The sequence below is a fragment of the Saimiri boliviensis genome, chromosome 16, assembly GCF_048565385.1.
Source record: "Saimiri boliviensis isolate mSaiBol1 chromosome 16, mSaiBol1.pri, whole genome shotgun sequence".
Classification (NCBI taxonomy): Eukaryota; Metazoa; Chordata; class Mammalia; order Primates; family Cebidae; genus Saimiri; species Saimiri boliviensis.
Genome location: NC_133464.1, coordinates 31,956,066 through 32,094,584, shown reverse-complemented (window position 1 = coordinate 32,094,584; position 138,519 = coordinate 31,956,066). Strand labels below are relative to the sequence as shown.

General features: G+C 39.1%; 1 long non-coding RNA gene, 1 other non-coding gene and 1 pseudogene across 2 annotated transcripts; 2 read left to right on the top strand and 1 right to left on the bottom strand.

Moving 5' to 3' along the window:
* Positions 1–17,227: 17,227 nt before the first annotated feature.
* LOC141581606 (uncharacterized) lies at positions 17,228–126,689 on the bottom strand. Its single transcript, XR_012514319.1, has 3 exons — positions 126,454–126,689; positions 101,904–101,985; positions 17,228–23,697 (listed from the first exon to the last, which is right to left on the bottom strand). It is a non-coding gene; the product is annotated as an uncharacterized LOC141581606 (long non-coding RNA).
* Positions 87,355–88,387, top strand: LOC101048864 (V-type proton ATPase subunit d 2 pseudogene; annotated as a pseudogene).
* Positions 126,690–137,770: 11,081 nt separating the features above from the next.
* Positions 137,771–137,910, top strand: LOC120365884 (U4 spliceosomal RNA). The gene has a single exon (XR_005580718.1). It is a non-coding gene; the product is annotated as a U4 spliceosomal RNA (small nuclear RNA).
* Positions 137,911–138,519: the final 609 nt, after the last annotated feature.

Genomic DNA, 138,519 nt, shown 5'->3' with positions numbered 1-138,519 from the left:
AATACCAATGAATACAACTAACAAAGGATGTAAAGCACCTCTTCAAGGAGAACTACAAACCACTGCTCAATGAAATGAGAGGACATAAACAGATGGAAAAACATTCAATATTCATAGTTAGGAAGAATCAATATTGTGAAAATGGCCATACCAACCAAAATAATTTATAGATTCAATGCTATCCCCATCAAGCTACCTATGATCCTCTTCACAGAACTGGGGAAAAAAAAAAAAAAAAAAAACTTAAACTATGGAACCAAAAGAGAGCCCGCAAAGACAAGACAATTCTAGGCAAAAAGAACAAAGCTGGACACATCATGCTACCTTATTTCACGCTATACTACAAGGCTACAGTAATCAAAACAGCATAGTACTAGTACCAAAACAGAGATATAGACCAATGGAACAGAACAGAGGCCTCAGAGGCAATGCCACACATCTACAACCATCTGATCTTTGACAAACCTGACAAAAACAAGCAATGGGGAAAGGATTCCCTGTTTAATAAATGGTGTTGGGAAAACTGGCTAGCCATGTGCAGAAAGCAGAAACTGGACCCCTTCCTGACACCTAACATGAAAATTAACTCCAGATTTTATGTTTAAGTCTTTAAACATAAGACCTAATATCATAAAAACCCTAGAAGAAAACCTAAGCAAAACCATTCAGGACATAGGCATAGGCAAGGACTTTATGACTAAAACACCAAAAGCATTGGCAGCAAAAGCCAAAAGAGACAAATGAGATCTAATTAAACTCCAGACATTCTGTACAGCAAAAGAAACAATCATTAGAGTCAATCAGCAACCAACAAAATGTGAAAAAATTTTTGCAATCTACCCATCTGACAAATGGCTAATATCCAGAATCTACAAAGAACTAAAACAGGTTTACAAGAAAAAAACAAACCCGTTCAAAAGTGGGCAAAGAACATGAACTGATACTTTTGAAAAGAAGACATATATGAGGACAACAAACATATGAAAAAATGCTCATCAGCACTGGTCATTAGAGAAATGCAAATCAAACATTGAGATACCATCTTACTCCAGTTAGAATAGGGATCATTAAAACATCTGGAAACAACAGATGCTGGAGAGGATGTGGAGAAATATGAACACTTTTACACTGTTGGTGGGAGTGTAAATTAGTTCAACCATTGTGAAAGACAGTATGGCAATTCCTCAAGGACCTAGAAATAGAAATTCCATTTGACCCAGCAATCCCATTACCGGGTATATATCCAAAGGATTATAAATCATTCTATTATAAAGACACATGCACACAAATGTTCATTGTGGCACTGTATACAATAGCAAAGACCTGGAATCAACCCAAATGCCCGTTGACAATAGACTGGACAAGGAATACGCACATATACACCATGGAATACTATGCACCTATAAAGAAATGATGAGTTTATGACCTTTGTAGGGACATGGATGAATCTGGAAACCATCATTCTCAGCAAACTGGCACAAGAACAGAGAATCAAACACCGCATGTTCTCACCATAGGCAGGTGTTGCCCAATGAGAATACATGGACACAGTGAGGGGAACATCATACACTGGGGTCTATTTAGAGGGAATAGGGGAGGGACAGCAGGGGTTAGGGAAGTTAGACATGGATAACATGGGGAGAAATGCCAGATATAGGTGATGGGGGGAATGGAGGCAGCAAACCATGTTGCCATGTATGTACCTATGGAACAATCCTGTGTGTTCTGCACAGGTACCCCAGAACCTAAAGTGCAATTAATATATATACATACATATATATATATATATATATATATATGAAGAAATACTGAAGCAGAAAAACATAAATTAGGGAAAAGCTCATGAAATGTAATCAAGTGTGGAGCTTAGTTAACAGTAATGAACACATATTGATTCCTTAGTAGTAATAAAGGTACCATAATAACGTAAAAGGTTGACAATAGGGGAAACTGAATGAAGGCTACACAGGAACTCTTTGTCCAGGTACTATGTTTTCAACTTTTCTGTAGGTCTGAAACTATTTGTAAAATAGTTTACATACCTTTTTATTAAGAAAATGAATGCTACTTGATAGTTCATGTAAAGGTGTTTATTAGCCACTTGACTGAGAGAGGGCAGGAACACAGCACAGAAAAAAAGGCTCCTACGTAGTATGTAGTCAACACTCTAATGAACAAATTTAATAACCATTAAATATTTATACACAATATAAGCTATTTATTTGCAACTAAAAGAGGTTTTAAAAATCTTTAAATTTTAAGGTTATAGAAGAAATTACTCAAAAGGAGGAGAAAAAATGTCATTGACTAAAAGTTTCCAAAAGATATTCAAACAAGCGATGATTTAAGGAAAGTTACAGTGGAGGTGGCATATACAATCAGTAGGAAGATGCTAGCCAAATGGAACATTGCTGAAAGGGGAAATGGAGAGGATCTGATTAAAAGTAGGTTTATTTTCTTTTGTGAACTTTAAAAATTGTTACCCTTTCCTCTTCTGCCTCTTGTTTGTTGTGGTAAGCTCTAGGCTTCTTCCTTTCTCTTGTTTCTCTGGTTTTTTTTCTTTATATATATACATGTATAGATACATATATTTTATAACCACAGAATATTTATATTTAAGCATATATAAAATATATAGAAATATAAATATATAAATGTAAGCTATATAAAATATAAATATCTTAACATATATATAAATATCAATATTTTATATATAATATATATAATATTGACTGACTTGTATTTGATCATACTTGTCAATTGATTTACAAGTAGAACTTGATTCAGATACTGGCTCTATCACATAATCGCTATGTGACCTTAGAACAATTTATATATATATTTTTTTCTTGTGGTCATTCTCACATTTCATTTGTTTCTTCCTTATTACTCTGATTGTCTTTTGTGTCTTCTTTTCCCTCCTTATGACCTGGCAGCCCCAGGCTGAAGCTTGCTTCCCTTTCATGTGAATTAGCCCCCTGTCTTCTGTTCTCAAACACCTGGCTTGGGCCCGTCCTTTGCTTATCAGCATTTTCTTTAAGGACACTTGCCTGCATTTATGAAGTACTTTGCGATTCGCTCTTCATATGCTGTCTAAATCTGAAAACAGATGCAGCTCATCCGGCTTGTTAATTCACAAATCTGGGAAACACTGTAGACTTCAGTGGCAAAATTTATTTTCTCTGAGTAAAGTGATATAACTTGTCCTAATTTAAAATATGTGAGAGCAGAATTATTAGGAATAAAATTACTCTGCCAAACATTTTTATCCTTTTCTTTAGAATGTATTTTTTAAAACTTCATCAGTTTTCACTTTTTTTTTTTTTTTTTTTGCCCCAGAAATCAGAAAACTTGATTTCTAGTCTCCTTCCAGGGAGATTCTAGAGAAGTCATATAGTTTTTTACGTTTCCATGTACCTAGTTGTAAAATGGAAATCATCTGTAACAACTTACATGGCAGGAGAGACAATCAATCCCAATTGACTAGATGGCCCTTCCAGATAGATATAAAATCTGTAATTCTAAGTTGGAACCAGAATTTGAGGGGCAACTTCTATGCACATTTTCATTTATAGAATATGAAGCAAAACAAAAATACGAGATATAATCTCTGCCTTTCCGGAATTTTACATTTGGTTTGGTATATAAGGCATTCACATAACGTAATTAAATACATCATGATGAATTATACGCTTGAATGTATGAGTTCCACAGATAGTAAGTGCTACAAAATTTGGAGAAGTTAAAGGTCACTGAGGCCTGAAATCGTTACTGGGGATCTTTCAGAAGTTGGGAATCCATCATGTTACAAAACAATCTAAGCTTTACTCACAAGTACAATTTGATTCAGATACTGGATCTGTCATATAATGGCTACGTGACCTTGGACCAATTACACTTTGCTTACCTTCATGGAAATAAAGTCTTATTTTGTAGAATTGTCATAAGGATTAGGAAATACTATGATAAAGCACAAGATTGTTTATCAGAAGAACTAATAAACATGCTCTCTAATTGGAAGTGGAGGATGATAGGAAGAATCAAAGATAAAGCAGAGTAGCGTAGATGCTTTTAATGAAAACGGGAAATCTTAAAGAGGCATTCAGTTAAAAGAAAAGGAGATGAGTTTGATTTTGTCTTGGTGAGTTTTAGGAAACAATAGGCATCCCAGTCTAACTTTGTCCTGAAGAGAGCCAGAGAGATAATTCTGGGCTTAGAAAGAGGAATTCCAATATTTACTTCAGCTAAATTAATTTGAAGTAAAACAAACATACTGGCGGAGTGCAGTGGCTCACGCCTGTAATCCCAACACTTTGGGGGCCCAGGTGGTGGATCACCTGAGGCCAGAAGTTTAAGACCAGTCTGGGCAACATGGTGAAACCATGTCTCTACTAAACAATACAAAAATTAGCCAGGCGTGGCGGCAGGTACCTGTAATCCCAGCTACTCGGGAGGCCGAGGCAGGGAAAATTGCTTGGACCTGGGAAGTAGAGGTTACAGTCAGCTGAGATTGCGCCACTGCACTCCAGGCTGGGCTACAGAGCGAGACTCTGTCTCAAAAAAAAAAAAAAAAAAAAAAAAAAAAAAAAAAAATATATATATATATATATATATATATATATATATATATATGGTATATATTATGTATTTTATAATATATATACCTAATAGAAATATTCTCATTTATCAACTAAAAACTAAATCCATCATGTATTTACTAAAAACTAAAACCATCTGGTATTTCTGACTCTGAACATTTTCTAAGCATTTATAAATGTTTTCTGTTTTCATAGTACTTTCTGTCTTTCGCCTCTCTCTCGTCTGTCTTCCTTCCTTTCGACAGTGTTCAAGACATGCTACCCCCAAATATAGGATGTTGGCATCTGAAAAAGCACAGAAGCAGGAAGTTTACCTCCCTCGCCCTTCTCCCCTGATTGGGTCCTAACCACCTTCTCTGAGAAGTTTCCTTCCTCGGCCAAGTAAAGAACATTCTCTTTTCTGATGACACAAGAATGCAGTGAAGAATCTGAACAAAAGGGCCTTGCTAAGTTTTCCCCCAGTTTCTTTCTATTAGATTCTATTTCATTATCCAATCATTTTTCTACAGGACTACCTACTTTTAAAAAAGCAAACCTAGCATTTAAAAGACAGGGTTTACCTATTTCTTCAGGACTCCGTTTCCTATTGAAGGTGATGCCTGTGTCACATAAAATCTAAATTAAATAAATTTGTTATTAAGTAAATTTGTGTTCTTTTATTACTTTTTTTTTGTTTTTTTTGTTTGTTTGTTTTTTTGAGATGGAGTCTTGCTCTGTTGCCAGGCTGGAGTGCAGTGGCGTGATCTCAGATCACTGCAACCTCCGCCTCCCAGGTTCAAATAATTCTCCTGCCTCAGCCTCCCGAGTAGCTGGGATTACAGGCACATGCCACTACGCCCAGCTAGTTAGTGTGTGTGTGCGTGCATGCATGCATGTATATGTGTGTGTATGTGTATGTGTAGTAGAGACAGGTTTCACCATGTTGGTCAGGCTGGTCTCGAACTCCTGACTTCATGATCTGCCCACCTCAGCCTCCAAAAGAGCTGGGATTACAGGTATGAGCCACCACACCTGGCTACTCTGTCTTTTTTTTTTTTTTTTATAGAGGTCTTAGCCATCAGCCATGAACCTAAGATGAGCAAGAAAAACACATTTCTAAACCATTACACTTCTTTCCTTTCTTCTTAAAGAAATAATATAAAACTCAGGAAAGTAAAGACACCTGTGTTATTCCATTAAGCCCCCTAGTGCATAGTATATTACCTTGCATATGGTAAGCACTCAATACATTTCTGTGAATAAAGGAATAAAGGAATTATTTTTTGACAAGCTATTTTTTATCAGGTATGTGTACTAAATGCTGAAACTTTTAGCAGGCGAGAAATATGAGAGACTATTTCCCAGCCTTCCTGATGCTTCCGTGCAGTAAAGGCAAGAAAGTAAGTACAGCTCAGGCAAGTGTGAAGTCGGTAGCTGGTTTGAGAGAGTAGAATGGGTTCTGGGGAAGACACAGGAAGCCCTCCTCTGGGAGAGGAGGTAGAAGGACTGAGCACACTTCAGGCAAAGAAGTGATAGGAGCAAAGGCCCTGCCCTAGGACACAGAATGGCACATTCCAGAATCCACAACAAAGTCAGCAAAACTAGAAATGAGAGAAGAGTAAGTGTGTCACTTGAAAAGGCTGATGAACTAACTAATCAGGGGACAGATGAAGTGCCTTAGGGAACATGTTGCTAATTTTGCATCCTTTCTTAGGGACAAAGAAAAGCCACTGAACTGTTTTTTTTGGTTGAGACAGAATGTCGCTCTGTCACCCAGGCTAGAGTGCAGTGGGGTGATCCTGGCTCACTGCAGCCTCCGCCTCCCTGGTTCAAGCAATTCTCCTGCCTCAGCCTCCTGAGTAGCTGGGATTACAGGCACGTGCCACCAAGCCTAGCTAATTTTTTTTCTTATCATTTTTTTAGGAAAGACAGAGTTTCACCATGTTGGTCAGGCTGGTCTCAAATTCCTGACCTCAGGTGACCCACTCGCCTCAGCCTCCCAAAGCTGTGGGATTATAGGCGTAAACCACCGCGCTCAGCCCTGAGTTGTTTTCAAAGAAAGAACAGACTCTGAAGCCAGACTGCTCAGGTTCATGTATCTGCCATTACATATTAACAGTGGAACACGGAGCAAATCACTTCCCTTGTCTTTTCTTCAGGGTCTGTATATGCAAAATGGGGATCATAATAGCACTGGCAGCATAAGGTTCTAAGAATTAAATCAGCAAGAATGTACAAAATCCTAAGTAGAGTTCCTGGGTTTCATGAGCACTGTATAAAAGTTGAGGTGGCTGGGTAGAGGCCTGCAGTCCCAGCTGCTTGGGAGGCTAAGGAAGGAGAATCGCCTGATCCCAGGAGGCAGAGCTTGCAGTAAGCGAAGATTGTGCCACTGCACTCCAGCCTGACAACTGAGTGAGACTCCGTCTCAAACAAACAAAAAGTTGACATATATGCATGTGCATATACACATTCATATATACATACACATTTGTATAATTTTTTAACAAAGAGAGGTATGATCACATTTTTTAAAGATACTACTCCACTACTGTGGTGTGGGGTGGGGAGCGGAGAGGGGGACCTATTGGAGACAGGCCTGAGTGGATGCAAAGCTAGGCAAGCATCTAATGGATTGGTCCAGGGAAAGAAGGCTGCTCACTGCTAGACTGGGGTGGGTGCAGGAGATGGAGAGAAATTGACTGACTGAAGACTTACATACTGGTAAAACACAAAGGAGTATGTGATTGAATTAATACAGTGCAATGGAAGGGAAAATCATAGGGAAACAATTAAAGGTGACTTGCAAATTTCAAGTGATGCCATTGTGATGCCATTTCTGTTAGGAATGAGAGAGGAAAAGCAGGGTTTATGAGGAAAGTCAAGTTCAGTGGGCAATGGAGATACAGATATAATATAGATATAAACATAGATGGATAGTTGGAGCTTAGAAGAAATTCTCAGTCTAGAGATATGATTTGAGGGCCATTAACCATATTAAACGTACTAGGAACTGGACCTACCAACGTGGATGTCATATGAGTAAAAAATGAAGAATGAGAAGAAAAAAGGGTCTTTCCTTTTTGGAACTCCAACTACAAATGGTCCAAGAGAGAAAGAAGGGCCAGACCTGGCAATTGATGTTAGTATCTGGACCTTGACCTCACTAATAGACTAGAAAGGACATTCCAGAGATAAAGAATAGTAATCCAAAGTCATTAAGAATAAAGGATGCAGCATATTCAAACAACAAGAGGAACTTTGTTGCAGTTAGGATTTCAAGTGAGAGGTAAAGACAGCAAAAGGCCTGGGGCTATGGGCCAATTTGTAAAAGACTTCCTAGACTAGGTTTAAAAAGCTGGGGCTTTTCTTTTTTAGAATTGGCAGCCAAAGTGACATGATTCAATTTGTCTTCAGGATTATAACCTGAACAGCATTTGAGAGAATAATTTGCAAGAGGAAGAGACTATCGGGAGAGGAATTAGTTAGGAAACTTGTAATAATTCAGCTAAAACCTGATGTGAGGCCCAGTACCGTAGCTCATGCCTCTAATCCCAGCACTTTGGGAAGCCAAGGTGGGCAGACCACCTGAGGTCTGGAGTTCATGACCAGCCTGGCCAATCTCTACTAAAAATACAAAATTAGCCAGATGTGGTGATGGGCACCTGTAATCCCAGCTACTCAGGAGGTTGAGGCAGGAGAATCACCTGATCTCAGGATGTAGGAGTTGCAGCCTGGGCAACAAGAGTGAAACTCTGTCTCAAAAAATAAAAACAGAAAAAGAAAGAAAAGTTGATGTAACCCTTTTCTAAGGTAATGCCACTGTGGGTAGAGAAGAAGTATTTTTCCAGGAAAAGTAAGATTTTATGTCCAATTAGATAAGGAGGAGTAAAGAATAATTGGAAGATTCAGGGAGCTTCGGGGATCCACACAAATTTGATACACTTGAAATGATGATACAGATGTTAGGTCAGATCATCCTTGTCCTACTGCTCTGTGCGTTTCCTGAGACCAGGTTTCCATCTTAGTGAAAGTATTAAACCTTGTACAGCCATGCATTGCTTAATGACAAGGATACAGTCTCAGAAATGCACCTCGGGTGATTCTGTGAGCTTGAGTTGGGGAGACAGCTTGCCTGGGTTTTAGTGATGACTCCCATTCTATCTGCACAACATTGGGCACGTAATCTTATTCCTATAAGCCTCTGTTTGCTCATCTTTAAAATGGAGCTAATAGTATCCTATCATACAATTAGGAAAATTGAATGAGATATGTAAAATGCTTAGTTGAATGTTTGGCATAAATATTCAATCGAGTTTGCTATTATAGTATTTATGTGGGTCCATGGATGAACCATAACAATCTGTGCACCTTCTGAAAATCTAGGCAGAATTTAGTGTATATATTACTACAGTTTTCTATTTGCATATTCAGAGGTCAAGGTTGAATATTCAATGATTTTTCAAAATGTTTGTGCACCCAGAAAAAAGCTAAAAACCCATTGCTCTTAACAGTGGTATCCACAGGGGAATGGACATAATTTTCTCTTCATTTTAGGATAGTCAAGTGTCACCACATTAGGTTGCACTTAAAAACACAGAGTCCTGTGGAAATTTAATAAAAAGCAAAAAATCAAATTTATTATTTAATCTTTGCATCATCCAGTTACTTGTAGGCCCTGGGCAGATGTGTCTGTGCAAATGTGCACGTCTCCTTCCAGAGCTCCTCATTTCCTGTACCTTGTGGCCTGGTTCCCTTTAATCAGGGAGTTTCTTTTGGCAGAAATGGCTGAAGCATGCACAGAGGTCTTAAGGGTTTCCAGAACCCCTGCCTGGGGAAGTTTTATGTAATTTCAAATATTATATAATTCAGGGTTTAAATAGCTTAAGTTTTGATTCCAAAAGATGTCTAAAGTCTGTTGAGACTGAATTTGAGTATTATAACAGTATTTTACCCACTGGTAGAAAAAACAAATTTAAAAAACTGGCTCATATGGCTTTTTATCTCTGAACTGGACGCTTTCTTACGTCCTGCTGCTAAGTTAGTCTTAGTTTTCATAAGGATGCACTTAAACAGAGGGTAAGCAGCATCCCGGATATTTAGATAACCTGGACATAATTAAACGTGTGTATTCATGAGCTTCTCTATTTTCACTTTTCTTAGGATAAAGCCCAAACCCCACAGCATTTATTAGAAAACCTCTCTACCTTATCCCCCACTACCCTCCCACCCACCTCCAAAGCTCCAGCTCCCAGATTCTTCAATATTCTCCATGTTCCTTCTTGCTTCTGGGTTTCTATACATATTCCCTCTACTGTGAACACCTTTCATTCCTTTGTCTCACCCCATAGTCCAACACAAAGCAGTGACTCCTATTCATGCACAGGTCTCCACTTAGATATCACTTCCTCAGGAAAGTCTTCTAACCCCAAGTATGACCTCTAATGTAGATCCTTGTCTGACCTATAAATAATGACGGCAGGGTCTGTGTCTAGGCCACAGAGGCACATGCACCTGTTACAGGACCCCATGTCATTTCAGGAATCCAAGGAATGAACAATTATTGGATGAGTTATTTTCAGCTACTTATTTTCCATTGGTTCTCTGTTGGATAACAACATTTCTGGTAGGAAAGAGAGAGAAGAAAAGAAAAAGACAGCAAGAAGAAAGAAAAGGAAAGAAGGAGGGAGGATGGGAGGGAGGGGAGAAGGAAGGAAAGAGGGAAAGAAAGAGAAGTAAAGAAAAAGAAAAGAGGAAGAAGGAAAGGAGGGAGGAAGGGAGAAAAGAAGAGAAAGAGAAGCCGGGCGCGGTGGCTCACGCCTGTAATCCCAGCACTTTGGGAGGCCGAGACGGGTGGATCACAAGGTCAAGAGATCAAGACCATCCTGGTCAACATGGTGAAACCCCGTCTCTACTAAAAATACAAAAATTAGCTGGGCATGGTGGCGCGTGCCTGTAATCCCAGCTACTCAGGAGGCTGAGGCAGGAGAATTGCCTGAACCCAGGAGGTGGAGGTTGCGGTGAGCTGAGATCGCGCCATTGCACTCCAGCCTGGGTAACAAAAGCAAAACTCCGTCTCAAAAAAAAAAAAAAAAAAAAGAGAGAGAAAGAGAGAGGGTGGTATGGAGAAAAGTCAGTTATGTATGAGATTATTTGTAAGGAGGATAATTCTTTTTTTAAATATTAGGCATGAATTCCATTAAATTATACTCAATTATTTCAATGAAAGAAACAAGTCCTATTAATTCATCTTTGCTTCTTATATATAGAATCACAATTCTATAACTAGTTATACTGGTTATATTGAATGTAACAGACTCTCAAAGTAAAAATGATCAAATAAATTATGTGGCATAATTTTATATTTCATTTATATACCTCAGAACTATTGTATAAAGTCTTTGAAGAACAGATTGATATTTCTTCTCCTTTGAGGACTGTTTTGGGGAGTCTGTACTGTACATAAATGTATTCATATATATAATTTTTTACAGCTGTCTCATATTTGAAAGTGAACCATTTCCTTTCAAAATTAGACATCTATTCAAGACAGACAACTATTTTTAGTGGTAACAGATTTTGGCTTTATTCTAAAGCACTATTAATGCATTATTGATGCATGACTTGTGAGAAACTATACAAGATTGTTGAAAACATCAAATATCCATTTCCAAGTATAGGCTTTCATAGAACACAGCCTTGCTTTTATTGCTAATGACACTTACATTCATCACCAAGACTTTAAAGACAGTGTCTTTTGAGGAGATCTATGGGGCTTGGTAGTGTATTTCTTTATTGGGGGTTTAAAAATGGAGGGCTTAATAAGCCTATTAATATAGTTCTAGAACTAGGGACATATTTTAGGTAAAATTGTGAAAAATTGTAAATTGACTTTGGTGCTCTTGCATTTCTCCTTTGCAGATTTAGTGACTCCCTCAAGTGCTCAGGACTTCTGGATTCTACTACAACCCTGCCCCTGGGACCACCTCCCCTGGCCATGCTCATATACTTCCTCTCTCCACAGCTGGTCCCCTCAGCCTCAAAGCTGATGCCTAAAAAGAGCTGCCACTCATATCTGCCACCCCTGTAAAGACAGTAAAATTGTACCCATGACACTAGTAATGTCCCAGTGAGTCATACTCTCATCAGTTTCTGCCATCACAGCAAGCACAGAGACTATGGGAATGAGACAGAAACTGGCCTCAGTTATAGGGATGTTTCTGGGTTCTGACCCTTCAAATTTCTTCTCTGAAGACCTCTTTCCTACTTCTTCAGTACTGTCTTTTTCTCTAGGTTCCTTACTGCTCCCTTGGACTTCAAGCCACCAGTATTTGGGTTTATTTCTTGTCTATCTGCTTCCCTTGACTCTAACCACACTAGATATTGTCATTTGTCCCTTCTGTGTATGTCTCTCTGTTCCTGTCCCATGGCCTTAATCAAACACCTGGACTTTACTTCTTAGCCCTTCAGTTACACCTTGGCTATCAGTACTTCCATTTTTATGCTACTTTCCTTATTAGTAACAAGATTAAGGTTGATTCCTTGCCCTAGAAGCCACACTGATTACATTAGGCCAGCTAATTTGATGACCTGAGTTTTCTTTTCTTTTCATAAGAGATGGGGTCTTGTTTTGTAACCCAGGCTGAAATCCAGTGGGGCAATCATCTCACTGCAGCCTCAAACTTCTAGGCTCAAGTGATTCTCCCACCTCAGCCTCCCAAGTAGTTGAGGCTACAGGCACACACTACAGCATCAGCTTTTTTTTTTTTTTTTTTTTTTTTTTTTTTGGTAGGCCGGACGTGGTGATTCACACCTGTAATCCCAGCACTTTGGGAGGTCAAGGCAGGTGGACCACTTGAGGTCAAGCGTTTGAGACCAGCCCGGCCATCATGGTAAAATCCCACCTCTACTAAAAATACAAAAATTTGCCAGGCATCATGGCGAATGCCTGTAGTCCCAGCTACTCGGGAGGCTGAGGCAGGAGAATCACTTGAACCTCGGAGGTGGAGGTTGTGGTGAGCCAAGATCGTGCCACTGCAATCCAGGCTGGGCAACAAGTGCGAAAATTCATCTCAAAAAATAAAAAAATTTTGTAAAGATGAGGTCTTGCCGTCTTGCCCAGGCTGGTCTCAAACTCCTGGGCTCAGGCAATCTTCCCACATTGGCTTCCCAAAGTTTTGGAATTACAGGTGTGAGCCATGGCACCCAACCAGCCAGACTTTAACATTTTCGTGAAGCAATTTTTCATTGCTAAACTCCAATATAATTTCATGCATATTTCCAGGAAATAAATGATGTTTTGCTCTAAATAAGTTATTGGTGTTACCTGTTTCTACTTTGTATATAGGGATTAAAGAGCCAGTAGTTGTTAGAAAGGCAGTGTGACCTGCAACAAGAAGAGCTAACCATCCTAAATATATACGCACCCAATACAGAAGCACCCAGATACATAAGGCAAGTTATTAATGACTTACAAAGAGACTTAGACTCCCACACAATAATAGTGGGAGACTTTAACACCCCATTGTCAATATTAGACAGATCAACCAGACAGAAAATCAACAAGGATATCCAGGACCTGAACTCAGACCTGGAACAAGCAAACCTAATAGACATTTACAGAACTCTCCACCCCAAATCCACAGAATATACATTCTTCTCAGCACCACATCACAACTACTCTAAAATTGACCACATAATTGGCAATAAATCACTCCTCAGCAAATGCAAAAGAACAGAAATCATAACAAACTGTCTCTCAGACCACAGTGCAATCGAGTTAGAACTCAGAATGCAGAAACTAACTCAGAACCGCACAGCTTCATGGAAACTGAAGAACTTGCTCTTGAATGTTGACTGGATAAACAATGAAATGAAGGCAGAAATAAAGATGTTCTTCAAAACCAACAAGAACGAAGACACAACATACCCGAATCTCTTGGACACATTTAAAGCAGTCTCTAGAGGAAAATATCTAGCAATGAATGCCCACATGAGAAGAAAGGAGAGATTTAAAATTGACACGCTATCATCAAAATTGAAAGAGCTAGAGGAGCAAGATCAAAAAAACTCAAAACCTAGCAGAAGACAGGAAATAACTAAGATCAGAGCAGAACTGAAGGAAATAGAGGGACAAAAAACTCTTCAAAAAAATCAATAAATCCAGGAGCTGGTTTTTCGAAAATATCAACAAAATAGACCACTAGCCAGATTAATAAAAAAGAAAAGAGAGAATAACCACATTGATGCAATAAAAAACGATAAAGGGGATATCACCACAGATTCCACAGAAATCCAAACCATCATCAGAGATTATTACAAACAACTCTATGCACATAAACTAGTAAACCTGGAAGAAATGGATACATTCCTGGACACCTGCATCCTCCCAAGCCTAAACCCGGAAGAGGCCAAAACCCTGAATAGACCAGTAACAAGGTCTGAAGTTGAGGCAGCAATTAAGAGCCTACCACCCAAAAAAAGCCCAGGTCCATATGGGTTCACAGCTGAATTCTACCAGACATACAAAGAGGAGCTGATACCATTCCTTCTGAAACTATTCCAGACAATCCAAAAAGAGGGAATACTTCCCAAATCATTTTATGAAACAAACATCATCCTGATACCAAAACCCGGCAGAGACTCAACAAGAAAAGAAAATTTCAGGCCAATATCCATGATGAACATAGATGCAAAAATCTTCAATAAAATACTGGCAAACCGATTGCAACAGCATATCAAAAAGCTCATCCACCATGATCAAGTAGGATTCATCCCGGGGATACAAGGCTGGTTCAACATACGCAAGTCCATAAACGTAATTCACCACATAAACAGAACCAAAGACAAAAACCACATGATTATCTCAATTGATGCAGAGAAGGTCTTTGACAAAACTCAACAGCCCTTTATGCTAAAAACCCTCAATAAACTAGGTATTGACGGAACGTATCTCAAATCAACAAAAGCTATTTACGACAAACCAACAGCCAATATCATACTGAATGGGCAAAAACTGGAAGCATTCCCTTTGAAATCTGGCACTAGACAAGGATGCCCTCTCTCACCACTCCTATTCAATATAGTACTGGAAGTTCTAGCCAGAGCAATCAGGCAAGAAAAAGAAATAAAGGGTATTCACATTGGAAAGGAGGAAATCAAATTGTCTCTATTTGCAGGTGACATGATTGCATATCTAGAAGACCCCATCATCTGAGCCCCAAATCTCCTGAAACTGATAAACACCTTCAGCAAAGTCTCAGGATACAAAATCAACGTGCAAAAATCACAAGGATTCCTATACACCAGTAACAGATTTAAAGAGAGCCAAATCAAGAACAAACTGCCATTCACAATTGCTACAAAGAGAATAAAATACCTAGGAATACAACTAACAAGGAACGTAAAGGACCTCTTCAAGGAGAACTACAAGCCACTGCTCAACAAAATAAGAGAGTACACAAACAGATGGAGAAACATTCCATGTTCATGGTTAGGAAGAATCAACATCGTGAAAATGGCCATACTGCCCAAAGTAATCTACAAATTCAACGTTATTCCCATCAAGCTACCAATGACCTTCTTCTCAGAACTAGAAAAAAACACCTTAAACTTCATATGGAACCAAAAGAGAGCCCACATAGCCAAGTCAATTCTAAGCAGAAAGACCAAAGCAGGAGGCATCACACTACCGGACTTCAAACTATAATGCAAGGCTATAGTAATCAAAACAGCATGGTACTGGTACCAAAACAGAGATGTAGACCAATGGAACAGAACAGAAGCCTCAGAGGAAATACAACATACCCACAACCATCTGATCTTCGACAAACCTGACAAAAACAAGCAACGGGGAAAGGATTCCCTGTTTAATAAATGGTGTTGGGAAAACTGGCTAGCCATATGCAGAAAGCGGAAACAGGACCCCTTCCTGACACCTTACACCAAAATTAACTCCAGATGGATTAAAGACTTAAACATCAGACCTAACACCATAAAAACCCTAGAAGAAAATGTAGGCAAAACCATTCAGGACATAGGCGTAGGCAAGGACTTCATGACTAAAACGCCAAAAGCAATGGCAACAAAAGCCAAAATAGACAAATGGGACCTAATCAAACTCCACAGCTTCTGCACGGCAAAAGAAACAGTCGGTAGAGTGAATCGGCAACCAACAGAATGGGAAAAAATTTTTGCAGTCTACCCATCTGACGAGGGGCTGATATCCAGAATTTACAAAGAACTAAAACAGATCTACAAGAAAAAAACAAACAAGCCCATTCCAAAATGGGCGAAGGATATGAACAGAGACTTTACAAAAGAAGACATACAGGAGGCCAACAAACATATGAAAAAATGCTCATCATCACTGGTCATCAGAGAAATGCAAATCAAAACCACATTGAGATACCATCTCACACCAGTTAGAATGGCGATCATTAAAAAATCTGGAAACAACAGATGCTGGAGAGGATGTGGAGAAATAGGAACACTTTTACATTGTTGGTGGGAATGTAAATTAATTCAACCATTGTGGAAGACAGTGTGGCGATTCCTCAATTGCCTAAAAATAGAAATCCCATTTGACCCAGCAATCCCATTACTGGGTATATATCCAAAGGATTATGAATCATTCTACTATAAGGACACATGCACACGAATGTTCATAGCAACACTGTTTACAATAGCAAAGACCTGGAACCAACCCAAATGCTCAACAATAATAGACTGGATAGGGAAAATGTGGTACATATACACCATGGAATATTACGAAGCTATCAAAAATGATGAGTTCGCGTCCTTTGTAGGGACATGGATGAACCTGGAAACCATCATTCTCAGCAAACTGACACAAGAGCAGAAAATCAAACACCGCATGTTCTCACTCATAGGTGGGTGTTGAACAATGAGAACACATGGACACAGGGAGGGGAGCACTACACACTGGGGTCCATTGGGGGAAAATGAGGGAGGGACGGGGTGTGGGGAGGTGGGAAGAGATAGCATGGGGAGAAAGGACAGATACAGGCAACGGGACGGAAGGCAGAAAACCACACTGCCATGTGTGTACCTATGCAACAATCTTGCATGTTCGTCACATGTACCCCAAAACCTAAAATGCAATAACAAAAAAAAAAGAAGAAGAAAGAAAGGCAGTGTGACTCAGAGGCAGGACAAAGATAAGATCCTTAGTCTCTGGTATTCAGAGCACGTCCTCAACTTGTGAAAATAATGGCATTGTTTTATTTTCCCCACATCCCAGTGGGAGTATTCAAGTGACTATTTACACACCACTGGTGATGTTCACAGTAGTAGCACTTTTGCCCTCAATGTGTTACATCTGTAAGAATTCATGGTGAGGCTCAGTGGCTCACACCTGTAATCCCAGCACTTTGGGAGACCAAGGCAGGCAGATCACCTGAAGTCAGGAGTTCGAGACCAGACTGACCAACATGGAGAAAATCCATCTCTCCATGGCCTGGCCTCCAAATTAGCCAGGCCATAGTGGCGCATGCCCATAATCCCAGCTACTTGGGAGGCTGAGGCAGGAGAATCTCTTGAATCTGGGAGGCGGAAGTTGTGGCGAGCCAAGATCACACCATTGCACTCCAGTCTGGGCAACAAGAGCAAAACTCTGTCACAAAAAAAGAATTCAAAAGCTGAAAATTTGTAAGTGGAGATGCTTTTGTATTGAAATCCGATTTCTTTTAACCAAGCAAAGAGGAAACTGAAGGTCTGTTTATTCTAGTTTTAGATACTCTTCTAACAAGTTTGGCTATCTGTTGTGCTTACAACACTAAAGACTAACAAATAAGAAGTAGAAATAGTGCCTTCGAAGGAAACAGTGTCTTAGGGGGAAAGATCCAGAAAACAAAAATAAATAGAAGTTTAGGGTTGTTTTATATAAAGACAAAAAGTCTATTACATCTCTCAAAAGATAATTATAACTTTCAAGTATAATTCCAGGACATGGAAGTATTGCAGGACAATTCAATAACTGCGAGTAAATTAGGTTCATCCTGAGGAGATAGACAAGTTTGCAATATGCTTGAAACTGTTTCCAACCTTTCTTCTTCCAAGTCCATCCTCCACCCTGAAACCAGAGTCCTAGTTCTAAGACACAAATGTCATACTGTTATTTCCCTGATTAAAACCCTTCAATAATTCCTTCCCCTTTGTCTGCAGGATAAAAATCTCAACTTCTTGGCTTGCTGCACAAAGCTCTTCAAAGCCAGACTGTAATTTGTATTTGTTAGCTGAACTCCTGCCACATCTCCACATGGCTTAGCCTACTATATGTCACGTTTAAGACTTAGAGAAAGCTCTAGAAATAATCATCATACTTACATCCATTGACTCTTTGCTGTGTTCCTAGTGTGAGGCTAAGAATTTTTTGAACAGCATCTCATTTATAGAATATTAAAATGGTATTTACTGTTTTACAGGTAAGGAAACTACTGCTCAAGTTAAGGTCAAAGTTCAACATTAAGGTCAGTCAGTCTGATTCCTAGTAGGTAGTGACCTCAGGTCTTTGCCTCAGACCCCCACGGACATCTGCACTCATTCTCTTATGAAAGGATGGCTCTCACTTTGCCATGTGTACATCAAGATCTCAAAAAACAAAATTCAAAAGGAGAGTTTAAGGTGATTTCTGCATACTTCTCAGTAAAATTTAAAATTCATAGAGGCATTAGATAAATGTGTAACAATGTATGATGTCTTTTTGATGGAACAGACAGAAAACGGAGATCTTGATCCACTTGAGGTAATTAAAGAGTCTGTGACACATCTTAAAAGTGAAGAGGTATGAATTCTGGGGCCCTGGCCAAATTCCAAACCACATAATTACATCTTCCCCTTATACCTAAAATTTTTCTCAGAGTTTTAGCTGAAAAATAAATTCTTTACTTCCCCTAGTAAATGTTACCACTCAAGCAGAAGCTTGTAAGATATCCTTAGGCACTGTTAAGTGCGCCCTTCCTATATTTCATTGAGGAGTCAAGTTTCCCTTGCAAGGTGGCCCAGAATAAGACACTGTTTTACATAACTTTCCATTAATCGTTGAATAAATACAGTAATCACAACCAACATATTTTAGGAAGGAGGTACAGGTCGACAGATATAGACATTAGACATTATAGATATAGACATTAGAAATAAACTAAAATCAAAGTAACAGAATAACAAATATTGAACTTATTTGAATGATTATATGAATGCTTTATTTAAACTACAACTCACCTCGTGCAAAAACAGTGGTTCAGACTTCTAGGGACGTTTGTCGATATGATGAAATAAAAGCAATATTTTTACTTTAACTTAACGAAATTAAGCTTAAGGGTCACTTCCAAGTGTCTTTCTGAACTGGATTAAGCTTTGGGTTTCAAGTATAATTGAAATTTGTTACAAGTAATGATACTGGAAATATTGTAACAAACAGTAATTGAAGTCGGTATCTATTAAAACTGATGGTATACTTTTTATCACTGCAAACATTCAGTAGAAATCCTTGCTAAATATTCAGAGATGAAGTACAGAAACAGAAAAAAAAGGAATCAGTGTTGATCAGACTTTCATTTCAAATGAACCACTAATCAAATTTATTACAATTATATACTTCATTGAATTAGTGAACTGCTAACATTTATTGAATAATCTCCTCATCACTATGCTAAATATTTTATATTCATCATTCCGGGAAGAACACTGTGAGCTTCCCTGAACTACCAACGTGAAAAAACTGCCTAGGGCACCCACCTATTTTAATCTTGAAGAAAAGAACTCAAGTGATTCCAACATTATTTTTTGAACTAACTGTTAAACATATTGTATAAAGGAATAACTTCGAGTTTTAAATTAATTTTTGGATAAAACACAACTTTTCAAAGGAATTTTGCACTCATAATGAGACTTAGTAGATTAAGAAGAAAAACATGGTCAAAATAATCACAAGTTGAATGACTGATCTATGAATAATAATTGCTTTAATACTATAAAGCCATATCTCATTTCAGGTCAAAAAATCTCTAGGCTTTCAATTTTTTAAATCTGAAATATTAAAATGTTCTAATCCATATTTAATAGAGTTATCCTGTTAACCAAAGCAAGACTCCATAACTTACTCTATAAGGCAAAGTAAATGGATATATTGGAAATTAAACTCACAATCTAATTATTATTATGCCTATACTTACACAGTAAATGATGCAAATATATCTGCAGGGGTTCAGGTGCAGAATAAATATTGTGCATATTGATTCCATTTCGGTGTATGCATGTCTATACACTCAAAACACCTCTTTTTTTCAAAGAAGTAAAAATGGTGTTCTGAAGTTTCCACTTGTAAGCTGAAACTTTGTTTTAAAAATATCAGTCTTTTAGATTTCATCATTTTGCATTCTTTCAGTTCCCAATTTGCTTTATGTGATGTGCCTTAATTATTTCCTTCTCAAGGTAAATTACAGCTTTGTGAAACGGTTGATGCTACTCACAAACTGCTGTCAAACTGAATTGCAGCAGCCTTTGATCAAGATAATAAACATCAAGTACATCAAGAAATGCCTTTCCTTTTTCAGGCTGTGTTTTTCTCCAGATTTAGTTCCAATCAATACCATTATTGCTACCTATGCATTTTTGTCATTCTAACAAAAAATCAAATTCATTTTTGTCTAACTTGTCAGATAACGGTGTTAGCCATTAGAATGTTGCTTTAATTATACTTTTTAGTGGAAATATACTAATTGTATGACCTCTACACTTGGCCCAATAGAGTATTTGTTATTGCATATATGTATGGCTGGTTGTACAACTATTTTGCAGCATCACTGAAGTAGGACCAAAGCACCAAAACTTTGTGAGAGAATTAGTTGTTCCAGTTCCTCAGCACATTATTCTTTCAGTAGGCACCCCAGTAGGGTCAATCATTTTAGAAAGAGTCTGTGATCAACTGTGAGCCCTAAATCATACCCAGATTACTGGGGAGACCTTGAGACTCAGCTTACATTTCTTCAAGATGCTCCACCCCATCAGGTTAGATCACGAGATTCCTTCCCATTCCTAAGGACTCAGCATTTCTCCAGCACAATACTACCCTCACTTATAGTTAGGCAAATCTGTCTGTCCCTTTAGATTGTAAGCCCCACGAGAGCAGGAACTGTAGCGTATTCAAATCTATCTCCCTAGGCCCTAGCAGAATACCTGGCATATGTGTTGTCTTAACTGTTATGTGCTGAGTGGATAGATGATCAAAGACAGGTTCTGCCTTCACAGTTTAGGTCACTATTTTTATTTCTCTCATCCTGGTCTACAGCAGGCCTATTTGGCTACAAACAACTGCTAAGATGAGGAAAAGAGAAGCACGGAGCAAAATGAAATCTCTACAGAGTCAGGGCAGGGCTGGACAGAGATCTCAGTGAGTCCTGCCAAAAGAGAGCCAATCAGCTGGGCTCAGTGGTAGATGCCTGCAGTCCCAGCTGCTTGGGAAGCTGAAGTGAAACGATAAGTTGAAGCCAGAAGTTCGAGGCCAGCTCGAGCCACAGAGCAAGATCCTGTCTCTATCAAAATAAAACAAATGAATAACATTTTTTCATAAAAAGATCTACTCAGCTCCAGCTCATTATAGCCATATCTCAACACCAGATCTGACTTTTTAAAGATAAGCCAGGATTTGTAATTTTTCTTAAAGTAACCAAGTTGGCAAGGTTTTCTGATATTACAAATGCACTTTAGGCTAACATAATATGCCTACCACCCATTTTTGGTGCATAAATTGCAAATTTGCAATCTCTCATTGTCTTCGTTTCTTCCCTGGTTTATAAATTTGTAATGAAGTGTTCCCTGACTAATTACTACTTCCATTGGCTAAGACAGTTTTCATATTAAAATCAAGGTTATAACCAACTGTTTTTGCTATGTTCCTTTCTAGTTTTTTGGTTTTTTGGTTCAGTTTTAACTCCTGTTTCCTCTCATCTCTCCTCCACCCATGGGGTTCATTTGGCAAGGAAAAGTTGCTACCATTCAGCCCCAAATGGGATAATACTTTAAATGTCTTCCCCTGATTTGAGATCATCCTGAAACAGCTACTTCCAGTCACCATGGATCACACTAAAGTTGGTTAAAGGCAGACACCAACATTTCTCTCCAAGGTTAGATACTCTCTCGCGCCTGTAATCCCAGCACTTTGGGAGGCCGAGGTGGGTGGATCACAAGGTCAGGAGTTTGAGAGCAGCCTGACCAACATGATGAAACCATCTCTACTAAAAATACAAAAATTAGCTAGGTGTGGTGGTAGGCACTTGTAATCTCAACCTCTTAGGAGGCTGAGGCAGGGGAATCGCTTGCACCCAGGAGGCAGAGGTTGCAGTGAGCCGAGTTTGCACCATTGCACTCCAGCATGGGCGAGAGTGGGACTCCATCTAAAAAATCAAAAGATATTCTCTCTCACCCTATGAGTCATATTAGTAAGATAATGTTTAATTTCATAAAAGCCACATGATGCTCTCATTTTACCACCATCACTCAATTTCAAGGCAATTCATGTGGATTTAAAATGATTTCTGTTTTTCCGTTTGAACCTTCATTCTCTTCTTTTGGAGGGAAAAATCTGTGACTAGTTCTAATCAATTTTGTTATAACTCATGTTTGTATTCAGAAACACCTTCCTCCCTTTCATATTTCTTCAAAATTGGCATCAGCCATGAACTAATTTCTATTAGGTATCACTCTAGAATAATGACTGCATCCCTGCCTGAGTGGTATCCCCTGCTAACCCCACAAAGTGGGTGTTTGTTCTTTAGTCCTATCCCTGAAGACAAAAATGACCTCTTCAGTGAGTCATGTGCTCCTACTGACCACAGGTAAAGCAGTTACTGTTGACATTGTTCATTCACTAGTCCCTTCAAACATTGGCTGAGTTTATTTATGTCTTCTTTTCCCCAGTCCTTTATTTCTTTTCTGAGACAAGTCATATGATATGGTTTTTGGCACTTATATCCCAGGCCTTCCTTTATTCCATGATAAATCAGTTAGCTTTACTGTTTTCTGTGTTAGTTTGACACAGAGTTTTGATCTTGTTACCTAGGTTGGAGTGCAATGGTGCGATCTCGACTCACTGCAACCTCTGCCTCCCAGGTTCAAGTGATTCTCATGCCTCAGCCTCCTGAATAGCTGGAATTATAGGCATGTGCCACTGTGCCTGGCTAATTTTTGTATTTTTAGTAAAGATGAGGTTTCACCATGTTGGCCGAGCTGGCCTTGAACTCCTGACCTCAGGTGATCTGTCCACCTCAGCCTCCCAAAGTGCTGTGATTCTAAGCATAAGCCTTCTTTATCTAGTCCCTAATACCCGAAGATACCTGTGATGATAATGTTGTTTCCTGCACAGGACTTTCAGTGTTAAAACTGGGTATCCCAGGCAGATGGGGAGACTTGGTCACCTAACTGTCAAGGAGTTTATTGAGTAAATGCTGGGATAGTTTAATAAGACAGAAAAAACTGCCACCACGTCAGCTTTATAGCCCAGCTTGCTGATCCTCCATGTCTTTATTTCATGGTGTTTTCTTCTCCATATGTCAACTCCAACTGTCTCCAACTCCAACACCTCTGTCCACCAACCAACTTTCGTTGCTTAATATTTGTTTCTGTTCCTGTACAACTTCATGCTAAAAGCCTGTCTTTAGAGGCAGGATACAGATTTGAATTCCAGGTAAGCCATGTACAAGCTATTCTTAGATCCGAATTGGCCATAGCCAGAGGTGGACAGAGAAGTGAGGTCACATCTGACCAAACACTGGAATTTTGGAGAGCATAGCCTGTGAGTTTGGACATATTCCTTAGATGGAGGTGTGAGTAGGACAAGTTTTTCAATCTGTATCTGACATACCATACTACTACTCACCCTTTCCTCCATCAGTTCAAGTTTATTCTCAAATGCAAGTTCATGTACAAGTGTGAAATGTAAGCACAGAGATTCTCACCCTGTAGCCAAATGCCCTCCATAGACCTTAACTTACCACAACATAGCATATTCCTCCAGTAGACAAGTTCAAAGCATCTGCAGCCTTCCTCGTGTCTCCTGCCATCTGGTTCCAAACTTCTATCTTCTCTTAGAGGCTTTCAAACTGCCCTTTTAGAGAAGAAACAAAACATCAGAGTTTGTCCCAAGTTCTCCTAATTCATTCATAAGACTTACTCCTTCACCAATAGAGTGATATCATCTGACTTGTTTGTACATCTTAAACTTCTGATTTTATCAAGTAGAAGGATATTATTTCCAAAAACTTTGAAAAAAGAAAAGCAATATAGTTTTCAACAGTTGAGCTTAAAACCTTGCATTTCTCAAATTATGTAAACTGTATGCTTCAAAACATAACTACTTAAAGGTAAGTGGGAAAACACATACACACCAACTCCAATACCACAATAGAAACTTCTGACTTAATAGCCCTTTCTGTATTTGAACTATCCAATTAAGCAATACGACAGTTTCTCTTTTTGCTGGAGATGTCTCTTTCTTACACTCTTGCTTTGCTAAACAGGATTACTCATCTTTTTCTACTTCTCATCTTAGGGTTTTAATTTGCTTTTATTATTACCTGGATTGACACAGGAGAATAAAATTTTAGAAAATATGATTCTAATAGAGATTTATTTCCTTTACATATAAGAGACTATCTATAAAAAAGAAAAACATTCTCTGGGCCGGAGATAGTGACTCAAGCCTGTAATCCCTGGATTTGGGAGACCAAAGCAGGAGGATCACTTGAGCTCAGGAGTTCGAGACCAGCCTGGGCAACATGGCAAAACACTGTCTCTACTAAAAATACAAGAAAAATTAACTGGGTGTGGAGGCACACTCCTGTAATTCCAACTACTGGGGAGGCTGAGGCAGGAGAATCACTTGAACTCAAGAGGTGGAGGTTGCAGTGAGCCAAAATCGGCTACTGCACTCCATCCTGGATGACAGAGGGAGACTCTGCCTCCAGGAAAAAAAAAAAAGAGAGAGAGAGAGAGAGAGAGAGAAGAAAAGTGTTCTCTGTGAACACTTTTGTTCTAAAAAGAATCCTTTAAATACATCTTAAATTTCTATTATCAAGAAAATCCATGCCCATAGTATGAGCTGGATCCTTGTGCATTTGGTGTAAATTATAATTTACTAGATTTCTACTGCTAGTCTTAAATAGCCATTGAAACCTTAACAAAACTTATGACTTACATTCTGGCCTCCAGGTAGAACGTATTAAACTAAAAGAGCTGATATGACTCACTGATTCACAGAAGATACCCTCAGTAATATTTATTTTATAATCAGCTTGATACATTCAACCTTTGCATGTACTTATAATTAATCACTCAAAAGGGATATAAATTTGAAAAGAACCTTGATTTTATGATGAATATGAACAGTAGTGTGTTTGTGATTCAGTTTTTTTTTTTTTTTCTGTTTGTTTGTTTTTGCTTTGTTTTTTGGTGAGATGGAATTTTGCTCTTGTTGCCCAGGCTAGAGTGCAATGGCACAATCTCCACTCACTGCAACCTCTGCCTTACAGGTTCAAACAATTCTCTTGCCTCAGCCTCCCCAGTAGCTGGGATTACCGGCATACAGCACCATGCCCAGCTAATTTTGTATTTTTAGTAGAGACGGGGTTTCTCCATATTGGTCAGGCTAGTCTCGAACTCCTGATGTCAGATGTTCTGCCCGCCTTGGGCTCCCAAAGTGCTAGGATTAATAGGTGTGAGCCACCATGCCCAGCCCATTGATGTAGTTTTGTAAGCTTAAATTTACAATTTAAAATAAAAAATTTTCCCGAGCTGATAAATGAAAATCTCCTGTCATATTAACCTTATTATACATCCATTTTGTCCTGTTGAAATTTGGCTTCACTTTATAATCAATATGGGTATGTTTCTCATACTTTTTCTACTTCGCAGTTCTTACAACTTGCCTGGTATAGACCTTCATCACTTTCAATTAGATTAGTTCCCTGCTAAGTAGTAAAATCCTTTACCAAGCTTTTCCAAGCTTCTACAATTCACATAATATATTCTGCCATGTTGATCTTCTTAACACTATGTTTTTAATCTGTAATTCCTCTGCCAAATGGTCTCTAATTTTACGTCAAAAATCATCCTGAAATAGCAAAATTATGAAATTATAAACATCTTGGGTTGGAAAATACCTTAGTAATATTTAGTCCAGCCTCTCAAATCATTCATAGTATATGATTTGTTTATCTATTCCACAAATATTTGTCATATATTTACTGTATTTCAGACATGGGGATAGGCTCTAAAAATGACAAAAAGAGATCAAAAAGAATACAGTTGCTCTCTTAAAATTCTAAATGAGAGAATCTTTTACATCATAAGTGTAACATCTGACAAAGGGCTAATATCCAGACGCTACAAAGAACTTAAATTTACAAGAAAAAACAACCCCATCAAAAAGTGGGTGAAGGATATGAACAGACACTTTTCAAAAGAAGACATTGATGCAGCCAACAGACATATGAAAAAAAGCTCATCATCACTAGTCATTAGAGAAATACAAACCTAAACCATATTGAGATACCATTTCACACCAGTTAGAATGGCGATCATTAAAAAATCAGAAGACAACAGATGCTAGATAGGATGTGGAGAAATAGGAATGCTTTTACACTGTTGGTGGGAGTGTTAATTAGTTCAACCATTGTGGAAGACAGTGTGACGATTCCTCAAGGATCTAGAAATAGACATACCATTTGATGCAGTAATCCCATTACTGGGTATGCATCCAAAGGATTATAAATCATTCTATTATAAAGACACATGCACACATGTTTATTGCAGCACTGTTCACAATAGCAAAGGCTTGGAACCAATCCAAATGCCCATCGATGATAGACTGGATAAAGAAAATGTGGCACATATATATCACGGAATATGCATGATATTATGCAGCCATAAAAAAGGATTAGTTCACGTCCTTTGCAGGGACATGGATGAAACTGGAAAGCATCATTCTCAGCAAACTGACACAAGAACAGAAAATCAAATACCCCATGTTCTCACTTATAAATGGGTGTTGAACAATGAGAACACATGGAGACAGGGAGGGGAACATCACACACTGTGGCCTGTCAAAGGGAGGGGGGACTAGGGGAGGGATAGCATTAGGAGAAATACCTAATGTAGATGATGGGGTGTTGGATGCAGCAAACCACCATGGCACATGTATAGCTATGTAACAAACCTGCATGTTCTGCACATGTACCGCAGAACTTCAAGTATAGTAATAAAAAAATACAGTTGTTCTCTTAAAATTATAAGTGAGTGAATCTTTTACATCCTAAGTGAGAGAGAAAAAAATAAATAAGAAAATAAACAAAAGAATCAAGCAGCGATGTGTCATGAAGAAAATAAAATGGTGACGGTAACTGCATGGCTACTTTGGATGGTCAGGGAAGGTGTGTTGGTTTCCTAGGCCTGCCATTTAAAAATTATCACATAAGCTGGGCGCGGTGGCTCAAGCCTGTAATCCCAGCACTTTGGGATGCTGAGGCGGGTGGATCACGAGGTCAAGAGATCAAAACCATCCTGGTCAACATGGTGAAACCCCGTCTCTACTAAAAATACAAAAAATTAGCTGGGCATGGTGGCACGTGCCTGTAATCCCAGCTACTCAGGAGGCTGAGGCAGGAGAATTGCCTGAACCCAGGAGGCGGAGGTTGCGGTGAGCCGAGATCGCGCCATTGCACTCCAGCCTGGGTAACAAGAGTGAAACTCTGTCTCAAAAAAAAAAAAAAAAAAAAAATTATCACATACAAGGTAACGTAAAACAACATAAAAATACCCTTTCACAGCCCTGGAGGCCAGACATCCACAATCAAGATAGAAGCATGCTTGTGCTCCCTCCAAAGGATCTAGGGGAGACCCTTTTCTTGTCCTTCCAGTTTCTGGTTGCTTAATGCATTTCTCAATTTGAGGCTGCCTAACTTTAGTCTCTGCTTCAGTCTTCACATGGCCTTCTCCTCAATCTGCATCTCCCTTCTGTGTGTCTCATAAAGACACTTGTTATGGGATTTAAAGCCCACCTGTATAATTTAGGATCATCTAAAGCAGGTGTCCTCAAACTGCGGCCCCCTGAGGCCATTTATCCGGCCCCCCGCTGCACTTCAGGAAGAGGCACCTCTTTCATTGGTGGTCAGTGAGAGGAGCGCAGTATGTAGCGGCCCTCCAACGGTCTGAGGGACAGTGAATTGGCCCCCTGTGTAAAAAGTTTGGGGATGCCTGATTAAAGAGTCTTAATTACATTAGCAAAGACTCTTTTTGAAAATAAGGCCACAGCCACACATTCCAGGTGTTAGGACGTGGACATATCTTTTTGAGGATCACCATTTCAACCCACTACAGAAGGATTCTCCAGGCCAGGTGTGGTGGCTTACTCCTGTAATCCCAGCACTTTGGGAGGCCGAGGGAGGTAGATGAGATCGGGAGTTTGAGACCAGCCTGGACAATATGTTGAAACCCCATCTCTACTGAAAATACAAACATTAGCTTGGTGTGGCAGTGCAAGCCTGTAGTCTCAGCTGTTCAGAAGGCTGAAGCAGGAGAATCACCTGAACCCGGGAGGCAGAGGTTGCAGTGAGCAGAGATCACACCATTAAACTCCAGCCTAGTAGGCAGAGCAACATTCCATCTCAAAAAAAAAAGAAGAAGAAGAAGAAGAAAGAGAAGGAGGAGGAGGAGGATTCTCTAAAGAGGTGACATTTCGGTTGAAACCTAACTTTAAGGGTTTCTGTTGGCATGTGAAAAAGACCACAGGAAGAGAGACCAGCCAATACAAAGGCCCCAGAGCAAAACCAGGTTTTGAGGAAGCAAAAGAAAATCAGTGTGGCTGAAGATTCATCGTGGAAAGAGTCCCACAAAATGGGTTCAGAGTGTCAGCCTGATCATGGATGTTATGATACATATTTAAAGAGTTCCCTTAAATTAGTGCCAAGGTTGGGAGTATGAGTTGTATGTGTTAGTAAAAAGGATGTCACTGAAGAGTTGTAAGCAGGACAATGGTAAGATGCAATTTATGTTTCAAAACTTTTATTCTGGTTCCTGTGTAGAAAACAGGTTCTGAGGAAGCAAGTGGAAAAGAAAGAAGACAAGTTAAAAAGCTGTTCAAGTACATAGTTCAGGCAAGAGACATACGTGGCCACAGGTAGCTTTAGTTAGGGAGAAATAGTGTAAAGATTCAGAATATATGTTTCAGAGATAGTTGATAGGATTGCTAGTTGATTTCAACTAGAAAGATGAAGAAAAGAGATGAATCATGGTTGGCCTCTGGATCTTTGGTAGAAAGCATTACCATTTCCTGAGATCAGAAAGATGGTGACAGGAATTTGAGGCAGAAAAATCGAGGGTTTGGTTTTGGCCATCTTCCATATGGAGATGTCAAATAATTGAATATAGGAACCCAGCAATGGAGCAAAATGTCAGAACTGCAGCATAACTCTAGTAGTTCTCTTACCTTTACTTGGATAGTATTGATGACAAGTTAGTCTTTAGGAAGTCAATTGTATTGTTAGACTTGTAATTTAGAGCCAGTTTATAAGCCCTACATGCTCACTGCTCTCTTTAATGACTGCACACCCCTGTGCCATGCTGTCCCCAATCAACAAGCACCACCAAAAGACTATTAAGCTAAACTACCTAATTTATTCACTTTGTATATTAATCTCATTTTCACTGAAATTACAGGGGTTCTGAAAGAAATTTCAAAAAGGGCATTCCAAATAGTTTGATTTATAGTGTTACAGTCATAATGACTTACATGGCTTCCCAAGATATCAACCTCCTCTGTAGAGAGCAGCACTCACTTGAATATTTTGTAAGTTTTAGAGTATTTTTTAAAATATTATTTTTTTTTTCCTATGGCAGAGTCTCACTCTGTCACCCAGACTTGAGTGCAATATTGCAATCTCAGCTCTCAGTTTCAGGTGATTCTCCAGCTTCAGCCTCCCAAATAGCTGGGATTACAGGAGCACACCACTTTGCTTAGCTAATTTTTGTATTTTTGGTAGAGATAGGGTTTCACGACGTTGGTCTTGAACTCCTGACTTCAAGTGATTCTCTCGCCCTAGCCTCCCAAAGTGCTGGGATTACAGGCATGAGCCACTGTGTCCAGCATATTATTTGCATTCATATCTTACATAGATTTATATTGATGTATACTATGTATATGTGGTATATATATATATGCAAACATACATATACATGTATATGTAAGACGTGGTCTAAATGTGCATGTGGCAGATAATAGACACAGATGGAAGAGAAGAAACACATCACTGCTTTGAATGAGAATACCATAGGCAACATGTGAAGCGCTTATAGCCTTACTGCAAGAGTAAAAAAATGGCTCTGAAGGTTTTCTAATAACTAGAAAGCATGCACACAAACACAAAAAACTCACAGTGCAAATTATATGTTCTGTTACATGCTCCCACAATTGCTACTCATTTTTGCCCAGCTTAACCATCCAGGAAACAGTTAAAAGTTCTATTCTAGGCTGGGCACAGTGGCTCATGCATGTGATCCCAGCGCTCTGGGAGGCCAAGTTGGGTGGATCACCTGAGGTCAGGAGTTTGAGACTAGCCTGGCCAACACGGTGAAACCCCGTCTCTACTAAAAATACAAAACTTAGCCAGGCATGGTGGTGGGTGCCTGTAATCCCAGCTACTCTGAAGGCTGAGGCAGCAGAATCGCTTGAACCTGGGAGGTAGAGGTTGCAGTGAGCCGAGATCACGCCACTGCACTCCAGTCTGGGCAACAACAGCAAGACTCCCTGTTTAAAAACAAACAAACAAACAAAAACATTCGATTCTGTGTAGCGATGTATTATAGTTCTTGATGCTAGCGTGCTAAACCTCCCCTGCGCACGCGCGCACACACACACACAGACACACACACACACCCTCTAATTTTTCACTGTCCCCAGGTAAAAAGCAGTTAGCCTCAGAGCAATGCCATGACTTGTAGTTGAGGATAAAATTAAGTTTAGTGATTAAGCAGTCTCAGTTATCTCATCTGGTCTGAGACTCTTCAGGTCCTTATTTCTCAGCAACCATGGGAAGGGTTGTTTCTAGGATGGGCAAACTGATAACATAAAAATGCACAGAAAACTCTGAAGTACAGAAGCAGAGAATACACTTGCTATAGAACCAAATAGCCCTGTGTAATCTTGCTGTCCCAGAATGATGACTGTGGGGGCGGCAATTGCAACCTTCAGACCTACTATGTCTCTCTGAGACATCCTGTGATATTTGGACTTTCAACCAAAATACCTGGGTTTGAATCTGACTCTACCATTTAGTCGTGTGTGACTTTATGAAATTGTTTACATCTCTGAATCTTACTTTCTTTACATCTGTAAAATTTTAACAATGTCATCTCTGGGGGTTGGCAAAAGTGATTTAAAGTATATTTTTATTGAATTTTTCTGAATTACCTTCAGTATTAAAACCACCTTTTTTCAGTTATTATAGGATCTGAATACATTGACATCAGTTTTAGGAACATTGGTTAAAAATAACTCTGGGAAGTTTCAGATGTGTTGGTAATGACCAGTCCTTGCTCTGAGCCTGGGGTTTCATGCGGCATAAAGTCAATATATCCCAGAGCCGCCTCAGCTGCTCCAACTCTCACTGATGTTTTTCTTTAAAAAAGTTGAAAATTATATACATTTTCTTTCAGCTAGCATTTTTAGTGAAATAATTTGTTTACATTTCAGCTTTTTGACTTTACATGCAAAATATATAACTACAACCATTAAAAAATATTTCATGTAAAAAAAATTAAATAAAATAACTAAGAGGAATTATCCAGGGAAAGATGTTGGATCACAAAGAAAGATTGAAAGTCCCCATGGGGGAGGAAGAGATGAAAAGAACTGGGTGGGACCTCCAGAACAGAAAAAATGCAAACTTTGAGAAGAGACGAAAAAATTAGAGTCTTAGTCTTAGTGTTAACTACCCTTATTGAGGGTAGTAGCCTTAGAGTGAATTGGGCCACTAGAAAAACAATATATTGAGAAGTATGTAAATAAAAATTAAAGTAGCACAAAAAAAATAGTAATATCAAAAGTGAGTTTGGAAAATGACAAGATGTGGACTTCTCTAAACTGATCAATGTTTTTGACATCAGTCTATTTGTATAAGTTGAGATGTGTACTTTATACTTAATTCAGTATTTCTGATACTTCAAGAATTTTCCTCTACTGGATAGACTAGTTGTGAGTTTTTCACTGGCTAATCGTGTATTCTATAAGATAAGAACACCATGGACCAAAGGTACTGCTGAAAAAAGAAACTGAAAAATGGTACACATTAAAGATTATAATGGAGAAGACATTGTTCTAATTCTTCGTAGTAAGGAATCAACCAACCAACCAACCATAGAACCTAACTTAACTGTCCCTTTTTTTTTTTTTTTTTTTTTTTTTGAGACGGAGTTTCACTCTTGTTAACCAGGCTGGAGTACAATGGCGCGATCTCAGCTCATTGCAACCTTCACCTCCCAGGTTCAAGTGATTCTCCTGCCTCAGCCTACCAAGTAGCTGGGAATACAGGCATGCGCCACCACACCCAGCTAAATTTATGTTTTTAGTAGGAATGGGGTTTCTCTATGTTGGTCAGGCTAGTCTCAAACTCCTGACCTCAGGTGATCTATCAGCTTCAACCTCCCAACATGCTGGGATTACAGGTGTGATCCACCTCGCCTGGCCAACTTAACTGTCTTCTGTTTGAAAGACTACCCAAAGGAAGAGTGAGGAAGGCATTTATTCACAGGAAGGAAAATAAAGAAGTTGCTCGAATAGGGCAACACATTTTTGGCTCCCAAATCTTTCATTGATCTATTGCTTTGCCGTCTAGTACAGTACCATCAGCTAAACTCTGAGTGAATGGGGGAAATAGTGTTGTGTTTGTTTAAAATTTTAGTATGCCAGTCCTCCACATCCATTAAATTGAAGTGGAGCCAGTCCTGTCTCGGAAACAGTCTAGCAATTTGAGAAAGGCCAGATGAAGTTCCATGTGAAACGATGCTCACACAGGAAGGATGAAACAGACTGTGGTCCACGGACATACAGATGGGGATATTTTTAAAATATCACCAATGAATTCTGGATGCTTGTATATCTGAATTATGCATCAGCTGCTTATTTACAGTTAATACTCCACAAACCCTTAAAGAAGAAATGAAAGTAATAAAATTGTTCATTCATTAGCCCAAGAGCACATAAATTGTCCAAAATGGCTATAGAATATCTGCCTTATTATATCAGCAGTGGGTTATCCCTTTGGTACCAGGAACTACAATCTTCATACTCCCAAGGCTAGTTAAGCATGCCTTCCCTAGAACGGCTTCTGAGAATCTAACTTTTCTTCTTTCTTGCCTGAGTTGCTCTCCTCTTGAGGGAAAGCATCCATCTCTTCCTAGGGTGTTGTTCGGTATCCCAATTCATGTTTTGACCTGGTTCCATACCCCAAAGGAACTTGAATGTTACTGTTTTTGTCATTTCTATTAATTATCATTTAACTTTGATTATGTAGAACATGGCTATAGATTAGTTTCTAACTGGACTAGAATCCTATTTCTGTGCCTTACTACCTTTGGGCTTAGATTAAATCATTTTGGCAGGGTGCAGTGGCTCACTTTGGGAGGCCGACGTGGGCAGATCACCTGAGGTCAGGAGTTTGAGACCAGCCTGACCAACATGGAGAAACCCTGTCTCTAATAAAAATATAAAATTAGCCGGGCATGGTGGTGCACACCTGTAATCCCAGCTACTCCAGAAGCTGAGGCAGGACAATTGCTTGAACCCAGGAGGTGGAGGTTGCAGTGAGCCGAGATTGTGCCATTGTACTCCAGCCTGGACAAGAGCAAAACTCCGAAAAAAAAATAATTAAATCGTTTCCCCTTCTCGAGGTCTAAATGAACCTTTGATAAGTGGGCTGTGTTGCTTTTATCTCAAAGGTGCTCTGTTAGTGATTGTTACTTTGCTGTATGGCAAGAACACTGCTACCAATAGAAAAATTACAAATAAGATGAACATTGTCTCTGAAGGGAAATCATGAGTTAAGGTTTGGATATGCTGAAATTAAATCAATATGAATTTAACCCATTGGTGTCTTCACTCATGCCTGACGCTTAATGATCTAAAGCTAAATACCCCTGGAGTGATGTGTACATAACCTGAGTTTGTTCAAGGCAGAATGCTTTGAAACCTTCCATGACTCCCTGCTTTCTTCATTCAGGCTAACATCCAAATATGACATAAAATTTTAAACTATTCATGTGCCCTGCCTCCATGCTCCAGGTGTGATTATGTTCTCGTGTATACAAGGTTTGATATGGATTCTGCCCTCCTAGAGGTTACAGTATAAAACAGATAAGTACACATGTACAGACTACAGACAAAGCCTTTAGGAAGTGAGGAAAGCAACCCAAAAATCACTCACTCCTTAATATTAAAGGGGTGAACAATCTTTCATGTTATCTCCTCTAAAAATGAGCTCTTGCCTGGAACGGTGGTTCATGCCTGTAATCTCAGCACTTTGGGAGGCCAAGGCAGGTGGATCACCTAAGGTCAGGAGTTCAAGACCACCCTGGCCAACATGGGGAAACCCCATCTCTACTAAAAATACAAAAATTAGCCAGGTGTGGTGGCGGGCACCTGTAGTCCCAGCTACTTGGGAGGCCAAGGTAGAAGGATCTACTGAATCCGACAGTTGGAGGTTGTAGTGAGCCAAGATCGCACCACTACACTCCAGCCTAGACAACAGAGCAAGACTCCATCTCAAAAAAAAAAAAAAAAAGATCTTTATGCTTTTGTATTCAACTTCTTTGGAGACAATGTCTCCATAGTTTACATATGTAGTTATTGCTTATAATCCTTCCAGGTGAAATGCTATCCTAGTGTCTAATTTAAATCTGCTATAATTTGAGCTTCCTACCTTTCTTTATTCAGTGAAATGAGAAATCTGCTTAAATAACATTCCTTCATTCATTTACATTCTTTGACATAGTCTTTTTTCAATCTCTTCTTCCATGGGCAAAATTCTACAAACCCTGTTCCCTTAGATTGTGTTAGTAATGTAAGATTTTAACAATTTTTTAGTGGAGGTATTTCTTTAAGTCTGAATCTTCTATCAAATCCCAAGTGCTTTATGGGGAACCTTAAAAAGTAAACTCGCCAGGCGTGGTGGCTCAAGCCTGTAATCCCAGCACTTTGGGAGCCGAGGAGGGTGGATCACGAGGTCAGGAGATCGAGACCATCCTGGTCAACATGGTGAAACCCCATCTCTACTAAAAATACAAAAAATTAGCTGGGCATGGTGGCACATGCCTGTAATTCCCAGCTACTTGGGAGGCTGAGGCAGGAGAATTGCCTGAACCCAGGAGGCGGAGGTTGTGGTGAGCCGAGATCGCGCCATTGCACTCCAGCCTGGGTAACAAGAGTGAAACTCCGTCTCAAAAAAAAAAAAAAAAAAGTAAACTCATAGAAACAGAATAAAAGGGTGGTTACCAGGGGTTGAGGGATTCAGGAAATGGTGAGATGTTGGTCAAAGGGTACAAAATTGCAGTTATAAGATAAATAAATTTGGGAGAATATATTCAGCATGGTGACTCTATTTAATAATAATGTACATAAGGCTGGGCACAGTGGCTCACATCTATAATCCCAGCAGTTTGGGAGGTGGAAGCAGAAAGACTGCTTGAGCCCAGGTGTTTGAGACATGCCAGGGCAATAGAATGAAACTCCACCTCTACAAAAAAAATCAAAAATATAGCCCAGACATAATGTTCCATGCCTCTTCCCAGCTACTTGGAAGGCTGAGGTGGGTGAGTCACTTGAACCTGGGAAGGGGAGGCTACAGTGAGCCATGAAAACACCACTGCCCTCCAGCCTGGGTAACAGACAAACACCATGTCTCAAATAAATAAGTAAATAAATAAAACTATAATAATGTACACAGAATACTTGAAATTCCTTAAGTAGATCTTAACCATTCTTACTACATATACCCAAAAAGGCAACCCTGTGAGGTGATGGGTATGTTAATTAATTCAATTACGGAAATTATTTTACAATGTAATACACATATCAAAACATCACATTGTATACCTTCAATATATACAATTTGTGTCAATTACACTTTAAGAAAGCTGGAGGAGGAAAGTCAAGTTCTATTTTATTTTGAAGAGATATCACCTACTATGGGGGAAAAAAAAGATGGGAAAACATACCTTTATTTAAATAACAGAATGGCCACATTCTGTTAAACAATCTTCTGCGGGAGATTTATGATCTATGTAGAGTTAGTATTTCTATTCTGTGTAGAACCCTGTTGCAGTTCTATGTCTATTTCAATCCTGCCTTTCATTAAAATGCTAAACTGTCATGTCTTTTTTAACCTAATCTTCACATGTTTTAAGAAAGCATCAGCTAACTTTATCTTAAAATCTTGATCTTTGCAGCATTCAAATATTGCTACAGATGACATATGGGTTCTTGTTATCTTTATTATTTAAAACCAAATTATATTTAAATGCATTCTGAAATCTTTGAGTACAGTCTAAGAAATCAAAGATAAACTTGTCTGAGGGAGATCATTGTGATTTCCCTCACAAATGATAGAAACCTCAAGTATTTGCTCAGATCATTTAGGTAGGGGTGTAGGGGTGTGTGTGTATGTGTTTCATAATTTCACTTGACATTGCAGGAGTCTTTATTTTCTCTTTTAAAATATTGACCCTAAATTTGTTTTGAACTGCCTTATATTTACAACACTCCCATTAATATTTTTGACCTGGTCTAGTATTGCAGATAAATTCTTTACCGACACAAATCAATAATGAAGTGCAGTTTAGTTAAGGCTTCCATTAGGCCTGATTTTCTTAGGGATAATATGTGATATAGTAAACATCTTGCTTTTGCTTATGTGGTACTTCTGGGAGTGGAACAGTCTGCCCTCGGGCAAATGAATCCCAAGCCAAGGAGGGATGCACCCTTCATATTCTGTTAATTGATTGAAAGGGCAAATGATCTATAGGAAAAGTTGCATCATTAACTTAATTGAGGGCAAAGTCTAATTAGAGGGGAAATGGAGTAGACAGAGCCAGAGACACAGCAGGCCTTCATCTGTGATGTCAACAAACAGACCTTGTAACTAGAACCAGACAGAGACTGCAGGCCTGCATTTACATCTTCAGTTTCAATGTGAAAACATTCACTGTTTGAGTGTATGTGTGAGTGTGTGTGTATACGTGTTTGGCCAGGGGAAAAGCAAAAGTTTACATACTTGGATAGAAATCAGTTCCTCCCAGGTGGAACTGCCTAGTGGGAATCAATATGTTTTAAACACGTTAACTGAATTGTATATATTTGAGAAGTTAATCTGAAACACATTTGAGCTCTAAATCTGGAGGGAAGGTGGGGATGGTCCTATTCTCACTTAGAGAGTGGATGTAGAAGTATATCAACCAACCAAAGTTTATTTTTCCAATTTGAGTATGGACAGATTACAGTGGGTATTTATTTTGAACACGATTATATTAATGTAGGAACACATACAAAGCATTTGAACAATTTAGGTCAACACCAATTTATCCTACAATAAATAGCCATTCCAAAATAGATATAAAATTATACTGCATTACAAAAGATAGGAGCTATTACTTCCATTATAATGCATGTTGCAAGTGAAGATATCCTAGTTTCCCCTATATTTGGTAAACTGCTTTCTAGCAAGTCCTGGTTCCTTGATTGTCTTCTTAGAATCAGAAGCCACTGTATCATAAACAACATTAATAAATTTAGATGCCTACGTTTTTTAAACTTTAGGTTCAAATCTGAGCTGAGACTGAGACAGGTGGTAATGGTCAGAACATGTGCTTTTTATTCTTTCAGAAAATTCCATGTCCAACTCGCCAATGAGTGCATTTTTCTCTGACTATAGCAATACAAACAAAACCTTTCACAAGAAATTCCACTTATGACAAATGAAGAATGTAAGCAGACATGTTTTGGCTACAGCACTAGTTGTTAAAATACATGGGTATTCTTTCAACTGTAGTCATTCATTGACTTTACAAAAGCTGCACCCCATTTCTTACATCCTATGCATACACATATTTCTATATCTAAATTGTTAAAAGTATAGCAATCTTAATAAATAGAATGAATGACTACTATTTCAGCTACAAAGGAGAAAAGTTACACATCAATTAACTAGAATTGTATTTGGTTAAGCATACCAACTAGGTGCTATATCTGATAAATAAAATAAGCCCTTTTGTATATAAGGAAAAAATTCAGTGACATTGGGCAGGAAACTAGGAACACTTAACATTGTATTAATATGTTGTCTTATTAGATATCTGAATCAATTCATCATATTTTCAGATTTACTTAGAAAATTTTATTCTATCATTTATTTCCCTGAATATTTATATCTCTGATTTTTTTTTCGTCTTTATTTTTAAAATCATTTCCATCTTACAAGAGATGCTCATTTGAAGGGAAAAATTTCAGGAATCATGAAAATTTGTACTGAGAACAGATTTTCTCTACACAGCTAAGTAGCAGCAGCTTCTGCCATATACCACTTGAAGATAACAGCATCAATAAAAGTAACAATAATAAAGTTGAAATAGGCCATAAGTTTGAGACCAGCCTGACTCTCTGATTCTTAAGTTTTGATTTATCTGCAAACTGCTAAAGATGTTCAAATTGCTAAGTCATAGACAAAATCATATATTTTTCTTGATAACATCACAAAGTTTGATTGTAATGGTCATGTGGTCATGAGGAAGAAGTCCAGCTGCAAACGCTAGTCTTCAGAAGAAACATGCATGCTCTATCTTCCAAAAAAGTTTTATTTGTAAATGCTAAACTTAATATTTTCTCTAAAAAGTAACAAGGAATAAGTACCCTATAGTTTGATGACTTTCCTCAACCACAGGTCTTGGAGAAACTAGGCTCAACTGAACAATTGAATGTTACATTTTTGGTTAAATACAGAGATAATTTCCTTTTCATCTCAGAAAACATTTACTGAGAGATTGTTGTGAGGCAATAAAACATATAATTTTCGGTGTAGTATTCATTTTTTCAAATCCAAATTCAAGGAGTTATTGGATTATGATGATTAGTAATATTTTTACCATACATCTATAAAACTCCTGACAGACCTTTTAACATTTTTTAAATCATGTTTTAGAAAGAGAAAAGGTAACTGGTTTTGTGTGTGTGGTTTGTTTTTTTTTTTTTTTTGAGATGGAGTTTCATTCCTGTCGCCTAGGCTGGAGTAGAATGGCAAGATCTTGGCTCACTACAACCTTAACTTAATCATTTGAATCTCCTGGGTTCAAACTATTCTTTTGCCTTAGCCTCAGCCTCCCACGTAGCTAGGATTACAGGTGCCTGCCACCACACCCAGCTAGTTTTTGGATTTTTATTAGATATGGGTTTCACTATATTGGCCGGGCTGGTCTTCAACTCCTGACCTCAGGTGATCCATCCGCCTCAGCCTTCCAAGTGCTAGGATTACAGGCCTGAGTCACCATGCTTAGCGGAGAAAAGGTGACTCTTATTGAGATTATGATTCATACCCAGTGGTGGTTTTGGATTAACTGACTCGTTCTACATCTATACTGTATTTGCTTCTGGGGAACATGGATGAAGGCCTTTGCCACCTACAGGGCCTTGGAGCATAATGAAAAGTCCAGGTCTTCTTGTGGCTGATATATCTGAACTGGTAATAAACACAGCCTGGAAGTGGTAAGAGTACAAGACACAGGCCTTCCAGTCTTAAGACTCAAAATCCTCCCCATCATGGCTTCCATAACTACAGAATCCAAACACCATTATCAGCAATGCGTAAAAAAATCCATACCTTAAATTTTCAAAAACTCAGATAATAATCTTAGAAATTTGTCCATATATTGTCAAGAGCTATATAATGAATATGTTGATTTTATTCTAAATGCGTAAGTACTTATCATGTTTATCCTTATAATGAGTCCCTATTCTTGGATCTTAGAGGAAAAAAATGTCATTTTTTTTTATTAGAAAGATCTGAATTTTAATCCAGGAATCATCACTTACTAGTCATGTGATCCAGAAGTGTCACTAAAGCTTTTCTTTATTTTCATATGTAGAACTGGAATAGTAATATTTCCTTTGCAGGATAATTGTAAAACTTAATAAAAATTAGATGACACAGGAGGAGGAGGGGTGTTGAGGGATCACCTTTTTTTTTTTTTTTTGAGACAGTGCCTCACTCTGTCACCCAGGCTGGAGTGCAGTGGTGCAATCTCCACCTCCTGGGTTTAAGCGATTCTCCTGCCTCAGCCTTCCAAGTAGCTGGGATAATAGGCCCGTGCCACCACGCCCCACTAATTTTTTTCAATTTTTTAGTAGAGACAGAGTTTCACCTGTTAGCCAGGATGATCTCGATCACCTGACCTCATGATCCACCCGCCTAGGCCTCCAAAATTGCTGGGATTACAGAGGTGAGCCACCGCGCCCGGCTGAGGGATCAACATTTTCTTCTGAGTACAAAGTATGTCTCTCTTGAATCACAACCCTTGCCCCCAGACCACACTGAAATGACTCAAAGGAAGTAGGAAAAGGAATAAACTGATCATGATAAAGGGAAGGTAGAGAGTAGGCGTATTCAATAGCAAGCAAGAGACTTCAACAAATTCCAGGTAGATAGGAGCAGCTGAAAGCTGCAGAGAAACAAAGCAGAAGAGTCCACAATCCAGAGAATGCCCACAAGGAAGCTTAGCGAGCCTGTCTCTTGGCAGTAGAACTAGGGGCTCAAGAGTTGACAACTAGGAGAGCAGGAGTGAGAAATGAAACAAAAACAAGGGGCTTAAGACAACTTTCTCCTACAGCCCCCTCCGCTTCACCAGCCCTACCCCTACAACCCTCCTGCAGGCAGAAAATCTGACACTGCAGCCCAGCATTTACCTCCAGGCCAACCACTGTAGGCTTTTATCTTTTAAAAAGTGAACTAGCTTCCTGTTGAAAGCTAATCTTTCAGTATGAACCAGGAGGATAAACTCACCTAACTCCGCAGTGAAGGGCCAAGCTGCTCTCTGGCTGCCTGCAGGTGAAGTCGACCAGTGGAGCTGATATACCTCATTTGCATCCTAAGCAGCTCTGGGGCGTGGAGGGAGGAGGGGAGAAGTCACTGCGGAAGCTGACCTATTAAGGTACAGCTACCCATATCCACACTGACCACCTGTGATATAAGAGGCCTTCATTTTTCACTAAGAGCAGTTCATCATGAATCACTAGATCAATGTGGAAAACCATTCATTACAGCTATTATTTCTTAGTACTTATGTAGCAAATTTCATTCAATGTCTTTGATTTTTTTTTGAAAACAGTCTCACTTTGTTGCCCAGGCTGGAGTGTAGTGCTGTGATCTCAGCTCATTGCAACCTCTGCCTCCCAGGTTCAAGCTATTCTCCTGCCTCAGCCTTTCAAGTAGCTGGGACTACAGGTGCATACCACCACGCCCAGCTAATTTTTATATTTTTAGTAGAGATGGGGTTTAGAGAGTTGGGCAGGCTGGTCTCAAACTACTGACCTCAGGTGATCCACCCACCTTGGCCTCCCAAAGCACATGACTTTTCAGTCTTCATCAAATCTAAGCATACTAATATACAGTTTTCCCTGAGTTTGGGGATCTTCTTTCCTGAAGGCTCTCATTTCCATATATATATATATATATATATTTTTTTTTTTTTTTTTTTTTTTTTTTTTTGAGATAGAGACTCACTCTTGCAGCCCATACTAGAGTACAATGGCGCAATCTTGGCTCACTGCAACCTCCGCCTCCTGGGTTCCAGCAATTCTGCCTCAGCCTCCCAAGTACCTGGGATTAGAAACATGTACCACCATGTCTGGCTAATTTTGCTATTTTTAGTAGAGATGAGGTTTCACCATATTGGCCAGGCTGGTCTCAAACTCCTGACCTCAGGTGATCTGCCCGCCTCAGCCTCCCAAAATGCTGGGATAACAGGCCTAAGCTACTGAGCCCAGCCCCATAAAACTTTTGTTAAGTAAATTTCTTATGCTTTTCTCTTGTTAATTTTTTTTTCATTTTGGGGTGACAGCCATGAACCTTGTGATGAGTGAGAAGAATTTATTAAATTTTCTCTTGTACAAAAACATATTTAAAACTTTTAGAGATTAGGATATGGGTATCTTTTGGGAAACCATTATTCTGTCTACCACATTGAAGTATGAAATTAATCTCAACAATACAGTAATCTAAGCACAAAAAAAACTTGAAAGAAACCAGTAAACTTAATCAAGATGCATAAACCAATGATATACATTGAACCAGCCTTATTCTATGACTAACACCAAGAAAAGTCTACATGACATATAGCTATTATATTTGATTGGCATAGTGACTCAGGAGTTCATATTTTTAAAACTACTTTTACCTTCATGAATGCAATGCATTAATGAATATGTGGGAGGTAGGAGGAGGATGAGGAAGTTAGAGAAGGAGGGAATAAAGCATGAGGCATTTATCATTTTATGTCAAAATGACTCATGAAAGTCATTTTGACATAAAATGGAAACTTTGTTATCCAATGAAGTCCATAAAACGAAAACTCTGTTAGCCAGTGAAATAAGTGAATACACACAATCCAAACTAAAGATCAAGAAAGGAAATTTTTACACTTTTCTGTGTGTGTCTTTTTTTTTTTTTTTTCCTTTTTATGGAGAACCAGATCTTGCTATATTACCCAAGCAGGTCTCAAACTCCTGGGCTCAAGCTATCCTCCTGCCTCTGCCTCCCTAAGAGCTGGGATTACAGGTGTGAGCCACCACGCCCGGCCAAGAAAGGAAATGTTTAAATAACAGTGGAAAGACGCTTTGGATCCAAGCCCCATCTCTTACCACATGAATTTGATCAAATCACCTAACTTCTCTAAGTTTTAGGTGTGTGTCTGTGAAACGGAGCAATAATAGCTGCCTTGTAGGTAGATTGCTAGAGTTTGGTATAATCGCGTCAGTCTCGTAATGAACAATGAGTTATATATAGCCTCCACAAATCGCAAACAACGCATTCATCTTCAATGTGTTATAGAAAGCTCTAAGTTTATATCTCATAAATTATGTCTCCAGATAACCACATCAGATACTCTAGTTCAGGAGACAGTAAACTGAAGAGCCATCTTTATTATTTTGTATGGTATCATTGATTCTCAACAGACATTTCTCAGGTGGATTCTACCCAACCACATGAGATGAATGTGAAAGCCTGTTGACTGATTTGTCAAGTATGTAACTCATTATACTCCTGTTTGCACTGATTGTGTCTAAATTTAGGACGAAGTAATTTTAGATATTTTAAATGTCTGAATGACAACATCTTTTCTTCTGTGAAGTACTTTTCATCATCATTTCCAGGAACACCCCCAATTCTCTAACTTATCCCAGTTACTACACTATGATAAAATATCTGCTACATGTAATGTAATCCAAAGTCTACCTCAAACCCACTGTCTACCTTTTTTTCTCTTTAAATTTTGCAGACAAGTATTTACTTTCCATATCCCACATATTTCTTGACCTGTATCATTCGTTTTAACCCTAGGATCTCAACCAGATATTCAAGAAAAATAAATCCACATGAAATCAGAGAATCTCAGTATTAGAAGTGCCCCAGCAATCACTTAGTCTAACTTTTTAGCAATGTTTAAACTCCCCATGTGTTAATGGCACAGGGTATCCATTTTGTAATAAAATGCATGCATGATGATTAAGGCTTGTTGTAGGCAAGAGCTTCTAACTTTGTCATCTAACACAGAAAAAGGTGGCATTTTTGAACGTGTCAAATCATGCTCAACAGATGACGTAGTAACTGTGTGCATATTTCAAAACTCTAAACTGGGGATTGGCAAATTATGGCCCCAGGACCAAATTCAGACTGCCACCTGCCTTTATATGGCCTGTGAAGCAAGAACGGTTTTACATTTTTAAATGACTAAAAAATCAAAAGAAGAATGGATATTTTGTGTCACATAAAAATTATGTAAAAGTTGCTGGGCACGATGGCTCACTCCTGTAATCCCAACACTTTGGGAGGCCTATGTGGGTAGATCACCTGAGGTCAGGAGTTCGAGACCAGCCTGACCAACATGGAGAAACCCCATCTCTATTAAAAGTACAAAATTAGCTGGGCATGGTGGCACATGCCTGTAATCCCAGCTACTTGAGAGGTTGAGGCAGGAGAATAGCTTGAACCCAGGACGCATAGGTTACGGTGAGCCGAGATCACGCCACTACACTTCAGCCTGGGCAACAAGAGCAAAACTCAGTCAAAAAAAAAAAAAATATGTAAAAGGCAAATTTTAGTGTCCATAAATGAAATTTCTTGAAGCACAGCCACACTCATTAATTTCCATATTTTCTATGGCTGCCTTCACATTACAATGGCAGAGCTGAGTAGCTGTGACAAAATTTGTAAGTGGTGCCCTATTCACTTCACATTGCTGCTAAGCACAGTACTATAACAATGTCACTGCCATAACTCAATAGATTTTCAAGTGTCATGCATGTCACTGTCCTGTGACATTTTATTTTAAAGTTCAATTAAATATGACCCATGTGAATCCCACCAAACAAGAAAAGAAAGCAAAAGTCAATTTTCAGTGTTACACCTTTAAGGAACAGTTGAGTGAAATTAGATGGCAAAGCACCATGTTTATTATCAAAGACTTCGCTGTGCTAAAAGAATACAATATACTTCAACATTACTGGAGCTAGCACTCATCACAGAATCCCCAACTTGTGGGAGAGCAGCCATGAGGAAAATTAGAAAAGTTCAGACAAAATATATGGCAGAATTTCTTCATAAAAATATAGAATTAAACAGAAAACCAGAAAGGTTTATTGTTAGCCATGCAAGGAAACCTGTTTACTAGTGGTGATGTAATTAAATTGTGTTTGACACAATTGCAAAGAAATGTGTCCAGAGAAAATAAATTTACTTAAGACTATTAGCTTCTGGGTGAGAACACTTACTCAAAAAGTTGAGGACATACCAAGCAAACAATTTTGAATAGTTCCTTGGCTCTTCATGAACTGATGGATGTCAGAGATACCACTTGGTTGTAATTTATTTAAGGACACAATGCTGAGTTTAAAGTGATGGAAGAATTAGACTCTGTGAATAGTCTGCATGTAATAACTAAGGACAAAACATTTTCAAAGAGGGTGAAAGAACACTAATTCAGTAAAATCTGGAAGGAAATATGTGAACATATATTAAAACTGATAGTGTTAAAAATACGTATGGGGCAGAAAAACGTTTAGTTGAACAAATTTAGAAAGTTTGTGAAAATACAGTGTTTACACCTGGTAATTTTTTATTGTATTATTCACCAACCGGTGCTTTGTAGAAAATAAATTAATCTATCACGTGCTTTTGAACTAGTAGTATAAATTTCATGTGCTCTTGTGAGCTAAACATGATCACTTCCATAATTTTATTTGGTCTAAAATAGAAGCTAAATATTCTGACTTGCCCTACGACTCAGGAATTTGATGGTTTAGCAGTAGGAAAGTTTTACTGTGATTTTTTTTAGCCCAGGACCAAGATTGACTTTTTTCTGCAAGAGGATGCACCCTCAATCACTATTATGAAAAACTGAATGGCTATGGAAGTTAGCCTTTGCTGTAGACTTGAAGATGTTTCTTTTTTTTTTTTTTTTTTTTTAAGATGGAGTCCCACTCTTCAGTCCAGGCTGGAGTGCAATAGCACCATCTCAGCTCACTGTGGCCTCTGCCTTCTGAGTTCAAGCGATTCTCCTGCCTCAGCATCCTGAGTAGCTAGGATTACAGGGGTGTGCCATCATGCCTGGCTAATTTTTTCTTTTAGGAGGGACACGGTTTCATTTGGCCAGGCTGGTCTCAAGTCCTGACCTCATGTGATCCACCAAACTTGGCCTCCCAAATTGCTGAGATTTCAGGTGTGAGCCACTGCGCCTGGCCAAAATGTTTCTTAATAAACTCACCTTAACACTGCGAGGTCAAACAGCACTGCATGAGAAATTTATTCTTCTCTAAAGATATTTTGACAAAAACTAACATTGTTTAAATTACCAGTAACGTTAAGCTACTTTATACGCATCTCATTCTGTCAAAGATTAAAATAAAGAGTGAGATCTTCATTCCTATGAAAATATGTAGTGCATGTATCTTTTGACCCCCTACTATATAGTTCCAGTAACATTTTCCAAACATAGTACAAATGTGAAGAAAATTTTCATGTTTCAAAAATCCTTTTAAATATGTAATTGGGGAGCTTCTGCCTAGTACTCAAATTGAAGTTAATAATCTGCAATGTAATCACATGCTGAAATGCAAATATCAGGGAAAAAAGCTAATAGAATTCATATATAAATGCTTTCCAAGTGATATATAGCTCAGTTAAAGTCAGAGGCTAAAAATAAATCCCTGTCTAATAGTACATTTTCCAAGATGAAATGCATAAAATGCCATACACATTTTACAATCAGCATTAACAGATAAATATCTGCAATCAATTTTGATCATAGGAAACACTAATTTCAAACCCTAATTAAATAAAATAGTATCTCCCCAAAAGAATTGTATTCTTCTCATTAGTAGGTGTGTGTCACACAAAAGTTATACTCGATTATAACTTTGAAATTTAAAATTTGAATTAAAAAATCATTAAAATTTTACTTTTTTTTCTTTTTCTTCTTTTTATCTTTATTTTTAATTTTTTAAAATTTATTTATTTAACTTTAGGTGCATACTAAATCTGGCATTTCTCCCCATGTTATCCCTCCCCACCCTCCCTTCCTTTCCCACCCCCCACTGTCTCTCCCTTACCGCCCCCCAACTGCCCCCAGTGTGTGATGCTCCTCTCCCTGAGTCCACGAAAAATTTACTTTTTTATTATTCAAGAACAGTTGTTCCCTCAATATACACAGGGGATTGTTTCAGGACCTCCATGGGTACCAAAGTCACTAGCTACTCAAGTCCCTCATATAAAAGGACACAGCATTTACATACAATCTACCCATATCTTCCCATATGCTTTAAATCCTCTCTAGATTAATTTAAATACCTAACACAATGTAAATGCTATGTGTTGTAGTCTGTTTTGTGTAGCTATAGAGTAATACCTGGGCCTGGGTAATTTATAAAGAAAAAAGGTTTATTTGGCTCACAATTCTGATGTCTAGAAAAGTTCAAGATTGGACATTTGCATCTGGTTAGCGCCTCAGGCTGTTTTCACTCATGGTAGAAGGTGAAGGGAAGAGGTGTGTGAAAGATCACCTGATGAGAGGCACAGTGTAGGTATCAAGGCTCTTTTTAACAATCAGGTCAATGGCTTGGTAACCAATGGATAAGAATGATATTTTGTAATTATACAGAGCTTTGCAATGAGTTGAGAAAGAACTCTGGATTGTTATGATGATGATAATTGTTATAATTTCACTACAGTGCTATGAAGAAGTTACTGTCTTTAATACTCTTGGAAATAAACTCAATATAAATAAATAATAAAAGTAATTACAAGCAATTTCTAAAAAATTAATTCTGTGAACTTTTCCATTAAGATTTCATAGATACAAAGAACATATCGATATTAGAAGGTGCTTGTTTGCTTATTTGTTTGTTTCATGCAAGGAGAAATTGTTTTCATCAAGACTAATTTTAACCCTGCATTTTAAATAAGCTTATTTTCTGATATATGTTTATATTCTAAAGGAAAATTGTATTCTTAAAAAAAAAAAGTAAAATTAAATCATATTGTTAAGAATAAACGTCATATTCTGAATATTTACATAACAGATTAGGCACAATTAGGCCATTTGTAGTACCTGCCAATTATCTCTTTCTCTTGTCTATTTTATACCTATCTATCTCTCTATTTTGTAACTGCCTTTCTCTCCATCCCTGCTTCCATTGTTTTTTTTCTTCAAAATCTCATTATTTTTCCTTGGAAATGATCTCTGAATCACTCTAATTGTACTCAATAAATTTTTATTAAATGTTCAATGACCAAATCAGAATTGGGTCACTGTTGGAAGCACAATTATCAGGCTGGTCTCCCTCACTCCATTAACTGAACTCCCATCCATCCAAATTTACAAAATGATCTTTCTTTTTTTTCTTTTTTTTTTTTTTTTGTCTTTTTTGAGATACAGTCCCACACTGTTGCCCAGGCTGGAGTCCAGTGGTGTGATCTTGGCTCACTGCAACCTCTGTCTCTGGAGTTCAAGCAGTTCTCCTGACTCAGCCTCCCAAATAACTGGCATTATAGGCACCCACCACCCCACCCAGCTAATATTTTCTATTTTTAGTAGGGATGGGGTTTCACTATGTTGGCCAGGCTGGTCTCAAACTCCTGACCTTGTGATCCGCCCTCCTCGGCCTCCCAAAGTGCTGGGATTACAGGCATAAGCCACCACACCCAGCCCAAAACGATCTTCCTAAAATCCTAAACAAATCGTCTCACTCCCTGGTATAATAATCGATTTCTGATGCCTTCCATTTAAAACCCTTAACATAATGTGTAAGACGCTTTTATAATATCCAAGCCTACTTCAGCCTAATTCCCTGTAACTCCTGTATGTTCCCCTGTAGCCACTCTCAATGTCCCGAAAGCATCAGGATTTTTTTTTTTTTCACTTGGCGTCTTTGTTCATAAGGTTCACTCTATTTTTATTCTGACCCTCTCTTTTCCCTTTCACTTTTTGAATAACTTTTTTTATTTTTAAAAGACTTGTCTTCTGGATACATTTCTCTCTGTCTCTGCTCTCTGCCCCCAATTTAAATGATTTAACGTAGCTCATATTACATGATGCATAAGCATGTATTAACTCATCTGGCTCCTTTACCACTTCATAGGCTCCTAGAAGGTATCCAGTCACTCTTTCGTCCATCCAATTACAAGCATTATGTTCCCACAGTTATTATAGTGACTGGAATATAATGTGTTCTCAAGTAAATGTTTTCTCAATCAAAGCCAGGCCATTGTAAGTGAGTGAGTCATTGGGTTCAGTGGACCAAACAAGTAACTAATATTTACCCCAAACCTTCTCTGCTTAAAAAAGTCTTTTCACAGTTTATCATATTCACAGCAACACCATTAGATAGGTATCATCACTCCCATTTTACCAAATGAAGTATGGAAGTTGAATGGTGGACTCTAGGTTACATAGCAAGGGAGTATTAGAACCAGGCCCAAAGGCAGGTCTGTCAATTATACCTTTCTGCCCCACAGATCCACCCACTTAAGCAATGGGCTTTGAAAAACCTGTTACTTTTTCCTTGGTTCCCAACTTCCTAAATCTGGCTAATTTCATGAACTCACTTGCACCATGATGTTCATGACTCATTATCATTTTCCAGAGAAAATTTTATCCACAAGGAAGTATTCTAGGGTAGCTATTTTGAGCCAAACTGGGGAGATATTTGGGAGTCATCATAGTCTTTCCTTTTCTTTTTTTTTTTCTCTTATATATTTTTTAAAGACAGGATTTCACCATATTGGTCAGGCTGGTCTTGAACTCCTGACCTCAGGTGATCCACCCACCTCAGCCTCCTGAAGTACTGGGATTAGAGGCATGAGTCACTGTGCCTGGCCATCATAGTCTTTCAAGGCTCTAGGAATTCGGAAAGATGCTGCCTGGTTCAGTTAGTGGGAATCAGGTGTGTGATCTTACATAAAAATTAACCCTAAGATTATACACTGGCAGAGCATGGTGGCTCATGCCTCTAATTCTAGTACTTTGGGAGGCAGAGGCAGGATAATTGCTTGAGTCCAGGAGTTTGAGACCAGCCTGACCAATATAGTAAGACCTTATCTCTACAAAAAACTAGTGAAGTAGCTAGACACGGTGGCACATGCATGTACTCCCAGCCACTCGGGAGGCCAAGGTGGGAGAATCACTTGTGCCCAAGAGTTGGAGGCTGGTGTGAGCCATGGCTCACAAGACTGTACCACTGTACTCCCGTCTGGGCAACAGAGATTCTGTCTCAAAGAAAAGAAAAGAAAGATAATATATTGACATTGTTACTAATAAACTGATGGCAACCCTGAGGAATAGTATGCAGTCTACATAGCAGGCCCAGAATAAAGACAAGGACCACATCCTCGGACCTTTTTGCTAACACTCTCCCGATAAATAGAAATATTTTACCAAAAAAAAAACCAAAAAACAAAAACAAACAAACAAACAAAAAAAAAACCTAATGGTAACTGCCATTTATAATATTCATTTCTTTTTTCTTTTTTTTTTTTTGAGATGGAGTGTCACTCTTGTTGCCCAGGCTGGAGTGCAAATGGCATGATCTCAGCTCACTGCAACCTCCGATTCCCAGGTTCAGGTGATTCTCCTGCCACAGCCTCCCAAGTAGCTTGAATTACAGGTGCCTGCCACCGCACCTTGCTAATTTTATTGTATTTTTAGTAGAAACGGGGTTTCACTTGTTGGCCAGGCTGGTCTCGAACTCCTGACCTCATGATCCTCCTGCCTCAGCCTCCTAAACTGCTGAGATTACAGGTGTGAGCCACCATACCCAGCTTCTAATATTCATTTCAATTTCATTTCTTGTTTATTGAGCATTATGTGCTAGGTAACGTGATAGGCATTTACTTTTTACATAAACCTTTATAGGAGGTACTGTGACACAAATTACTTTGAACGCTGAGTGGGCAAGTTTCAGTTTTAAAGTGTGTAAAATGTGTATAATACCTCTACCAGAGGACTGTGTGGAAAAAGAAAATGCCAAGGTTCAGAGTCGATCCCTGAGTTGTTTCCACTATTCCATGTTATAGGATCTTTGCCCTCTTAGAAAATAAGCAGTATTGATAAGAAACTTTGCACCATGGGAAGAGAAATGGAAGGGAAGCATGTATATGTGTGTGCATGCATGCATATGTATATGTCTGTGCTGTGTGTGTGTGTGTGTGTGTGTGTGAGTGTGTGTGTGTAGGGGTGAAGGACTACATCACAGTCAGGAGCTCTGTAAGTAATGGAATGTCTGATGGCAGCCCTGAGATGGGGCAGTTTTACCTCTATTTATCCTGCCTTCCTCGACACCGCCATTCTGAATGTAAAAGAGACATTCACATACCCTCAGAGCGCTCCTTGCTGTGGTGGGATACAGCAACACTCTCAGTATCTCTTTCCACTTTTTATTAGAGACAAATAAGAAAGTAGATCATTGTAGACCAGTTTCCACAGACTACCTCAGACAGATACAGTGCCCGCAGAAAGCACCCTCTTTGGGGTTTCTAATACAACAGAATCAATGTATTATTTTTTTAGATACAAGATTTTGCTGTATTGCCCAGGCTGGACTCAAAGTCCTGGGCTCAAGGGATCCTCCAGCCTCCCTCATAGCTGGGACTACAGGTGCACACCATCAACTAGTGGCACGCCACTTGGTGCCCAACCAAGAATCAATATATTATTGAAGAAATAAAGGATTTGTTGACATACATCACAGGCACACATCAAAAATTTGTAGACTTAAGTCATACTTTTAAAAATCTTTTTGTTGTACTCCTCTGCCTTTAATTATAATTTTTTAAAGTACTAAATGAACGACGCTCTTAGGAAGAAAAGCAAATACTACCAAACTATGTAGGGCAAATGATGAAAATGGCTTCATCACGTTCCTCGTTCCTGTCTCCTCACTCTCCACATCCTTAGAAACAGCCACTGCTCATTAGCTGGCCCATAGCTCTCCAGAACACCTCTGTGTGTACATGAACTTGCATAAAATTTTTTAAATGATATTATACCATACATATTTGCTGCTTGCTCTTTTCTTTCAAAAATAATCACAATTATCTTTTCTTGCATATAGATCCACCCCATCTTTTTCTCTCTTCCTCTTTTTCTTAATGTAGTGCAATTTATTTAATGCCCTCTACTGTGTTTATTTGTCTACAGCAGCAGTACCCCACCTTTTTGGCAACAGGGACTGGTTTTATGGAAGATAATTCTTCCACAAATGGGGACAGGAGTGGGGGATAGTTTGGGGATGATCCAAGTACATTACATTTATTGCATACTTTATTGCTATTATTATTACATTGTAATATATAATGAAAGAATTCTGCAACTCACCATAATGTAGAATCAGTGGGAGCCCTGAGCTTGTCTTCCTGCAAATAGATGGTCCCATCTGGGGATGATGAGAGAGAGTGACAGATCACCGGGCATTAGATTTTTATAAGGAGTGTGCAATCTAGATCCCTCACATGTGCAGTTCACAATAGATTCACTCTCCTATGAGAATCTAATGCCACCACTGATCTGGCAGGAGGTGGAGCTCAGATGGTAATGTGAGCGATGAGGAACAGCTGAAAATACAGATGAAGCTTCACTCGCTAGCCCACCACTTACCTCCAGTTGTGCGGCCCAGTTTCTAACAGGCCACAGACCACCACCGGTTTGTGGCCAGGATTTGGGGACCCCTGGTATGCAGTATTTTATAATTTTTAAAAATCTAAGCAGAACCTATTTCAGACCTGGATTTGTCTTTGGATAATCATTTCTAACAAGATTTACTACTAAAAACAAAATTTCATGGACAAAGGATACTTGCAATTGAGATACGATTTTCAATGGTTTTAATACACGAATACATACATCTTAGAAAAGGATGTCTGAGAAAATTTTTAAGTCCACAAGGATTATTTCTGTGAATATTTACAAGTATAGTTTTGATGTTGTTATAAGAAACGTGAATAGTAAAGATGTGCATGTAACCATTAGAAACAAAAAATAGAATACATAAACTGAAAAATAAGCCCTTTTTATTACCCTAATTTTTTCATTGCCCTAATCTACTTTGCTTTTATAAACCAATCGTTTTTATAAACCTTTAACATATGATATATAAATCTGAGACTATCTTAAAAATAGTGGCTATATTCTTGAATCTAGTGTCACAAATAAGAGAATATTATATTTGTATTTGAGAGACTTAGAATAGTATAATCTATATTTAAGAAGACATTTCAGGCAGTTAACAATATTTGTAATTGTATCTGAAGGAAACATTATTTTTAAGGAGTCACCAAATTTTCTTAAAATACCCCCAAAATAAAATATTCTAGAAAATATTTAGTCAGGTTTCTACAGAAAGTATTTACTTTGTACTGTAGCTGCTGTGACAGTTTGTACATTACATTTATTTAAGATCACATCCTTTCTGAGATGTAAGTTGCTTTTACAATTTTTTGCTCTTATTTATTTTTGCCTCTCTCGACTTCCACCACTGAATGAAATCAAGGCATCAAACACTGATTTCGTATATTTTTTGTAGCAAGAACTGTATAAATTGTGTATGATGAAAAGGTCTTACCTACTGTTTAAAGAGAAAAAGAAATTTTGTGGTTTATTTTTAAAGTGTGCAATCACACACACACAAAGTAGTGGGGTTGAAAGGAGAGAAAAAAGAGTAAAAGTTCATTGGAACCCAATGATTTATTGGGAAAGGCTCAGCGAGCTCACATAAAAACCAAAGCGGGGAAGTGGTCGGACATTGGGTCAAATCTCCATTCACATGTTGTGTAATAAAAGGCTGACTGCAGCCTTTCAGCCCTGCTTCTAGTCATAGACAATGGCAATTGCAGAGCAAGACTAATAACAGGATTTAGCATAAATCCACCACAGGAAGTGAACAGTTGTACTGGCAAATAATTAGCCAGGAAACATTTTATAGCGGCATCAGGATGCATCCGTGAGCTTTCAAACTGTCAATGCATTTGTGATCATGAAAACATAATTAGTTCTCAGCAATTGTAATTTTTGTGTGTGTTTGTTGTAAGATGGTTCCTTTCCCCTCCTTTCTTTTCACAAACAGGCCTTATTTTTCCTGTCCTAATTTAGCAGCCCCAGTGAGGGTTTTGAAGTCTCAAGGGAGGGGTTTAGAATGTTCTCTTTTTTCTCCTGCTGATGCTTTTTTATTGCAAGGTGGATGGTGTTTATTTTGCACAGCTAACAAGTGAGTTCAAAGCAATACGTTGCTCTTGAACTTTTGCCAGATTCCCAAAGCTGAAAGCTCCCCTGCGTGGTAGAACCGACCTGTACTATCAAAGCCTGACTAATTTGCAAAGGAATGTCAAAATGACTGGTGCACTGCATTTTCCACCACCCGCTTCATTTGACACTTAAAGGAAAGCTAAGTGGGAGTGTAAAAGGAAGGAAATTCATTCAAGGAAGCATACCTTATAATGTGTGAATTAATTTCAGAAGAAAATGGGAGCTCATTGCTGATTACTTGCATTTTCATCTTCTGTGCTCTTTTAGTAACCGTTTTTGTAAGGGTTGCTAATAAACATTATGCTTCTGTTCTCACATCATCCATATTAGGAGGAAATGCTGTCATTAGACTCGGCTTTGAAATCCTTTGTGTCAAAGCATCTACATGAAGCTGCTTCATCTGATTTAGTCACACCAGTCAGAGAGCGGCCTCAGGAAGACAAACACTTAGTCCAGGCCAATATTTTTCGCCTTTCAACAATCAAAAAAATCATTTCCTCAGAACCAAGAGAGCTACATTTATGAACAAATATAGATTGTTTTTGGAGGAGACAAGACTGATAAAGTCCTAAACTTCACATTTAAAAGCATAATTCAGAGATGATATTTGAAAATGGAATTCAGCTCACCCAAAAATTATTTATGCTAAAACAAAGGTCACAGAGTCAGATCAAATAGGAGACTGTGATTTAATTTAGCCCGATTGTAATCTCTGTGTTCTAATGGCATTTTATAATCTCAAATTTTATTTGAAACTTATATTGAGAATATGACATTGGCATATTCACCCACGTAAGTTCATCTACAAATCATTTCTTTAAGCATTGATCCTAAAATTTCATTACTATTTCTGATTGTTTTCCCAAGGAGTTTGCTGTAATTTATATAAATTGCCATTGTCATCACCCAGGTGAATAAAAATCTTACCTTCAAAGATTGTTTTCCTTGCCTGAATTTTGGCCATGCATTTCTTTTTTTCTTTCTTTTTTTTTGAGATGGAGTCTTGCTCTCTCACCCAGGCTGGAGTACAGTGGCGCAATCTTGGCTCAATGCAACCTCTGCCTCCCGGGTTCAAGCAATTCTCTTGCCTCAGCCTCCCAAGTAGTTTGGACTACAGGCGCATGCCACCACAGCCAGCTAATTTTTTTGTATTTTTAGTAGAGGTGGGGTTTCACCATGTTCGCCAGGATGGTCTCGATCTCCTAACCTCATGATCTGCCCATCTTGGCCTCCCAAAGTGCTGGCATTACAGGCGTGAGCCACTGCATCAGACCACCACGCATTTCTTTAATGTTACCTTCTACCAAACTCAGAACTCCATATCTCAACATGCCTTTGACCAGTAAAAGCATACCTTATCTCTATTACCAAAAATCTGAGGTAATCTGGCAATGTGTAAGTTGCTTGGAAGTGAGTTACTAAGGCACAGTCATGCCGTAGTTGTCTAAAAAGTGAATAAATGTCAAACTGAAGGCCATGTTGCTGAAGGATGAAGGCCAGAGTCAGATGGACCCAGATTTGTGTCACAACTTTAGTACTTCCTAGTTTTGTGGCCACTACTAATTAATGAACCTTTTAAAGGCTTAGCTTCCTCTTGTGCAAATTGAGGCTAATTTTACCATCAAACCTGTGGTTTATTGTCCTCCGTACTGTGAATGTCAAACAATAAACACTTAATAAATGTTAGCTATTACAAAATCAAAGCAGTTTGGAAATAATATGCGGCAAGAATCAGGAATTCCCTCAAATGGGCTTAAAATACAGAAAATATGGTAGGGTGCAATGGCTCAAGCCTGTTATCTCAGCACTTTGGGAGGCTGAGGCAGGTGGTTCATCTGAGGTCAGGAGTTCAAAACCAGCCTGTTCAAAATTGTGAAACCCCGTCTCTACTAAAAATATAAAATTAGCCATTTGTGGTGGTGTGCACCTGTAATCCTAGCTATTTGGGAGGCTGAGGCAGGAGAATCACTTGAACACAAAAAGCAGAGATGGCAATGAGCCACTGCACTCCAGCCTGGGCAACAGGAGCAAAACTCTGTCTCAAAAAAAAATCTATATATCTATATCTATATCTATATCTATATCTATATCTATATCTATATCTATATGTCTTCTCTGACTTAGTTTTGTCTTCAGGATAGTGCCTCTCATCATTACAAAATAGCTGCCAGCAACAACCAGGACAACCCATGCCTTGTTCGAATCTAGCAGAAGAGCGGGGAGGAAAGAACATTTCAACCATGAAATAAAACTCCTCTGTGTTGTATGGCAGAGAAAACTTAAGCTCCATATCCATCATATATGGCATGATGGCAGACACCAGAGAAATATTTTGCCCTGAGTATCTTAAGCTTGATTTTCAGAGCAAGTTGCTAGCATGGAAGAGATTTCTATTATTGATCTATACCATTGAGGATCTCACTCTAGAGCTAAATGTGAAAGTCATCTTCCCCTAAGTCACATGGGCTAGATGCAGAAGGGTAGATGCATAGACAAAGTTGGGGTGTTAGGAAGGTTGAAAAAATTGTAGGGGTCTATTTTTTTCAACCTTCGCAGAAGAACAGGGTCACAGAAGAACAGAAATGGTGTACTCAGACTGAGTAGTTTGATAGAGTTCTAATCATGAAGGTAAAGGTAGAGTTACTCCTTTTAGTTACAACAGTCAGGAGCTGTTACTAAGCCTAAACCTGAAGGGGCAGGGGAAGAAGTAGTTAGCGCAACCCAGGAATAAAATGACTGTGAATGAGGCCACCTGATAGGATTGTGACCTTTATTAAGGGACTCAATCAGACCCCCACTGAACCTAAATAACTTTCCAGAGGGTATTTCAAGGATTGCTGGGGTATCACTCTCCTTCTGCCCCCTAATGTCTTCCTTTTGGTGGAACACAACCAGAAGCCAGAGGGCAGGAGAGCCTGCTGGCGCAGTTCAGGGAGGTCAGCATCCCAGGCACAGAGTGAGACGGGGGAAGAAAGAAAGATAGCCAGAACCAGTACCTAGAACAGGCCACTTCTGAGTAATCAAACAACAGAGTGCAAAAGTATTCTCTAAGACAGTGCAAAAACAGAAAAGACAGAAAGAAGGAGAAAACAAAAAGTAGAAAATTAAAGAAGGGTAGAAGGGGAAAAAAGCAAAAAGCAATAGATTGGAAAGTTAAGATTTAAGCGTGATTATAAATGTGCAAAGATTGTAAATTTTGCTAAGGAGAAGGGGATTAATATTTTCAGAAGCTGGAGAAAGCAATCAAAGACAACCTCCTTGGAAAGTAACGCATTAATTCATCTTGCAAATATTTTTAAGTGCCTATTCAGAAAGGTAATATGGAGGGAAAGAGTACTTAAAAACTGGAATTTGGGGCTAGTTTTTCTGGTTTTGCATCGTGAAGTCAGCACTTACTAGCAACCTCAGGCAAATTACTTCAACTCCCTGTGTCTCCACTTCCTCATCTGTCAAGCAGTGATATTATGATATGTTTCTATTGGGACTCTTTGAGAATTAGATAATCTAAAACATGTATAACACTTCGAAGCACCTGATACATACTAAGTGTAAAATAGATGTTAGTTTTTCTTATTACGCTGTACTGGGCACTGTGCTAGGTATTAATCTTACCACCACAAAGCTTACTTTCTAGTAGAGAAATATAAGGCCTATCAATAAATAAGCATCATGACATACTATAGATGGTATGATAAAAATGTGACCATGTACAGATGGGTCAAAGAGAAAAAAAGTGGTCTAGGAGTTTGGTTCAGAGGTTTATTCAGGGGACAGTCTGACTCGGATCTTGAATGAAGATTAGGTATTTGCTAGGCAGGTTAGACTGGAGGAAAAAGTACTGAAAACAGAAGACATTACATGAACAAACACATAAATACCTGAAATAACATGTAATATTAGGGCAACTGAGCACTGAAGCTGGAGGAAGAAGAATTTTTTTTTTTTTTTTATTCCTGAGACTGAGTCTTTCTCTGTCACCCAGGCTGGAATGCAGCAGCACGATGTCATCTCACTGCAACCTCTGCCTTCTGGGCTCAAGCAATTCTCCTGCCTCAGCCTCCTGAGTAGCTGGGACTACAGGCGTGCACCACCACACCTGGCTAATTTTTGTATTTGTATTGTGTATTTCAAAATAACTGGAAGAGAAGGATTTTAATGTTCCCAACACACACACACACAAAATAAATGTTTGTGGTAATAGATATACTAATTACCCTGATCTGATCATCATATATTACATACATGTATCCAAATATCACATGTACCCAAAGCTATGTACAACTATTAATATGTCAACAAAAACTTTTTAATTCTAGAAAATAAAGATGGTGGGTGGTTTAACAACAAATAAATAAATAAATTTTGAAAGGACAGCATGTTTAAATATTACACAGCCATTAAAATTAGGTGTTCATAGGAATATTTACTGATATCACATACACTTGAATAGTTAATTTTAAAGGTAAAATATAAAATTACGTGTATGATGTGATCCTTGTTATTACAAATACATAAACATTTCAATGTAAAGGTAATTCCAAGATAAGTTTAAAATTGTCACTTACTCTAGTTGGCATAATTTGGGGTTGTTTTCATTTTCTTTAAACATATACAGTCATGTGTCACAAAACATTTTGGTCAACAATGGATCCCATATATGCCAGTAGTTCCATAATGTCACAGGATCCTTGGGGTGCCACTTTTCCAGCTGGAAATCTTCTTGGCCAGTGACTCCTTTACCTAAATTTTGCTAGGGCCCTCTGGTCTCGTTTTAGCCACTCAGCATAAGAGTCTGAACTTGGCTCACACTACTGGCCTGGATCCCACACCTGCCAAAGGCGAGCCAGGTACGGAGTAGTGAGGGATGTGTGAGTGAGTGAGGTGGTGTCCGGCCACTGTGCCCAGCCAGGCATGGGCAGGCAGGGCAGGCAGCTCCAGGCACCAGTATGGGTACCAGCTCCCTGCAATGCTGTAGCTGGACCAGGCGTACCACAAGCAGCTTCCACAGCTGGCATAGGGAAATGCACTGGTGCCTAGAAACTTAGAGATGCCAGGAGCCACCAAGCCCAAAAGGGGGTGTCACAGCCCTGGCTCAGAGAGCACCGAGGTCTGCAATTCCTGAAGGGCTGCTGCTCTTCTCTCCTTCTCTCTCCTCTCCTTTGCTCGCAACATGGTAGCACAACATTGTGTTGATGCCGGTCTAAACAAACCTATTGCACTGTCAGTGTTATAAAAGCATAGCACATGCTATTATGTATAGAACATAATACTTGAAATGATAATAAATGACTGTTACTAGTTTATGTATTTTCTCTTCTATACTTTTAATCATTATTTTAGAGTGTTCTTCTACCTATAAAATAATTAACTGTAAAACAGCCTCAGGCAGATCCCACAGGAGATATTCCAGAAGAAGCCTTTATCATCGTAAGAGATGACAGCTCCTGCTGGGTGTGGTGGCTCACACCTGTAATCCCAGCACTTTGGGAGATGGAGCCAGGTGGATCACGAGGTTAGGAGATCAAGACCATCCTAGCCAACATAATGAAACCCTGTCTCTATTAAAAATACAAAAAATTAGCTGAGTGTGGTGGTGCATGACTGTAGTTCCAGCTACTTGGGAGGCTCCCCGCTGCGAGGTGGAGATTGTAGTAAGCTGAGATCACATCACTGCACTCCAGCCTAGGCAATAGAATGAGACTCCATCTCAAAAAAAAAAAAAAAAAAAAAAAAGAGAGAGAGAGAGAGAGAGAGAGAGAGATGACAACTCCATGCATGTTATTGCCCTGAAGACCTTCTAGTGGGACAAAATGTGGAGGTGGAAGACAGTGATATTGATCCTGACCCTGTGTAGCCTAGGCTAAGGAATGTTTGTATCTTAGTTTTTAACACAAATGTTTAAAAAATAAAATAAAATAATTTAAAAATAGAAAAAGCTTATAGAATAAATATATAAAGAATAAAACTATTTTTGTTTTGGGAGGCCGAGGAGGGCAGATCAGGAGGTCAGGAAATCGAGACCATCCTGGTCAACATGGTGAAACCCCATTTCTACTAAAAATACAAAAAAATTAGCTGGGCGTGGTGGCACATGCCTGTAGTCCCAGCTTTTTGGAAGCTGAGGCAGGAGAATTGATTGAACTCAGGAGGCAGAGATTGCAGCGAGCCGAGATCGCGCCCACTGCAGTACAGCCAGGGTGACAGTGGGAGACTCTGTCTCAAAAAAAATTTTAAAAAACTATTCTTGTACAGCTGTGCAGTGTGTTTGTGTTTTAAACTAAGTATTAATATAAAAGAGTTAAAGTTAAAAATTTTTTTTAACTTTGTGAACTTTTACTTTATAAAATTTATAAAGTAAAAATGTTACAGTATGACAACGTTAATTTATTATTGAAGAAAGGAAAATATTTTTAAATAAATTTAATGTAACCTGAGTGTTTAGTGTTTGTAAAATCTACAATAGTGTACATAGTGTCCCAGGCCTTCACATTCACTCACTACTCACCCAGAGCAAGTTCCAGTACTTCAAATTCCATTCATAGTAATTGCCCTACACAGGTGTAGCAGTTTTTATCTTTTATAGCATATTTTATAGTATCTTTTCTATCTTTAGCTACACAAACACTTACCATTGTGTTACAATTGCCTATACCCTCCAGTACAATAACATGCTGTACAGATTTATAGCCTAAGACCAATAGGCTATACCACATAGCCTGGGAGTATTGCAGGCTATGCCATATAGGTCTGTGTAAGGACACTCTATGACGTTCCTATAATGATTAAATCCCCTAACAAAAGATTTATCAGAATTTATTCTCATTGTTAAATGATACATCACTATACACAATTTCTAATTTTTCTACAATGATTAGGTACAATTTATAACCACAGAAATGATGAAAGTAACTTTGTAAAGGTTAAGTTTCTATTCTTTGGTTTTCATTTTCTGTAAAATTATATGTGAGTGTGTATATACATGTATGTAAACTTACATTTTATCCTTATGATTTTTCAGAGATAAACAGAACATTTTTCTTCTATTTGGTTTGTAAAAAAAAAAATGACTGATGCTGTTTAAGAGATATTTCAAGAAATGGGTAATATTATAAATCACCAGTTACAACTTAAGTTTCAATTATATTTAAAATTCATGTAGATGCACTGTCTCATCTTTATGGTAAGGGATGAAGTGTGATATAACTGTGGATAACAAACAGATAAAGTATAATTTCACAGTCTCACATCAATTAATTTCACTTGGTCCAACTTCACTCAGTAATTCTAACTGGCCTCCTTTCCAGTTTACCTCTTATTTCTTCAGATCATTGCAAGGGCTATTTCTCTCATGATTCTTGGTTCTTGGGAAAGGATTAACATTTCTGCATGGACCTCTAATAATCACACTGGTCCAAATTGTTCTCCTCACAACTATTAAAGATCTAATTTAGCATTTCTTTTCATACACCCATCCACAGAATTTTACTGAATTGATCTCTTCCATATTCAATTGAATAAGTAATTATCAGACGTTTTTTATATATCAGCCATGGAATAAAGGGATAAACAAAATAATGCAATTATCTTTAAAGGTGAACACGTAAGTAGATGTCTGTACACAGACAGTGTTGAATTGAGACTGGGATGAGAATTCAAAAGTCAGAGAATGTTTCTGAACACAGATGGCATCAGAGTGGTACTTGAAGTCTGAGTAGTAGCTCATCCTACAAACAAGGTGGAGAGGGATATTTTAGTAAATGCCAACAGCTTGAATAAAGATGTAGAAGCATTAAAAGACACGATGTGTGTAGGAGACAGTGGTAAATTTGGTAAGGACTTGGGCACATGGGAAGGTGTAATTTGAGATGAGTCCCATTGTATTTGATGTTACAAAGTCAGATCTCTATATTGTAAGCAGTGAAGAGGCATTATCTGTCTTTCATCATCAAATCAGATGATTATTTATGGATCAGATCTTTGTCACAGTAAGAAAATTCTGATGGTGCTAGAGGAGGAAACTGGGGGCATGGAGAATTATCTCAAGGTTCTCAGGAAGAGAGAATAAGAATCTGAGTCAGGATCCTGGCATGGAATTATGTAATAAATAGAACACATTTGAAAATGGTTCTTGCCAGGCGCGGTGGCTCAAGCCTGTAATCCCAGCACTTTGGGAGGCCGAGGCAGGTGGATCACGAGGTGAAGAGATTGAGACCATCCTGGTCAACATGGTGAAACCCCGTCTCTACTAAAAATACAAAAAAATTAGCTGAGCATGGTGGCGCGTGCCTGTAATTCCAGCTACTCAGGAGGTTGAGGCAGGAGAATTGCCTGAACCCAGGAGGCGGAGGTTTCGGTGAGCCGAGATTGCGCCATTGCACTCCAGCCTGGGTAACAAGAGCGAAACTCCGTCTCAAAAAAAAAAAAAAAAAATGGTTCTCGATGAACAGACTTATGAGAAAGCATAAAGGAGAAGTTAAGGGCAACACTGCTTTCTCACTGGATCTGTGCTTTCTAAGACATGTCCTCTACTCCCGAGGTCAGCAGTCATAGATCTGTTTATATCTCCCAAATAGACATACATTATCTAGTGTCTACCTGTTATAACCACCTAGACCTGCATAGGCCATAAGCACTTCAAAGTCAACAAACATTATAAACTTTTCCTCTAAATAATATTCTCAGCTACACTCTGTTGCTCAAAAGGTGGCATCTTCCTGAAATAATTCGTGAGTTCTTTTTCTCACCTCCACCCATCCACTGAATTACCAAGTCTGGTTGATTTTTATCCTTGAATTTTTTCTTTTTTTTTTTCAAATATGCCCTTGCCTTTCTCTCAATACTTTTCTCCACCTCTGAGTCATCAATCTCCTTGAAAACTACTTCTACCTTTACTCCATCCAATTCATCAAAAACCCCTGCCAATTTTACTTCCTAAAGATTTATTTTAATTCTACCTTTTTTCAGGCCATCACCATTTCTCAGTTTTGTTACTCAATTGCTTTACAACCTTTAATCAGTTCAGTTCCTCAGATATATTCATATGACCTATTAGTATACCTTTAACTGGCTTCTCCACTTCCTATTCAGTTGATCTTCCACCCCTTCCTCCAAGCATGTCCTCAAACACAGATCTGCCCACTTCACACCTCTGCTTACAAACTTTCATTGCCTCTCTGTTACCAATAGGATGAAGGCTAAGATCACCAGAGAGCTGACAATAAATGTCCTCTAAGCCTCCATTCCTTCCCCCCCACCGTCAATTCCCACCACTCCAGGTTTCACTAAGTAGTTTCTAATTACATACATTAGAATAACCATAAATACAAGTTACCAAAATCAAGGTTATTTAGTCATTTCCTGTTCTTTTATGAGCAACCTGTGGTTCTTCAATACCTCTAATTATTGAATTAGGCTATATTACAACATTCTCCAAAGGACACACAGTAGTCAAGTAGTCTCAGATAATAATTATAAATGTAGTTCCAGAGCTCTGTATTAAGATACTGAAACTTTAATTGCATTTCTGTAATTGAATTACAAAACAATTACTGTAACTCAAACTAAGCTGATTTATTTTAACCCTAGCAAATAAAAATAACAATAATAATAATGATGACGATAATGATAGCTAACATGTATTGAAGACCAACAATGTCCCAGATGTTGATAAATGCTTCATCTACATTAGAGGTTGAGTCTCCCTATCCAAACTGCTTGGGACGAGAATTGTTTCAAATTTTGCATTTTTTAAGATTTAGGAATATTTGCATATATATCATGAGATATCTTGGGGATGGAACGCAAATCTAAATATGAAATTTATTTATGTTTACTATATGCCTTATACACATAGGAGGAAGGTAACTTCATACAATATTTTTGAATAATTATATGCATGAAATAAAGTTTTGATTGCATTTTGACTGTAACTCATCATATAAGGTCAGGTGGGAGATTCTCTACTTGTGGTATCATGTAGGATTTTGGAGCATTTTGGATTTCAGATTTCCAGATTAGGGATGCTCAACCTGTATCTCAATAGCTCTCAAACAATATATCACTGTTCCCATTTTAAAGATGAATATACTAAGTCTCAGTAAGACTCAGGGTCATCCCCAAAATGGTAATGCCATAGCAGAGAGTTGATTCAAATCTTTCTGATTCCAAGGCTAATCCCCTTGCTTCAATGACACACTACTAATAAAAGTTTATGAAATGTATGTATAAGTACACTAATGTTAAAAAGCATACAAAGTGATCTTTCATTCCATGCTTAATTTCATGCTTCATGTTCACTTATTTTGTAAAAGCTTATAACATTTACAATAATGTTCAAAGGAAGCAACATAGTATCTTTAACTTTGCCCTTGACTATAGAAATTCCCCCTAAAATTTATTGCATATCAAAAAATACCTTAAACATACCTGTGCATCTAAGTATGCCAAGCCTCATGTAAGTCTCAAACAATTAAAAACTTCTCAGGGAAGACTTGGTTAACTTTACTCTCCCCACATACGTCAGATTAGATCCCCCTTCTATAAAATGCTACAACCCTCGGTCTTCCTCCTTCATACCATTTTTAGCAACTGTAAATTTAATAAGCTTTTTTTCTTTTACAATTATTTCTTCAAGAACATCTTCTGCAGAGAAACTAAGAGGCCCATTGGAAGCAACAACTTGTTTCCCTTCTTCACATTCTCTCCTATCATCTAGCACTGTGCTTGGTACAGTATTTGCGCTTTGCGTCGATCAGATGAGTAAATGCACGCATAAAAGAAACAAGAAATACAGATATGTAAAAACACTCTTAATGTTAGGAATCATCAAATATGGATCACAGGTATTGAGGAATGGTAGTTATTGAGAGAAGTAAAAATTCAATTCTAGAAAACCATGGATGACATGAATAAGGTATAAACACTAATTAGCAGGCAATACAATGAATAACACAGTTTACTGAGTCTTATGATATAAAATAATAGATGATTAGTTTGATTAAGTTCCTAGTTATCTAAGCCTTTTTAAAATAGCTTGACAACAATTTGAAAATTTTCTTGATAATTACCACATATCCTTTTACCCACCGGTTTGTCTATTAAAACCTTAACCACATTTAAGCTCTCTCTAAGATTGCATTCACATGGCTCTCTCATATAACTTTCCCAAATCTCTACACTCATAAAATAAAAGGGTTTTGCAATCACAACACTCTATCTTGTAATTCCTGATTTGTCTGATATATAAGACAAGACTGGGGAACATACAGGAATAACACAGGAGGCACTGAATTCTCTCAATAATGCCATAGTTCCATGTACAGTTGACAGTGGGCCTCCTCTTCTTCATCTGAAAAACTAGCCAGTCGTAAATTAAAACAAACAAACAAAACTCATGAAATCCAGTAGCTTAACTTTTTAAAACTTACACATTTTTATCATAAGGTAGGAAGCAATGATTATAGAAAAAACTTGTGAAGAGCAAGAGATCCTGGTATAGTGGAAAATTTACTGCCACAATTAAAGCTACAAAAGTATGGCTAAGATCTACAGTAAGTCAGTTGTTTTCCAAGTTCGCAATTATCTTTATAATGTCTAATTATTTATTGTGGTAGCCTCCCGGATGGTTCCAGTGATCTTTACCATTTGGTATTCACATCCTTAGGCGGTCCTCTCTAATGCTGTACCAGGTTGGCCCAAGTGTTCAATAGCACACAGTAGAAGTAATAATATGTCATTTCTGATGTTAGATTATAAAAAAGACTGTGGCTTTTTTCTTAGACTCCTCTCCTCTCCTCTCCTCTCCTCTCCTCTCCTCTCCTCTCCTCTCCCCTCCCCTCCCCTCTCCTCTCCTCTCTCTTTTTCCCTCTCTCTCTCTTTCATACACACACACACACACACACAAACACAGAGCTGGGGTCACCTAGTTGACAATGACATTGAATCAGCCAATGGGGAAGCCCATATGGTGAGAAACGGAAGTCTGGCCAACAGACAGTGAAGTGAAGCCTGTCAATAATGATGTTAGTGAACTTGGAAGCAGATCCTTTAGCCCAGTCAAGTCTTGAGATAACTACAACCCTAGTTGACATTTTGTAAGTAGTTTACCCAGTTGGTTCTGACTTAGGGTCAGTGACTGCCATCCCAACCCTAACTCAGCACCAACTGGGTAAGCTACTAACATATTCTTGACTCTCAGAAATTGGGATATAATAAATCTTTCAAAAGGCTAAGATTAGGAATTTTTTTTTTTTTTTTTTTTTTTTTTTTGAGCAGAGTTCCACTCCTGTCACCCAGACTGGAGTGCAATGGTATGATCTCGGCTCATTGCAACCTCCGCCTCCAGGAGTTGAGGCAATTCTCATGCTTCAGCCTACCGAGTAGCTGGGATTACAGTCACCTGCCACCACGCCCTGCTAATCTTTGCGTTTTTAGCAGAGACGGGGTTTCACCATGTTGGCCAGGCTGGTCTCAAACTCCTCACCTCAGGTGATCTGCCCACCTTGGCCTTCCAAAATGCTGGGATTACAGGTGTGAGCCACCATGCTGGGCAGGAATAATTATTACACAGCACCTACTTCACAAAGTTGTTATGAGGGCAAAATAAAAGAAAATGCTCAGAAAACTGATGTTTTAAAAAGTACTATCCAAAGGTCAAAGTATCGTCATGTGTAATTTCATCTCCCACTAACTCTGATAGTGGGCGTTTAAAGAAAGACTTCAACATAATGAATTCAGCTATAAAAATATTCTCCTCAAATTTCAGTAAAATAAAAGAACTCTGAAATATCACAAGCTGTGTTCATTATTATGGGTAACCTCCAATTCACTTTGTCCTGCTTCACAATGAAAATTGAACTATAGTAATTTGCTTTCATAAGATATTTTTTAAAAGAAATATTAGTTTTCCCCACTAAGGAGATATTACTCTTTAACAGTAAGAAGATAATTATCTTGCTGGGATAAAAAATGTCAATGTTACATTCATAATTTCAGCTCTCAGTTTAAAATAGATTCAATGTGTGACCATCACATATGTATAGCCAGAAATATTCCCAAGAGATATCTATCTTTTAAAGCAGCTAACATTTTGGCATGATTCTTCCAAATTGAAACTGGTAATATCTTTAACATTCACTCTGTAGGGAAAAAAAATACTGTCATTCTCTAAAGTAACTTTGAGATGAAAAATTATAACAGTCGTTAATGCTTTATAGCTTTAAATTCCAGGATTAATGTATTTCAGAAATGATTTAAACTTCAGGATTAATATAATTCTAAAAACGGTTAAAAGAAAACCATTACTGGCAATAGATGGTCTACAATAATATATGCCTCATTTTCCTGATGAAAAACAGTTTTGACAAATAGATTTAGATGAAGCAAAATGTAATAAATAAATCAAAGAAATGAAAGCCCTTTATGAAACTGTAAGACACCATATAAATATCAAGTATCATGATATTGGCAATGTTATTATGAAAATAAACCATAAAATGCCATGTGGGGGAAAACACGGACGGTGAGAAAATGAAAGCTAGATGAAAGAAAGAGGGAGGAAATTTAGACTGTCATGTCAAGAGCAATGTCTGTCTTAACCACTGGAAAAACATTTCCATTAGTAGGATAGACTTAAGTGTTTTCACACTGGAAGACCATCATATTCTGAAGAATGGAAGTCCATGAAAAGATCTATGAATAATGAAGGAATTAAAAACAGAATAAAGGGCAGAGAGAGGACAAGGAAGAAAAAAACTGAGATAAAAGATGCTTCTTAACAACATGATTTGAATTTAAACCCAGAACATCTGCTTTTTGTACAAATCTGTGTATTAGCTCACAATAAAGGAACTTGTTGACTTGCATCTTCAATTGCAAGAAAGAAATAAAAAGATTATTAGAAAAAAACTACCATATCAAGGACAATAAAATTTATCTGACTGAAAGGGAAGCTTCTTACAGGCCAATAGCAGCTGTATGTGCATCTTTGAATGGACACTCTTGTGAAAGAATTTAAATCAGATTTAGTCCATTCATTTTTAGTAATAAAGTAATTGTATCTGTAAAATGACATTTGCTCTTATTCTTCAATCCTACCATCATTTAAGAACCCAGCATGGCAAAAAGAAAGAATTCTTACTTTCAAGAAGTTAATTTTTGAATTAGCTAGCCTTTCCAAATGGGCATTAGGAAACACTTAATCCTTTTTAGTCAGCTGAAAAACACAAATCTGGATTCCGAAGTTTGTGAACTTGAGTTTTCTTCTTCACTCAAGGCAATGAATTCTTTTGGTAATAATTGCTAATAGAGTATTTTCTTTCTCTAAAGGCAACTTTTAAACCATATTTTCTGGGAATTGTATAATTTAGTTTTATTAATTTCTGGGAATGAAACACATTACTATAAACTTCTTTAAGTTCTGGGAAAAAATACCTAAAAGAATGTTTACTTCCCAAGAATACAGTTTTTCCCCTCAGAAAATTCTATTAGTTTCAGATACTTACTGGTTTTCTACATCTGGTTATATTTGTGATTTTGTATCTAGAAAAATTATCATTTTGATGCTCGGTTTTACAAATTACTATTTATATGTCTCAATCCTCTTCCACGTTTCAAATGATTGGGAAAAACAATAATATTTCCTAGCATTTGAATATCCTGTGACTACATGACATATGATGTGCATCAGGTTAGCACACCCTGAAATAAAGGATCTGACTAGAAGGAGAGTGCAGAACAGGGACGAGGTGGAACAATCCAACTCATCAATTGCAGGTGCATTACAGTTTTGCAGTTCATCGCTGGCATCGTTCCAGCCAGGCCTACAAATTTCCAGCTAGCCTAAGTACTGTGATGGCCTCAATTGTCTACTTTACTGTCCAAATGATTGGCTACTTGCCAAACCACAACTTTGCTTTAGAAAGAGCTCCTCAAGTGAAGTGGAAAGTTAAGACAATTATTGAAATAATTCAGTCCAAAAGAAATGCATTGTGGAAAACCTGCCTTTTTTTAACTTTATCAAGATTGGTATTGTCTACAGGATGAAACTCATTGCACAATTGTCTTTTGCCTCTAAAGATGCTTTCTTTGTGTAGAGTAGACCCAGCTTCATCCTGCTATCTAATACTGAGCAGTTCTTGGTTTAATTGCCTCTTAACAAAGTTTTTCAGAGGTCTATCTGTGTTAACACATAGCAGAGATGGCTTTTCTACTATCTACAGAACTCATTGTGAAGTATTTGATGGAGTGGTTTTTCGATAGCCAAAGTAGCTTGGTTGACTACAACAAAGGCCAGTTATTTTGTTTATATTATATAAAGATTATTTATGCTTTTTTTTTTTTTGAGGTGGAATTTCACTCTTATTGCCCAGGCTGGAGTACAATAGCAAAATCTCGTCTCACTGCAACCTCCACATCCTGGGTTCAAGCAATTCTCCTGCCTCAGCCATTTGAGTAGCTGGGATTACAAGCATACACCACCACACCCAGCTAATTTTGTATTTTTAGTAGAGATGGGGGTTCTACCATGTTGGCCAGGCTAGTCTCAAACTCTTGACCTCATGTGATCCACCTGCCTCAGCATCTCAAAGTGCTGGGATTACAGGCATGAGCCACTGTGCCCAGCCTTATTTATGGTCTTTTGCAAAAACAGTTAACATTCCATCTACAAAATATTTGGCTATATATATTTTTTATTTTATATTTATTATATATATTATATATAATTTACATATTCTATATATACATACTTTTGAATTTGTATGTGTGTATGTTTTCAGAGTGGCAGCATTGATGTTCTTCTACAAGCTCTATTTTCATCAAAGAAAAGAAGACAATGATTTCTTAAATTTGAAAATGGAATCGAGATAGCAATAATTTTATAAATATGGATATGAGCTGGAAACAGAATGACATAAATAAAATATAAGAATTCCACATAAGCCTTCCAGAGGCTACATTAGCCAATCATTGTCTTTATATAAGTTATTAGTTCCCTAAAAATAATTATCATATAATTTTTATTTTAATTCATATAATAGAGCTTACTCTATGCTTAAGTGTTATACAAATTTTGACAATAATCTATGAGGTAAGAGTTTTTATTATTGCTTGTTTTTTCCTCAAACATTTATGATAGTCATTAGAGATGTCCACAGATATTCTGATGCTTCTCCCTCTAGGCACATGGTAAGCTGGAAACAAATGAGTTACTTGTTTGGCCAAAGAAATATGTGCGGAAGTACTGTCTGTTGTTTCCATAAAAAAAAAAACTGAAATATTTCTGTGTGATTCTTAATATCCCCTTCCCAATGTGTTGATGATTGTGGAAACTCATCAAGATGGCATTTTCATGAGACTGAGTACCAGAGTAACAACCAAGAGTAAACAAAGCCCACGTGAAAACAACTTGAGTAAATTTGGAAAAAAAAAATATGTTGAGTCACTGAGATTTTGGAGATGTTTGTTGCTGCAGCATAACTGAGCTTTTCCTGGCTGATGCATCAGTTACTTCTTCCAACTTGCTATTGTTAGTTTGGAATAGCATAACCCTAATTGGTCTGTTTGTTTATTTAAAAAAAAAGAATGAAGAGAGGTGATGAGCTAAGGAAGAGAGAAAAAGAAAGAGAGAGATACCTTTAGCTGCTGCTGTTAATGCTTTTAATCTTTTTCTTCTTTGATTTTTCATCTTACTATGAAAAACCTTGAGCCCCAAAATGGAATTTTACAGACTCAAAGTCAAGAATGGGGGCAGTTCATCTCCCAACACAGAATATAAACATGGAAGCTTCCCATTTTGAGCTCAACGTAAGAATTCTTATTTGCTATAGTGGGAAAACTCAGTTGACTCTATGATATAAAGTATCTTTTCTTGCCTACTATTAAAAACTCTGAAGATTTAGCCTACATTCTGTGAAACCATCATTTTTATAGGTCAAAATGGGTGAATAGCTATAGAACACCTTCAAGATAGTCACCTTTAGCCCCTTCATTTAGCATTAGAAAGAATATTAATTTCACAAGATACACTCATGAGTTGCCAAGAATGAGATGTGTCAAGGAGATGCTATTTCTGTATACATTTACTCTTCCTATAAAATTGATGTCTTCATAGAAGTCTGCTGTCTCACTCCATTGTCACAACACCCCTGTGCTCCCAGTAGGACAGAGATTAGTTTCTCCTTCTGTTAGTATAGAAACTGAGACAGGTGACTAGACGAAGATCAAAGTGAAGAAAGCAAGAGAGAACTGAGATATTCTGCACTAACACACAAGTGACACCTGTAATAAAAGGTTGCATGCTTTCTGATGCAACAGTGTGTTTTATTTTATTCATGATGCCAAAATAAGTATTTGATGTAAGCAGTCTCTTCAAGAATAAGAAATTAATCAATTATTTAAAGTCTAGCTGTTTCAGTGAATTGACTAATGCAGTGCTAGTGATACAGACATTGAAGATACTATGTAAATTTTATAAAATATCTCTCCTTCCTGAATACTTCCCAACTCTCCCTGAAACACTTTTATAGTTCAAACTTTCAATTTTAATTTAAAAGTCTCCAAGTAACTTGAACTTTATCAGGGCAACCTAGATCAGAGTCTGGTAGTTTGATATTTGTTAGTTTCATCCCTGTCTTACTAATCTCACTTTCTTCACTGATATCCAGGAGATGGGCTATCTTGGTTATCTTCCTAATTCAAGGCTAGTATTCTTTCCTAGTTCATCTGTCTAACTCCTAAATGTTGAGTGATCCCAAAGTTCAGTCCCAGAATCTCTTTCTGTTTCTATCTGCACTCACTGTCTAACTGATCTGATACGTTCTCATCACTTTAGATATTAAATACAGATTTAAGAATTTTAGCTGCCATTTCAACCACTCCTCTGAACACCAAACTTATGTATCCAGTCACCTACTCATCTTTAACATTTGCACAGTTAATACGTATCTCAAAATTAAGATGTCAAAAAATCAACTTTCTAATTTCCCACCAAAACCTGCTCTTCCTACATGCTTCCCTATGCCTCCAGTTGCTCAAGCCAAAAACCTTAAAATGTACCTTGACTTGCCTCATCTTATAACCAACCCATCAAGGAATCCTGTCAGTTACATTGAAAAAATAAATCCAGCATCCTACCATTTTAACAACCCCTCTACTTTTCCACCACTGACACACCGAGCCACATCAGCTATTATTTGGACGTCTGTAATAGTTTAAGTCCTTGCCAAACAAGATGTGGTACGTGCACCAGGGGCCTGAGCATCACCTGAGAGCTTGTTAGAAGTGCAGAATTGGTCCTCATCTTGCATCTACTAAAATAGAACCTTTATTTTACAAGATTCTCTGTCAGTTGTATGCACAGTAGAATGTGAAAAACTTTATCCTAACTGATCTTTCTGTTCCTTCTCTAGAACCCATATATTTCATTTTCAACTTAGTGGCAGCCAGAGCAGTCCTCTTAAATTGGAAGTGATATTCTGCTTCTTCTCTGCTTAAAACCTTCAGATCTTCCTATCTCACTAAAAGTAGTAATCAAAGTCCTTCCAGGAGCTACATGAACACCTACATCATCTGGAGCCTGCTATGTCTCAGCCCTCAACACCTACAATACTCATGCAGCATTAAGAACATATTGAGTGGGTATGGACAGTCTCTAAATCTTCTGGTCCAGTCCTTAGCAAACATCTCTCAATACATTCTACTTCTCCAGATAAGTAACTTCATTCTTGATGTTGTGTTTGTACTGATTTCAGTTTTTCACTGAGAAAGCGAACTCTACTTTTTCTTGTCTTTAATTTCTGGAAAACACCTACAAAATTTCCCAAACACCAATTACATTCCCCTGAATGCTTTAAAATCTGTAATTTTTAAAGAGGCTTTAACTTTTACAGAGCCAATACTAGAATACTTGCAAATGTCACTATATTATGGCAAGGATTTCTATCAAAGTAATGAAGGTAGAGGGTTCAGAAGTAGACATGAGAAAAGACAAAACAAGATTGACCACAGAGCACTTGGTTGTTACGTATAGAAAGATTGCTTATGGTTTCCTATCAATTTTTGTATATGTTTAAAATTTGTTATAACAAAATATATTTTTAAATTTTTTACAAATATGTTAAAATAATTTTCTTCTTTCTTTTGATATCTGAATAAAATTGTATACTGTTTACATTTCACTTTAGTGATAAAAATGAGCAACTAAGTTGAAATAACATCTTTTTTTTTTTCTTTTGAGATGGAATATCACTCTGTCACCCAGCCTGGAGTGCAGTGGTGCAATCACAGCTCATTACAGCCTCAACTTCCCAGGCTAAAGTGATCCTTCCACCTCAGTCTCCTGGGTAGCTAGAATCACAGGCATGTGCCACCTCACCTAGCTAGTTTTCCTTTTTTTTGGTAGAGACGGTCTTACTATGTTGCCTAAACTGGTCTTGAACTCCTGGGCTCAAGCAATCCTCCCACCTTAGCTTCGCAAAGGGCTGGGATTATAGGCATGAGCCACCACACTCAGCCTGAAGTAATAGTGTAATAATTTTCCTTTATGCTTATGATTTTGTGTCTCCCTAACCTTTTCTAGATTATATATCTTTAATAAAGGCTGTTCCTATTAGGTTTTCTCAACAGCAGATCATCTTAATGGAAAAGTTTGTCCCCCACAGAATTAGGAGAAATAAATAAATGTAACTACTTTTATTTGTTCATTCTCACACTGCTACAAAGAAATACCTGAGATTGGGCAATTTATCAAGAAAAGGAGTTTAAATTGGTTTCTGGTTTCACAGGAAAGGAAGCATGTTGTTGACATCTGCTTGGCTTCTGGGGAAGCCTCAGGAAACTTACAATCATGGCAGAAGGTGGAGAAGCCAGTACTTTACATGACCAGAGCAGGAGAAAGAGAGAAAGAGTGGAGAAGTGTTACACACTTTTTAACTACCAGATTTCATGACAAGAGACAGTACTAAGGGGATGGTGCTAAACCATTTATGAAGAATCCACCCCCCATGATCCAATCGCCTCCTACCAGGCCTCATCTTCGACATTGGGGATCATAATTCAACATGAGATTTAGGCAGGGACACAGATCCAAACCGTGTCACTCTTTCGGGTAACACTAAATTTTGAGGAAAATTACTGTTTACAATTTGTGGAAGAGTAACAATATCCTACCATTTAATGGGCAGTATTGGACTTTCTCATTCACTTATTTGATTGTTTTCCTGGCATAGAATCTGGCACATAGCAGGCACTCAACAAGTATTAGCTGAGTAATTTTTTTTTTATATGGAGTCTTGCTCTGTTGCCAGGCTGGAGTGCAGTGGCACCATCTCAGCTCACTGCAATCTCCACCTTCCGGGTTAAGTGATTCTCCTGCCTCAGCCTCCTGAGTAGCTGGGATTACAGGCGCACACCACCACACCCAGCTAAATTTTTTTGTATTTTTAGTAGAGACAGGGTTTCACCATGTTGGCCAGAACAGTCTCAATCTCCTGACCTTCAGATTCGTTCGCCTCAGCCTCCCAAAGTGCTGGGATTATAGGCTTGAGCCACCGTGCTGGGCCTCTGAATAAATTTTGAAAAAGGAATAAATGAATAAGTGAGCAAATTAATGTTGATAACTGTGTTAAACAATAAAATTTAATCTAATCTATCCTGCTGTTGAAACTGTATTATGGCCAAATTGAATTTTCTCAGATAATTGCATAACAAAAGAAATTTTTATCTCTCATCTGGTTAGGATGGCAAACCAATGTTTGTTTTAGGTTGCATTCCCAGAAAAAAAAAAATTCTTAGATGGAAATTTGCATACAAGAGGTTGGCTGGAAAGCATAAGAGAGACAGCACCTGTTAGAGAGTAAAGGAAACATGATTGGGTAAAAGGAGACTCTGTTTTTGTTTTGTTTTGTTTTTTGTTTTTTATTATACTTCAAGTTCTGGTGTACATGTGCAGATCGTGCAGCATTGTCACGTAGATATACACATGTCAGAATGGTTTGCTGCATCCATCCCCTCCCCCACCATCATCTACATTAGGTATTTCTCAAAATGAGACTTTGTACTGTGAAACAATTGTGCCAGAGGCCACAGCCAATCCTACCTGGAGTTCCAGAGCTGGAGGGCACTTCAGTTGTTCCAAGTCAAGAAAAGGGAACCAGGACTTTGTATCCCTTTCATAGAGCAGTAACTACATGTGGACTGTCCCTGAGTCTCTCCTCCAAGAGCAATGCTGGAGAGAGGAGGAACTGTGAGCCATCTGCAGCCAAGCTACAGTGTCCATATAATAATCATTTTCATACCCAATAGAGGAAATTTCACCCCAAAAAAGTATTCTATAATTATTTTCTTTTTTGAAAAGCAACGTCAACGTTTATTTTAGATTAAGGTGGTACATACGCAGGCTAAGAAAGAAAATTATTTTCTTTTCAAGTATTTCTCAACATGACCTATTCCCCTGATATATGTTGAATCATTTCTCTGTAAACATATATTGCACTTTTTCTAAAAAATATCCTTCTTCCCTTAAATCTATTATTGTTTTCCCTTCTTTTAGGCCTCTTATTCCCTTATATATTATTTTTTGTTTTATTTTGTAAACTTTTTATTATGGCTAAAATATACACAATGTAATATTATAGTATTTATCCTTTTTTTTTTTTTTCTTAAAACAGGGTCTCGCTCTGTTACACAGGCTGGAGTGCAGTGGCATGAGCAGGGCTTACTGTAGCCTCAACCCCTCAGGCTTTATCAGTCCTCCCACCTCAGCCTCCTGACCAGCTGGGACTACAGATATTCACCACCACACCTGGATAATTTTTTTCTTTTTTGTGGAGACAGGGTCTCACTTTGTTGCTCAGGCTGGTCTCGAACTCCTGGCCTCAAGTGATCTTCCTGTCTCAGTTTCCCAAAGTGCTGGGATTACAAGCAGAGCCATCATGCCTAGACTGTTTTACTTTCTACGAATTTGCTTATTCAAGTGCCTCCACTAAGTGGAATTATATAAAATTTTGCTTCTGTGTTCTGTGTCTGGCTTCTTTCACTAAGAAAGATCAATCCATGCAACATATTTTGGGCTCTCATAATTTCCCAACATCGTGCTTTCTCATAACTTTCCAGCATTGTGCTGCAGCATGGGAGACAGTGTGGAAAGTAGAAAGTTACTAGAGATGAGGATAGAAGAAACAGCATAGTAGAAAAGTCAAAGTTAAAGATGTCGAAATGCCAACAAAGAGATTTTTTTCCCCCCAGGCTGAGTCTTCGTCTGTCACTCAGGCTGGAGTGGGGTGCTGCAATCATGGCTCATTGCAGCTTCCACCCCTCAGGCTTAAGCAATCCTCCCACCTTATCCTCCCAAGTAGCTGAGACTACAGGCATGCGTCACCACATCCAACTAGTTTTTTAAATTTTTTCTAAATCGGGGGTTTCACCCACCCAGGTGGGTCTTCAACCCCGGGGCTCAAGTGATCCATCTGCCTTGGCCTCCCAAAGGGCTAAAATTACAGGCATGAGCCACTGCACCAGGCCCCCAGTAAAGAGATTATTAAAGTCAATGCCGGGAATGAGAAGCTGCTCCTATAACTTCGTGGATCAAAGCCCTCTGCTCCCCTGAACTACCCCTTATCTTGTGATTTTGCATGGGACAGGCAAGCCATTTTTGTTTATTTTCATTTGTTTTATCTCTTTTAAAAGCAGTCATTTCAATAATGTATTCAGGCAAGAGTGCTGCTGCATCACGAAGGTGGTGTAAAGGTAATTAATGAGAAGAAACAGCCAAAATTCAACCAGTACTGAATTTTTTTTCTTCCTATTTTGAAATAGAAATGGAAGGTTAAAACAATCCCTATTACGAGGTATATATGTTGATGTATTTCCTCACTTATAAGTGGGAGCTAAACGCTGAGTACACATGGACATAAAGATGGCAGTAATACACACTGGAAACTACTCGAAGTGGGGATGGTGGGAGAGGAGAAAGGGTTGAAAAGCTACCTATGGGATACTAATCTGAGTGACAAGATCATTTGTACAACAAACCTCAGTGACACACAATATACTCATGTAACAAGCCTGCACATGTACCCCCGAAACAAAAATAAAGTTGAAAAAAAAAAGTTTTAAAAGTCGAAAACAGTCTTCCTATGAATCATCTGGAAAAATAGCTGCTAAGACATCGACTTAGTAATCTATAGTATCTCCACCTCCAAGGAGGAAGGTGTCCTATCCTTCAAACAACAGAACATTTGCACCCCAATCACTGCATTCAGTTCCTGATGCATTCTTTTAATGAGATATTGACATTTTATGGATCCAGAGGATATTGATGGGAGAGTACAAATGAGAAAATGAAGTTTTCCATATAAATCAAACATTTTTGAAAATATTTCAACCAGCTGGCACATGGAAAAAGGAAAGGATTTGACTCTGTTGCAACAGGGGGATCCTGAATAATTCATATGACTTTAATAATCACATTAGGTAGCTATTTTAATAATATATAGTAAATAAAATTCAAAAAGCGTAAAGTTGTACCTAGTAAAGTCAGTCTCCTTCTTTTATTTGAGCCTGGTTTCACTGTGTCAAAAAATCATCAGTAGATTCTTGTGTATCTTTACAGAAAATCTCTGTTTATATACTAACACATACGTTTATTTCAAGATATAAATGGGGATCATATTATATACATTATTTTGCATCATGTGTTTTCACTTAAAAATACATTTTGGCAAGCATGTAATATATGTATACATAACAATTTATCTCAAACATTTTTTTTTTCTTTTTGAGACAGAGTCTCACTCTGTCACCCAAGCTGGAGCACAATGTGCAATCTTGGCTCACTGCAACCTCCACCTCCTGGGTTCAAGCAATTCTCCTGCCTCAGCCTCCCAAGTAGCTGGGATTACAGGTGCATGCCACCACACCCAGTTAATTCTTTGTACTTTTAGGAGAGATGGTGTTTCACCATGTTGGCCAGGATGGTCTTGAACTCCTGGCCTCAAGTGATCCACCTGCCTTGGTCTCCCAAAGTGCTAGGATTATAGGCATCAGCCACCACAGTGAGCCCATCTCAAACTTTTAAATTTCATATAGATTTCCTGCATGTGAATGTGAATCAAAGCTTCTTTTTTAGGTTGTTTGAGTGTATTGCTCTTATAAGCCATCCTTGTTCATATTTCCTTGTGAAACTCTGTGAATATACTTTTAGCCTAGATACACAGAAGTGGAATATCTAACTCATAATGCCAGGTCACATTTCTACGTAGTAGTTTCATCTAAATAGCTGTTCAAAAAGTCTCATCAGGCTGGGCGCGGTGGCTCACGCCTGTAATCCCAGCACTTTGGGAGGCCAAGCCGGGCAGATCACAAGGTCAAGAGATCGAGACTGTCCTGTCCGTGGTGAAACCCCGTCTCTACTAAAAACACAAAAATTAGTTGGGCGTGGTGGCACGCGCCTGTGGTCCCAGCTACTTGGGAGGCTGAGGCGGAAGAATCACTTGAACCCAGGAAGCGGAGGTTGCAGTGAGCCAAGATTGCACCACTGCACTCCAGCCTGGGCGACAGAGCAAGACTCTGTCTCAAAAAAACAAAAGTCTTATCAATTTATTATCCCACCTAAGGACACACGCACAAGAATGTGCATTGCAGCACTGTTTACAATAGCAAAGACCTGGAACCAACCCAAATGCCCATCGACGATAGACTGGACAGGGAAAATGTGGCATATATACACCTTGAAATATTACGCAGCCGTCAAAAACAATGAGTTCACGTCCTTTGTAGGGACATGGATGAAGCTGGAAACCATCATTCTCAACAAACTGACACAAGAACAGAAAATCAAACACCACATGTTCTCACTTACAGGCGAGTGTTGAACAATGAGAATACATGGACACAGGGAGGGGAGCATCACACACTGGAGTCTGTTGGGGGGAAATAGGGGAGGGACAGTGCGGGGTGGGGAATTGGGGCAAGATAGCATGGGGGAAAATGCCAGATATAGGTGAAGGGGAGGAAGGCAGCAAATTATGCTGCCATGTGTGTACCTATGCAACAATCTTGCATGTTCTTCACATGTACCCCAAAACCAAAAATGCAATTAAAAAAAATTTATTCTCCCACCGACTTTTTATGAGATTGTTTCCCTACATCTTCACTAACACTATATTTTATCAAAATGATTTACACTTTACCTATTGGGTAGCTGAAAAATTATATTTAATTTTTTTCTTTTACTTTAATTATAAATGATGTTGAACATTGCCCAAATCCTTTCTCATTTTTCTACAATTTGGTCTATTTCTTAATGTTTTGTAGAGAAAGATAATTATCTTTTTCCCCTCTCAGATACAATACATATTATTTTCTCTAACTTCATCCTTGTATTTCCATAAAAGGTTTTTTAATTATCACATAGCCAAATTGATTAATCCTCTCTTTTTTTACCCCTGGATTTTGGGGATCATCCTTATATCCTAGGTGAGTCGTCTGAAGGCAGAAGATAGTTGTTTGGTGACTTCTTATCCATTCTGTGGTTCTGTATCTTGTAAGTGGAGCATTTAGACCATTTACATTCAATGGTTGTATTCAAATGTGAGGTAACTTTGCATTCATCATGCTCTTTGTTGCCTGTGTACTTTTTTTGTTTGTTTTTTGTTTTTGCTTTTTAACTTGTATTTTTGTTTTATAGATCCTGTATGATTTACGCTTTAAAGAGGATCTGTTTTGATGTCTTTCAAGGATTTGTTCCAAGATTTAGAGCTCCTTTGAGCAGTTCCTGGAGTGGTGGGTGGTAATGGCGAATTCTCTCAGCATTTGTCGGTCTGAAAAAGACTCTATCTTTCCTTCACATATAATGCCTAGCTTCACTGGATACAGAATTCTTGGCTGATAGTTGTTTTGTTCAAGGAGGCTGAAGATATGGCCCCAATCCCTTCTAGCCTGTAGCATTTCTCTGAGAAACCTGCTGTTAATTTGATAGATTTTGCTTTATAGGTTACCTAGTGCTTCTGTCTCACAGCTCTTAAGATTCTTTCATTTGGCCAGGTGCGGTGACTCACGCCTGCAATCCCAGCACTTTGGGAGGCCGAGGCAGACAAATCATCTGAGGGCAGGAGTTCAAGACCAGCCTGACCAACATGGAGAACCCCATCTCTACTAAAAATACAAAATTAGCCAGACATTGTGGTGCATGCCTGTAATCTCTGCTACTTGGGAAGCTGAGGTGGGAGAATCACTTGAACCTGGAAGATGGAGGTTGCTGTAAGCCGAGTTTGCACATCACACTCCAGCCTAAGCAATAAGAGCAAAACTCCATCTCAAAAAAAGAGAAAGATTCTTTTATTCATTTTAACTTTGGATAAGCTAATGACAATGTGTTTAGGTGAATATCTTTTTGTGATGAATTTTCCGGTTGTTCTTTATGTTTCTTGTATTTGGATGTCTAGGTCTCTAGCAAGGCCAAAGTTTTCCTCGATTATTCCCCCAAATATGTTTCCAAAGCTTTTAAAATTCTCTTTTTCCTCAAGAACACTAATTATTCTTAGGTTTGGTCATTTAACATAATCCCTGACTTCTTGGAGGCTTTGTTCATCTTTTCCCTTTTCTTTGTCTTTGTTGGATTGGGTTAATTCAAAGACCTTGCTTTTGAGTCCTGAAATTTCTTTCTTCTACTAGCTGGGCATGGTGGTGCATGCCTGTAATCCCAGCTACTTAGGAGGCTGAGGCAGGAGAATTGCCTGAGCCCAGGAGGTGGAGGTTGCGGTGAGCCGAGATCGCGCCATTGCACTCCAGCCTGGGTAACAAGAGTGAAACTCCGTCTCAAAAAAAAAGAAAGAAAGAAAGAAAGAAATTTCTTTCTTCTAGTTGTTCAATTATATTGCTGAGACTTTCTAGAGCATTTTGCATTTCTTAAAGTGTGTCCATAGTTTCCTGAATTTTTTAGTGTTTTTTCTTTAAGCTATCTATTTTCTTGAATATTTCTCCCTTCACTTCTTGTATCATTTTTTGGATTTCCTTTTATTGGAAATTGCCATACTCCGGTCTCTCCCTGATTAGCTTAATAACTAACCTCCTGAATTCCTTTTAAGGTAAATCAAGGATTTCTTCTTAGTTTGGATCCATTGCTGGCATACTAGTGTGATTTTGGGGGGATGTTGAAGAGCCTTGTTTTCTCTTATTACCAGGGTTGGTTTTCTGGTTCCTTCTTACTTGGGTAGGCTCTGTCAGAGGGAAGGTCTAGGGGTAAAGGCTGTTGTTCAGATTCCTTTGTCCCACAGAGTGTTTCCTTGATGTAGTAGTCTTCCCCTTTTCCTGTGGATGTGGCTTCCTGTGAGCCAAAGTGCAGTGATTGTTGTCTCTTTTCTGGGTCTAGCCACCCAGCGAGCCTACACAGCTCAAGGCTGGTGCTGGGGGTTGTCTGCACAGAGTCCTGTGATGTGAACCATCTATGGGTCTCTCAGCCTTGGATTTCAGTGCCTGTTCTAGTTGAGGTGTCAGGGGAGTGCAATCGACTCCATGAGGGTTCTTAGCTTTAGTGGTTAATGTTTTATTTTTGTGCTGGTTGGCCTCCTGCCACAATGTGGCACTTTCCAGAGAGCATCAGCTGTGGTAGTATGGGGAGGAACCGGCAGTGGGTGGGGCCCTAGAACTCCCAAGATTATATGCCCTTTGTCTTTCACTACCAGAGTGGGTAGGGAAGGACCATCAGGTGGGGGCAGGGCTAGGCATGTTTGAACTCAGACTCTCCTTGGGCAGGTCTTGCTGCAGCTACTATAGGGGATGGAAGAAAGATTCCCAGGCCACTGGAGTTGTGTACCCAGGAAGATTATGGATGCCTCTGCTGAGTAATGTAGATTGTCAGAGAAGTAGGGGGAAGTTGGCAATCATAGGCCTCACTGAGCTCCCATATAAACAGAAGGGTTGATCTCACTCCAACCGTGCCCATGCTGCCCCCTGCCCAAGCCCCCAGTCCATTTCCAGGCAGAAAGCTATAAAGATTTGAAAACCTGCCCCAGGCTACCCATACCCACCTCCCACCTATTAAAGAAAACGGCTTGGTTCTTACCCTACCTGTGTAGTCTGCATATCAGATGTATGCCTTCCCCCAAGTCCTGGCCAGGAGGCTTCTCACCCCATTCTAATTGTTGCAAAGTTCAGCTAGATATTTGCTTCTCCCTGTATAGTTTTACTCCCTGCTCCTCTCCCATTGGATCCCTGTGGTTCCAGGTAGAAATGGCCTGGTAGGGGACCCAGCAAGCTCCCAGGACCTTTCTGCTTCTTCTTCTACTCCTGTATTGCTCTTGGCTCTCCAAATTTACACAGCTCCAGGTAAAGTTGGAAACTTCTCCCACAAACAGACCTTTAGCATCTCCAGTGGCAGTGTGTGTTCAGGAGAGGAGGGTCTCCCTTTCCCACTTCCACAGTTGGAGCATTCATAGTTTTGAGAGGGTCTCTCAGGTCCTGCAGGAGCAGTCCACTTCCTTCAAAGGATCTGTGGGTCCTCTCAGGATTGCTGGTTTGTTCTTGCAGTCTATCTGGAGCTGAAATTCACTGTGCGAGTCCCCAACTGCTTCTCTGTCCAGAGCTGCAACCTAGTCGTCCCTCCCATCCTCCATGATCACCAGCATGCTTCCCCATGAAACCGTTTTTCATCCTAGGCCTCTGAGCCTGTGATGGGAGGGGCTGCCAACAAGATCTCTGACATGTCTTAGAGCCATTTTTCCCATTGTCTTGGTGATTTAACGTTTGGTTCCTTGTTACTTACGCAAATTTCTGCAACCAGCTTGACTTTCTCTTCAGAACATGGGTTGTTCTTTTCTGTCTCATCATCAGACTGTGAATTTTCCAAACTTTTATGTCTGCTTCCTCTTTAAACATAAGTTCCAATTTCAAACCATCTCTTTGTGAACACATAAAACTGAATGCTGTCAGAATAATCCAGGTCACATATTGAATGCTTTGCTGCTTAGAAATTTCTTCTGACAGATACCCTAAATCATGTTTCTCACATTCAAATTTCCACAGATAACTAGGGCAGGGGCAAAATGCTGCAAGTCTCTTTTTAAAAAAAATATATATATATAAAATTGCACTTTAGGTTCTGGGGTACATGTGCAGAACATGTAGGATTATTGCATAGGTACATACAGGGCAATGTGGTTTGCTGCCTCCCTCCCTGTCACCTAACATAGGCATTTCTCCCTATGTTATCCCTCCTCAACTCCATACCCCCCACTGGCCCTCCCCTTGTCTTCCTCAACAGACCCCAGTGTGTGATGCTCCCCTCCCTGTGTCCATGTGTTCTCATTGCTCAATGCCCACCTATGAGTGAGAACATGCGGTGTTTGATTTTCTGTTCTTGTGTCAGTTTGCTGAGAATTATGGTTTCCAGATTCATACATGTCCCTACAAAGGACAAGAACTCATCGTTTTTTATGGCTGCATAGTATTCCATGGTGTATATGTGCCATATTTTCCTTGTCCAGTCTATCATCGATGGGCATTTGAGTTGGTTCCAAGTCTTTGCTATTGTAAACATATGTTCATTGTGCCACAATGAACATACATGTGCATGCGTCTTTATAATAGAACAATTTATAATCCATTGGCTATATACCCAGTAATGGGATGCTGGGTCAAATAGAATTTCTATTTCTAGGTTCTTGAGGAATCACCACACTGTCTTCTACAACGGTTAAACTAATTTACACTCCCACCAACAGTGTAAAAGTGTTCCTATTTCTCCACATCCTCTCCAGCATCTGTTGTATCCAGATTTTTTAATGATCACCATTCTAACTGGTGTGAGATGATATCTCAGTGTTATTTTGATTTGCATTTCTCTAATGACCAGTAATGATGAGCATTTTTCATATGTTTGTTGGTCTTATATATGTCTTCTTTTAAAAACTGTCTTTTCATATCCTTCGTCCACTTTTGAACAGGTTTGCTTGTATTTTTTCTTGTAAATCTGTTTTAGTTCTTTGTAGATTCTGGATATCAGCCCTTTCTCAGATGGGTAGATTGCAAAAATTTTTTCACATTCTGTTGGTTGCTGGTTTACTCTAATGATTGTTTCCATTGCTGTACAGAAGCTCTGAATTTAATTAGATCCCATTTGTCTACTTTGGCTTTTGTTGCCAATGCTTTTGGTGTTTTGGTCATGAAGTCCTTGCCTATGCCTATGTCCTGAATGGTTTTGCCTAGGTTTTCTTCTAGGGTTTTTATGGTGTTAGGTCTTATGTTTAAGTCTTTAATCCATCTGGAGTTGATCTTTGTGTAAGGTGTCAGGAAGGGCTCCAATTTCTGTTTTCTGCATATGGCTAGCCAGTTTTCCCAACACCATGTATTAAACAGGGAATCCTTTCCCCATTGCTTGTTTTTGTCAGGTTTGTCAAAGATCAGATGGTTGTAGGTGTGTGGCATTGCCTCTGGGTTCAGCTGTGCTTGCTGTGAAACTCGGTGTTTGTGGAGGGTGGGACCTGCTGAGCCAGATCACCTGGCTCCTTGTTTCAGCCCCCCCTTTTTTTAGTTGAATGGGTGACTCTGTCTCTCAGGTATTCCAGGAACCAGTTGAAACGGCCGCTCAGATTTGCATGAGTTTTTGTGGGGAGACCTGCTGCACCAGCTGAAATAGCCAGGCTGGAGACTCTTGAGGCTTTTCCACCTGGGAATCTGCTGGTCTGTGGGCAGTAAAAATTCGTCTGGAAATGTGGTGATCACTCACCCTCTCCATTCTCACTGGGAACTACACTCCAGAGCTGTTCCTACTCGGCCATCTTCCATAACCTAGGTCCAGTCTCTTTGCTAAAGCAAAGCATAAGTGACCTTTACTCCAGTTCTCAATAAGTTCCTTTCTGGACTTAATTGTTTACATCATTATCAGCATTTTGGTCAAAATAATTCAACACATCTCTAGGAAGTTCCAAACTTTCCCACATTTCCCGTCTTCTTCTGAGACCTCCAAGCTGTTCCACCCTCTGCCTGTTTCCCAGTTCCTAAGTCACTTCAACATTTTCGAATTATCTTTATTGCAGTGCCCTACTCCCAGTACCAACTTACTGTATTAGTCTGTTTTCACATTGCTATCAAGATATTACCTGAGATGTGGTAATTTATAAACAAAATTATATAATTTTATAAACAAAATTATATAACTGTGAATTGATTCACAGTTCCATATGGCTCTAGAGGCCTTAGGAAACTTACAATCATGGCAGACAGTGAATAGGAAGCAGGCATCTCTTCACAAGGTGGCAGGAAAGAGAGAAAGCATGAATGAGCATGTGAAGGAGAAACTTTCAAATACTTAAAAAATCATCAGGTCTCATGAGAATTCACTCACTATTATGAAAATAGCATATGCGAAACTGCCACCATAATCCAATCACCTCCCTCCTTTGACATGTAGGGATTGCAGGTTCCTCCCTTGACACATGAAGATTACAACTTTTGATGGGAACACACAGCCAAACTGTATCACAAGGTTTGCAAATATATCTGAAATATTGCAGATTACAGGTGTGGGAGTGTGTTGTGTGTATGTGTGTGTGTGTCTCTAGAACTGAGAAAGGGGTATGTTTTTCCAGTAATTTGTAGGCTGTACATGTAAGTAAAATAAAAACAAATTAAATTGAACAGATAGTAATAAAAATTGGAGTCACTGATTCTATTCGTACAAATTTCATAATTGGTCATTCCAACTGTTTTCTAAGACTATCTTGCACTTATTTAGGCAGGAATAGTTATTCCATATTATAAGTGTTATTTTTTATTTTGAGAGAGAGTTTTGCTACTGTTGCACAGGCTGGAGTGCAATGGCACAATCCCAGCTCACTGTAACCTCCACCCTGGGTTCAAGCAATTCTCCTGCCTCAGCCTCCCAAGTAGCTAGGATTACAGGCATGCACCACCATGCCTGGCTAATTTTTGTATTTTTAGTAGAGACTAGTTTCACCATGTTGGCCAGGATGGTCTCGATCTCTTTACCTCGTGATCCACCTGCCTCGGTGTCGCAGTATGCTGGGATTACAGGCGTGAGCCACCCTGCCTGGCTAATTTTTTATATTTTTAGTAGAGATGGCGTTTCTCCATTTGGTCAGGCTGATCTCAAACTCCCAAGCTCAGGTGTCCCACCCATCTCAGCCTCCCAAAGTGCTGGGATTACAGACACGAGCCACTGCACCTGGCCATAAGTGTTATTTTCTCCAATAGACTCTGAGCTCTGTGTGCCCATCCAGTAACCTAATATAGTTTGTTCTCAAATAATATTTACTGGGCTGGGTGAGGTGGGTCATGTCTGTAATCCCAGCACTTTGGCAGGATGAGGCAGTAGTATCACTTGGATCTAGGAGTTCAAGACCAGCCTGAGCAAAACAGTGAGACTGTCTCTTAAAAGAAAAAGAAAAAATTTTAATAATATTTTCTGAAGTGTTGATTTAAATTTTACCCTTAATGATGGGCACACTAATAAAGCCCCAAACTCACCAATTATGCCATATATCCATGTAACAAACCTGCACATGTATCCCCTGAATCTATAATTTTTTAAAAAAATTTCACCCTTCAGATAACATTGGTGCTCATAAGCGATATCCTGAAGAAAAAGGTTTTACTGCCTTTTGGTTTTTATAGTTTTATTACTCCTTTATGTAGTTCACAGTGTTTGAATGTTATGACTTTGTTTTGTTTTGTACCAATTCCAAATCTGTAAAGAGAAGTTAGTTACTCTTTCCATCAGTTTTGCTATGTAGGAACAAATGAAACATTTCAAGATTTCAAATTATCTAAATCAAAGCTACTTAAACATCTCAACAAAGTCTAGTCCAACAAAAACTGCTGAATTCTTTGCAGTTCTAGTTTCGGTATACGCATAGTCATGAAGTGAAAATTAGTAGTTTTATACAACTCTAATTAGTAACAGTGGTTTATAACTTCTTTGCAAATCTTGCAGCAAGTTTTAGCTTCATTAAGTGGCCAACTAAATTTCAGCTTGCAAGAACAAGAAGTCTACACGTCTCCTGATAAGCCTGATGGTTCTCTCCATGTGTGTTATGTATATTCCTCTATTCATGATTATTATCTATCATTTATACTTATTTTTTAAAATTGGTTTACTGTTTTTGTTTATTTAAACAAAGCAGTATAAGCTCACTGCAAAAAGAATAAGAAAATGCCAAAAAAAGATCATATCACCCAGAGACAACCACAGGAAATTTTTGGTGAGCACACTTCCAGATAGCTTACAGTCTATACCTACACACACCTACATACAGCTTTAAATAAAAGGCATTATTTTGTGTATGCTATCCTGCAACCTCTTTTTCTATTTTCTGATAGTTTATAGATCATTTTTTTCATATCATCATGGATTAGCACGCCATATATAGAGCTATTATAATAAAAAAGAGATCCTTTGTATAAGTGCTTCCTAACTATTTAAGGGTACCCTGCTAATAGATCTAAGGCTTATTTCCAGCCATTCTTTATTTAAAACTTTATGTATTTATTTATTTATTTATTTCGACCATGTTGGTCAGGCTGGTCTCGACCGCAGGTGATGTGCCCGCCTAAGCCTCCCAAAGTGCTGGGATTATAGGCTAGCGCAAGTCTTCAGGGGCCGTCCAGGACTACAGAGCTGTTCCACCCTGCCTTGGCTGCCGCCTCTTCCCCCATGCTGGAAGGTGCGGAGCTGTACTTCAGAGTGGACCATGGCTACCTGGAGGGTTTGAGGATGTAAGGCCAGCCTCCTGATCCAGCAGGACTATATTAACCTAGTCCAGTGTGAGACCCTAGAAGATCTGAAAATTCATCTCCAGACTATTGATTATGGTAACTCTTTGGCTAACCAAACAAATCTTCTTACTGTTACCAAAACTGACACCAAGAGGAGGAAAAGACTGTGGAGAATTTGAGTATTTCCAGAATCATTCCCTGGAGCCCCTCAGCACATTTCTCACCTATATGACATGCAGTTACATGATAGACAATGTGATTCTGCTGATGAATGGTGCATTGCAGACAAAATCTGTGAAAGAAATTTCAGGGAAGTGCCAACCCTTGGGCCGTTTCACATAAATGGAAGCTGTCAACATTGCAGAGACACCTTCAGATCTCTTTAATGCCATTCTGGTCAAAACACCATTAGCTCCATTCTTTCAAGACTACATGTCTGAAAATGCTCTAGATGAACTGAATATTGAATTGCCACACAATAAACTATATAAGTCTTACCTTGAGACATTCTATAAATTCTGTAAGAATCATGGTGATGTCATAGCAGAAGTTATATGTCCCATTCTTGAGTTTGAGACATGCTTTTATCAACACTCCTACTCCTTTGACACTGAATTGAACAAAGAAGACTGGGAGACCCTCTATTCATCCTTCGGCAAGCTCTATCCTGAGGGGTTGAGGCTGTTAGCTCAAGCAGAAGACTTTGACCAGATGAAGAGCACAGCAGATCATTACAGAGTATACAAGGCTTTATTTGAAACTGTAGGTGGCAGTGGGGGAAAGACACTGGAGGACGTGTTTTATGATCATGAGCACAATGAATGTGCTGGCATTCAACAGCCAGCTCCACTACAGTGTGTTTTATGCATATGTAAAGCTGAAGGAACAGGAAATGAGAAATACTGTGTGGATACCAGAATGTATTTCACAGAGACATGGAATGAAAATCGAGTTACATTCCAATTTTATAACCCAAGTGAAGTTCTCAAATGCAGAAAATTATACATGTTAAAAGGAAGTCATTGAAGAAAAAAAAATAATGTTATATTATCTAGGCTACACAAAAGTAAGCCACCCTGCATCTTCATGAGCTGCAAATCCATGGAAACACAGTAAACCAGCCCTGAAAGAAAGCATTTCCTTGTTTTCAGTGGCATTAGATCTTGTTTCCACATGTCTGTCTCATTCTTTACTGGGCCTTACAGGTTAATTTTAATTAACCTATGATACTTTTCTTATTCTTGTTTGATCATGTTAAAAATTGGACCTAATAAAAGTATTTTATTCTTGCTCTTCCTTGCTTCTCTACAGGCCCAAATACTGAATGTCTTCTTTTTTAATTTTTTTTCTAGACACGGTCTCACTCTGTTACCTAGGCTACAGTGTAGTGGTGTGATCACAGCTCACTGCAGCCTCTACCTCCCAGGCTCAAGTGATCCTCCCAACTCTCAGCCTCCCAAGTAGCTCGGACTACAAGTGCACATCACCACACAAGGCTAATTTTTGTATTTTTTATAGAGACAGGGTTTCACCATCTTGCCCAGACTGGGGCTGAATTTCTAGGCTCAAAGGATCCACCCACCTTGGTCTCTCAAAGTGTCGAGATTACATGTGTGAGCCACTGTGCCTGGCTGCATTTATATTTTAACTTTCTGTTCCTTCCCTAGGTCCACAAAAATCCAAAGCTGTATGTAGCCAACATGAATCACATTTAATGAAAAATACGTGTTTTGTTTTGTTTTTCTAATATACTTTGATCCAATCAGCTTGAGAAACCAACACAATTGTAAATCCTATGCTCTAGATGCAAGCAGTATTCAGTTTGCTAATAAATTTGCTTTCCTTAATTTTTTTAAATAAAAGGTACAGTTCTTTAAAAAAAAAAAAAAGTGTAGTCATTAAGATTAATATTCTTGCCGGGCGCGGTGGCTCAAGCCTGTAATCCCAGCACTTTGAGAGGCCGAGGCGGGTGGATCACGAGGTCAAGAGATCGAGACCATCCTGGTCAACATGGTGAAACCCCGTCTCTACTAAAAATACAAAAAATTAGCTGGGCATGGTGGCACGTGCCTGTAATCCCAGCTACTCAGGAGGCTGAGGCAGGAGAATTGCCTGAACCCAGGAGGCGGAGGTTGCGGTGAGCCGAGATCGCGCCATTGCACTCCAGCCTGGGTAACAAGAGTGAAACTCTATCTCAAAAAAAAAAAAAAATTAATATTCTTCACGGCCAGGTGCAGTGGCTCACACCTGTAATCCCAGCACTTTGGGAGGCCAAGATGGGCTGATCATGAGGTCAAGAGATCGAGACCATCCTGGCCAACATAGTGAAACCCCATCTCTACTAAAAAATACAAAAATTAGCTGGGCGTGATGGCACACGCCTGTAGTCCCAGCTACTAAGGAGGCTGAGGGCAGGAGAATTGATTGAAGCCAGGAGGCGGAGATTGCAGTGAGCCGAGATTGCGCCACTGCACTCCAGCCTGGCGCCTGGCGACAGAGCAAGACTCTGTATATAAAAACAAAAAAGATTAATAATATTCATTTATTTTGTGAACACTGGCACAATTACCTTTTAAGACCAATTCCTAAAGGCGGAATTGGTGTGTCAAAGACTGTAATCATTCAATTTAAGGGGATGTCTTAAATTGCCTTTTCTGAAAGACAAAATTACTTTGTCTTCCAGGAAAATATACCTTTGTTTTTTGCTTTGCTTTGCTTTGTTTTGTTCTATTCTTTAACCAACTTAGAGCCCCATAAGCACTCAATGAGAAGACGTGCTTCCCACATCCTTGGCAACCCTGGTGTGACTGTCATTGCAATTGCCAATCTGATCTGTGTGGAAAGTGGCATCCTGTTTTTTTATTTACATTTAAAAATAGTAAGTGAGGTCTAATTTTTTTGTATGTGTATATGAGAGATACTTATACATCTAACCTTTTGTGATCTGCTTGTTTATTCCCTTTGATCACGTTTTTAAAAGGTGATAAAATGTTTATTAGCATTTTTTAAAAACATAGATGTTGAATTTGATCTTTCATGCAAATTTCCAGTTTGTCATTAGTCTTTTAACTTTTGTAAGTTTTTTTGTATTCATCTTACAGAAATGTTTATTTTTAATCACATACGTCTTCTTTTCTATGTCTGGCACTTGTTTCAGGATATGTGTGACACTTTTACATATTCTGCTTACATAATTCCTTCAAATTCTTAAGATTATTTTCCATTTATCCATATTAATTCCATACTGACTACATTGTGAGTTGGAGTATCTAAATATATATATATTCTTTTCTAGAACTTATTTAACTTTCAAATAGCTATTCAGTCATTAAATTTCATATAAGCTTTTATGTTAAATTAAATTAGGGAAAGAGACTCTCCCTACATCAGGGATTACTGTGTTTATGCATGTGTCAATCTCCCCTACTACACATAATGTCTATGTTGTATTTTGGATTTAAAAAGATTAGATTACTATTAAAAAGAAAAAAGATTCACAGGAATAAATAAAATAGTAGAAACTTTCTATGAATTTGTATGGTACTTTCTGCCAAAAACTCACTGCATTTTTAAAAATAGGGTTTATCGACCTTTTTTTTTTTTTTTTTTTGAGACAGTCTCACTCCATCACCAGGCGCCAGGCTGGAGTGCAGTGGCACGACCTCAGCTCACTGCAACCTCCGCCTCCCAGGTTCAAGTGATTCTCCTGCCTCAGCCTCCCGAGTAGCTGGGACTACAGGCGTGCACCACCATGCCCAGCTAATTTTTTTGTATTTTTAGTAGAGACAGGGTTTCACCATGTTGGCCAGGATGGTCTCCATCTCTTGACCTTGTGATCCGCCCGCCTGGGCCTCCCAAAGTGCTGGGATTACAGGCGTGAGCCACTGCGCCCGGCTATCGACTTTTAAATATGCCAAAATAACTAACACATTATACAATGTCTTCTTTTTTTGTTGTGTTTGTTTATATTTGTTTGTTTCAGATAAGGTCACTTTCTACTGTCCTGACTGGAGTGCACTGGTGTGATCCTAGCTCACCACAGCCTCATAATTCCTGGCATCAAGCGATCCTCCTCCTATCCCAAAGTGCTGGGGATGACATGAGCCACCTAACCCAGCCAAAATCAGTTTTAAAAATAAAGACTACTCTCGCTGGGAGCAGTGGCTCATGCCTATAACCCTAGCACTTTGGGTGGCCGAGGTGGGTGGATCACCTGAGGTCAGGAGTTCATGACCAGCCTGAACAACATGGTGGCCTGTTGGGGGGTAGAGAGGCTAGGGGAGGGATAGCAGGGGGTGGGGGGGTTGGGGAGGGATAACATTGAGAGAAATACCTAATATAGATGACAGGGGATGAATGCAGCAAACCACCATGGCATGTGTATATCTATGTAATAATCCTGCACAATTTGCACAGGTACCCCAGAACTTAAAATATAAGTTAAAAAAAATAGATAGTCTGGTGTGGTGGCTCATGCCTAAATCCCGGCACTTTGGGAGGCTGAGGTGGGTGGATCACAAGGTCAGGAGTTTGAGACCAGCCTGGCCAACATAGTGAAACCCCCATCTCTACTAAAAATACAATAAATAAATAAATAAATAAATAAACAAACAAACAAACAAACAAACCTCATCTCTACTAAAAATACCAAAATTAGCTGGGCCTGGTGGTGAGCACCTATAATCCCAGCTACTTGGGAGGCTGAGGCAGGAGAATCGCTTGAATTTTGGAGGCAGAGGTTGCAGTAAGCCGAGATCACGCCATTGCACTCCAACATGGGTAACAAAGAGCAAAACTGACTCTCAAAATAAATAAATAAATAAATAAAGGCTACTCTCATTTGTAATGTGTTAACAATATAAACAGGACATAATGTGTTTATTCCAAGCCTATAACCTTAAATCCCTAATTATGTGATTAAAAATATACATTTATTCTTTTAAGAATTTGTCAATTTTACTGGAAAGTTCTAAGGATACTTTTTAAATAGTTCTTTAGACCACAGACACTGAGGGTTTTTTCTGAGAAAAATAATAATACATGCATATTTGACAGTTAATTAAAGTGTGGCTAATTGACATATTTATGTTTTCTAAAGACAGAAGGCATCAAATACCAGCTCTTGTGCCCTTTTCCTTTATCTTTTAAAAATGTTAATTCATTAAGTTGGGTATGGTGTCTCAAGCCTGCAATCTTAGTTACTGGAGAGGCTGAGACGGGAGGATCACTTGAGACCAGGCATTCAAGAACAGCCTGATCAACATAGTGAGATCCCCATATCTAAGAAGGAAAGAAAGTTAATTTATTACTAATCATTTAAGAGGCCATTGTGTTATAAATTAGATTACTTCAATAGACAAAAGAGAATTTAACTGAGAATCTCGAATGAGACCCCTTCCAGGGGTAACAGCCTAATTTGTCATTCAGAAATTCTTGTCATCTTTCTTCCCCTAGAAAGCCATTGCTACACTTTGGGTTTTCGGCAAAGGGTGTTTAAACTGAGGCACATTGTTCAAGACTCCTCAATCTTACTAAATGTTTTGTAGAAATATCTTAGCCTTGGATTTCTATTTTAAAGTAATATCATTAATTTAAAATATCAGGAATATTGTGGAATCTTAATGGTAGTGTACTAATTGTACACAGAAATGTTCAATTCTGCCTGAAGATTTGAATACTTAGGCCAGGCGCAGTGGCTCACGCCTATAATCCTAGCACTTTGGGAGGTCGAGGTGGGTGGAACACCTGAGGTCAGAAGTTTGAGACCAGCCTTACCAACATGGAGAAACCCCGTTTCTACTAAAAATACAAAAAATTAGCTGGGCATGGTGGCACATGCCTGTAATCCCAGCTACTTGGGAGGCTGAAGCAGGAGAATGGCTTGAACCTGGGAGGCAGAGATTGCAGTAAGCTGAGATCATGCCACTGCACTCCAGCCTGGGCAACAAAAGCAAAACTCTGCTTCAAAAAAAAAAAGATTTGAATACTTATACTTCCAGAAATTTCTTTATGCTGTCCATTACAAAGTACTTGCTTAGAACCAAATTCTTTTAGTTAGAGTCCTGGGAGGAAATATAGATAAATCTTGATTGTCCTGAGAGCTCATGGTTCCATAGCAGCCTGATACCAAAACGGTCTTAAGCAAATCTCCAAATTGATGAAGAATCTGTTATAGAAGCCAAGCTTTCTCTTGAAGATGTCTTCTAGAACTTTGTATCACAATCATGTTAAGTTCTAATAAAGTTTCAATATGAAAAGACATTACAAATTCAAATAACTTAGAATTTCCAGAATGGATAATAATTTTAACTTGAAGATAAAACTATTTAGTCATCTATTAAAATGATTGAAACTATATTACTCCACTTTTTAAAATGAAATTTTAAACTTGTAAAATAATTGGAAAAGGGAAATAGAAAATCCGTTAAGGTGAATTTTTAAGTTTTTTTTTGTTTGTTTTTTGTTTTTTGAGACGGAGTTTTGCTCTTGTTACCCAGGCTGGAGGCAATGGCGCGATCTCGGCTCACCGCAACCTCCGCCTCCTGGGTTCAGGCAATTCTCCTGCCTCAGCCTCCTGAGTAGCTGGGATTACAGGCACGCGCCACCATACCCGGCTAATTTTTTGTATTTTTAGTAGAGACGGGGTTTCACCATGTTGACCAGGATGGTCTTGATCTCTCGACCTTGTGATCCACCTGCCTCGGCCTCCCAAAGTGCTGGGATTACAGGCGTGAGCCACTGCGCCCAGCCGAATTTTTGAGTTTTAATATTTTCAATTCATGCATTCAGTTACAAAGAATATGCTATTTATAAACTCCCCTAAAGTAACAAAATAGAAATCATATATTTTTGTGTCTCCTTTCCCTTCACCTTTTCTAAGCCCTAAAGCCTGGTACTTTGATCACTTTTTATAAAAGAGAGTTCTTAAAAGTGAGTTGTTTGTTTGAGCCGGGTGGGAAACCCATCACCAATTTACTGTAGCTATTAGCTTCGTTCTTCCTGATAGTTGCTTAGTCCAGAAATTCTTTGTAAAGAATATTCAACAGGGCAGAATAGCATTTCCTTGAGAACAGGGACTCTCTTGTTCATTACCATGGGCCCAGTGCCTCGAATGAGACTGGACCAGTAAATTCTGGTTCTGGTTGTATACCTACTATAAGGAATGCATATATGATATGCAACCAGAACTAGAACTTCCTTCAACAATTTTTGGAGTGTAGATCTGTTGAAAACAAATTCTCTCAGTTTTTCCTTTTCTGAAAGTTTTTATGTTGCCTTCATCTTGGAAAAATATTTTACTAGGTATAAAATTCAACATTGACAGGTTTGGTTTCCTTTTATCACTTTAAAGATGTTATTCCATTTTCTTCTGGCTTGCCTAATCTGCTACTGTCATTCTCTTCTTTGTTCTGCTGTACATTATATTTCTTTTGCCTCTTACTGATTTGAGATTTTTTTTTCCATTGTCGCTGGTTTTTAGCAGCTTAATTATGATTAGCTTCAGTGTGTGTTGTTTGTTTTTATCCTGTGCAGTGTCTCTTGAGTTTCTTGGATCTGTGAGTCTACGGTTCTCATCAAATAATTTGGAAAAAAAATTAATCGACATTTCTTGAAAGGGTTTTTCCGTTTCTTGTCTCTATCTTTTACATTGAGTCTCCAATTATACCTTTGTTAGACATTTTATATTACTCATGGGTAAATGATATATTTGTTTTTCTTCTATGTGTGCTTTATTATTTAATGTAGAACTAAATTTCCATATCAGGGATGAATCCTACTTGCTTGTGGGGTATGATACTTTTTATACATAGTTGGATTTGATTTGCAAATATTTTGCTGAGGATTCTTGTTTTTACATTTATGTAAAGCATTGGTCTATAGTTTTCTTGTAAAGTCTTTGGCTGGTTTTGATATAAAGGTAATGCTGATCTCATAGAATAAATTAGAAAGTATTCCCTCTGTATCTGTCTTTTGAAAGAAATTGTATAGAATTGGTATTGATCCTGCCTTAAATATTTGATAGAATTTACCAGTGAATTTACCAGTGAATTTACCAGTGAATCCATGTGGGCCTGGTGTTTTCTGTTTTGGAATGCCATTAACTGCTGATTCAACTTATTTAATAAATGTAGTCTTATTTAGATTGCCTATTTATTTTTGTGTGAGTTTTAGTGAATTGTATCTTTCAAAGAATTGATCCATTTCACTTAAAGATTTGTGGGCATAGAGCTATTCATAGTATTTCTTCATCTTTATTAAGCTATTAATGTCCAAGGAATCTGTGGTGATGTCCCCTCTTATTTCTAGCATCAGTAATTGTTGTTATCTTCATTTTTTCTTAGCCTGATAAGAGACTTAACTATTTTACTGATTTTTTCCGAAAATTTTATTGATTTTTGGTTTCTTGGATTTTCTCCATTAATTTTCTGGTTTTATTTTCATTGATTTCTATTCTAATTTTATTATTTCTTTTTTTATTTTAGATTTAATATTTTCTTCTCTGTCTAGATTCCTAACGTTATAGCTTAGATGACTGATTTTAGATATGTTTTTAAACATATTCACTTAATGCTATAAATTATCCCCAAGCACTGTTTTTGCTTGATTCCACAACTTTTGATAAGTTGTATTTTTATTTTCATTTAGTTTAAAATATATTTTAGGTTCTCTGGAGACATATTTTTTGACCTATATTATTTAGAGTATGTTGTTTAATCTCCAAGTATTTTAGGGTGCTTTCCTGTTATTAATTTCTAGTTTAATTTCACTGTGGTCTGAGACACAGAATGTAGTCAATACTGGTGAACATTTTATATAAATTTGAGAAGAATATGTATTCTGCTGTTGTTGGATGAAGTAGTCTAAAGATGTCAATTATGTCTGGTTAATGGTGCTGTTGAGTTCAACTATGTCCTTACTGATTACCTGCCTAATGGGTCTGTCTAATTCGGACAGAGAATTGTTAAAGTCTCCAACTGTAACAGTGGAGTCATCTATTTCTCCTCACAGTTCTATTAGTTTTTACCTCATGTATTTTAATGCTCTTTTTTCAGGCACAGATACATTAAGAATTATTATATCTTCTGGAGAATTGACCTCTTTATTATTATATAACGGACTCCTTGATCCCTGACAACTTTCTTTGCTCTGAAGTCTTCTCTGTATGAAATTAATATAGGCTGGACAAGGTGGCTCATAGCTGTAATCCCAGCATTTTGGGAGACTGAGATGGGCAGATGACCTAAGGTCAGGAGTTTAAGACCAGCCTGACCAACATGACAAAACCCCATTTTCACTAAAAAATACAAAAATTATCCAGGCATGGTGCCACACATCTGTAGTCTCAGTTACTGGGGAGGTTGAGGCAGGAGAATAGCTTGCACCCATGGGCAGAAATTTCAGTGAACAGAGATTGTGCCACTGCACTCCATCCTGGACAACAGAGTGAGACTCCAAACAAATTAATATAACTTTCTTTTGATTTATATCTTATCTTTATCCTCCTTTTTTTTTTTCAGTGCTTTCCTTCCTGCTCTAGTTACTTTTTCTCCATTTTCAGCACCTCCTTTTTACTCTGCAGGCTCCTGTGTTTTCACATTGACTTATCCCCAGGAAGAAAGCCTAAACATAAATTCCTTCTAAGAAATAAGTGAACTTAACCCAAAAGAGTGATTTAACCTGAAGGAGTAACTTCATAACAATGAAGTTTTGATGCTAGGTTACCTGGGTAAATAGTTTTTCATTAGTTAGATGCTCTCCAAGTCTCCCTACAAGTCACAGCACAGGGGAATGATTAGCTTGCCCTTGAGGAATTACTGTCTCTTGCTCTCAGCTTGTTAGAGCTCCCACTATTTTTCTAACAACCGTCGCTTTATATCCCCGTAACCCTGAGGAGTAGAACAAAACATATTCTCCATTCAAGTCCTCAATCTTTTTCCTAAAGAAGAACTACCTTTGACTTCTACCTGGGAAAAATTACACTGATCATGTCCAATACTAACTTACTAATGAGAGGAATGGTGGTACAGCCAAGAAGTATCTGGCATCATCATCCAACTTCTAAAAGTGGCAAATCAAAGAAAGAAGGCTCCAAGATCAGCAGGCAATAATATGCCAATCTGACCCCTGCTCTAAACTCCAGATATCTAGATTCACAAGCTAGACATAGGCCTCCCCTGCACTGAGGTCTCTCAAAAGGAAATGTCCATTCAAACGAAATGCAAAAATTTCCTTACCTGTGTTCCTTTGAGGATATCATCCAACCTTGAACACTGCCTCATTCCTTTAAAAGCTTCTGCCATTTCCCATATCTTAATGTTAAATTGTTTAGTAAAGATTATAGCATAATTTCTTCAGAGATTATCAAAAGTTTCCCAAATAACCCAGAGTAATTTAAACTCCTCATGCCTTCTCAATTTTTAATATAACTATAATCATTACAGTTCCTTAGAACTTTTGTCAAAAATAACTTAAATCTAATTATAATGAAGGCATCATTTTCCCCATAAATTTAACGATAATTAGTCTTCAAATTTTTGATTTTCAAATTTGTATTTCCCCTAAAATTCATATGTATCAGAAGAATAATCATATGAGATTTTTGTCTTTTAATAAATGTGTTTTAAAATTGTACTTAGAACTTAGAGTTATGCTTAGGAAAAAAAAAAAAGAAACTCATACTCTGCTAGCATTTGCTGCCAACTATAAATTTCTACTAACTGCTTCTTTGTGGCAATGACCCAAAGCTATAGTTTTCTGGAGAAACTTTTCAGAATTGGAAACTGTCTGTCAACAATTTAGAAACAGATACATCCATCGATGACAAAACTGATTATTTTTGTACAGTAACTCTTAGCTCTTTGTTACATTTTCTTTTGTACCTTGGTTAGTCATTTTAATTGGTGGCATTTTTTTCCCTCACCAGAGTCCATGTTATGATAATGTGATATTTTTCTAAGTACTTCACAGATTTCATTATTACCTTAACCTTGTGAAATAAACAAGGTAGTATCGCTATCCTTATTATTTAGTTTAAAAAGAAAAAAAAAATGAAACCAGAATGAAAAGAGAAAGAAAGACTTGTCCTTGTCCAAAGACAGAAGGTTAGAGGGGCATCAAATACTATCATTCAAAAATAACTGATCTCAAATTTTAATAGTGACATAAAATCTTTATTTCTTCCTAGTTTCACAATATATCCACAGATAAAGCCTACCGCATAGCAACCCTTATTCCACTTCCAAAATGCATGCAGTCTCACCCAGACTGACTCTTCTACTTTGCTGTTAGAAAATGGATTCCACGAGAATGAGCCATAAATACATGTCACCAGACTGTATCAAAAATAAGTAAAACCATAAAGAATCAGTTTCCATCCATCCCTGCCCCCCTTTCCAATGCCCACCAGGGGGAAAAAATAAAAACAGACAGGCTTGTAAGCACCCAGCTCTGGCCACAGAACTGTTTGATTGCTTAAGCCGAGTGGTCAGACAATAGGACCAGAAAGAATGGCCGCTTCCTTCCTTCCTGTTGAGTGTTCTGCCTGAGTGAGTAAATTCAATAGCACTTTGCTTCACAGCAACACTAGGCTCTAGCACCAGGAAAATCAACAAAGAGCCATTCTAGGGCATTTCCAACCCCACCTAAGCGAAGCCTCTGAGCTATAGAACCATGGGGGAGGGGGTGTCCAGATTCAGGTGCTCCTGGGAGCATGTGCATGAAAGCACACCAGCATCCAGGTTACTGCTTATATTCAGGGCCACTGTACATTTGTAATTGTCCAGTTTCACTGTTATCATTTTCTACTTTCTAATCCACAATTCCCTGCAATGTTTCAAAACTTTCCTGAAAGCTGGCTATTTCCTCGTGGCAACACAGTCAAAATTTGTATGGACCACTGTGATGACTGTAACTCCAGAATCATCTTAAATGCTCCTCCACTAAATCATCCTTCTCTGCCCTCACTGACCTTTAGATCTATGTCTAGTATGCATAATAATTTGGCCAATTTGGCAGTTAAGAACAGAAACCAGAGAAGACTTAAGACTAAGACACATAGTTTTATGGATTACGTGTCAGATTTTCAGTGAAGTTGTAGCCCTGGGCTGTGAACTTTGCAAGTGGCTCTTGGCTTTTTTCCCATGCCTTTGGTGGGACAGGATAGCTAGATGGGGCTGGAAGTGGGTATTTTTCCCCAAAATTAATTAGGCTGTAGTAAAATCCCAATAGGTTAGGCTCTGGTAAAATAGTTTCTCTTGAGGGCAAGGCTTGCTAAGAAGAACAGCATTCTCTGGTATTTTTTCAAAATGGTTACCTTTCCTCTCCCACTGCAGGAAGCCAGAGGGAATTTTTCCCTGATACTCACTATCAGAACCTGGTTGGGGTCTAGGAAATAAAACTCAGACTTCCACCGTATATGTCCCCCTAGAATTTTTAACTCTCAGAATTGTCCACAGTGAGTATCCAGAAATTTGTCAATTACCATTTATGTTTCCCACCCAGAGGTATCTGTTTGTGGATTTCTTATTAATATGAAAATTTACTCATCATCTTTTGTTGTTAATTTGGTGACATGGTTTCCACCACTGTAACATCCATAATGTTTGAATATTTCTAGCAGTAAACGTATATGTGGGCTGGGCACAGTGGCTCACGCCTATAATCCTGACACTTTGGGAGGCTGAGATGGGTGGATCACCTGAGGTCAGGAGTTTGAGACCAGCCTGGACAACATGGCAAAACCCCGTCTCTACTAAAAATACAAAAATTAGCCAGGTATGGTGGTGGGTGCCTATAATCCCAGCTACTTTGGAGGCTGAGGCAGGAAAATTGCTTGAACCTGGGGTGGTGGAGGTTGCAGTGAGCCAAGATCATGCCCCTGCACTCCTACCTGGATGACAGTGGAACTTCGTCTCAAAAAAAAAAAAAGAGGGCCAGGCATGGTGGCTCACGCCTGTAATCTCAGCACTTTGGGATGTCGAGGTGGGTGGATCATGAGGTCAAAAGATCAAGACCATCCTAGCCAACATGGTGAAACCCCATCTCTACTAAAAATTCAAAAATTAGCTGGGCATGGTGGCATGCGCCTGTAGTCGCAGCTACTCGAAATTCCGTCTCAAAAAAAGAGCATATGTGTATTTATACTCAGACATTTCCACAAGCGGAACTTGGTGACATCCAACATTGTTATTAGAGGCATTGGAATACATTAAAACCATAATGTGATTTAACTAATTAGATTATTTGATTGATTTGAACCAGCACATATCTTGGATTCAAAAATTGAAGACGACAGATAAGAGTCTTTATTAGGTGACTGAAGAACTTATAATGCTTTATCTTTCAGTATGAAAAATGTATCTCTACATGGATTCTAATCTGTAGTCATTCACACATGAAATGAAGCCCTTTATTTTATTCCATAAAAATGAGTAAGAAAAATGACTTCTAATTAATAACAAAATTTTCTGACAACAGAAATTGTATGAAGCCCATTTAAAATTTAACTTTAAAACAACCCCTTTTAGAAGTTACTATTATTATAGCCCTTTCACGGAGAAAACACGGGCAGCTCAGAGAGGTTACCAGAGTTACCCAAGCTCACACACCTAAGCTGGGATTTGACCTAAAGCGACTTGAAAACAGGGTTCCAGTTCCTTTTATTTTTAACAATATAAAATATGATTTTAAAATTTAAATTTAATTTTTAAAATTTATTTAGAGACAGAGTCTTGCTTTGTCACCCAGGTTGGAGTATAGTGGTGTGATCTTGGCTTACTGCAACATCCTTGATCCTCCCACTTCAAACCCCCCAAACCTGAATCATTTGCTTAAGAATCTGTTCTGAGGCCTGGAGCCATGGCTCATGCCTGCAATGTCAGCACTTTGGGAGGCCAAGGCAGGCAGATCACAAGGTCAGGAGTTCAAAATCAGTCTGACCAACATGGTGAAACTCCATCTTTACTAAAAATACAAAAATTAGCTGGATTTGATGGCATGTGTCTGTAATCCCAGCTACTCAGGAAGCCGAGGTAGAAGAAACACTTGAACCCGGGAGGGAGAGGCTGCAGCGAGCTGAGATCATGCCACTGTACTCCAGCCTGGGCGACAGAGTGAGACTCTGTCTCAAAAAACAAAACAAAAAAAAGAATCTGATCTGACGCTTCATCACCAACAAATACACAAATGTATACAGCAGTACCCTCTTACCCACAGAAGATACATTCCAAAACCCCTACTGGATGCCTGAAACCATAGACAGTACTAAACCCTGTATATACTATGTTTAATTCTATACATGTATAGCTATGATAAAGTTTAATTTATAAATTAAGCACTGTAAGAGATTAACAATAACAATATGAAAATAGAGTATTTATAACAAATGCGGCAGCAGCTTCTTCATCGCCAGACACTGCCTTCTCTAGTAATGTTTATATTTTTCAGCCTAAGACTATTCCTGAATCGATGTAACCATCTGTTACTTACGGCAAGCGCCTTGGTGTCTTTCATTTCCGGGGCTCCCTGGCTGAAGTCGTACAGGCTCAGTGCTTTCTGGTGCAACACAGTGCTGTCAATAGAAACACATTTTAGTTCATGTCTTCCACTCAAAAATTTAGTAACTTTTCTATCTTAACTAAGCACTTATCATGCCCTGCAGCTGTAAGTTTTGCGGTTTGAGGTGTGACAGCAAAACTAGCACAAATTTCTTTTTTCTTCTTCACAATTTTATAGATAAAAGATTCGTTCTTACCATAGATCTTAGCAACTGCAGCATACAATTTTTTATTTTTGTTTCTTATTAAGTCAAGAACTTTCACCTTCTCACTTAAAGGAAGTACTTTACAGCTTCCCTTTGGCATATCTAAATTACCAGCATCATTCTTCCATTTAGGGACCATTATGATGTCAAATAAGAATTACTTGAACACGTGCCGGGCGCAGTGGCTCAAGCCTGTAATCCCAGCACTTTGGGAGGCCGAGGCGGGTGGATCACGAGGTCAAGAGATCGAGACCATCCTGGTCAACATAGTGAAACCCCGTCTCTACTAAAAATACAAAAAAAAAATAAAATTAGCTGGGCATGGTGGCACGTGCCTGTAATCCCAGCTACTCAGGAGGCTGAGGCAGGAGAACTGCCTGAACCCAGGAGGTGGAGGTTGCGGTGAGCCGAGATCGCGCCATTGCACTCCAGCCTGGGTAACAAGAGCGAAACTCCATCTCAAAAAAAAAAAGAAGAATTACTTGAGCACAAGCACTGTGATACCATGACAGTCTACCTGATAACCGAGACAGCTACTGCGTGGCTTATGGGTAGCGTGGATAGACAGCATGGATATGCTGGACAAGGGACAATTCACATCCTGAGCAGGACGAAGCAGGATAGTGAGGGATTTCATCATGCTAATAACAGTGCATAATATAAAACTTATGAATTTTTTATTTTTGGAATTTTCCATTTATTATTTCTGAACCATGATTGATCATGGGTAACTAAAACAGAAAGCAAAACAGCAGATAAGGGGGGATTACCATATTTTGTTCAAACAAGGACATTCTCTTGCATAAGCAGAATAGAACCATCAAAGTCAGGAAGTTAACCTGACACATTATTCCTATCTAATCCTCAGACTTCATTTAAATTTTTCTCATGGACCCAATAATGTCTTTCTTATGAGAAATGGATCAGGTTCAGAATCACATATTGCTTTTAAATGTCAGCTCTCTTCAATCTCCTTCATTCTGGAATAGTTTCTCTGTGTTTGCTTAATTTTCAAGATTTTAGCACTTTTGAAAATTATGGGCCAGTTATTTTGCAGAATATTCCTCAGTTTCAGGATTTTCTGTTTGAGTTTTGATTAGATTCAAGTTATCAATCTTTTTATTTTTTTATTTTTTGAGATGGAGTTTTGCTCTTGTACTCAGGCTGGAGTGCAATGGCACAATCTCGGCTCACTGCAACCTCCGCCTTCCAGGTTCAAGCAATTCTCCTGCCTCAGCCTCCCAAGTAGCTGGGATTACAGGCATTTGCCACCATACTTGGCTAATTTTGTCTTTTTAGTAGATATAGGGTTTCTCCATGTTGGTCAGGCTGGTCTTGAACTTCTGACCTCAGGTGATCCACCCACTTTGGCCTCCCAAAGTGCTGGGATTACAGGCAGGAGCCACCGCATGTGGCAAGTTACAAATCTTTAACAGGTGTGTCACAAAGATGATGCTGTGTTCTCATTGCGTCATATCCAGAGGCACACATTTATGTTCACTTTAATCTCTTGATTAAGGTGGCATCTAACAGATTTCTCTGCTATGAAGTTATTTTTGTTCCTTTCTAATTAAAACAAATTTTAGGAGAGGTTATTTGAAGATATGAAATATCCTTTCTTCATTCAACTTTCAGTTTATTTATTTATTATTTACATCAGTATTAGCTCATAGATTTCCACTTTAAGACTTAAAATCCACTACTATCATTATTTATTTCTATGTTTATTTTAGCCAGTGAAAACTCATTTATGCTGGCTTCTGTGTCCATTGGACATGGTAACATCATTTTCTAGATTACTTTTTCACTATCTGGTACAGTTGCTTTCTGGAGCAATGGCTCTGGAATCAGCCATTTCTTCTAGGTTCTCTTGCTCCTTTGAGTGAAGAAGAATATTCAGAAGCCCAGATTCAAGTGCTAGGAGTGCTCATTGCTATTGAGGCATTGTTCCTATATCCTTTAACAAAATGAGGAAATATATATATATACACACAGAGAATACCTATTTTTATTTCTACTTTGATCTCTCTACATTGAAATATATCAATTCACACCAATAGCTCCAATTCTAATCCAATACCACAGAGTTAACTGTCATTTTTTCTCTTTCCTTATTTGTAACTTCCTTTTCAGAAAGTAAGAGCCTATCTCAGATTATCCATTCTTTTTTATCAATCTGGCTGTATGCAGTCAATCTCCACTTCAACCCCTCCCTTCAGAGTGGTTGACACAGGAAAAGGCTGACAAACTTTGGTAAGGGAGTGGCCTGTGTAAACCAGCTACCACTTTGTATTCCTCAGTCCTGTCTCAGGAATGGGATGGCAGCCTATATTTCTAAAGCAACTTGCTCTAAATAAGAACTATCCTTCAGGCCAGGTGCAGTGGCTCACACCTGTAATCCCAGCACCTTGGGAGGCCAAGGAGGGTGGATCACCTGAGGTCAGGAGTTAGAGACCAGCCTGGCCAATAAGGTGAAACCTCATGTCTAATGAAAATACAAACATTAGCCAGGTGTGGTGGCATGAGCCTGTAGTCCCAGCTACTCAGGAGGCTGGAGCAGAAGAATTGCTTGAACCCAGGAGGCAGAGGTTGCAGTGAGCCAAGACCATGCCATTGCACTCCAGTTGGGTGACTTCATCAAAAAAATAATAAATAAAAATAACAAATAAAAAATAAGTTACAAAAACAAATTAAATAGAAATTCTGAAGCTGAAAAATACAATTGCTAAAATTAGAAATTCACTAGATGGTTTTAACAACAGATTTGAGCAAATGGTAGAAAGAAGCAGCAAATTGGAAGATGAGAAAATTAAAAATTTCCAGATTGAGGAGCAGATAGAAAATTTAAAAATGAACAGAATCTGAGGAACCTCTAAGACACAATAAAAAGAAACATATACATCATAGAAGTTCTAGCAGAAGAAGATAGAAAGAGGTAGAAAAAAATTTGAGGAAATAATGGCCAGTACTTCCTAAATTTGATGAAAGACATAAATACCTACATCCTAGAAACTCAACAAACTCAGGACAGGATAAATGTAAAGAAAGCCATATCAAGACGTCAATTATAGTCAGATTGTTAAAAGGAAAAAAAAAAAGAATCCTAAAAGCTGCAAGAGAGAAGTAACTCAGAATGCACAAGAGGTCCACAATAAAAATAACATTGATTTCCCATTAGAAATCAGGGAGGCCAGAAAGCACTGGGAAAACATACTTAGCATGCTAGAAGAAAACAAAACCATCAACCAGGAATTCTATATCTGGCAAACCTATCTTTCAAGAATGGACAAATTAAGACATTTCCAGATAAATAAATGTTAAGAAAGTTTTTGTTATCAGTGGGCCTGTCCAACAATGAGTGCTAAAGGGAGTCCCTCAGGATGAAATAAAGGGACACTAGACAGTAACTCAAAGCTATAGGACAAAATACAGCATAGGTATATTTCAGTCTGTATTCTTCTATATTTGGTCGTTAAATTAATTTTTTTTCTTTATGACTGAAAAAGGCAAATGCATTAAATAATAATTATAAACTACACCACATAATATATCAAGATGGAATAACAATTTTAATATACTGTTACAATAACAATATCAAGAGAGGAAGAGGTAGAGACATATATGTTCAGAATGCTGTATGCCATTAAAACTAAGTTGGTGTTATTCAAGCTAGGTTGTTATAAGTTTTTTTTTTTTTTTTTTTGAGACGGAGTTCCGCTTTTGTTACCCAGGCTGGAGTGCAATGGCGCGATCTCAGCTCACCGCAACCTCCGCCTCCTGGGTTCGAGCAATTTTCCTGCTTCAGCCTCCCAAGTAGCTGGGACTACAGGCGTGCGCCACCATGCCCAGCTAATTTTTTTTTTTGTATTTTTAGTAGAGATGGGGTTTCACCATGTTGACCAGAATGGTCTCGATCTCTTGACCTCGTGATCCACCCGCCTCGGCCTCCCGAAGTGCTGGGATTACAGGCATGAGCCACCGCACCCGGCCATGTTATAAGTTTAAGATGGTAGTTGTAAAGCCCAAGGTAATCACTAAGAAAATAACAAAAATAAACAGGAAATGAAAAAAGAAAATCAAAATAGTATATTACAAAATATCAAATAAGTGTAAAAAAAAAGTCATTTATGGAGGAATTGAACAAAAAACAGACATATATAAAACCAATAACTAAATGTCAGAAGTGAGCCCTTCCTTATCAGCAACTACTTTAAACATAAATAAATTAAACTCTGCAATTAAAAGGAAGAAATTGTCAGAATACATTTTATTTTATTTATTTTTTATTTTTTAGTGAAAGATTCTGGCTCTGTCACTCAGACTGGAGTGCAGCAGCACGACTGCGGCCCACTGCACCCTCAACCTCTGTGTCTCAGGGGAAAAAAAAAAAAGTAAAGAGATTTTTGAATCAGTAATCACAAATCTCACCAGGCGGGACACAGTGGTTCACACCTATAATCCCAGTACTTTGGGAGGCCAAGGCGGGTGGATCACCTGAGGTCAGGAGTTCAAGACCAGCCTGACCAACATGGTAAAACCCTATATCTACTAAAAAGACAAAATTAGCCAAGTATGGTGGCACACACCGGTAATCCCAGCTACTCTCGAGTCTGAGGCAGAAGAATCACTTAAACTCAGGAGGCGGAGGTTGCTGTGAGCCAAGATGGCACCACTGCACTCCAGCCTGGGCAACAGAGCAAGAATCCATCTCAAAATAATAAAAAAGGAAAGAAAGAAAGAAAGAAAGAAACTAGGTTATCAGGCCTTCTTATAAATAACAAATGACACTCCTCTTACTGAGGAGACTCTGTTTTTATTTTCTTTTAATGTCTATGTCTGTGCCTGAAACTATAACAAAGAACAAATATTTTTTCTTCCTTCCTTCCTTTCTTCCTTCCTCTCTCTTTCCTTCCTTCCCTCCCTCCTCCCTCCCTTCCTCCCTTCTTCCTTCTTTCATTCCTTCCTTCCTTCCTTCCTTCCTTCCTTCTTTCCTTCCTTCCCTTTTATTCTGACAAAGTCTGGGATCATGGCTCACTATAGTGTCAACCTCCTAGACTCAAGTGACCCACCTCAGCCCAAGTAGCTGGGACCGCCAGCACATGCCACCATGCCCAACTAATTTTTAAGTTTTGATAGAGATGGAGTCTCCCTATGTTGCCCAGGCTGGTCTCCAACCCCTGGCCTCAAGCAATCCTTTTGCCTTGGCTTCCCAAAGTGCTGGATAACAGGTGTGAGCCACCATACCTGGACTAGATATTTTTTATACCACATATGTAAGCAAGTACTTGCAACACTACAAATTCTTTGTGATAGAATTACGTTCAGAACCCCATTCATTCATTTCTGATCACCCTTGATATCTGATCATGTTCCTCATCCTCCACCATCCCCATTCCCTTGTGACAGCTGATTACCCTGGCCTATCTTCAGCAAAAATTCTGCCAGAATCCCCCTTACCCTTAACAGTAGCTCTTAGCAGTTTTCCACCCATTGACCCCCAGGCTAGTCCTTGGCTATCAGTTCCCACTTGCACATGCTATGTTTGGAGTTGAGCCCAATTTCTGTCTCCCACTCTTGCGGTTTGTACGTGCAGGACTAATTGAGTCTGAATAAAGTCTGCCTTATACTTATCAATGTCTGAGCTTTGATAAGTATAATTGAATAACTTTTGCTTTAACAAGGCCCTTGAAATTATGTACAACCATGTTTAAGATAGACTTTTTTATTAAACAGGGCCTCGCTCTGTTGCCCAAGCTGGTGTGATCACAGCTCACTGTAGCCTTAAACTCCTGGGTTCAAAGGATCTGCTCACTTCAGCATCCTGAGTAGCAGGCTAATTTTTTTTATATTTTTTTGGTAGAGATGATGTCTCTTTAAGTTGCTCAGGCTGGTCTTGAACTCCTGGCCTTAAACAATCCTCCAACCTTGGCCTCCTAAAGCCCAGGGATTACAGGTGTGAGCCAATGTGCCCGATCAACTTTTTGGCTGTTTTTGAAAATGATGTTTATCAGGTTAACAGGAGACTTCCGACCTGAGCATTCTTTGTTTCCATCTGTTGGGAATTCGTGTATTTGTTATGTACAGTTCATTGTATTGGAAGACGAGACTATCAAGTGTGTTCTCAGAGTGAAGCAGTTAGGTAGGACAAACAATACTATGTCAAGTTAGTGAAACTGTAGAGACTTGGGAATAAATCAAATAATATACTTTTTGTACTGTCAATAGCAAGATAATAATCCCCTTTTTGATACTTTTTTAGTTATTTAATTTTTTAAATTTTGTTATTCTGTCTCTTAGAATTAGCCTAATTTTAGAAATAAAAGAACTGAGACAGAATTCAAGGACGTGCCAAGTCACAATGTTTCTCTGACGGGACTATCCCAAGTAGATCGATACAAAGTTCGAAAAATTTAATCTCTGCTCTCTGACCTTTTATTTGTTTGTTTTTTTAAATGTAGTCTCGCTCTATCAACCAGGCTGGAGTGCAGTGGTGTGATCTTGGCTCACTGCAACCTCTGCCTCCCGGGTTCAAGCAATTCTCTGCCTCAGCCTCCCTAGTAGCTGAGATTGCAGGTGCATGCCACCATGCCAGGCTAATTTTTGTATTTTTATATTTTTAGTAGAGACAGGGTTTCACTATGTTGGCCAGGCTGGTCTCAAACTTCTGACACTGTGATCCACCTGCCTCGGCTTCCCAAAGTGCTGGGATTACAGGCGTGAGCTATGGCACCCAGCACAGAGTTTTAAAGTAAAAAGTTAGAAACACCTACTCTGTTTGCTAGTTTTCTTTTCTTTTGTTTGCTGAGACAGAGTCTTGCTCTGTTGCCCAGGCTGGAGTGCAGTGGCTTGATCTCAGCTCACTGCAACCTCCACTTCCCAGGTTCAAGCGATTCTCCTGCCTCAGCCTCCCGAGTATCTGGGATTACAGGTGCACTCCACCGCACTTGGCTAATTTCTTTTCTTTTTTGGATTTTTGATAGAGATGGGGTTTCACCATGCTGGCCAGGCTGGTCTTGAACCTGACCTGGTGATCCACCCACCTTGGCCTCCCAAAGCGTTGGGATTACAGGGGTGAGCCACTGCACCCAGCCCGGTTCATTAGTTTTCTATATCCTGAATGAATATCTTTTTCTCCAAGTTTTGTCTTTATTCTCCTTCAGAAAATGTGATTAGAATTGCGTCTTAATTTTTTTTATGTTGAATGATACCATTTACTAATATTCTTTTTTGTTTGTTTGAAATGGAGTCTCACTCTGTTGCCCAGGCTGGAGTGCAGTGGTGTGATCTCAGCTTACTGCAACCTCTACCTCCCCAGTTCAAGCAGTTCTTGTGTCTCAGCCCTCTGAGCAGCTGGGATTACAGGATCCCGCCACCATGCCTGGCTAATTTTTGTATTTTTTAGTAGAGGCAGGGTTTCACTATGTTGGCCAGATTGGTCTCAAACTCCTGACCTCAAGTAATCCACGTGCCTCAGCCTCCCAAAGTGCTGGGATTACAGGTGTGAGCCATCACACCCGGCCTACTCATTTTCAAAGAAGGAGACACAACAACTTCTAACAATCACTAATCAAGTAAAGTCAGGGATATTCTATACTTTCATTAGAAGGCTGAACTTGGAGATAAAGCTGGGAGAAAAATGAGATTTTCCTTTAGCTCACTGGATAATAAATACACCTCCAGGTTTGGGAGGGTGGTCGCAGCAAGTATTTTGGCACCTTTTTAGTTAATTAAAAGCTAGACTACACATACTATTTGTAATTGAGCTATCTTCTTTGCACTGCTTTTTACTTAATTGTAAACATGAGCGTACACTGTTACTTTGCTTTACAAATGGAATATCAGAAGTATTGCATTCATTTAGTCTGACTGATTTGTGCCCTACGAAACAGAATAAAACACTGGGTGGAACTAAATCAGGGTATTATATATTTGTCTACTGTCTTTTAATTAAAATGATTTTCTGTTAACGCTTTGTTTCCCATATTCTATTAATAATGAAGGAAAGGCGGGTGCGGTGGCTCTCACCTGTAATCCCAGCACTTTGGGAGGCAGAGGCGGACGGATCACCTGAGGTCAGGAGTTTGAGACCAACCTGGCCAACATGGTGAAACCCTGTCTCTACTAAAAATACAATAATTTGCTAGGCCTGGTGGTGAATGCCTGTAATCCCAGCTGTTCGGGAGACTGAGGCACGACAATCACTTGAACCCAGGAGGCAGAAGTTGCTGTAAGCTGAGATGGCGACACTGCACTCCAGCCTGGGTGGGAAGAAAGACTCAAAATTATAAGAAGAAGGAGAAAGAGAAGGGGAAAAAACTGCTTCCTTTATTTTGGTTAAATGTTTTACGTTTTTCTTCTTTCCTTACCCCCAAAAGTATGATTCAATCCTTTTATGAGTTATAAGAGCTCTCCAGAGACATTCATACTCATACTTTGAAGGTCTTGCATGTTATTATTCTTTAGTGATTCTTATAATAACTAAATAATTTTCCTAAATCCAAATTTTACTTTTGACTAAACTGTTTGCTTCAAATTTGTATCTGTACAGGATTTTTCACAGGGTCTCCTATTTCTCAAAATCAGCAACACTTTGCTGGATGCTCTGCATAAGGCATTCAAGGTTAAAAGTCAGCAGGACTCCCTCAGCAAACCTTGTACCTTCATACCCACCCCCATCCCAGCCATGGATGAGTTTCCTCCTCTCCCTTCCCCTAGAGAAGGAAGCTCAACAATATTAGCACACAAATGCAAAATAACCAGCCAGGCCTCTTCCTAGGAATACAAATTAGGGGCAGGTAGTTGAAGAGCTTAGAAAGCTGAAATTGTTCACTATGAAAGGATGAATAGATGAGAGACTGAAAGTGGGGTAAAGTGTTCAGCTTTTGTCATTTAAAGTGATGTCTTTAACTCTTTGCCTTCTAGAGACTATCCTTTACCAAATAATAGAGCTTTACAATCAAGAGTTCCTGGGATAAAAAAAAAAAAAAAAAAAAAAAGGTATTGTGCTTTCTTTTATAAGGTAAAAAGATAAAAATTAGATATTGGTTTCACTAGGGCGTAAGTCTGACAAAAATACAGTAGAGAGCTTATGGCATTGAATAATTTATTAGCAGATCTTTTTTTTTTTTTTTTTTTTTAGGCGTCTATATTAGCTGACTAGTGCATTTTCTTCCTTTTTTTTTTTTTTTTTCGGCCACCACTTTTAGCTAAATGCAAATCATGTTTTACTACATTTACACTTGGCTGATTTTTAACTTGAGAGGTGTGTTTGGTTGAAAGCTTGAATTTTATTTTCTAATTAGATCTATCCTATTTATTTATTTATTTATTTATTTAGAGACAGAGTCTCATTCTGTCGCCAGGCGCCAGGCTGGAGTGCAGTGGCATAATCTCGGCTCACTGCAACCTCCGCCTCCCGGGTTCAAGCAATTCTCCTGCCTCAGCCTCCTGAGTAACTGCGACTTCAGGCACGGGCCACCAAGCCCAAATAATTTTTGTATTTTTAGTAGTGACGGGGTTTCACCATGTTGGCCAGGATGATCTCGATCTCTGGATCTCATGATTCGCCCGCCTCGGCCTCCCAAAGTTCTGGGATTACAGGCTTGAGCCACTGCGCCCGGCCAGATCTATCTTATTTAGTAGTCAATGGCATAGTCTTGCCACAGTTTTTCTGTAGTAATTGTAAGAAGAATACCCAAGCAAGTCTTTTTCTAGATTGCTGAAGTTTTGGGTATGTAACCTGGATATCCAAAAAGTAACATTGTGGGCAGAGTAATCAGTATTGTGCACGTACATTCTCAAGCTAAGATCTGACTTTCAGCATGACATCATCAGTGATCAAAAACCGAACTTACGAGCGGGAAGATGTCTTTGTGTCTTATTATAAGACAACAGAGGAACACAGAAGTACAAAGTTAACTAACACAACTCAGGGTTTCTACAACAACAGCATGTTTTGACCTCGAGCTGAAATTTTTGTTTGGTTTGCTTTTATTAAGAGTAGTTTTTAGCTGGGTGTAGTGGTACAGGCCTGTAGCCCCAGCTACTTGGGAGGCTGAGACAGGAGAATCACGTGAGCACAGAAGGTCAAGTAAGCCGTGACTGTGTCTCTGCACTCCAGCCTGGGTGACAGAGCAAGACTCTGTCTCAAAAAAAAAAAAAAAAAAAAAAAAAAAAAAAACTATTATTTTGGAGAGAGACAAATCTTTGCTCTGATAGAGATCATAAATTGGACGGTGCAGTGCCTCACTTCTGTAATCCCAGCACTTTGGGAGTCTGAGGCTGGCGGATCACCTGAAGTCAGGAGTTTGAGACCAGCCTGACTAATGGGGTGAAACCCCAACTCTACTAAAAATACAAAAATTAGCCTGGTATGGTAGTGGCCAACTATAGTATCAGCTACTCGAGAGGCTGAGACAGGAGAATTGTTTGAACCTGGGAGGTGGAGGTTACAGTGAGCTGAGATCGTGCCACTGCACTCCAGCCTGGGTGACAGAGCAAGATTCCATCTCAAAAAAACAAAAACCCCAGATCATAAATTATGTACTATATTTTTAAAATACCTTCTGTGTGTTCTTCAACAAGACTTGTGCTCATCTTCTTTGGTAGGACAATTTGAAAAAACAAATTATAATTGCTGAAGCAGACATATGTCACTGAAGCATAGAGAAAGTATGTAAGATACAAATCCTAAGACATCCAAAATTATTTTTGTTGGGGGTGGGATGGTGCAGGGGACAGAGTTTTGCTCTTGTTGCTCAAGCTAGAATCCAAGGGCGCGATCTCGGTTCACTGCAACCTCCGCCTCCTGGGTTCAAACAATTCTCCTGCCTCAGCCTCTCGAGTAGCTGGGATTGCAGGTGCATGCCACCATGCCCTGCTAATTTTTGTATTTTCAGTAGACACAGGGTTTCACCATGTTGTCCAGGCTAGTCTCAAACTCCTGACCTCAGGTGATCCACCTGTTACGGAGGAGTACCCAGCTCGTAGGTTCTTGGCTTCTCTAACCCCGAAGAATGGGGAAAGGGCCCCGGAGGTGCAGTGAGTTACCCTCCGAATAAAATGGTGGACCCAGAGTTTTGCGGAAAAGCAATTTATTAGACAGAGAGAGCGAGAGAAGACAGCTCCTAGGCTGCTCTCGGAGGGGAACCCAAACTGGGAAATCCACTCATGTAGTAGCAACTTAAGTTTTAACCCTTGAGTTATTCCCAGCCGATTCATGTTCTAGTCCAATGAGAGGAGTTCTTTGAAACTTCCTGTGGATTGATTGATCTTTAACTCTGATACCGAACTGGCTACTTTTTCTACAACCCTGAGTTGTAGAGCCCCCTCCTCCCAGAGCTTCCCCCGGGAATTTGGAACAAAAGAGCCCCAACTGGCTTTCCGTGGGAAGATCAAAGAATTTTACCTGGCTCAAGTGGAGGAGGTCCTCAAAGAGCCCCAGCCGCTGGAGGTCCTGAGAGGAGGAGCCAGGAAATTCCTGCATTTGAAACTTCTCTGGTCTCCAGATGGAGGCGTGCAGGTGCTCAAGGAGCCTCAGCTGCTTGAAATGGGAGCTGGGAAATTCCCGCATTTGAAACCCCTCCCCTAGCGGACCTGGGAAGATAAGTTTCTTTTCTTTTTTTTTTTTTTTTGAGACGGAGTTTCGCTCTTGTTACCCAGGCTGGAGTGCAATGGCGCGATCTCGGCTCACCGCAACCTCTGCCTCCTGGGCTCAGGCAATTCTCCTGCCTCAGCCTCCTGAGTAGCTGGGATTACAGGCACGTGCCACCATGCCCAGCTAATTTTTTTTGGTATTTTTAGTAGAGACGGGGTTTCACCATGTTGACCAGGATGGTCTCGATCTCTCAACCTTGTGATCCACCCGCCTCGGCCTCCCAAAGTGCTGGGATTACAGGCTTGAGCCACCGTGCCCGGCCGAGAAGTTTCTTTAACACAATCCCTCACACCCACCTCAGCCTCCCAAAGTGTCGGGATTACAGGGGAGAGCCACTGCGCCAGACCTCAAACTTGTTTTTTATACAATGGTATTGGGGAGGGTAGCTGGGAAATAAGTTTTAGAGGGTGTGGGCAGCCATGCATATAATGAGTTTTTATATCTATTATGGTATTATATTTACAGTATTTCCACTGTATAGGAGGAAAAGCACAGAAAATTTTGGTTTTTTGCTTTGCTTTTATAATGAAACTTCTAACAAAAGCCAATCCATTATCTTGTACCCTTTTTTCACCTGTTTCTCCAGTGAAACATAATTTTTTGAGGACAAAATGTCCTTTCCTTTCTCAGTGTCTTGAATAGTACTGTTTACATAGTGCTGAAAAATACTTCCTAGGCGGCTGGGCGTGGTGGCTCAAGCCTGTAATCCCAGCACTTTGGGAGGCCGAGCCGGGTGGATCACGAGGTCAAAAGATCAGACCATCCTGGTCAACATGGTGAAACCCCGTCTCTACTAAAAATACCAAAAAAAAAAATTAGCTGGGCTTGTTGGGGCGTGCCTGTAATCCCAGCTACTCAGGAGGCTGAGGCAGGAGAATTGCCTGAACCCAGGAGGCGGAGGTTGCGGTGAGCCGAGATCGCGCCGTTGCACTCCAGCCTGGGTAACAAGAGAGAAACTCCGTCTCAAAAAAAAAAATACTTTCTAGGACAAGGTGTGGTGGAGGAGGATAGCTTGAGGCCAGGAGTTAGATCAGCCTGGTCAACATAGTGAGACCTTGTCTCTACTTCATAAATACATATAAACAAACAAAATAAAAATACCTTTAGTGGCTAAAGGGTACCGCACCAGACGCCTGCATCCTCATAGATAACAGAGAGATATTTAACTACCATCTTCGATTTCTGCTCTGAAATCTATCAACAGTAAATCCACATGTAAAGTACAGGAAATAATTACTTACATCAGATGCAGTTCTAAGAAAGACACTCTGAAAATTGTCATAATTTTGTCAAGGGATTTCCCTAGAAGGCTCCTTTGAAGTCTCCTTCTCTTTAGATTGACATTGGGGATTGGAGAGTAGAAGCCTCTCCCTATCCTTCTTGTTTTGTTTCTGGATTATTTTGGACTTTATTTATTTATTTATTTATTTTTGAGACACAATCTTGCTCTGTCGCCAAGCACCAGGCTGGAGTGCAGTGGTGCAATCTCGGCTCACTGCAATCTCTGCCTCCTGGGTTCAAGCAATTCTCCTGTCTCAGCCTCCCAAGTAGCTGGGACTACAGGCACGTGCCACAATGCCCAGCTAATTTTTGTCTTTTTTAATAGAGATAGTGTTTCACCATGTTGGCCAGGATGGTCTCCATCTCTTGACCTCGTGATCCGCCCGCCTCGGCCTCCCAAAGTGCTGGCATTACAGGCGTGAGACACCGCGTCTGGACTATTTTGGACATTTTTAAAGAAACCTTGTAAAATCATGATGAATACGGGGACAACAGGATGGTAGTCAGTCAATAAAGACTTAAATTTTGGAATTAGATAAAGTTTGAAAGAAGGAGGTTCTGCTATTTATCACCAATTGTGTTATCTTAAGCTGTAATATCAATTTGAGCTTTGATATCTTATCCACAAAGGAAAAAGAGTAATACTTCACACCAGGTTGTGAGGATTAAGTGGAATCCTGTTTGTAAGTAGCCTAGCCTAGTACCTGCTTAGAGCAGCGGTTCAATCCGTGTTAAACCATGTTCTTCCAGAGAATGAGCAGAATTTGCTTATTATAGCTGGGTTATTCATAGAAAGGATGGCTTTAGGATGGGGAAGTCCAGGAGCTCAACCTACTACCAATGTGAAACTAAACTGGGTTTTGAGGAGGAAGCTGTTGAAGGCTGCACAGCGAAGAATGAGATTCAGAAAAGACCAAGGTGGATTGGTTTGAATAAGAGGCTCTCTGCTATGAACCCATTTTCCCTCTCAAACCTCTAGTTCTGGCTTTCAATAGGCTATAAATTCTTAGAGGACTCTATTTCACTCCTGGATCCTGAAGTTCTATATTCAAGAGTTTCTGGACTGTTTGGATGTTCTACATACATCTCAAACTAAACGTGACAAAAACTGAATATAGAACTGGATGGTGACAGTAGTTAACAATTTAGTATATCTTTTCAGATACCCAGAAGAGAAATTTTTGTTTGTTTGTTTGTTTTAGGCAGAGTTTGTTCTTGTGGCTCAGGCTGGAGTTCAATAGCGTGATCTCGGCTCACTGCAACCTCTGCGTCCCAGGTTCAAACAATTATCTTGCCTCAGCCTCCCAAGTAGCTGGGATTACAGGCACGTGCCACGCTTGGCTAATTTTGTATTTTTAGTAGAGACGAGATTTCTCCATGTTGGTCAGGCTGGTCTGAAACTCCCAACCTCAAGTGATCTGCCTGCCTCTGCCTCTCAAAGTGCTAGGATTACAGGTGTGAGCCACCACGCCCAGCCCATTGGTTTCTCTTTAAGCCTGTATCAAATTGAGTGAAACCACCTTGAAATCCTCTGGGTATCATAAAATCGAATTTTTTGCTTTATATACCTGATGAAGAAATAGAAGCACTGACGTCTTGAAGGCATATTTATTGAGGTAGGGAACCGTGGCCTCTTGCTTTGACTAGGCTTATCACATGTATTAGATGCACTGAACACTCAAAACGGGACTATACTGACTGTGCCAGATTGAGTCAGAACTTCTTCATTTCCTGCATAGGTTAGTTGAGTATAAAACTAGGTACCTTGCGCCAGGCGCGGTGGCTCAAGCCTGTAATCCCAGCACTTTGGGAGGCCGAGGCGGGTGGATCACGAGGTCAAGAGATCGAGACCATCCTGGTCAACATGGTGAAATCCCGTCTCTACTAAAGGTGCAAAAAATTAGCTGGGCATGGTGGCGCGTGCCTGTAATCCCAGCTACTCTGGAGGCTGAGGCAGGAGAATTGCCTGAACCCAGGAGGCGGAGGTTGTGGTGAGCCGAGATCGCGCCATTGCACTCCAGCCTGGGTAAGGAGCGAAACTCCGTCTCAAAAAAAAAAAAAAAAAACTAGGTACCTTACTTATATCTTCTTTATCTTCCCTCTACTACCTACCTGGAGTATATCTATATATCTGTTCAAATCTTGGACAATCCAGTGTCCTGAAAGTATTTAAACAGGAGTGCTTGGACTTACTATTATATTAAGACATTAATCCAATTAAATTGAGATCCTACTATAGACAAAATGCTTTACTGAGAAATATAAAAAAAAAATGAGACATGGTCTTTGCCATCCAAGAACTGAAGTCTAGTTGGGAAAACTTGTGTTGAAGAAGCTCCAATAAAAGTCAGTTTATGGAAGAGTTACTAACCAATAATACTATGGTATTATTCTATTCAACCTCAATCCAGTCAGTTTTCATATACCCAGTGCTATACTAGACATTATTTGTACAAAGAATAGTGGTCAAGAAGCTAACGATTGAGCTGAAAATCTCAGATATATAAAATTAGCCACAGTCTGATGTAATTAATTCATCTCTGTGATGAATAAAATGCCATGTGAGAGTCCAAAAGAAAGTTGTGTCTGGGTAAGGAAATGAGTAGCTGAGAAGATGATTATAAATTTAACTAACACAGGAAATGCAGGCAAATAGCTAATTTTAGTAGGATGCTCATTTTAGCAGTTGGAGCTGAAGATGTAAATTTTTACATCAATTTCACTTTAGTAATAACTGAAACACTGGGGACAAATGCCTTGGCCAGGGGAAAGAATCTGTAGTAAGATAAGATTTTTTTAAAAATAAAAATAAACAGACTAGAATCATGGGAAAAATTCAAGATGTATAAAAGTTCAAAATGGGTACTGTGAGAGTTTAAGGAAGAGTTTCATTCTGGCTGAGGTCATCAGGGAAGGTATTTTGGAGGAAGTGGGATTCACAATGGAATTTAAAGGTGCAGACAAAGAAAGTAGTATATAATATTATGGAAGATGGAAATTCCAAATCTAGATAACTGTTTGTATAATAGCTGATGAACACTGCTTGAGAAATGTAGCTTATACATAAGAGTAAAGTTGAGGAGAGACAGAGAGAAATTGTGCAATGATTGTTACAGCTGGTTATTTCAAGGCGTCAACTAGTGGAGGATATGTTTGACTACGGAAAAATTTTGAGCAGGAGAGTTTTAGAATCAGCTGTGAGTTTCAGAAAGACAGCTTGTGGAAAGCTCTCTGTAGAAAAGTAAGACACTCTGTCCTTTACCAGGCCAGATCTCCAAATGGCCCTTGTGTTAGAAAACTAGGGAGAAATCTCTTTGTCTTTCCCAGGCAGAAAAATGAGATGGAAAGATACAATTTTCTTCCTCCAAGACCCTAGGAAATCGCTAACTCAGACCCCTATCTGACCCATGAACTAAAGAAATAGACTCATTAATCATCTAATTATGAAAAATCTGGCTTTTAACTTGAGCAAATTTATAAACTAGTTATGACAGCCTTTCAGAAGAAAAATATCTTTCGTTGTCCCTGTAACTTAAAGAACAGAGTCTTAAATTATTTATAATGTTGAAAACTTGGAAATTGTTCAAAAAGTTTGTCACTGAAGAATAAATTATTTGTGACTTTATAATTATTTACATTTCAGATATGATATATTTGTTCTTATAAGTAGATAAATTAAAACAATTTTTTTCATCTACGAAGTTCTGTAGCTTCCTTTATTTACACATCTCGGTGATTTATGAAACATATTTTTAATGCTCTTTTTTTGGAAAAAAATGCTTAAGAATTGTTATCCCTGGAAATAGTTCTATTTACGCATGGCTAATAAGGTTTTAAAAATCAATTGAAAGAGGGTCTTCCATTATATTTTACTTTTCATTTCATATTTTACATATTTTTTCCTGTAACACTAACATTGAAATGCTTTTGGCTGTGAATTTCCAGGGGAATATAGAAATGGTATTATTGAAAAGCATAAAGAAGAATAAAAAGAACCAAGAGAGATGCAAATGACATTTTAAATAAGGATGCTGAAAGCTTTTTCATGTCATTTGCTATTTGCAGGAAGAGTGAGAAGTTTCGCTAGCTAATGTTGACAATTATTTAGAAAATTTTTTACAAGAATTGGGCTGGAAGTGGTGACTTACTCCTGTAATCCCAGCACTTTGGGAGGCCAAGGCAGGTGAATCACCTGAGGTCTGGAGTTTGAGACCAGCCTGGCACACATCATGAAACCCCATCTCTACTAAAAATAAAAAACTTAGCCAGACATAGTGGCATGTGCCTGTAATTCCAGCTACTCGGGAGGCAGAGACAGGAGAATTGCTTGAAACCAGAGACTGAGGTTTCAATGAGCTGAGATCTCGCCACTGCACTCCAGCTTGGATGACAGAACGAGACTCCATTTCAAAGGAAAAAAAAAAAAAAACCAGAAAAAAAACTTTTTACAGGAGTTGGAAAGACATGTGACTTTCCCATGAGGAGAAGAGAACAGGTATTTTGCTGGGCTGACTTTAACCTTAAGTACCAGAGACAGAAATGAAACTTATTCTTCTGAGAGAATTAGCAGCGGTGTTCAATGTTTTGCAAACTCTCCTCGGAGTCTGTTGCTAAATTTGTTCCCAGAAATGTTCATATCTTATTCATGCTCCATAAAAGAGAGGTCAAGGGATGTTAGAGTTTGTTGATTTTAATATGCTGAGAATTTGAGTTCAGTGTGATTAAAATCCCCCCTCACTTCCTTTATGAAGCCACTGTGCTATTATTTGAATAAGTTTTCTGGGTATCTTTTTTATTTCTGTGAGGCACTACAGTAAGGAAAGATGCCATGATCAGAATCAGAACTCACTTATTAAGCACACATTTTCTGTAGGCATGGTCCTAGACACTGAGGATCAGCCAACGTGAGTGTTAATATTCATGACATACAGGCAGCAGAACAACATTAAGACAAGATATACATAATGAGAAAGGCAGTTTTCCTAAACTGTGTTTTGAGATATGTTCATATATGTTCCTTGAAAAGAAACAGGTAAAATATCCATTCAAAGTACAAGATGGATTAATAGATTTTCTTGTAATTAATTATGAAAAGTTCATTGATATGATTTTGGATTCTATATTTCAACTCCCCCTTAAGAAACTACTAGATGTTGAGGCCGGGCGCGGTGGCTCAAGCCTGTAATCCCAGCACTTTGGGAGGCCGAGGTGGGTGGATCACAAGGTCGAGAGATCGAGACCGACCTGGTCAACATGATGAAACCCCGTCTCTACTAAAAATACAAAAATTAGCTGGGCATGGTGGCACGTGCCTGTAATCCCAGCTACTCAGGAGGCTGAGGCAGGAGAATTGCCTGAATTCAGGAGGCGGAGGTTGCGGTGAGCCGAGATCGCACCATTGCACTCCAGCCTGGGTAACAAGAGTGAAACTCTGTCTCAAAAAAAAAAAAAAAAAGAAAGAAAGAAACTACTAGATGCTAAATTTTGGTATAGTATTACAGAATAACCACAATTTTCTGAAAATCTTATTTAGATACTCCTGCTTTTTCAGTTGCATATTTGTGTAAGACCAGATTTTCTTCAACCACTTCAAATAAAACAACATTTCACAACAGTCTGCAATAGCAGGTAGGAGTAACCTGTCTGTCTATTAAAGTGATTTGCAGAAATGTATATAATGCCACTGTTCTCATTGATTTTTGGTTTGTTTGTTAAAACAGTTTTTATAAAAATATGTTGTGTATATTAACATGTTGGGGTATATGCATTGTAACTATTTTATTTTATTTATCTATTTTTTTTAAACAGGGTTTCACTCTGTCGCCCAGCCTGGAGTGCAATGGTGTGATCATAGTTCACTCCAGCCTTGACTTCCTGAGTTCCAACAGTTCTGCACCTCAGCCTCCTGATTAGCTAGACTCCAGGCACATCCATCACACCCAGCCAGTTTTTATATTTTTACTGGATGCGGGGTTTTACCATGTTGTCCAGGCTGGTCTCGAACTTCTGAACTGAAGTGATTTGCCTGCCTCGGCCTCTAAAAGTGATGAGATTATAGCTGTCAGCCACCACATCTGGCTGTAGCTATTTTAAATTAATTACTTAATTGTTTATAAATGTTACAAGTGGCTTTTAGGGTCAAACGCTCTTGATACATGAAGATAGAATATTGAAATGTCTTTAAGTCTCAATTGTATTAGCAGTACAAGAAGAAATAATTTGTTTTTACTGCAAATAATAAAACCACCATTATTGAATATACCTGATTTTTTTTTTTTTTCTGAGACAGAGTGTTGCTCTTGTTACCCAGGCTGGAGTGCAATGGCACAATCTCGGCTCACCGCAACCTCCGCCTCCTGGGTTCAAGCAATTCTCCTGCCTCAGCCTCCTGAGTAGCTGGGACTACAGGCACGCGCCACCATGCCCAGCTAATTTTTTGTATTTTTAGTAGAGACAGGGTTTCACCACGTTGACCAGGATGGTCTCGATGTCTCGACCTCGTGATCCACCAGCCTCGGCCTCCCAAAGTGCTGGGATTACAGGCTTGAGCCACCGTGCCCGGCTGAATATACCTGATTTTTAAATTAATGTTTTATGATACAGTGAGTTAAAATTTTGATTCCAGATTCATTTAATATTGATAATTGGTTTGACAGCCCTAAATATTGGAAAAAAGACATGTAACAATTATATAAAATAACACTTTAGGTGTGTTTCATTGTTAACAATATTAAATATTTCACATATCTTTCTTTACCCCCCATTTTCTCTCAGACTGATCTTTTTCCCTTGTATCATGATTGATAATGAAATTGGACTTGGAAAAGAAATATCAACTCTGTCATTTTCTTCTCACCTGTGTCTACATTATTAGAATTACAATTTTTGGTCTTTATTTAGACTGTGACTATGAGTTTAGGTTGGTTTAAAGTAGGTGATTTTTTTTTTTTTTTTTTTTTTTTTTTTTGAGACGGAGTTTCACCCTTGTTACCCAGGCTGGAGTGCAATGGCGCGATCTCGGCTCACCGCAACCTCCGCCTCCTGGGCTCAGGCAATTCTCCTGCCTCAGCCTCCTGAGTAGCTGGGATTACAGGCACGTGCCACCATGCCCAGCTAATTTTTTGCACTTTTAGTAGAGACGGGGTTTCACCATGTTGACCAGGATGGTCTCGATCTCTCGACCTCGTGATCCACCCACCTCGGCCTCCCAAAGTGCTGGGATTACAGGCTTGAGCCACCGCGCCCGGCTTAAAGTAGGTGATTAATGGACAAACATACCTAACCCAGGTCACATAACTGTCAAATGTTGGTACATACTGAAGGCAAAGCTCGAGTGAAAGGGCTATGATCAGCCTCTTTCCCCTCCCAGCCATGCAGCTCACCACACGTGAATGCCTGGCACAAGGGCCAACCTTGTCATCACTAGCAGGTATCCCTGTAATAAAAATTATGAATGACACTTTGGGAAGCCAAGGCAGGTGGATCACTTGAGTCCAGGAGTCTGAGACCAGCCTGGGAAACATGCTAAAATCTTGTCTCTACAAAGCACACACACATACACATACTAGCTGGGCTTGGTGGCATGTACCTTGGTGGCACATACCTACTTGGGATGCTGAGGCAGGAGGCTGAGGCAGAGGTACAGTGAGCTGTGATTGTACCACATAACTCCAGGCTGGGTGAAAGAGTGAGACTTTGTTTCAAAAAAAAAAAAAAAAAAAAAAAAAAGAACAATTATTTTTAAGATTAAAAAATAGGTACGTTCTTCCTATATGCCTATGACTCATTTTACATACCTCTCCAGGGCCACACCTCATTTTATAAATAATTTCTCTAGACCATTCAGGCTAAAAGAGGAAATCTGGTGAGAAATATAAGCTTCAATAAAAGCAACCATAATAAACACAATTATTGATTGATAAGGAAAACAATTTTATTACCTCTTGAAAATTAACAGCACTTTTGAATAATAAAAAGTGTTTTTGGCTGGAGTGATGGCTCATGTCTATAATCCCCGCACTTTGGGAGGCAGAGATGGATGGCTTACTTGAGGCCAGGAGTTCGAGACCAGCCTGTTCAAAATGGTGAAACCCCATTGCAACTAAAAATACAAAAATTAGCTGGGTATGGTGGCTCATACCTGTAGACCCAGCTACTTGGGAGGCTGAGACAAGAGAATCGCTTGAACCTGGGAGGTAGAGGTTGCAGTGAGCTGAGATAGCTCTACTATACTCCAGCCTCAGTGACAGAGTGAGACCCTGTCTCAAAAAAAAATTCAAGTGTTTTATGCAATATAAGTTTATTTTCTAAGAACTGTTCACTTGAGCAAATATTATTTAAATTTACAATCAGCCTGTCTTTACCCTTCTTTTGATGGTACATGTAAATCTGGTGTAATGAACTCCATAGGATATTTCTTCACTCGGTGTTGAAAATTGATTTTCCTGTGTTTACAGAGAGCACAAAGGCTTGAGAGTACTTTTGGAATGATGGCAGTGGTTAAAAAAAAAATAGAAGAATTGCTTCTTGGTGACTAGATAGAAAAATGATATAAGAGTTTAGCTATTGCCAAGTTCTACTTTTTTTTTTTTTCCTTAACTAAAATCAGAACCCATTATTGCTGGAAAAGACTTTAGTGGCTATGTAGGACTAATCCAGTTCTCCTACTTCACAGGAGCAAAAATGAATGAAATGGCTCGCCTGCTGTTACACAGAGTGGCAGAATCAGGATCAGAATCCAGTTTTCCTCACTGTCAGTCGCTGTAATCCACATTCTCTCACTGAGGAAGACTACCCCACAAGTGTCCTTTTTACAGAGTAGTAGTCCTGCAACCAAGGTGCAAACAAAGTATTCGTGCCAGCTCTGTTGTATAAGGCACCCTTTCTTGAGGTGACATTTTTTGTCCAGAAATATTATCTGTAAGCAACCTCTCCGCTGAAATGCTTCACACAACTCCTAGTTTCTCTGACACACATTATTATTATTGCCTTTCAATGATTCAATAGGCAATTTATACTCAGAGGCTTCAAACTCCTACAGGATAGGACCTGCTCTACGAAGAAGTGTTGTTATTTATCTTCGTTTCTTTTTGTTTGTTTGTTTGTTTGTTTGTTTAGATGGAGACTCACTCTGCCATTCCAGCTGGAGTGCAGTGGCACAATCTCAGCTTATTGCAACCTCCACCTCCCAGGTTCAGGCAATTCTCCCTGCCTCAGCCTCCTGAGCAGCTGGGATTACAGGCATGTGCCACCACACCCAGCTAATTTTTGTATTTTTTTAGTAGAGATGGGGTTTCACTATGTTGGTCAGGCTGGTCTTGAACGCCTAACCTCGTGATCCTCCCACCTCAGCCTCCCAAAGTGCTGGGATTACAGGCATGAGCCACTGCACCTGGCCTAGCTTCATGTTATTGCAGTAGACACAAGTAATGGCAGCAGCAGCTAGCGTGCGAGAGTAAGAAAACAGGAAGTCTGGGCACAGTGGTTCATGCCTGTAATCCCAGCACTTTGAGAGGCTGAGGTCAGGGGATCACCTGAGGTCGGGAGTTTGAGCCCAGCCTGACCAACATGGAAAAACCCCGTGTGTACTAAAAATACAAAATTAGCTGGGTGTGGCATGCCTGTAATCCCAGCTACTCAGAAGGCTGAGGCGGAGAATCGCTTGAACCCAGGAAGCAGAGGTTGCAGTGAACTGAGATCTCGCCATCACTCCACCTTGGGCAACAAGAGCAAAACTCCATCTAAAAAAAAAAGAGAGAAAACAGGAAAAGCCAATACAGTTATTGCAGCTTCATATTAGGCTGAATGCTGCAGAAACGAATGCTCACTTGAATTTTATCTGTAAAATATGTCTCTGCCAAACTGCTTCATAAAACTCCAAGTTTTCGACCAGGCATGGTGGCTCATGTCTGTAATCCCAGCACTTTGGGAGGCCAACGTGGGTGGATCACCTGAGGTCAGGAGTTCAAGACCAGCCGGGCCAACATGGTAATACCCTGTCTCTACTAAAAATACAAAAATTAGCCAGGCGTGGTGGCAGGCGCCTGTAATCCCAGCTTCGCTGGAGACTGAAGCAGGAGATCGCTTGAACCCTCACTTCAGAGGTTGCAGTGAGTCAAGATGGTGCCACTGTACTACACCCTGGCAGACAGAGTGAGAAACTCCATCTCAAAAAAAAAACAAAAACACAAAAACAAACAAAAAACCCTCCAAGTTTCCCTGACACACACATTCTTACCATTGTCTTTCAATCAACAATTTATATTCAGAATGCTGGTCTGCCGTTGCTTTGCATGTGTGGGAGGTCTAATTGTACTAGAGCCTGGCCACTCATCATGATGGAGCATGGCAAGGTCCTGGCCCCAAGTGTAGGGGAACATTAATTTGTTCTTTTAGGCCATACCCTGATGATTACATCACAGAAAGGGAAAGGCTCTTATCAACTGAATTTTGCAGAGGCTATGCAGGAGAATAGGGTTGTTTGAGCTTGGAGATCCTTTACCACAGTGATCATGCCTAAGTTAATGCTGACATCCTCAGCATCTCAAAACCTGCTTTCTGAGGTGCACCCAGAGTTTACTCTCAGTTGCCTTCTTGGTAGCTGAGCCACTCAGGGAAATGCTGGTCACCCTGGGAGAAGGAGAAACAATGAGTCCTAAAAAGAGGTGACACATTTCATTCATTACAGTCTTTCTTCCTGAGCAACACGAAAGGGGCACTCTAAGGGAAAGAGAATTAAAAGACAACTAACTAGTCAGCCAGTGTCTTCCTTAAGCACACATGGAAATCTGATGAACCAAAACCATGGGTATCATGAGAAGCACAGGCTGTCATTTCTTTCTCTCTTTCTTTCTTTTTTGAGACAGAGTCTCACTCTTGTTGTCCAGCCTGGAGCGCAATGGTGCGATCTCGGCTCACCAAAACCTCCACCTCCCAGGTTCAAGCAATTTTCCTTCCTCAGCCTCCCACATAGCTGGGATTATAGTCATGAGCCACCAAGCCTGGCTAATTTTGTATTTTTAGTAGAGGGTGGGTTTCTCCATGTTGGTTAGGATGGTCTCAAACTCCCGACCTCAAGTGATCCACTGGGTTCGGCCTTCCAAAGTGCTGGGATTACAGGCATGAGCCACTGCACCCAGTCAGGCTGTCATTTCAGAGGTTAAAATGATTGAGAGAAAAGTGGGAGATATGAAGGAAGTAACTTTTATTGACCAGCCACCATGAGCTAGGTGCTGTCCTTGGAAATGCATATACCTTATCACAAATTCTTACAAACCTTGAGAGGCATTGTTTTCCTCTACTATAAGAGTGAAGAAAGTCAGAGAGGTTAAGACACTCACCCAAGGTCACATGGTTTTCATATGGCAGAGCAGGGCTCAAATTTGGCTATCTCAGACTCCAAAGTTCATGTTCTTTCCGGGACACTGCACAAGTGAATAAGTAGAATAAATAAATAAATGTGACTATTTGTTTTTATAGGAAATTACTCCCTTAGTAAAATAAATAAACCCATAAATAAAATGAGTCAGAGGAGTCTTAGTTATAGGTGTGCTCCCTACCCACATGTATATTCCCAGCAAAGGATCAACCTACACTGAACATGTTGACATAATCTATGACAAAACTCAATATAATTTGTTCTTCTTCTACGTGGAAAAGCGGAAGTGAGGAACTGGTCAGTGAAGAAGAGAAGGGGAGAGAACTAGGCATCTGGCCCTTCCTTCCTAGATGCCTTCTTAGGCATGGGCTAAGACACCTGGTAGGGTCACGTTACCTCATGCTTAGAGCAGAGGCTGCCACACGTCCATTTCTTGCACATTCCTCTCTGAGAAAGATCCCCTAGAAATTTGTTTTAAAAATTTGGAGATGCCGGGCGCGGTGGCTCAAGCCTGTAATCCCAGCACTTTGGGAGGCCGAGGCGGGTGGATCACAAGGTCAAGAGATCGAGACCATCCTGGTCAACATGGTAAAACCCCATCTCTACTAAAAATACAAAAAATGAGCTGAGCATGGTGGCACGTGCCTGTAATCCCAGCTACTCAGGAGGCTGAGGCAGGAGAATTGCCTGAACCCAGGAGGCAGAGGTTGCGGTGAGCCGAGATCACGCCATTGCACTCCAGCCTGGGTAACAAGAGCTAAACTCTGTTTCAAAAAAAAAAAAAAATTGGAGATGATTTTTTTCTGTGTCAAAGCTTTCCTTTTCAAAAATTGTGATTACATTACGTTTAAAAATGACTAGGCCGGGAGAGGTGGCTCATGCCTACAATAATCTCAACACTTTGAGAGGCCAGGGTGGGTAGATCACAAGGTCAGCAGTTAGAGATTAGCCTGGTCAATATGGTGGAACCCTGTCTCTACTAAAAATACAAAAATTAGCTGGGCGTGGTGGCAGATGCCTGTAGTCCCAGCTACTCAGGAGGCTGAGGCAGGAGAATCGCTTGAACCTGACAGGCAGAGGTTGCAGTAAACCAAGAGCTCGCCACTGCACTTCAGCCTGGACGATATGCTAGGCATGGTGGCTCACACCTGTAATCCCAGAACTTTGGGAGGCTGAGGGAGAATCACTTGAGTCTAGGAGTTCAAGCCTGGGCAACAAAGTGAAATCCTGTCTCTACAAAAAAACAAGAAAAGAAAATAAAAATTAGCCAGTCATGGTGGTGTGCACCTGTAGTCCCAGCTACTTGGTAGGCTGAGATGGGAGGATCACTTTTGCTGGTAAGGTTGAGGCTGCTGTGAGTCTTCTTTGTATCACTGCAGTGCGGCCTAGGTGACAGAGTGGGACCTTGTCTCTAAAACAAAAACAACAAAAAAGGAAGAAATAAACTAAATTTTCTCTTCTTTTAAATGCTTCGTGTTTTTAATACCCGCAAAATAAACAAGGGTCAAAGATTCCAGGCAATGCCTGTAGAACTAGTGCTTAGTCACATTTGTAGAGAAAAGGACAAAAAAAAATATCACAACTCAGTTGCCCTATTTAATACATTATGTAATTAAATTCTAAATTGATAAGATAGACCTTCAGGCAAACCAAGCCTATTACTTAGGTATTCCCATTTTCTTCTCTACTTTGGTTTAAAATAATACCTAGCATGCTGCAAGATGTGAGAGCTCTGGTTAAAGAAGGTAAGGTAATGAGAAGGCAGGATCAGCCTGACATCAATTCTTCTCTGCTGCCCTGTCTAAGAACCACTGGGCGGGAAGAATCTGAGTTCTTGAATTCTGCTATAGTGGCTGAGATCAGTCTCTCAATGTGTCTAAATGGGAGATAAATCATTGTTAACTTAAAATGCAACATGGTGATTTAGCATGATTTTAATTGGATTTGGGCAATAAAAATACCCTTTGCTACTAAAAAAGAAAGGCAAAATTTGAAAATGGTGGTTATGTAACCTCTTTATGGCAAAAGAGCAGTCTTTTGAAAGATTGTCCTTCTCACAATAGAAGCTGATTTTATATTCCTAATGAGGCATGGGAGACACAATCTATTCTTGAAACGTTTCAGCTCTCTTCAGTGTTCCCTATTTAATTAGAATTGCTCCCTATACTAATCTCCCTAGCTAGCAATCTAATAGCCATTAGCAGAATTTATTTACTGTTTAAATTGCTACTTAAAGTTTAGGCTTGCTTCCAAGGATTTAAGCAGGTAACTAAGAAAAAGTTTGGTCTTTTAAGTCAAATTCTTGCCTTATTTCTTCCTTCAAAGTATGCATAAGAAATTTTCTGTAAAAATAAGTCAGTAAAATCATAGCCTTAGCAAAGGAGACTTGTTTATTTTTGGGGGGCCAGGGAAGATGAGGAGTGAGGGTGCAAGCAGATAGTGATTATATATATCTGAATGCACCTGCAAATCTGTTGAATTTGGAAAATGTTTACGTATTTTTTTCTTTTTTTTTGGTAAGTGCATTTACAGATGTGAATCTTAAGAGTTTGACACTATGTGAGACAGGCAACATATGAAAACAATTAAATCGAATCTACCACACTTACCAGGTTAGCATATTTTACTTTCCTAAATGAGAGAAAAGAGAGTTACAGGAGTAACCAACCTAGAATTTGGGAGGTTCATAATGATAACTCCAGTACATTCCATGGGAAACCTTACATTAGCCAGTTCTATGGAATTCAAATAGAATGTGAAATTTAATATTAATAGTTTAGTTTTTTAATTCCCAGCTCTTTTTCTATTTTTAGATTTATCTAAATAGAGCAGCCATAAAATAATTACATTTCATAGTTATTAGGAATAGGCATATCAATGAAAATAAAAGGATTCGTTCCTAAATGATAATCGGCCAGGGAATTAAACGGCAACCTTTGTGTAAAACATTAAATAAATTATTATTAAATTTAAGGAACATGAGAAAACTCCCATAGATTCTTCAACTGCTTTCTCACTTGTGATTCATTAAAATGCAATACATAGAAAGGATAGGAAATATATTTTTTTAGACAGAGTTTTGCCTTGTTGTCCAGGCTGGAGTGCAAGGTGGAATGATCTTGGCTCACCGTACCCTCCGCCTCCTGGGTTCAAGCAATTCTCCTGCCTCAGTCTCCTGAGTATCTGGGATTACAGGCACACATCGCCATGCCTAGCTAATTTTGTATTTTTTTTTTTTTTTTTTTTTTTTTTTTTGAGACGGAGTTTCGCTCTTGTTACCCAGGCTGGAGTACAATGGTGCGATCTCGGCTCACTGCAACCTCCGCCTCCTGGGTTCAGGCAATTCTTCTGCCTCAGCCTCCTGAGTAGCTGGGATTACAGGCACGCACCACCATGCCCAGCTAATTTTTTGTATTTTTAGTAGAGACAGGGTTTCACCATGTTGACCAGGATGGTCTCAATCTCTTGACCTCGTGATCCACCCGCCTCGGCCTCCCAAAGTGCTGGGATTACAAGCGTGAGCCACCGCGCCCGGCCCAATTTTGTATTTTTTAGTAGAGACAAGGTTTCTCCATGTTGGTCAGGCTGGTTTTGAACTCCTAACCTCAGGTAATCCGTCCACCTTAGCATCACAAAATGCTGTGATTACAGGCGTTGAGCCACTGTGCCCAGCGGAAATATATTTTCATGGATTTCCCTTTAGGTATGTTTCCAAATCAAGCAATTTATGTGTCAAAAATAAGAAGGTTTGTGTATTCTTTCATTATTTTATAGGATTAAAATTGCTGAGAAGTAACTGGATATAATCTACTACTAATCACTGACTTGAAAGAATGGTAACAATGGTAATGACAATTCCGACAACTAAAATTACAGTAGAACTCATACAAGAAGCTGGCTTAGCTTAGAATAGCTCAATTTTTATGTTTTTATTTTTTTACAGTTTCACTCTGTTGCCTAGACTGGAGTCGCAGCCAAGCCACAACCTTGGCTCATTGCAACCTCTGCCTCCCAGATTTGTGACTCTCACGCATCAGCCTCCTGAGTAGCTGGGACTACAGGTGCACACCACCATGCCTGGCTAATTTTTGTATTATTAATAGAGACGGGGTTTTGCCATGTTGGGCAGGATGATCTCTAATTCCTGACCTCAGATGATCCGCATGCCTTGGCCTCCCAAAGTGCTGGGATTACAAGCATCCTCCATGACCAGCCTAGAATAACCCAATTTTAAATAGCACATGGTTTCCCAGGTATAAAAGTGACAGAACAGAAACATCATCAGGTAACCAAGAATGCATTTAAGAAATATTTCTTTGTAAGCAGAGAGGGAAACAACTATAATACAATCAGAACAGCGGTCTTGGTATCAAAAGTTTGGGCTTCAATCAAAATACTTTTATTTGCATGCTATGTTATTTGGAGCAATTCTGTCATCTACAGAAACTCCAATTTCCTCTTATGTAAAATTGGCATATTAATATCTGCCTTACATGCATCAGGGTTGTGAGGATCCAAAATCAAAATGAGACAATGGGGTGGGCATAGTGGCTCATGCATGTAATCCCAGTACTTTCAGAGAATAAGGTGGGCAGACCATTTGATCTCAGAAGATAAAGTCCAGCCTAGGCAATATGGCAAAACCCTGTCTTTACAAAAAGGACAAAAATTAACCAGGCATGGTAGCACATGGCCTGTAGTTCCACTTACTCAGGAGGCTGAGGTGGAAGGATCATTTGAGCCCAGGAGTTTGAGGCTGCAGTGAGGTGAGTTCATGCCACTGCACTCCAGCCTGGACAGCAGAGTTAGACCCTGTTTCAAAAAAAAAAAAAAAAAAAAAGATGTGAAATCCACAAGCCAATAATATGGTATTATGCCATAAAATGTAAAGAATTATTACTATGAATAACCAGGCACAGTGGCTCACGCCTGCAATCCCAGCACTTTGGGATGCCGAGGTGGGAGGATATGAGGTTGAGACCAGCCTGGCCAATATGGTGAAATCCCGTCTCTACAAAAAATACAAAATTTAGCAGGGTGGGTATGGTGGCATGTGCCTGTGGTCCCAGCTACTCGGGGGGCTTAGAAGAATCGCCTTAACCCGAGAGGCAGAGGTTGCAGTGAGGAGAGATCACGTCACTGCACTCTAGCCTGGGCCACAGAGCAAGACTCCATCTCAAAAAAAAAATATTTTGCTGTGATTCATCAAATGTAGCCTCAATTTTCATGTTAAGACCTGAGACTAGAGCTCAGGAATAAGACAGAGTAAGGGTACATTGATATCCAATGACATTTAATCTTGGATGGTTTTATTTATATCCTGCTTCACCCTACAATGAAAGTGAAGTGGCTGTCAACCAAAGCTGCCATTTATGAAGTGCTTTGTTCATTGGCATGTACTCATGCCACAAATGTTGCAATCCAAGGCACGTGCTAGATGCTGGGGATAAAATATCCCTTACCCTGCAGAGGATTACACAAACCAACTTAAAGAAGACAGTGGTAATATAACATAGTTTTAATTATGAGACATCCTATGAGAAAGTACTTTTAATCCCTCTTTTATATGTGAGTAAATTGATGCTCGGGAAAGTTAAGAAACCACCCCAAGGCTATTCAATAAATGGAGGCGCCAGTGTGAGATGCCATCTATAAATTTCCAAAGTCAGTTCACTTGGGCTATTATGTTTGTATTGTATCAGATTAAAACTTGTTGGTGCTTTTTAAGAAATCCCTCTACAGCTCTAATAGGTAGTTTATAAGTTTTCAGAAAAAAAGCATGTTCAATATGTTTGAATATGGTTTTCTGTTTAATACAAGAATCTTAGTGTTCCACTTCGTTAAAGTCCCACCTACTTGTCATCAGAGCTAATTTATAATGTCTTGGTAAATCTAAAGATATAGAAAATCTTAATTAAGAACCAAGTCTTGGCCGGGCACGGTGGCTCAAGCCTGTAATCCCAGCACTTTGGGAGGCCGAGGTGGGTGGATCACAAGGTCGAGAGATCGAGACCGACCTGGTCAACATGGTGAAACCCCGTCTCTACTAAAAATACAAAAAATTAGCTGGGCATGGTGGCGCGTGCCTACAATCCCACTACTCAGGAGGCTGAGGCAGGAGAATTGCCTGAATCCAGGAGGCGGAGGTTGCGGTGAGCCAAGATCGCGCCATTGCACTCCAGCCTGGGTAACAAGAGCGAAACTCCGTCTCAAAAAAAAAAAAAAAAAAAAAAAAAGAACCAGGTCTTTCCCTAGATCCTTGCTGCCTGTGATGGCTAATTTTACACGACAACTTAGCTGGGCCACAGTACCCAGATATGCGGTCAAACATGAAACATTTTGGATGTTTCTAGGAGAGCGTGTCTGTGGATGATTTAAATGGGTGGACCTTAAGTAAAGTGGACTGCCCTCCAGAGGATCCCCACTCCATCAGTTGAAGGTGTTGCTAGAACAAAGACTAAACTCCCCTGAGCAAAGAGGAATGCTGACAGCAGACACTTTTGGTCTTTTTTGGTTTTAAATTTTATTTTTAATTATTATTATTATTATTTTTTGAGATGTTGCCCAGGCTGGAGTGCAGTGGTGCAATATCAGATCATTGCAACTTCTGCCTCCTGGGTTCAGCAATTCTTGTATGTCAGCCTCCTGAGTAGCTGGGATTACAGGCACCTGTCACCACATCTGGCTAATTTTTGTATTTTCTAGTAGAAATGGGGTCTCACCATGTTGGCCAGGCTGGTCTTGAACTCCTGGCCTCAAGTGATCCATCTGTCTCAGCCTCCCAAAGTACTGGGATTATAAGCATGAGTCACCGTGCTTGGCTCTATTCCTGTCTTTTAAAACCTTACCATCAGTTCAGTAGAAAGATAGGTGTATAAGAACAATAACATGATACAGGTGCCCCACCCAAATGACAATGAATCCAGTACTTTAGAGAAGAAAAAAGGGAAAGGTAAGTTTTTCTTTAACCAATTCTCACATTTCTAATTCATTCCACCAAACAATCAACTGCGTTTTTCAAAATAGCTACTTCCTCATACTCTTCCTTATTTAGATGGCATCAGTATGTCTTTACTCTCTATTGAATTCATTCATTCATTCATTCATTCATTCATCAAATACTTATTGAACTCCTCCTATATTCCAGGTGATGGGCTTCGTCCTGGGAATCCAGACGTAAATCAAATAATAAAGGTCCAATGGAGACAAAGACATTAAAGAAATAATCACACAGATAATTAAACTGCATTGCTAATACGTGCCATGAATGAAAAAGACTGAAGGAGATGACCACAAACCATGAGGGATCTCAACTAATCTAGACTAGAGGTTAGAAGCAGCTTTTCAGGAAAAATGATATTTTTACTGAATTTTTTGTTTGTTTGTTTGTTTGTTTGTTTTGAGACAGAGTCTCTCTGTGTTGCCCAGACTGGAGTGCAGTGGTGGATCTTAGCTCACTGCAGCCTCCATGTGTCGGGTTCAAATGATTCTTCTGCCTCAGCCTTTATACTCTTCCTATAGACAACCTCTAGGAAGTCAGGTGATGTCTTAAACCTTCAGTAGTTAAAACCGTGCCTGACAAGGGGAGCTAGTAGGGGGTGGAATTCCACTGAAATATGAAGTTATAGTTACTATTTCTTTAGTACTTACTTTGTACCAATCACAAAGGCTAATATTTCACACACATCTCTTCACCCTTCACAGTAACCTTTCAAGCAGGAAACAATATCTCTCGGATGAAGACATTAGGCTTGGGAAAGCTAAGTAACTTGCCTTTGGCCACACAGCTAATAAGAAACAAAGGACATTTGTACAGGGGCTTGTCACCAAGGCTAATGCACTTAAAGCACTATAGAAAAGTGGGTGTATTCCACATATATTGATATTTTATAGATGCAGATCATTTCTCTGATAGAATTTTAGAGGCTTAGCACTTAGAATGGAAACTCCAAACTTACGGTCACAATAATCTCCACCTGTCCTTTGACGTCTTTCTCACACAGCCGACAGCCTTTCTTGCCATGTATTGGAAGGATATATTAATATATTACATTCTTCTCACTACTCTCTCAGCTTTCTCTGTAGCAGGTTTCGTTTTTGTTTGTTTGTTTGTTTTCTATTTTCTATTTTTTTTTTCAGAGAGGGGGTCTTATTCTGTTGTATGCTCACCATAACCTCAAATTCCTGGGTTCAGATGATCTCCCCACCTTGGCCTCCTAAGTATTAGCTAACAAGTAATAGAAAATGGCATTTGCATAGGGTCTTGTCTCCAAGGTGAATGAACTTAAAGCACTGTAGGAAAGTAGGTGTATTGGACATACATAGATATTTTACAGATATAGAGCATTTTTCTGATAGAAGAATTTTTCATGTGTATTCCTAATAGCTAGGACTACAGATGCAAGCCACTATGCTTCACTAATTTTTAATTTAATTAATTTTTTTAAAGACAGGGACTTTCTGTGTGCCCAAGTGAATCTTAAATTGCTGGCCTCAAGCCCAGCTACAGAAGGGCTTCTCAAATTAAGCATTATTAAAATATTGGGCTGGATAATTTTTTTTTTTTTTTTCTGAGACAGTGTTTCACTCCCTTTGCCCAGGCTGGAGTGCAATGGCGCGATCTCAGCTCACTGCAACCTCTGCCTCCTGGGTTCAAGCGATTCTCCGGCCTAAGCCTCCTGAGTAGCTGGGATTACAGGTGCATGCCACCATGCCCAGCTAATTTTATATATTTTTATATGTAGGAACGGGATTTGACCATGTTGGCCAGGATGGTCTCAAACTCCTGACCTCAACTCCTGATCTGCCTGCCTCAGTCTCCCACAGTACTGGGATTACAGGAATGAGCCACCGCATTTGGCCTGGCTTGCATAATTCTTGTTATGGAGGTTGTCCTGGATATTGCAGGACATTTAGCAGCATCCCTGGCCTATACCCACTAGATGCCAGTCACTTTCCACTCCAGTCCCCAGTAGTGAAAACCAAATGTGTCTCCAGACTTCGACAAATGTCCCCTGGGGGGACTGAATCACCCAAGGCAGGCAGCCGACAATGCTCTCAGTCATTTTCTAAGATTTATAATCTAATTCCTAGATAATTAGCTTCCAAAGGTCATGAGCAATCATTCCTCATTTGCTTGTTTGTAGTCATAGATCCAATGAATGCTTTTTCTCCACCTACCATAACATCTTTTACAAACACACAATAAATATTCAATTGGTGACAAGTAATTACACTTGGGGCCTATAGTTTTGGTTGTCTGTGTAAAAGGGCAGAGACCTAGATGACACTAATGGTTAGAAGTAAACGAACACTCTGTAAAAGAATCTACATTTTCAGCATTTCCGAAGTTCAACCTTACAGTTACAGTTCAAACAAAACTAAATCAATTAGGCCCTATCCTAATGGTGTAGGTCAGAGTCCAGGTGACATCTAGACCTCAATGCAAATGTTGATTGTGTGGTTGCCCATGTTCCTGGAGTCAGTTTCTCACTACCAGAGTCATGGGTCAGAGACAAACATCTCTTGGGGGATTCTAGCCATTAGCTTTGCCAACAGAGCAGGTACTAAATTTAAACAAAGGTTTCGTATGTGCTGTTGCTTGATACATGCTAGGCTGCTTGGTTACTAGATTTCATAACGTTCACAGTGACAATTAGATATGCAAACTTAAATGCTGTTCTGAACTTATAAAGATGACTGTGTTTGTTTGTTTTTGTTTTTTGAGACAGTCTCACTCTGTTGTCCAGGTTGGAGTGCAGTGTCACAGTCTTGGCTCACTGCAACTCCGCCTCCCAGATTCAAGGGATTCTCCTGGCTCAGCCTCCCGAGTAGCTGGGACTACGGTGTGTGCCACCATGCCCGGCTAATTTTCTGTATTTTTAGTAGAGACGGGGTTTCACTATGTTAGCCAGGATGGTCTCGTTCTCCTGACCATGTGATTGACCTGCCTCGGCCTCCCACAGTGCTGAGATTATAGGCATAAGCCACCACGCCCAGCCAAAGATGACTTTCTAATAGCAATCTCAGGAGTAGCCTTCTAGTGTGAAGAGCTACTGATATATTTTGGCTATTTTATGACTACTTTGGAGGAGAAAATCTACATTTGAGGCCAGGATGGGAGCACTATGCCTACTAGGAATTTGAAGAAATGAGAGTTGATACAACCATATTTATTGGAACCCTGCTTGACTGTAAACACTATTGATGCAAGTCAATAAACTAGATATTATTTGGAGAAAAAAACCATTCCAAAAATAGAAGTTGCATTGGCCTAGGTACTGGAGAGGGCCACATAGGTTTTGAGAGCCAGGTGGACCTGAGCAGCCAGGTCTCAGGTGTTTTTTGGCAAGGGCAGAATTACTCCGAAGCTCAACCACTTCTTTTCACAATATCACTTACACTTTTCTTCACCCCCAACATAATTATTTCCAATTCATCCTTCTCTAGGTAGAGAAGCAAGCTAAAATTATTGATTAATAACAAAAGGTAAATTCCAGCAAGAACTGGAAGAACAAGAATAGACTGATCTTTTCAACTTGTTTCTTAGTTCTACATCTTGAAAAAGTATTTTTTTATTTGTATTTTTTAAGAGAAGGTTTTGCCGGGCATGGTGGCTCAAGCCTGTAATCCCAGCACTTTGGGAGGCCGAGGCGGGAGGATCACAAGGTCAAGAGATCGAGACCATCCTGGTCAACATGGTGAAACCCCGTCTCTACTAAAAATACAAAAATTAGCTGGGCATGGTGGCGCGTGCCTGTAATCCCAGCTACTCAGGAGGTTGAGGCAGGAGAATTGCCTGAACCCGGGAGGTGGAGGTTACGGTGAGCCGAGATCACGCCATTGCACTCCAGCCTGGGTAACAAGAGCGAAACTCCGTCTCAAAAAAAAAAAAAAAGGTTTTAGTGAATCATGAATCTCAAAATTAAGAATAAACAGCGGTGTGGGGGGGGGTGGCTCACACCTGTAATCCCAGCACTTTGGGAGGCTGAGACAGACGAATCACTTGAGGCCTAAAGTTCGAGACCAGCCTGACCAACATGGAGAAACCCCGTCTCTACTAAACATACAAAATTAGCCGGGCATGGCGGTGCATGCCTTTAATCCCAACTACTCAGGAGGTTGAGGCAGGAGAATAGCTTGAGCCCGGGAGGCAGAGGCTGTGGTGAGCTGACATCACACTATTGCACTCCAGCCTGGGCAACAAGAGTGAAACTACGTCTCAAAAAAAGAATAAACATACTAACATATGGTTGTTCACATATTCATTAAACCCTTCTAGCTTTGCACAGTGGCAGTATCATAGCCAATGACGTTTAGCCAAGGCGCGATTATTGCTAATCAAAAACTTCTCCCAATATCCCGCCATGATGACTTGAAATATAGTCGGCATTGGCAATTTTTGGCAGTCTCTACGAGGACTGAATAAAAAAAAAAATAAAAATAAAAATAAATAAATAAATAAACACTTTTACAATTCGTTTTAGGATATGAATATGAGCATGGTAAACATAGTTTTATTTAATGAGTGATGCTAATTCTGTTGCAACTGTCTTAGCAAAAACTCTTTAGTGGTTTAAGTATCTGAAACCATTGCAAAGACATGGTGATCAAACCAGTTAACGAGAATGCAGTAATGTTTTTCCCTCAATTTCTGTACGCTCATGGTATCTTGCTTGTTTCTGTTATAAGTCCTGTCATGCATTAGAGTTGTTACCTGTTTGCTTTTGCATTAGATCAACTAGTCTTGTAATTTGTAAGCAGTAGGCATCCAAAAACTATTTAAGGTGAAACGCCAAATTATAAATATTTTGGTGCCGAAATTCTCTTCCAAGTGAGTCATTGTATTAAGTCAAATTATTTATTATTCTTTGTGTATTAGCAGCTGTTTTGAGAAATAAATTCATAAGTTATGCCGAAGCCTTACATGCCCCATCTAGCCAAGCCAGAGGCCAAGGCTTCTTTCTAATGGCCTTTAATAGTTTATTTAAAAAAAAAAAAAAAGTATGACTTGCCAAATAAGATTGAC